This window comes from Melanotaenia boesemani, chromosome 17 (genome assembly GCF_017639745.1).
Source record: "Melanotaenia boesemani isolate fMelBoe1 chromosome 17, fMelBoe1.pri, whole genome shotgun sequence".
Classification (NCBI taxonomy): Eukaryota; Metazoa; Chordata; class Actinopteri; order Atheriniformes; family Melanotaeniidae; genus Melanotaenia; species Melanotaenia boesemani.
This window is the reverse complement of record NC_055698.1, coordinates 160,506-282,401: the sequence shown is the minus strand read 5'-3', so window position 1 is coordinate 282,401 and position 121,896 is coordinate 160,506. Positions and strand designations below refer to the sequence as shown.

At 43.4% G+C, this 121,896-nt stretch overlaps 6 protein-coding genes, 1 long non-coding RNA gene and 2 other non-coding genes across 15 annotated transcripts; 2 read left to right on the top strand and 7 right to left on the bottom strand.

Moving 5' to 3' along the window:
• Window positions 1–1,682: 1,682 nt before the first annotated feature.
• txnipa (thioredoxin interacting protein a) lies at window positions 1,683–4,808 on the bottom strand. The gene is made up of 7 exons (XM_042012277.1): window positions 4,224–4,808; window positions 3,837–4,147; window positions 3,574–3,649; window positions 3,340–3,487; window positions 2,899–3,258; window positions 2,525–2,827; window positions 1,683–2,441 (listed from the first exon to the last, which is right to left on the bottom strand). Exons 1-7 carry the CDS (start codon window positions 4,241–4,243, stop codon window positions 2,394–2,396), a joined length of 1,266 nt encoding a protein of 421 aa, XP_041868211.1. The 5' UTR covers window positions 4,244–4,808; the 3' UTR covers window positions 1,683–2,393.
• An 8,299-nt stretch (window positions 4,809–13,107) lies between these two features.
• On the bottom strand, window positions 13,108–19,213 carry LOC121656998. 2 transcript variants are annotated; one of them, XR_006013498.1, is made up of 7 exons: window positions 19,134–19,213; window positions 17,198–17,273; window positions 16,936–16,963; window positions 16,735–16,764; window positions 14,408–14,442; window positions 13,971–14,096; window positions 13,108–13,305 (listed from the first exon to the last, which is right to left on the bottom strand). It is a non-coding gene; the product is annotated as an uncharacterized LOC121656998 (long non-coding RNA). The 2 variants fall into 2 exon arrangements; XR_006013499.1 differs by lacking the exon at window positions 19,134–19,213 and adding an exon at window positions 18,477–18,501.
• On the bottom strand, window positions 14,231–14,369 carry LOC121628383. Its single transcript, XR_006008156.1, has one exon. It is a non-coding gene; the product is annotated as a small nucleolar RNA SNORA8 (small nucleolar RNA).
• Window positions 14,753–14,885, bottom strand: LOC121628388. The gene has a single exon (XR_006008161.1). It is a non-coding gene; the product is annotated as a small nucleolar RNA SNORA18 (small nucleolar RNA).
• A 237-nt stretch (window positions 19,214–19,450) lies between the features above and the next one.
• Window positions 19,451–29,277, bottom strand: chtopa (chromatin target of PRMT1a). 2 transcript variants are annotated; one of them, XM_042012337.1, is made up of 6 exons: window positions 28,993–29,277; window positions 27,444–27,532; window positions 26,489–26,639; window positions 21,181–21,358; window positions 20,959–21,105; window positions 19,451–20,883 (listed from the first exon to the last, which is right to left on the bottom strand). In XM_042012337.1, exons 2-6 carry the CDS (start codon window positions 27,506–27,508, stop codon window positions 20,681–20,683), a joined length of 744 nt encoding a protein of 247 aa, XP_041868271.1. In that variant the 5' UTR covers window positions 27,509–27,532; window positions 28,993–29,277; the 3' UTR covers window positions 19,451–20,680. The 2 variants fall into 2 exon arrangements, with proteins under 2 accessions (XP_041868271.1, XP_041868272.1); XM_042012338.1 differs by lacking the exon at window positions 28,993–29,277 and adding an exon at window positions 28,289–28,307.
• Window positions 29,278–49,013: 19,736 nt separating this feature from the next.
• Window positions 49,014–80,098, bottom strand: ilf2 (interleukin enhancer binding factor 2). Of its 3 annotated transcripts, none has more exons than XM_042012327.1 (15): window positions 79,960–80,098; window positions 77,511–77,570; window positions 76,437–76,479; window positions 76,216–76,320; window positions 76,051–76,128; window positions 75,636–75,738; window positions 70,635–70,700; window positions 70,287–70,403; window positions 69,728–69,806; window positions 69,557–69,644; window positions 65,840–65,901; window positions 65,649–65,763; window positions 65,482–65,572; window positions 62,662–62,838; window positions 49,014–49,028 (listed from the first exon to the last, which is right to left on the bottom strand). In XM_042012327.1, exons 1-14 carry the CDS (start codon window positions 79,962–79,964, stop codon window positions 62,687–62,689), a joined length of 1,164 nt encoding a protein of 387 aa, XP_041868261.1. In that variant the 5' UTR covers window positions 79,965–80,098; the 3' UTR covers window positions 49,014–49,028; window positions 62,662–62,686. The 3 variants fall into 3 exon arrangements, with proteins under 3 accessions (XP_041868261.1, XP_041868260.1, XP_041868259.1); XM_042012326.1 differs by lacking the exon at window positions 49,014–49,028 and adding an exon at window positions 60,700–61,085; XM_042012325.1 differs by lacking the exon at window positions 49,014–49,028 and adding an exon at window positions 60,700–61,011 and having other exon boundaries at window positions 62,680–62,838.
• Window positions 51,784–54,836, top strand: snapin (SNAP associated protein). The gene is made up of 4 exons (XM_042012345.1): window positions 51,784–52,012; window positions 52,179–52,225; window positions 52,358–52,476; window positions 53,420–54,836. Exons 1-4 carry the CDS (start codon window positions 51,897–51,899, stop codon window positions 53,525–53,527), a joined length of 390 nt encoding a protein of 129 aa, XP_041868279.1. The 5' UTR covers window positions 51,784–51,896; the 3' UTR covers window positions 53,528–54,836.
• pex11b (peroxisomal biogenesis factor 11 beta) lies at window positions 55,126–62,346 on the top strand. 3 transcript variants are annotated; one of them, XR_006013496.1, is made up of 5 exons: window positions 55,126–55,754; window positions 57,197–57,312; window positions 59,203–59,404; window positions 59,554–60,009; window positions 61,842–62,346. XR_006013496.1 is itself a non-coding variant. In XM_042012336.1 (5 exons), exons 1-4 carry the CDS (start codon window positions 55,699–55,701, stop codon window positions 59,930–59,932), a joined length of 753 nt encoding a protein of 250 aa, XP_041868270.1. In that variant the 5' UTR covers window positions 55,387–55,698; the 3' UTR covers window positions 59,933–59,974; window positions 60,006–60,371. The 3 variants fall into 3 exon arrangements, 1 of the variants encoding a protein (XP_041868270.1); XR_006013497.1 differs by having other exon boundaries at window positions 61,845–62,345; XM_042012336.1 differs by lacking the exon at window positions 61,842–62,346 and having other exon boundaries at window positions 55,387–55,754; window positions 59,554–59,974; window positions 60,006–60,371.
• Window positions 80,099–89,860: 9,762 nt separating the features above from the next.
• On the bottom strand, window positions 89,861–117,619 carry LOC121656984. The gene is made up of 9 exons (XM_042012332.1): window positions 117,435–117,619; window positions 116,780–116,882; window positions 116,121–116,234; window positions 115,943–115,999; window positions 113,748–113,885; window positions 112,016–112,063; window positions 107,216–107,329; window positions 93,200–93,298; window positions 89,861–91,097 (listed from the first exon to the last, which is right to left on the bottom strand). Exons 1-9 carry the CDS (start codon window positions 117,590–117,592, stop codon window positions 90,990–90,992), a joined length of 939 nt encoding a protein of 312 aa, XP_041868266.1. The 5' UTR covers window positions 117,593–117,619; the 3' UTR covers window positions 89,861–90,989.
• Between the last annotated feature and the right edge of the window lie 4,277 nt (window positions 117,620–121,896).

Here is a 121,896-nt window from a genome sequence, read left to right as displayed (position 1 = left end):
AACCAAGCTCTGGCACCGGTCAAGCAGGACACGAACACCTTCTCCAAGTCCAAAAAGCAAACGTAGACTGGTTGAGCGAACTCCCATGCCCCCTCCAAGACCCTGTAGAGGGTGTAGATCTGGTCCACTGTTTCACGACTGGGACAAAAACCACACTGCTCCTCAGTCCAAGGTTCGACTACCCGACGGACCCTCCTCTCCAGCACCCCTGAATAGACCTTACCAGGGAGGCTGAGACATGGTATCCCCCTGTATTTGGATCACACCCTCCGGTCCCCCTTCTTTTAGAGGGGGGCTTCCACCGTTGGTCTGCCAGTCCAGAGGAACTGTTCCAATACCTGACAGCTTTCTTAGGAGTCCCACAGGCCAAAAAGGCCAAACAGGACTCTTTTCACCCAGAGTCAGCTGTTGGCATTTAAGCTTTTGTGCTGTTTTTCTAGAATTTGTCTCTTCCTTGTTTTTTTTAAGTGTAAAGTAAAATGTACTTTACACTTTACTACAGTAAAGGACAATGTTTGTTTTAAATGTGTTAAATAAACTTGAATGAATAATAATCCTGAATAATAATAAATCCTGGTATACTTTGTAAATTTTTTTTAATCTAGTGACTCTGAATGACTGACAGCTGCAGTTCTTGAAGAAACGTGCTCCACAAGCCAGTTTGGAAACATTTTATACAAATAAATCTGAAAGGTGGATTCTTCCCAGTTGAAAAAGAACTTTCCAAACTTTTCCTTCGGCCTGCTGCATGTTGGTTGGAAACCAGCCTGCTGTATGTGAAGCTTTGCTTTCTGTTTATCATTCTTGGGCAGTGAAGCAGCTGCAGTCAACAGCATGAAGCCCAACCCAGTCACAGATAAACGCTCCTTATCTGCTGCTTCCAGCCGCTGGAAGGTGTCAGCAGGTCGAGTTGGGAACATTTCTGTAGAGGAAAAAATCCCAGTCAGCTCTGAGCCTGCGTGCAAAGCGGCAGTTCTAAAACGGTGAAACTCACAGGAATTGAGTTTCATCTGCAGATATTGTCCAGTCCAAATGTACACGGCTGTCTGTCTGTGCAGCTATTTCATATACAAAGATGGGGCCAGTCATGTGTAGCTGCTGCTGCTGCAGCACAGACAAGACGGAGTGAGAATGAGCCATAGATCAGCACAACTGTCAAACATCAGAACAAACCAGGTCCAAACATGGAGTACCAACCAGATCTCCGGTCTGTGCGAATTAATATCCAGTCTACATTAAAAAAGAACAGGGCTGTAGGGGGTGGAGCCAATCCCAGGGTCTTTGTGATGTGTAACCCCTCCAGGTGCAGCAGGATGACACCTGGTCCATCACAGAAACCAACACATTACCAACCAGATCAGAACCACCAACATAACATAACCCAAAGTCCTGTTTCTGGTCTGTGGGAAGAAGCTGGAGAACCTGAAAGAACCAGGTTCTCCAGGCAGAAGCAGCCGGGATTAGATAACCATGTTCCTCATCTGCTGCTGCAGTGCAGAGATAGAGCTGGTCATCATGAGGATGAGGAGCAGGTGAAGGTTGTGGACATCAGGGAAGAATGGACAGAATCCTCAAACTGAAACTCACGTTGAAGGAATTTCTTTTTTTTCTAAATTCTATAAAACTGTTGAGTCTGAAAATATTTTTGTGCTGATGATGGAACAAAACATGAAGCAGATCAGTTATTTTCAACATTTCTTTAATAAAAAATTCCCCACAGGGTTTATTACAAAAATACCTATTATACAAAGAACAGCAACTAGTCAAATATCATTTTCTCGCAAATCAGTCAAGTTAATTTCTTTGGCCCTGAAAGTCCAGAAGGATCACGGAGACCTGCGACATCGGTCACGTTAAGGTGCTTCACTAAACATCTGAGCTGCTTTTGGGACAAACAGCCAAATATCTGAGACGGTGGTCGGAAAGTCAAACAAGGGCTTTCAACAACTCTGATTTCTTTTTGTCTTTTTTTAACCTGAAAAACATTTTGCATATAAACATCATTAGAACAACTGTCTTCAGTAGTAAGCAGAGCAAAACGCCGTGAAAGTGCATCAACAGAGAAAATGATGTTCAAACACTGGAAAACGTGGTTTAAAGTTCTGGAAGCTTCTGGGAAGTCTCTTGGAAGGACTGGAATGACTTGTCCAAAGTGGCCAGCTTATACAGAAATGTAGAACGCCACAGAGGGCGTGGCTCAACCTCCGTCTCCCGGCTCAGACAGCACCAGGAGGAAGACTAGATCAGCACAGGTGATGAAGAACAGGAGACATCTCCGTTTAGCGTCATCAGGAGGTCAGGCCCTCTACCTCTCTTCAAGCGCTTTAGCTGGGTGGTCTTTAATATCTGGACCTTGGATCTGGTCCCTGAATCTGGGGGTCCCACTGTGGACTTTAGCAGACTGGCAGCATGCGTGCGTTGCCATTGTACTCCTCCTCCGTCTGCAACACAAAAGCATTGAGATGAACTGAGCTCATGTGACCACCTCCACTTGTGTGTGTGTGTGTGGTGGGGGGGGGCTTACCTCAGTGTATGACGGAGGCGGGGGGAACGGGAAGCTTGGAGCGTTCATGAAGATGGGGCTGTCGTCGCAGTCCACATCATCCAGCAGTGGCGTGAGGGGCTGGTCCAGGCGGCAGTCATGGGTGATGTCGCAGTAGCTGGGGGGCTCCGAGGGCATCCGCAGGGACACCCAGCTCTGGGAGGCGTTGCTAACTGAACCCTCCTGGCTGCTCACGCTGTTGCTCCGGCTGCCCAGACCTGCAGTCCCGATGACGAGAGGAAGCTCCAGGATGAGCTTCTCGCTCCCGGGTATGTGAACGTAGATCTGAAGGACCATCAATGTTAGTATTTTCATTTTTAATAAGGTGGGCGGAGGTTCAGATACTGCAGACTCACCATGAGCGCGTACTCCACACGGATGATGTTGCAGCTCAGCATGGACGGTTTGATCTTCGGCACCCGGATGGTCTTGCCCTGCCAAGCGTCGCACATCCCGGAGATGATGTGGTTTCCGCGGACAGAGGACAGCTTCTGGCGGAAGACCTTGGTGCGGCCGTTGGCCTGGTAGATGTGTTTGGCGATGATGGCAGCCTTCGGCACCACGATGCGGGAGCAGGTGTTCTCAAACTTTGCGTTGATGCAGATGTCTTCACCTTCACAGAATCCACGCCGGTCGATTTTGGCATTCAGGGACACCTGACCGTCCGGGATGAACATGCAGGTGACCTTCTTTTCCTTTGTCCCACCTGTGGGAGACTGATGAGACAGCAGATGGAGGTAAGTTCACCTGAAGATGTCACATCAATCATCTCCTTCTTGTCAGCAGCTCTGACTCACCAGTAAATCTGGAGTGTTGACATCAAGAGGTTCCTCCACCTCGAAGGACTTCTTACACTCCAGCGTGGGCTGCTGAGGCCTCTCCATTAGGGCCTTCACGTAGTAATGGACATAACCAAACTTCCCTTTGTAGGAGGACACCAGCTGCCTGAGGCACCGAGGACAGAGCATGAAACAACAACAACAACATCCAGTAACATCCCGATAAGAGAATGGTGATAGACTGTGAGTTACCCCTGCTGAGGAAGGTCGAATCCAAACATGTACTGGTATTTGTTTCCAGGTCTCAGCACGACAGAGCCATCAGAATCTGCAACCAGAACATCTGGATTAAAAATTGATCCATCAGATCTGACTGCACCCGCTGAACCTGATCTGAGTGAGTCATGTGGGCAGCTGACACAGACCCACACAAAGACCCATACAGAGCACACAGACTCCTAGACCCCTACGGGGTCATGACTAGAACCAGTTAAAATGAAGAAGTCGGTACATACCGGTGGGCTGGTCGTGCAGATGCAGGACTTCCTCGTGCCTAAGGTACTCGGCCTCCTGTCGGCACCGCTGCTTTCCTTTGGCGTACTCCACCTTGGCGCAGCCCACACCCAGAAGTTTGACCGCGGACACGCGCGTCACCTCGGTCACCTCCACTTCTATCCGTCCGGACACTTTGTCCCCTCCACAGTAAAAAGACTTGCATGGGTCCGATAAGATGATCTGAAAGATCTTCACCTTCTTGGACATGGCCACCATGGCTGACACCGAGAGACCGAGACAATCTGTACTGACCGGGACTCCTTCAGTTCTGCTGTAAACAAAGGAGGGGAGCGTTTTATACGAGGCTCCGCTGAACACGAGCAGTCCGGGTGGATGGTGTGGCTCACCGCGTGCACAACGCTCCCATTGGTGGAAAAGCTTTGTTTGTGTGAGCATCAGCCAATCCGCGCTGGAAGCTGGCGCGTGAACACCGCGTGGCTGTTAGAATGTAGAGCGTGCAGAGCAGATGTTAGCAGGAAGCGAGAGATGGAAGGAAAACATGAGAAGTCTAAAAACTGGCAGAGACCTGAGAAACCTTCAGAGGGCACGAGACGGCCAGCAAAACGCAGGAAATCAGCCAGTAAAATGCAGTCAGCAACAACCACACTATAAACAAGTTGGTAAGAACCAGATAGGAACAGCCAGACTACAAACCCTTAGTGAAAAACAGTCAGCAAATGCCAGTTTGGAAACCAGTCAGTAAAAACCAGACATCAACAGCCAAACTGGAAACCAGACAGCATGAAATCAACCAGTAAAAACAGACAGTGAAAACCAGACTGGAAACCTGTCCAAAAATCAGCTGAAAATAAAACCAGTCAGAAAAAAACAGTCAGCAACGACCAGACTGGAAACCAGACAGTTATGTCCAGCTAAAGGTAACGGACTGAAATCAGTTAGAAAGTCAGGCTGAAAATGAAACTACTTAGAAAATATGATGGGACTACAACTAGTTAGTAAACAGAATGGAAATAAAACCAGTTAGTCAACAGGCTGGAAATACACCAGTTACTAAACAGACTGTAAATACACCAGATAGTAAACATACTGGAAATACACCAGTTTGTAAACAGACTGGAAATACACCAGTTACTAAATACACCAGTTAGTAAACATACTGGAAATACACCAGTTACTAAACAGACTGTAAATACACCAGTTAGTAAACAGACTGGAAATAAACCAGTTACTAAACAGACTGTAAATACACCAGTTACTAAATACACCAGTTAGTAAACAGACTGGAAATAAACCAGTTACTAAACAGACTGTAAATACACCAGTTACTAAATACACCAGTTAGTAAACAGACTGGAAATAAACCAGTTACTAAACAGACTGTAAATACACCAGTTACTAAATACACCAGTTAGTAAACAGACTGGAAATACACCAGTTACTAAACAGACTGTAAATACACCAGTTACTAAATACACCAGTTAGTAAACATACTGGAAATACACCAGTTAGTAAACAGACTGGAAATACACCAGTTAGTAAACAGACTGGAAATAAACCAGTTACTAAACAGACTGTAAATACACCAGTTACTAAATACACCAGTTAGTAAACATACTGGAAATACACCAGTTAGTAAACAGACTGTAAATACACCAGTTAGTAAACAGACTGAAAATAAACCAGTTACTAAACAGACTGTAAATACACCAGTTACTAAATACACCAGTTAGTAAACAGACTGGAAATAAACCAGTTACTAAACAGACTGTAAATACACCAGTTACTAAATACACCAGTTAGTAAACAGACTGTAAATACACCAGTTAGTAAACAGACTGTAAATACACCAGTTAGTAAACAGACTGGAAATAAACCAGTTACTAAACAGACTGTAAATACACCAGTTACTAAATACACCAGTTAGTAAACATACTATAAATACACCAGTTAGTAAACAGACTGGAAATAAACCAGTTACTAAACAGACTGTAAATACACCAGTTACTAAATACACCAGTTAGTAAACAGACTGTAAATACACCAGTTAGTAAACAGACTGGAAATAAACCAGTTACTAAACAGACTGTAAATACACCAGTTACTAAATACACCAGTTAGTAAACAGACTGGAAATACACCAGTTAATAAATACACCAGTTAGTAAACAGGCTGGAAATACAACAGTTACTAAACACAATGTAAATACACCAGTTAGTTAACACTGTAAATACACCAGTTAGTAAATACACCAGTTAGTAAACCGACTGTAAATACACCAGTTAGTAAATACACAAGTTAGTAAAGGACTGTAAATACACCTCATCATCATCGTTGTCATTATCATCATCCTCATCGTCATCATCTTCCTCATCGTTGTCATCATCCTCATCGTCGTCGTCAACATCATTGTCGTCATCATCGTAATCATCATCATCATGACATCCAGATCAGGTGAACAAGGACTACCAGAGGAAGGGGATGTGGTCTGGGTCAGACCATCAGTTCAGTCCCGAATCTCTGAGTAACAGAACCAACAGTTATTTATGTTTGTTTTGTGAAGTAATTATCTGATTAATCAATAATCAGAGTATAACAAACTGTAGAAACCAGCCTGCATCCATGGGTGAAGCAGACAGAGGTACGGCAAGCTGGAATCAGTTTAACTTGAGGTTCCCAAATGTTTTTCTTCAGGGCCTCTTTTTATTGATGGTAATAATGTCAAGATTTTTAGACTTCCCATCAAGCAACTGAACAGATAAGCATCTAGTGGTTACCGACCCAAGTTATTCAGTATCTTATAGATGTAACGCAGCGACTCACTGGCTCCTTTTGCAAACTTTTTTAATCCAGGACTGATGTTGTTGATCAATTTGATGTGACAAAGATCAGAGGTAGATCTAACCTACCTCTGTTCTGCCTCTGATTACAATGAGGTAGTAACAGAACAAACCCACGTTGCAGCGTGACAGTGTGATGATGTAATGTCTTAACCATCATCCTGCAGGTAATAATCCAATAAAGTTCATAGTGTCTAACAACTCTGATGAAGACAGAAGACTACCATGGCAACATGTCAGGTAGGGTTATGATAAAACAAAGTGTCTGATAACATAAGAAGCAGGATTTAAAGCGTAAACAGAAGTTAATCCTACCAACACATGGGTCTGAATATTCCAGCATCATGTGGAACACTGTCATGACTTACTGGAGAGATGTGCCAGCTATCCTTTAAATGTCTCTCTTGATACCAGGTGAAAAGTAGGGTACACCTGAACAGGTCTCCATCACAGAACTAACACAGAGGCAACAACAATTCACACTTGGAGAATTGGTATGACTGACATTTTACCATCAGGCTTCTTCTGATTTCACAACAGTGGTTGGGTGGATGGTTTGGGTGATTTGTAGATGAGCAAAGGCAGATCATCATCCCTCCAACACCATGCTGACAGTTGGTATGAGGTGTTGGTGCAAATAATCTACATTTTTACTTTATTAATACTGATTGGAAGATGCTCTGCTTTTGACCCATCTCTAGATGTACTAGAGAGCAGTGGGCTGCCATGTTTCCCTGCTACTTGAAATAATTGGCATACTCTTTTTAGAGAAAAGAGGCCTGACACCCTTACAAACAAGCCATTCTTGTTCAGTCTTGTGGTAACTGGACAGTCATGAAACTGAACTAGGGTTTGGCATTTAACGTGTTTATTTAATTAATTACAAAAAATTAATTAAACAAAAAAATATGCATAAAAAACTCATACATTTCATCTCAGTTTGCATTCCATATAACACGGAATGTGAGAAGGAATGAAAAGCTCCATCAAAACTAGAACCAGGAATGAAAACCCCCATCGGGACCAGAACCAGGAAAGAAAACCCTCATCAGGACCAGAACCAGGAAGGAACACCTCCAGCACAACGAAAACCAGGAAGGAAAACCTCCATCAGGACCAGAACCAGGGAGGAAAACCTCCATCAGATCCAGAACCAGGGAGGAAAACCTCCATCAAATCCAGAACCAGGGAGGAAAACCTCCATCCAGAACCAGAACCAGGAAAGAAAACCTCCATCAGGACCAGAACCAGGGAGGAAAACCTCCATCCAGAACCAGGGAGGAAAACCTCCATCAGGACCAGAACCAGGGAGGAAAACCTCCATCCAGAACCAGAACCAGGAAAGAAAACCTCCATCAGGACCAGAACCAGGGAGGAAAACCTCCATCCAGAACCAGGGAGGAAAACCTCCATCCAGAACCAGGGGGGAAACCTCCATCAGGACCAGAACCAGGGAGGAAAACCTCCATCAGGACCAGAACCAGGGAGGAAAACCTCCATCAGATCCAGAACCAGGGAGGAAAAACCTCCATCAGATCCAGAACCAGGGAGGAAAACCTCCATCAGGACCAGAACTAGGACAGAAAATCTCCAGCACAACGAAAAGCAGGAAGGAAAAGCTCCTTTAGAACCAGATCCAGGAAGGAAAACCTCCATCCAGAACCAGATCCAGGAAGGACAACCTCCATCCAGAACCAGAACCAGGAGGGAAAACCTCCATCAGATCCAGAACCAGGGAGGAAAACCTTCATCCAGAACCTGAACCAGGAAGGAAAACCTCCATCAGGACCAGAACCAGAGAGGAAAACCTCCATCACGACCAGAACCAGGGAGGAAAACCTCCTTCGGAAAAGGAACCAGGAAGGAAAACCTCCATCACAACCAGAACCAGGAAAGAAAACTTCCATCAGGACCAGAACCAGGGAGGAAAACCTCCATCAGAACCAGAACCAGGGAGGAAAACCTCCATTAGGAAAAGAACCAGGAAGGAAAACCTCCATCCAGAACAAGAACCACGAAAGAAAACCTCCATCAGGACCAGAACCAGGGAGGAAAACCTCCATCCAGAACCAGGGAGGAAAACCTCCATCAGGACCAGAACCAGGGAGGAAAACCTCCATCCAGAACCAGAACCAGGAAAGAAAACCTCCATCAGGACCAGAACCAGGGAGGAAAACCTCCATCCAGAACCAGGGAGGAAAACCTCCATCCAGAACCAGGGGGGAAACCTCCATCAGGACCAGAACCAGGGAGGAAAACCTCCATCAGGACCAGAACCAGGGAGGAAAACCTCCATTAGATCCAGAACCAGGGAGGAAAAACCTCCATCAGATCCAGAACCAGGGAGGAAAACCTCCATCAGGATCAGAACTAGGACGGAAAATCTCCAGCACAACGAAAAGCAGGAAGGAAAAGCTCCTTTAGAACCAGATCCAGGAAGGAAAACCTCCATCCAGAACCAGATCCAGGAAGGACAACCTCCATCCAGAACCAGAACCAGGAGGGAAAACCTCCATCAGATCCAGAACCAGGGAGGAAAACCTTCATCCAGAACCTGAACCAGGAAGGAAAACCTCCATCAGGACCAGAACCAGAGAGGAAAACCTCCATCACGACCAGAACCAGGGAGGAAAACCTCCTTCGGAAAAGGAACCAGGAAGGAAAACCTCCATCACAACCAGAACCAGGAAAGAAAACTTCCATCAGGACCAGAACCAGGGAGGAAAACCTCCATCAGAACCAGAACCAGGAAAGAAAACTTCCATCAGGACCAGAACCAGGGAGGAAAACCTCCATCCAGAACCAGGGGGGAAACCTCCATCAGGACCAGAACCAGGGAGGAAAACCTCCATCAGGACCAGAACCAGGGAGGAAAACCTCCATCAGATCCAGAACCAGGGAGGAAAAACCTCCATCAGATCCAGAACCAGGGAGGAAAACCTCCATCAGGATCAGAACTAGGACGGAAAATCTCCAGCACAACGAAAAGCAGGAAGGAAAAGCTCCTTTAGAACCAGATCCAGGAAGGAAAACCTCCATCCAGAACCAGATCCAGGAAGGACAACCTCCATCCAGAACCAGAACCAGGAGGGAAAACCTCCATCAGATCCAGAACCAGGGAGGAAAACCTTCATCCAGAACCTGAACCAGGAAGGAAAACCTCCATCAGGACCAGAACCAGAGAGGAAAACCTCCATCACGACCAGAACCAGGGAGGAAAACCTCCTTCGGAAAAGGAACCAGGAAGGAAAACCTCCATCACAACCAGAACCAGGAAAGAAAACTTCCATCAGGACCAGAACCAGGGAGGAAAACCTCCATCAGAACCAGAACCAGGGAGGAAAACCTCCATTAGGAAAAGAACCAGGAAGGAAAACCTCCATCCAGAACAAGAACCACGAAAGAAAACCTCCATCAGGACCAGAACCAGATTTACATGTCTATTTTCATTTACATTTTCATTTTGTAAAAGAAAACAAATGAAAACAGGATGTCGCCTACAGAATCTTTAAAAATGACCTTTGACAAAATGTCTTTAGCAGCTGTCTGGAACTGAAAATCCAAGGACATTTAGTTTGTCGTTTAACAGTGACTTCCTCTGTAATATGAGAAGAGTCACATGACTCGTTTGCCTTACTGTTGCTGTTTTGGAACAGATGACATCTCTGTGTTCTCATACTTGAACTTTCACACAGTTTCACCATCTTTTTTTTATCAGGAGACTTTCCACCATAAATACTGAAGAACTGTTCCATCCAATCAAAAAAGAAATTAAATTAAAGAAAACTAAATAAAAACATCAAATTTAAATTAAATACTTATTGAGAAATTGTTAGTTGTATTAAATAAATGACTGTATGAATGTTTCTGTAGATGAAAATGAACTAATCACACCTGAAGAAGTCTCTGACTGAACACTTGTTTCCTCGCTGAATTGTTCGGAGAGTGAAGAATTGTCCATTATGTCCAGCAACTTGTGCAGTACTGTCCTCCAGACAATCAACTCGAGTCCCCAGAACAGAACAGAACCAGAACCAGATCAGTCCCCAGAACTTCTGGATATGGACAATGAAGGATCTTAGCATCCTCCAGAAGGAGAGTCTGCTCCTTTCTTTTTAGATGCCTCTGTGTTGCATTTCCAGTCCAATCTGTTGTTCAGCTAGACTCTATGGTTCTGGTATTCCTCCATCACCTCCAACTCTTCTCCCTGGATGTAAACAGTTTTGTTAACTTCTGTTCCTCCTGAAGTCAACAATCATCTCTTTTTCAAGATGAGGTGATTGTTTCTGCACCACCTCACTAACTCAGCTTCCTGTCCATCACTGATACTCCTCACAGCTGCAGAGTAATCAGAGTATTTCTGCAGATGACAGGAAGTCTGAGGTGTACAGTGTGAAGGGAAATGGTGAGAGTACAGTCTGTTGTGGTGCTCCAGGGATGCTGGCCACCATCTATGGAGGTGGAGGTATACACTTGGAATTTACTGATCTTCTCATATAATAGACAAGCTGAACTGTATTAAAAGCACTTATGACAGGGGTGTCCATCTCCGGTCCTCGAGGGGCGCAATTCTGATGGTTTTAGATGTCTCCCTGCTCCAACACACCTGATACCAATGAAATGGCTCATTGTGAAGTTCTGTAACTGTGTCAAGCCAGCAAGTCTCTGCAGATACATGATCATACATGAACTCTCATTTTCAGTAGAAGTTCTGGTTGTATTCCAGTTTCTGCTGGATGTGAGGGAGGAGTCACCAGACACCAGCCGTGCAGACGCTCGGACTGAAGCAGAGATCCGTGTCTTTCTTTTACAGCTTGTTGAGAATAGACAAGGCTTCATCTGGATTTCAGCAACTTTAATCTTCCTTAACTGCGTTTATCTTTTCTCAGTGTTGACTTTCTGCAGGCAGTTGGGACAATACAACCACGACTAACGTGAACTTCATCATTATATGTTGCAAGCAAGCTGATGACAAACTACTTCTTACGTGTTCCTGCAAGGTGCTGAACAACAGATCCAAATGCAACAGTGAACAAATGAGACCTGATCACATCTAAAGACAAATGTTCAGAGTTTTAAGTCTCATCCAAGTCTCAGACTGAGATTTGACAAAGACTATGAACACTATTTATGAGACTACAACTAGATTCTTTTAGCATTGTTTGTGACGTGTTGGACAGTTGGCATGGAACAGGGCCGATCTACCCACAGCAAACAAGGAGTTTCCCTCCAGGATCATTAAGGAATTACACATCGTCTGCCTTTGTACCTCCACCAGGTGTTACACTGACTCATGAGAATCTGGAGGATGAATGAGTTTCTATTCTTCTCTCATTAGTTAGATCATTATACTGTAACACATAAATGATCCACAGCAGACGTTTACTTCTAATAACACCTGCGCCTCTTCCTGGACGTCCACCTCGTTTCATCCCCGCTTCTTCGTCTTTTTCTTTTCTCGTCAGTTTTTGCCGGTGTTGTCAGGATTCCTGTTTCTGCTTTTGTCAGAGCTCATCTACTGGTTGTTGATTGTGTTTCGTCACTGCGACTTGCGATGTTATCAAACACGTTTGATATTGTCACAGATACAAGACTAGAGACAGACTGATGCAGATTACCAGCTTACACCCAACGATGGAGATGACGGGAGCGCTGTGACTCCACTAAAACTCCTAAGATTTCCTAAAGACTTCCGTTTTTAGTCTGTGACTGTTAAAACGGTTTGGTGAGCCCAGTATTAGTCAGCTGCCTTTGTGGTCCACACAGCCAGAGAAAATGGCGGCTCCTTTCACTGCCTTGAGGAGCCCCTGCATCCCACCTTTCCCTACCAACCTCGCTGCTCTGCTGCTGGGTTGGAGAAACAGCTTCATCAGTTTCAGAGGTTTTTATGAACCAGTGGCATTCAGAGCTGATTCACTAAAAATGACCAAGTCTGAAGCTGAGAGGCTTATGTTGGCAACAAAACAGTTTTTACTTTAAACATGATGGGAACACCAAGTTGAAGGCGATGGGGCCTAACAGGACTTTGTGTTCACTGGGCAGCTGATGACACTAGCAACCAGTCTGCATTTGCTACCTTCAAGACTTGCATCCAGCACCAGACCAGGTCCACACCTGAACCATGGTCGTAGTCCTGACCCTAAAATCCTAAAATCATCCATCCTCTTCATGTCAGCCTAGTCTCAGTTCCAGGACTAAAACAATTGCTACAGGGACTCAAACCCCCAACATTTGAAGAAATGGACAGATCTTGATGGGAGACTAGACTTCAGCCAACACCACCTTGTTACTCAGATGAGCCGGTTCAGGTTTTCCTGTTTAGCTTCATTCTCATTTATACGGGACCGTTTTCAGTTAAAGAGCCTCTTGGTAGAAAAGGTCACATGACGCACGATGGAAACTGCTTCCAGCTACAGATAAGACAACGAGGAAATAAAGGAGCAAGTTTTATTCATGTCACTGCTCTGCAGCTCAGACAAGTTAGACATGGACACATTTCCACTCGGAACATCTTCACAGCAACTATTCATCGTGGGTGGAGGTGATGACTCCAACGTGTGGACCGGGGATCGAACCGCCGACTGGCTCTGACTGGCAGCCGCTCTCCTCCTGACTCAATCCAGCTTCCATTCTGAAACAGGATATCAAGGATGAGTCATTTCATTCAGAGGTTGAAACAGCAGATGATCAGTCTGATTGATCATGTTCCCAGTAAGTCCTCCACAGACGTGGAGACCACTGGGATGGATTTTGCTCTCAGGTCAACTCCACAGCAGATCAGGAACACAGCATCCCGACAGCCTTGGTAAATGACCAGAATCTCACTCATTTAATACATGTTTAATTCACATGTAATAACAGCACGTTTGCAGTGAAAGTTAGCTGAAGAATAAAAAACACTTCTGCCCGTTTACATGACGTCATGTAGATAGCGTACATGCTTAAATATCTTTAATACTGATGCATGTGCAAAACCCACCATCTCAAACAGGATTTGACGCAGCAGAAGAAAGTCAGAGTATAAATGAAGCACACATTTAGTCCATTAAGCAGCTTATTAGCCCCACCTTAGCAGCTAATGCTAAAAACGCAGCCATGTTCAAAGCGTATAACTTACTCCAGGGTTTTTAAGAGTATCACATTTCAGAAGCAGATGTAGACATTTCAGACATTACAGTAGTCCAATTACTCCCAGTTATCTGATTATGATCATGTAAACAGACCCGTCACTAACAAGGTGTGTAGAGTTTTCTACAAACTGAGTAGAGGCCTTAGTTTTGACAGTTATCTGGTCACCTGAACAGCTTGTGGGTTATAGGTTTCAACCATCAACAGCCAAAATCTGGACAGGAACCACAGACACTTCATCAGGATGTTCTTCCTATGCAGGACACAACTGACTCTCCAACTGGTCCCATTTCCCTGCAATCAAAAACAAGCTTTTAATGTTGGACGAATGTCCTTTGGGCACAGAGTGAACAGATATTTCAACACTTCCTGCTCATGGATCCATGCAGTTACCTCCTCAGAAGCAGGGTAAACATCAGGTTTTTAAATTATGTCTCAGCCATCATTACCAGGACTCCACACACAAAAACATGGAGACCAACGATGCCAAATGCCGAATTTAGTCTCGCACCGACTTTTGAACAAACCAGAAGACAAACCGACTGGCTGCAGATACCATGCGGTGCTTCATGGCATATCTGACTAAGACAGAAAGACTAACTTACACTGACCGAGACTCGTTCGTTTCAAATCCAGGAACCTAAAAACAAAAACGACAGAACTTCAGTAAAACATCAGTGAATAAAAAATTAAAGGTCATTTGATTTTCATATTTAACTATTCCCGAGATCAAGTTAAAGTGGTGGTGCACCCTAAAATGTGTTTGACCTGTAGACAGTATTAATTGTGATGAAAGGGTTAGGGTTGATAAAATTGGTAATTTATAAAATTTTGTTTTTCATGATGTAGAGCCGTACTGGTACTTCTCTATGTCACGAGAAAATTTTAAAAACCTCACAGCACAACAAATGGTGCATTCAGGGTCCCACCAGCTGTCTCAACGAAGCTTCATGTGTTCTGCAGCAATATCCCACCAAGCTCATGGCAGTGAGCAGGAGGGTAAAGCAAACTACAGAGTTGCTGTCTGAGGCGTTTCCAACGACAACACCCTACAGGCAAGGGTCTATCGGGATAGACCTCAAATCTACTGTATTTTCCAGACTATAAGTTGCTCCGAAGTGTAAGTCACATCAATTGTAAAATGCATCACGAGGGAGGGGTACGGACGGACATATGTTGCACTGGAATACAAGTCACATTTACCATATTTTCCGCACTATGAAAAGGTGCACCTAAAAGCCTTAAAATTTCTCAAAAATAAGCATTGCGCCTCAGCACGTGCGCTTACCTCCACCAAGCCCCCAGCAGGTACCGGTATATTAAAAAGGTAGGCTACAGTATGCTGCAAAACAAAATGGCACCAGTGAAGAGACATGCTTATGAGGCACAATTCAAACTACAGGCTATCAGTTACGTGGGTGTACGTGGGAATAGAGCAGCTGCAAAAGAATTCAGCATCAATGAATCCATGGTTTGGAAGTGGAGGAAGCAAGAAAATGAACTGCGCAAAGTTAAAAAGACGAAACAGTTTCCGCGGTAACAAAGCGAGGTGGCCACAGAAGACCAGCTTGAACAGTGGATTACTTAACAAACAGCCGGGAGAAGCGTCTCTACGGTCACCTTTCGACTGAAGGCAACGATAGCACAAGACATGAAGATCAAACACTTCCATGGAGGTCCGTCTTGGTGCTTTCGTTTTATGAAGCGGCGTCATCTCTCCATCTGCACAAGGACTACTGTGGCGCAGCAACTGCCAGCGGATTACATCTTCCACACCTGCAGTAAGAAGATTCCCGACAAAGACCCAGCCAACCACGTCAACATGGACCAGGCCCCCCTCACTTTTCATATCCCTGTGAACTATACTGTGGGAGCAGCACGGTATCAATACGCACCACAAGACATGAGAAGTCAGCTTTCACTGTTCTTGGTTGCCATGGTAATGGACAGAAACTACCACCTATGGTCATTTTTAAAGAGGAAGAAGCTGCCAAAAGTAAAGTTTCCAGCCGGAGTCATCGTTAAGGCCAATGAAAAGGGCTGGATGGACGAGGAGAAAATGAGTGGCTGAGAGGGGTGTGACCGGATGTTTTCCACACATCACCGTCCCTGCGCGCCCATCTCACCGCTACCGTGAAAATCCAAGTGAAGCCAATGAATTCGGAGCTTGCCATCATTCCGAGAGGATTAACAAAAGAACTCCAACCACTGGACATGGGTGTAAACTGGGCGTTCAAAGTGAAGTTGCAAGCAGCGTGGGAGCAATGGATGACACACGGCGAACACACCTTTACGAGGACTGGGAGAGAGCGCCGGCCGAGTTACGCCACCATATGTGAATGGATTGCGGATGCCTGGGCTGAGGTGTCTGCTTTAACTGTTGTCCGAGCTTTCGCAAAAGCCGGCATCACTGCTGAACAGCCACCTGGCAACGAGACTCCGACAATGAGGAGAGGGAACCCGGCCTGCCTGATGGCGAAACTGCCCGGCTGTTCAATTCAGACACAGAAGATGAGGACTTTGATGGATTTGTGGGAAAAGACTAAAAAAAAAAAAAAAAAAAATAACGCATGTATTGTTAAATAGTGGAATAAAGCTCAACTAAACTCACCGTTTTGCTTTTTTTTGTAGCCCGCATGTTTTAGCATGCGCCTTATAACACGGTGCGCCTTATGGTGCAGAAAATACGGTATTTAGAAATTCATTTCATAAAATCCAAGAACAAACATTTATATGGAAAGTTGTTCAATTACTCAATAGCATATGGAACACAGGCTGAATGTGTCCGTCTGCTAACACCAGGGTTTGTCACCCGGTAATCTAGACCAGGATCCTCTCAGACCATTAACCTCAGGCCTAGCACACTATTGGATCTGTAGGCTCTGGATCCAGTAGCAGAACTCCAGACTTTCCTGTTATCATCTATACTTACATAATGTCCTTGCAGCTCCAGAGATTAAACCTGCAAGAGGCAGACCACAGGTGAACATGTACCAGAACCATCACCACATTCAGTTTCAGAGCAGCAGGTGGTTCAGAAAGGCAGCTGTCAATCACACTTCAGAGCAGTTGAACATATCTAGCCACTCATCATAACTCACGCCAACAGTCCGTGTTCTGTAACATGACTCACCTTGCAGGCCTGAGGTCATCTCCAACACCTGTTGGACAGGGACACACTCAATTTAATTGAATTTAAAATAGATTAATATATTGGCTGTAATTTCTCATGAGTAACACTGCTGCAAAGGGTTAACAGCAGTGGGTTGCCGAGAATTCATTCCTTTATGCACTGTATGAGCCCACCGGCCCACCGGACAGAACCAGAGCTCACACTGTGCCGTGAATCCTGCTAGTCCTGAAGAAAGCAAGCTGGTAACACCTGCCCTGCTTACCTGATGTTAAAATGGTCTGAAAACTGGTGATCATGAAGTCCAGCTGCATCACGACGGTCCAGTTCAGAACAAATTCCTGTAAAAAAAAAAAAAAAATCATGAATAGGGCTGAACGATCATTTCTAAAATCTAAATTTTAGACGTTGCAAGTAGCAGATGGAAAAGAGCAGCTCATTTTCACGACAGCAACTGATGCAGGGTCACGGTTTGATAGCTTCCTTCAGCCAGATTCTGCTTCTCTTTCTTTATTTCAATCAGGGTGAACAAACGGTCGCTTGTTGGTTTGAGCGAGAAAGAAAGAACAAACTCTTCCTCATATTCTCGTCCAACTTTTCCAGTCAGAGGGTTGAACACCTCAACAAGCGAGGGAAAGACGAGGTATGTTACATGTTTTAATTAAACGCAACGCCTAAATTCAGCTTTCATAAATGACTGAAACAGACACAAGTCAACGTCGGAAATGTCTGGTTTTCCCGAGCTGCTCCAAATATTCCTCATGTTTAAATCTTTGATAACGTGTCGACATTAATTAAACCTACAAAGCATATCGGATCCAAGGAAGCAGTAATACGACTCCGATTCCTAAAACGAAACATGTTCTAGTGGAAGTGTGAACCTCAGGCTTCAGGCTTTTCTGCCACATGTTGCATCTTCTAGCTGGTGAAGTGAAGCTGTTTACATCTCCACGTAAACGTAAACTACTCTATATTGTTATAGGAGTAGTTCACATTCAGATATCTTCCATCTCATACAGGAAATACTTTTCCTTGATAAACACTGAATAGAAACTGGAATTTAAAAAGTTTATTAAAATTGCTTACAAAAGGCTACAATATTGGTCAGAAAACTTCCCGGTAAGCAATTCAGTAAAATAACCAACCCGCCACAACAGGTTACACCAAAATCTGGGACCGCAAGGGAGCGATCGTGTACATTTCTCTGCATGCACGTTGAGCAGTCGTGAAGTCTGAGTTAATTATAAGTCACACATTGTGATGGCTGTCAGATATTGTGACCTCTGTCATGCTTTAGTCTGGACGCTGCTAATAGCATGACCCTCACACAGCCAGGATCAGAGGTCACCATTTTTGAAAGCCGTGTGTGAATTTACTGAACCTTCATTATAATTAACTCAGACCTCAATTCTGGTGTAACGCTGGGAATCATCACGTGACCAGTGTGTCAGGCCTCATTGTCACCGTCCAGCAACCGTAATGCTGAGGTGAAAGCAAAACCTGACGGATGTTTTGTACCCACAGCCGCTCTGGAATCAGCCCACCACACAGGAAAATCCCACGATTCGGGCGCTGTGGTAGGTACATGAAACTCCTGATGAACGTCATAGCGGACATAACTGGAACCATCACTGGACCTCTCAGCCATCACAGTTTCTCTTCAACTCCAATTAGCCGAAGTTGTGTTCAGTGACACCGACATGAAGCGTTGCATGCTGGGTAGACGCAATCTTCAGCGCTTTAACTAAACAGAACTCAAGAGTCTTCATTTAATATTATCACAATGCTACGTAAACTGCATAAAATATTGGCTTTATTATTGGGACCAATTTTCAGGATACCGTTAGACAAAACTCAATGAGACGACCCGCCGCGCAGCGCCTGAACGCGGCAGCATGGGCACCTCACGCGGCCTTCCGACCTCTGCCGACTCATCCCAGTCCCAACCATACCGTTCACAAAAAGCACATTATCGGAACTTAGTTTACAGCCGACAAGAAATAATACATTACAAACACTTTTGGACATTTTTACAGAATCAAGCTAATGCTAAGATGCTATACAGCCAAGTTAAAACGCGAGAAGACAGCGGCATATAAAAACAAGCTAATCAAGTTTCACTTTTTAAAGTACGAACTATGATTGGGGTGCTTGTTTCTGTAAATGTGGCCGTTTAGGTAAAGCGAACTTTTTCTACTCACCCATGACCAGTTTTAAGCTCCACCACGACAGAGCAGCAGAAGAGAAAAGAACGCCACCAACCGCGACAGCAGGCTTTATAGGGCGCTTTACGTCAGTTGAAACCACTTTTCGGCAACTATCTGCATTAAATTTAAAATGGGAGCGTGAAGATAGAGCGATTTCCGAGAAGTAAACACAACACTTGACATTTTGGTTCATTCAGATGTTATTAGCTGGTTCATATCTGGATCTGAAAGACGGATATATATATATATATATATATATATATATATATATATATATATATATATATATATATATATATATATATATTTTATTACCGATGAAAGCCTTGTTATTTATTATTATTATTAGCATTAAAATGACGGATTTGTTAGCCAATCTAAGTAAAACACTTACCGAAAATTCCAAGAGTTTATAAAATATGAATGTTTTAGAAAACAAACATAATAGTCTCGGGTATAACTTTACAAAACAGCTTCCATCTCTCTATTTATCCACCCGTCCATCCATCTTTTCCTTTTTGGCAAATACAAAAGTACTTTTCTTGGTCTCTATCTGACCAATGAATGAGATCATCCTTAAATTGTATTTTTTGTCAAGTACATGAATACAGCCATTCAGTGAACTAAGAAAAAAATGAAGCGGAATAAAGAAAAAAAAAAAATTGAGTGAAGAATGAGGAGTACATTAACCTGCCTGGATAAGGTGAAGGTAATGGGAATGGCACTGATCCGAACGATTCCCACTGATCCCAGTCATCGGTTTGGGAGTCAAACAGAAAACTAAAACTTAGTTTACATGATATGGAAAATGTTCAGATTATAGTCAGTAAAGACATAAGTGCTGATAACCAATCAGATTCAGTTCATGACAGAAACAGTTATTAATGATCGATGGTAGTTATTTCAGAAACTTAAGGAATGAGAACATTTTTCATTTCATGTATATTTTAGTTAACAGTTTAATAAAGCAGGTTTGAAATCAAGACGCCCAGAAGATCATTTTCATTTCAATTAAAACTTCCATTTAACTTGTTCTGCGGGATACAAACACTTTACAGTATCGAGTCGAACACCTTTTACAGGTAAAATGAGGGAGAAAAAAAAGCTACTTGGCTTAAAACTCTTTATATTCTGTTTAAACACAATACCAACGATAATGAAAAGGTTTTCTTTGCAATGTTTGAGATACACAGATAACAGAACTTCAACAGTTTGAACACAAACAAAGTCTTGTTTGGATGAAATTGAGAATCAGTTATGACGAGTTGGCCATTTTATGATTTGTCTCCAAAACATTAAATAATAAAAATAAAACAAGTTAGTCAGGTCATGTTAAAAAAAGACAAACATGGAAGTTTGGTGACGTCAGGGCTTCATGATGCTTCTAAATGTCTCTTCATTCTACAGGACAAAAAGTTCCTCCAGCAGCAGGCTGATGCAGGAATGACCAGTGGTCATGTGACACGCCTCCCGTGTTACTCAGCACATCAATGCGACAGACGTCAGCAGTCCTTCACGGCCGTCCGTCCTGCAGGGCCCCGTCACTCCATGCTGTCTGGATCGGCCTGGGCCATATATGCGTCCAGCTCTGCGTCCAGGTGTCCCTTGGTCTTTGACATGTAGGCATCCAGCTGGTTGTCCAGCTGTTCTCGGGTGACAGCTGGGCGGCCGACTCCTCGGCCTCGCCCACGACCCCGCCCACCTCGTCCAGCAAAGCCACCTCTTCCCCGTAGACCACCGCGGCCTGTCCAAGACATCAGACGTTCATCTCAACTATCAGCTGATTCCTCTACAACCAAACCAACCCCCCGGTTTCTACCTCGAGCTACTCCGCCTCGGGCTCCTCCTCTGGACAGAACTCCTCCTCTTGCAACAGCTCCTCCACGGTGGCGGCCTCCTCGACGCATCACCAGACGGCCGGCAGAGCCCCGGCCCCGCATGGGACCCCCTGGAGACATTCTCTTCCCTGTGAAACAATTACAGCTCAGACCAGAAAGCTGAAGTTCAGAAAGAGCGCAGCCTCAGCATCAGAGCTACATACCCCGCAGAGAAGACAAAGCTCCTCTCATTAATCCTCCTCTAGGTCCTCCTCTGAAGCCTCCTCTGCTCATCCCCCGCATTACTCCTCTACCTCCAGGACCTCCTCCACGCATCAGAGCCACCACAGGCCGGCCCAGCCTGGCCTGGATACTGCCCTTCCCCAAACGCTGCTTCAGGCTCTGATTTGAGTCAATCACAAGTTATTCAGACAAAATTAAATCATACAAACACCTCAGAGGAAAGAAAACCTGGTAGTTATTACCTGTGGCAGAGCTCAGCCACAGTCCAACAAGTCCACAGCATGGTAATAACTTAAGATGAGTTTTATCAGGATGACTGCTTTACATCATTAACCCCTAAAAGTCAGACATTTTTTGTTTGTAAAGCCATGCTACACCTCTATCAATGATCAGTCAGGAGAATCCAGGGATAACAGAAACAGTGCTTTCGCCCCAGAACCGAGGTGGGGAGGCTGAGGCAAGCCGACGACTCCAGGGCTGAAGCCAGCTTCGGGGCGAACACCCTTAGCTTTACCCCGCAGTGGTGAAGCAAACATGGGACTCTGCTGGAACTAGAAGAGCTGTGTGGTGTTTACTGCTAAAGCTTGTAGTGAAAACATTCACCACTAAGCAGGCAGCTTCTCACACATAACTTTCTCTGCTCTGACTTTTGACTACAGAGCAGCCAAAGATCAACCAGTACCAATAATATTTTTTCTCCTGAAAGCCAAGACTTGAGAGAACGATGAGATGAGAAAAGGTTTGGTCACTGTTGATCTGTGTGTTATTTCTACAAAGTTCTGTTAGTAATAAATTCTGCTTTCTTCTTCTGGTCGGCTTTTATGCTGCTATATCTATTCATACATTCATTTTACATCATTTTACCTCCCAATCTGACAGCTGGGAAACATCATGTCTGATGCTGACTGGGATTAAAGGGTTCAGCTTCTACATGCAGTTTTTTTTACATCTCATATTAACCAAAAATGGGGAAAAAAATACATCTGAGTTTTAAAAATTAAAGCAGGATTTATGCATTTATCTTTAATAGTCTCAACAAAATGATGTCATTTTATTCTTGTGACACAAGAACAAGAAAAAGTTCTTGCAGGGGATGAAACAGGCTTTACAGTCATTCATTCATTTTCTGTACCACTTAGTCCAGTTCAGGGTCGAGGGGGAGCTGGACTCCATCCCAGGGGTTAGCAGGAAGAGGCAGGGTTCGGTCAAGTAGAAAGACTGTTTCCTGCTAACTCGGAGGCTGTGCTGCTCAAATGAGTTATCTGTGTATTTGGGACTCAACTTATGAGTTTCCAGGGCATAGGAAGAGCTGCTTACCAGCGGGTCAACTGATGAAGCTCTTCACAATCAAGATAATCAGCTACATAACACACCAAACCCCAAAGGAACAGAAGATGGAGAGGATGCAGGGCAGGAGCGAGGCGGAGAGTAAAACGGTGGAAACTAGGCGGTGTGGCCTGTAACCGATATCCCAACATTTTTTTTTCCTTTTCCAGATACACGATATATATCTTGATGTTTTGAAATCTCCTCTAAAACACTGTAAATGATGACTTCAATATTATCCTGCATAAAAGACACCAGCAGGATTTAAGTAAACTGCTGAATTTGACTGCATTGTGATTTTTCTCTTTCAACCAATGTTTTATTCTGAACCAGGACTATTATACGAAGGCCCCCTAACATCAGCCCCCAACACCCCTACAAGATCAAGTTCATTTTATTTTGTATAATTACTCAGTTAATATTCAATATATGTTTTCATTCAATGATTTTGTATTCAAATATTATCTTATCATTTAGGTTTTTTTTTATTTTGCACCAGATCAGAAGTGATCTGGTCTAAGGTCCCCTTTTCTCTAGAACAGGTTTAAACTTTGTTCCTTTCATTATAAAAACTAAACAGCTTGATCTTTTTTTAATCTTTTTCTCATCTGAACATGTAATTACATCACATCATGTCTCGTGCACACACAGGTGAGAGTGCATGTTGGAAATAGTTGCATCAACCACCTGTAAAACAGACAATTACCTGCTTTAAGAACAACATCAGCTCTTGTAAATAAGAGCAGCTGGAGGAGTTTCCTGCTTCATATCCCTCAGGAAACACAGCTGAACTATCAGCTTCCTCATCACTGTCGCCATTTCTGAGGCGTTTTACTGCTGAAAATGGATGCATTCAGCTTCTTTCTTTGAACTCTTTCTTTATGGTCATTTTATACATCTTACATCTCAGTATACATCGAGTATACTTGACATACCGTCCAGTCATACCATTTCTTCGTACCATTTTGATCTAACGTGAGATCGCTAGCTAACAAAATGGATAAGTTCGAGGCGCTAACAAGATTTCAAAAAGAATACAGGGAATGCAGTATTATCGACATGGCTGCACAAACACGTCCTGGAATGTGTCTGTAGGTGGACTTTAGACTGTGGGAGTGTAAGAAAATCAGCAGAAAGCTAAAGCGAGGTGGAACTGAAGTCTGTTGGCAACATCCTGGACATGTCACTGTAAAGGAGAAGGTCTGTACAAGTGACATCGAACTGTTAGCCGTGAGTTTTCATCCATACTGTTTACTCAGAGTTTAGCTGTGTTTTTCTGGTAGTGGTACCCAGTTCTTCTCACCTCCACCTACAAGCCCAAATTTCCCTGAGGACTCTCCAAAGGGATTAAAGTATTTCTATTCTATTCTAAGCCCATCGTTCAGCAGCAACCATTCATCACGCAGACTATTAAAACCTGGTCTAATGAAGCTGAAGATGCTCAGAGGCTGCTTTGAGGCCACAGACTGGAATGTCCTCTGAACACATGAAGACGGCATCTATGCCATGACAGCATCGTCCACACAGAACAGCGAGAAGCTTCCCCAATAACAAGCTCTGGATCACCAGTGACCTGAAAAAGCTGCTAAACATTATAAAGAAAGCCTTCAGGGAAGGAGACAGTGAGTTATTGAAGACTCACAAAAACTTCAAACATTATGAACTTCTGAAAACCTGCTCAGAACAGCTATGTTGGATCTTCAGCAGCTTTTCAACACCAGCCTGAGTCAGAAAAGAGTTCATGTGTTCCAGAAAAGTGCCTCGATCCAACACCCAAAACTCCCAGTCATCTGACCCAAATGACTGCAGACCATCTTCCTCACATCTAGCAGGAAGTCCTTGCAAGACTGTTTGCTCACGTCAATAAGCAAGTGAACACCTTTTAGTTACAGTTTTCATGTTGTGATGGGTTCAGGGTTGAATTGTGTTCAGTATGAGACTTCGTCAGCCCCAAGGCAAGCAGCCATCACCCTCCAGAACAGGTCATTTCTTCTTTTAATTATTAGGGTCCGAGCCATACAAAGTATGGCGAGACCCTATTGTAGTTTTGACCCCCTAAACACCCATGAAACGTTGTGAAACTTGGCACACACGTCAAGCCCCGCGGAACTCGGATATTATAAAGTCCGCATACACTTCTATGCAAAATTGGCTCAACTGCGCCACCTAGACACCCCAAAATTCCCCAAATGAATGGGGTCCTGAAAGTCTACTTCGACGTAGGAAGACGAAACTCGGCACACACATCTAACACGCCAAGCTGACCAAAAAAGTCAATCTAACACCTGTTGCCATGCCAACGGTGTGCCCGCCATCTTGGCGTGTGCCGCCATTTTTTGCCCATTTTTTGCACTTTACACACATCCTATTTGAACGAACTAGTCTGAGGGGATTCGTGCGATTGACTCCAAACTTGGTGGGAAGCTTCCTGACAAGTTGGGGACCAAACGCTCCTCAAATCTTTCTAATAGCAGAAAGCGTGCTACCGTGGCAACCGACGGAAAATGACCTTCTCGCCATGAAACACGGTTTGCTTATATCTCCATAGAAATACATGGGAACTGCACCAAACTTGACAGGATTCATACAGGTTGGGTCCTTAACGCATTACACCACCTGTTGTCATGGCAACCGACGGAAAATTACCTTCTCGCCATGAAACACGGTTTGCTCATATCTCCATAGGAATACATGGGAACTGCACCAAACTTGACAGGATTCATACAGGTTGGGTCCTTAACGCATTACACCACCTGTTGTCATGGCAACCGACGGAAAATTACCTTCTCGCCATGAAACACGGTTTGCTCATATCTCCATAGGAATACATGGGAACTGCACCAAACTTGACAGGATTCATACAGGTTGGGTCCTTAACGCATTACACCACCTGTTGTCATGGCAACCGACGGAAAATGACCTTCTCGCCATGAAACACGGTTTGCTCATATCTCCATAGAAATACATGGGAGCTGCACCAAAGTTCACAGAATTCATAACTGTGACACCCCAAGTCCAGCAAAGAAGTCAATCGAACACCTGTTGCCATGGCAACGGGGTGCCCGCCATCTTGGATTTTATTGACATTGGAACGAACTAGTCTGAGGGGATTCGTGCGTTAACGCATTACACCACCTGTTGTCATGGCGACGTCGGGTGGCGGGGTCCAGGCCGCTCGGACCCGATGGATGCCGCTTGCGGCTTTAATTAATATTGCTTTTATAAAGAAAAGCCTATTACAACATTGTAATTTCTTTACTGTTGAGTGCTGGCAGCCATCACTGTGATATCCGTTATCACCAGAACTCAATAAAATCTTGATAATCCTGAGGGCTTCTCTTCTTTATATACCTCATCATAAATCGTTATTTTTTCACTTTTAACATTCTTTATTAACATATTAGGCCCAAACTACACAAAAATAATTTGAATAGAAAAAAGTTCTATTTATTTCAATAGAAACCCACAAACACCACTTTTGTTTCCGTTTAGAAAAACGACAAAAATGAAGAATACCCCAAAAAAAGAAAAAAGCAGGACAGTTTTCCACTGGTATAAATCGTGTTATTGTATTATGAATTCAACCCATTATATCTCTGGTTTTCATGGTCCATCAACATCCAATAGAAACTGGGAGTTTCAGATCTGAACTTTCTAGTGAAGCTGGCAGCAGCTCCAGGAGTCCTAGTTTTTTTTATCTTACAGTGAGTTAAATCTGATCATGTTCACTCACTAATTTGAAAATTTAAAATTTAAAAATCAGGTTAAAATTGACCATCAGCCTACTAGTCCAGCATTATCACCGTTATCCTTGGAGCTGTGATCATGCCGGCATGACCTTACCCTTTATTTTTCTTCTGAGAGCATGGTCATTCCAACTTTCAAAAGCATTATCACGTTTTCCCAAAATGGTCCAGCCCTACTCTGAAGCAGAAGTGGTAACGAAGTGATGTTTGGCCTCACCTGCTTGTGGTTGAGAGCAGCTTGCACCGATGGCCGGTTCTCCATCTGCTGGGCCAGCCGGCGGTTACGGGCACTGGCCAAATGCTGCTGCTGCATGGTGGCTCGAATGCTTACCGCTGTGGGCTGCTTGTTCTTCAGCATGTTAGTGAAGCTTTAGAGGTGGGAGGGAAGAAGAGGAGGAGTAAAAGAAGGGGACGGGATACACAAAGTAGGAGGAGGAAGCAGGGTTCCACATCAAGTCATTTCTCACATAAAGACCGGTGATTCTCCGTTCCACCTGTTGGTTTCATTTTCTCTCTCACTCACAGACCTGTTTACATCTGAGTTTAACAAGTTTCACATCACTTCAGTCTGAATGAAGATGGAGAGAGAGGAAGAGGAGGAGCTACAGCGTGCCACTTACAGGCCTCCTGCTGATCAGCTGGGATGTCATCATGCTGCAGCAGAGGCCCTGGACAGATGCTGGTCAGGAGCTCAGCCACTTACAGCGTGGACCGGGACTTTAACCACTGACGGGGAGAGGGTGACGCCACGTCCACGCTTGGACTGAGCACTCGGATCGTAAAAAGAAGAGAGACAGCAATGAAACATGAGAGCTTCTGTTTTACTGGTTGAGAAAGAAAAATCCGAGAAGCAGAAAGATGATGAAGAGGAGGATCTATCTAGGACAGTGGTCTGATCCAGGATAACCCGGCATTCCCACTATCCCACCCCATCTGCATGTGTGCACTGCTTACACAAGACACTGACCCCAGGAAGAGCTGCAACCACCTCTGATCCCGCACAGACTAACGCCAACATGGCTGATAATGCTGAGTGAGCAGAGCACACAGGGAGGGGGTCAGGTCGGGTCTCCACAGCAGCCCCCCCTCCGCTCTGAGAACCACAACCTGACATAGCTAAGCTGGGATCTGCTTCTGGTGACTAACAGCTGACAGGGTGCGTGGCGCCTCACCGCTCATTCAGGGACACTTTCGTGGTGCTTTTCAGGACCACTTTTTGGGAGGAGGCAGCACTCATTTTCACAAACTCGGATTCCAGCTCCTGAAACAAATACAGGAAATAAAGAAGCCATTATTTCTGGACTTTAATAACACAACAGCACCAGTATAAAAAACAAAACAAAACAAAAAAAACAAACACCACTCATTAATTTAAGTAATAAGCAGCAAATAAACACTAACTTTTGGCCATAATTTCATACATCATTTCGTGTTTTTCCCCTTTTTTGTGTGGTCTTCCAAAAGTTAAAACAAAAATTCAGGCCGACAGGTGTCTGCTGTACAAAGACCCGCCCTGCTCTCTCTCTGATTGGCTGTTATAATGGCTCTGCCAAGCTTTATTGGTTGAGAGCAGCGTCAGTTTAACACTGCAAAGGAAATGGAATAGAAGAGTCTGAACAGAACCACAACAAAAACAACATGGATCCGTTTCTTCCTAACGGATGGTTAATCTAACGGAAAACTTGAATCATTGTGGACGCGTTTAACTCTCAAAAGCAAACATTTGCCTACGCTCCTTTAAATAACTGCTGCACCACAAAGACGACATGAAGCACAGGAGGACGCTGCAGGTGTGAAACACCTCTACACGAACTTCTGAAATACGGTATCTGAAAGATAAGTGTCTACATTTTAAACGTAATACGACTCAGAAATTCATCACCACAAAGGTGTCTCTTAGTGTGACAACCCCAGTGGTAAATGGAGTTTTCAGCAGACATGGTTTAATCCTGGTGGACAGAAACTTTAGAGTAAAATGGAGGATCTATAATAATAGCTTTCAGTTGACTTTGTTTACCTGCACTTTTCTTTATTGTCTTGACTGCGTTTATAAAAACGGGTTGTAATGCTTTGTTAGCTGAGGTTCTTGACTTTCAGTGGCTACACAAATGTCTATATTCACATAACAGAGCTGAGGGGAAGTTAGCTGGTTGTCCCCCGTGTGCATGAATGTTAGCTTCGCTGTTTAATGAAAAGCACAGCAGGCAGATGTTTGGACACCAACATCTGCAACCACGGCCTGGTGAAACAGGCTGAAGAACAAATCATTCACAATTTACAAACTGTAGCTTAAATGAAAAATATCAAGATATGAAAAGTTGGAGACGGTATCATTGTTATAGCTGAGGAGGACACCCCCAGCAGTGAAGTTCAAGTTTTTAATAAAATCTTAATTTTGATAACCCATGTGGTCGGGAACCGACTCAAGTTATATCAGCACCTCAACTAAAAAGGCAGACGGATCAGAAATCAGAGAATTAACGTGGTCCCTACTCCGTATAATCGCCTTCATGTCCGCTGTAAACGCGGCTCACCCAAACATGAACCCAGTTCAGAAGGTTCCGAGTTACCGCACAGTAGAAGAAGCGACCCGTAACGTTTTCTTTAACGAGCCTTATGTTACAAGCCAAATAAGCAAAAAAACGTTTTAAGTATTCTGGATGATGACAGAGAGAGTAGACATATAATAATTTATTGTAGTTTTTACTTATTTTAACTTACTGTGAACGTCGCGTCAGCTGAGAAAAGCCGCAGTAGTCAGCTAGGATTAGCTTTAGTAGCTAGCTAGCTCTAGCGTCTCCCTTCAGATCTTTTTAATATTCTTTTGCTTAACAATAATCGATCACAGATGGGTTTCGTAGATGTTGGCTATGGATAATCTGAATCGGAGTTTAAGCAAGAATATAGTTAATGACTTAAACTAAAAAGGAAGGAGACCGCTGCAGCACGGTCGTCTGAATGGCTAAAATGGAGCAGTCTGGCTGGACGGACTGGGACAAGAAAATGGAGAGGTTCATATGCTGCGTTCGGGTTCCTCTAAAAGTTGGACATCATAGTTCAGAGTTATGAATGTCGATCTCTGGACTGTTGATGCACAGGAAAAAGTAAAAGCATGTTCCAGTTTGCATTTTACTTAACAAGAAGTTATTGACGAAATTAGAAATTACTTAAAATAAAAAAAAACTGCCTGACCTGTTGATATATTAACTTGACAACAAGAACAAAGCGAGAGCAAAGACTGAAAAACTGAACCGATCGCGGTAATTAACAGATAGATAGATAGATAGATAGATAGATAGATAGATAGATAGATAGATAGATAGGATGGACGGACGTATATACACACACACACAAACACACACACACAGCGCGAAATTACCAAATTCCAATTTGTTTTTGAATGCCCCATTATGACGGAAACGTCTGAGTACGTCACTAGGGATTATCGTTTATCAATAAAAAAAAACTTCGTTGTCTCAATAACAGCAACCGCTTTTAGTAAACACATCATTAAATCACATCAGACGCTGTAAACATTAAAGCATAACATCTAAATGACTAAACAACATAAAACGATTAAGAATGAAAACTTTTGTGTCTTCTACACAAAGTTATTGTGTATATTAATAATAGAAAAACTCAAATACTTTTTCTGTTATATTTCATTTTTGTACCTAAACTACAGTTCAGTAATTGATCATCTGAACGCCTAATCTTAAATACATACTAACAGGGGTCACTCTTTGAGCCATATTGTATGGAATATGTAATATTTAGCTGGTATATTGATCAAATTAATAGCAAAGATTTAATTGGTGACAACGTTAGGTTCTTTGAAATAAAATCAAATATCAGTAACTGTCAAGGAAAGTTGTTTATCCAAAATTCTGACCCAGTTTCTTGTTAGATGAAACCAGAAGCAGGTTCTCATGAACAATTACAAAAAATGAATATATTGGTTATATTTGAGATAAATAAACATATTTTTGCTTTAGCTGGATACATTCTAAGTACAATTTTAAACAGGACGTCTTTGATCGTGTTGGTAATACTTACCAATGAGGAAGAAAATGAACGGTCCAGTGTTTTCTATCAGTGGAGACCCATTGATATTTCTAGAAATACAGAAGGGGAAACAACTTCAATCCTCTTATCAAAACGTTGATACACTTTTTGTCTGATATGTTAGGTCATTGATGGAGACAAGTTAATAAAGCTTGTACAAGAATATAACAGATCAAAATCAGTAATAAAGAAAAAACACATTATACACCAAATTATTATGTATTGTATAATTTTCAAAATAACCCCTTGATGCCCACTGACATAAATGTTGTAGAAATGCTTTGTGTTTTTTTAAGCAAATGATTTCTTTTTATCTATTAAATAATCTTTTTTGTTGTTGTATTATTATTTTGAATGTATTTTATTAATATTATTCTTTATTTACTATTTAATTATATTTGGTTTAATTTGCTTTTTTTTTATAAATTTTGATAGTATTTAATTTTATATAAATTTGGGCATTCAGGGGGTAAAAGAATCTACCGTGAACTGTTTGGGTTCTTGCTCATGTTGGTTGAAGGAGAAGAAGTAGATTAAATAATCACTACAGCTGATTCCAGTTATGAAATTAAGAAAACAGACATCTTCATAACAACCAAACATACCTTGATGGAACCACGAAGACTCATTAGACAGGAGCAAACCGGACTTCACAACACACTTCAACATTCAGTTGGATTATGTAAACACTGGAGGAAGTAAAAAATAATCCTATATGTTTTCGTGGACACGTTAAAAAAAAAAAAAGAAGTGTTCAGTTTCTTGAACTCACTAATTTCACGTTCAAATAACTTTATTGTCCCATATAGGGAGTTTAGTTTGCAGCTGTAGTCATGAAGCCAAAGGTTCAAAGAAATATGTATAACAGGCTGAAAAGATACATTTAATAAAAAAATCAGATGAGTAACACCAAAAACCCACAAATAACCAAAACAATCAGTAACAGCTCATGACGGCAATCAAATTAAACATTCAATAACATATTTAAAAAACTACCTGCCATTGAACATTTTAATTTCCTCACCGAGCAAGAATTTCCTCACCAGCAAGAATTTCCTTACCGAGCAACAATTTCCTTAACGAGCAAGAATTTCCTCACCGAGCAACAATTTCCTTACAGAGCAACAATTTCCTTACCGAGCAACAATTTCCTCACTGAGCAACAATTTCCTTACCGAGCAACAATTTCCTCACAGAGCAAGAATTTCCTCACCAGCAACAATTTCCTCACCAGCAACAATTTCCTTACTGAGCAAAAATTTCCTTACCGAGCAACAATTTCCTCACCGAGCAACAATTTCCTCACCGAGCAACAATTTCCTCACCGAGCAACAATTTCCTTACCGAGCAAGAATTTCCTCACCGAGCAAGAATTTCCTTACAGAGCAACAATTTCCTTACCGAGCAACAATTTCCTTACCGAGCAAGAATTTCCTCACCAGCAACAATTTCCTTACCGAGCAACAATTTCCTTACCGCGCAACAATTTCCTCACCGAGCAACAATTTCCTTACCGAGCAACAATTTCCTCACCAGCAACAATTTACTTACCGAGCAACAATTTCCTTACTGAGCAAAAATTTCCTTACCGAGCAACAATTTCCTCACCGAGCGACAATTTTCTTACAGAGCAACAATTTCCTCACCGAGGAAGAATTTCCTCACCAGCAACAATTTCCTTACCGAGCAACAATTTCCTCACCGAGCAAGAATTTCCTCACCAGCAACAATTTTCTTACTGAGCAACAATTTCCTCACCAGCAACAATTTCCTTACCGAGCAAGAATTTCCTCACTGAGCAACAATTTCCTTACCGAGCAACAATTTCCTCACCGAGGAAGAATTTCCTCACCAGCAACAATTTCCTCACCGAGCAACAATTTCCTTACCGAGCAACAATTTCCTCACCAGCAACAATTTCCTTACCGAGCAACAATTTCCTTATCGAGCAAAAACTTCTTCACTGAGCAAGAATTTCTTCACCGAGCAAGAATTTCCTTACCAGCAACACTTTCCTTACCGAGCAACAATTTCCTCACCAGCAACAATTACCTTACCGAGCAACAATTTCCTCACCAGCAACAATTACCTTACCGAGCAACAATTTCTTCACCGAGCAAGAATTTCCTCACCAGCAAGAATTTCATCACCAGCAACAATTTCCTTACTGAGCAACAATTTCCTCACCGAGCAAGAATTTCCTCACCAGCAATAATTTCCTCACCGAGCAACAATTTCCTCACTGAGCAACAATTTCCTCACCGAGGAAGAATTTCCTCACCAGCAACAATTTCCTCACCGAGCAACAATTTCCTTACCGAGCAACAATTTCCTCACCAGCAACAATTTCCTTACCGAGCAACAATTTCCTTATCGAGCAAAAACTTCTTCACTGAGCAAGAATTTCTTCACCGAGCAAGAATTTCCTTACCAGCAACACTTTCCTTACCGAGCAACAATTTCCTCACCAGCAACAATTACCTTACCGAGCAACAATTTCCTCACCAGCAACAATTACCTTACCGAGCAACAATTTCTTCACCGAGCAAGAATTTCCTCACCAGCAAGAATTTCATCACCAGCAACAATTTCCTTACTGAGCAACAATTTCCTCACCGAGCAAGAATTTCCTCACCAGCAATAATTTCCTCACCGAGCAACAATTTCCTCACTGAGCAACAATTTCCTTACAGAGCAACAATTTCCTCACCGAGCAACAATTTCCTCACTGAGCAACAATTTCCTTACAGAGCAACAATTTCCTCACCGAGCAAGAATTTCCTCACCAGCAACAATTTTCTTACTGAGCAACAATTTCCTCAACAGCAACAATTTCCTTACCGAGCAAGAATTTCCTTACTGAGTAACAATTTCCTCACTGAGCAACAATTTCCTTACCGAGCAACAATTTCCTCACCGAGGAAGAATTTCCTCACCAGCAACAATTTCCTTACTGAGCAACAATTTCCTCACCGAGCAAGAATTTCCTCACCAGAAACAATTTCCTTACCGAGCAACAATTTCCTCACTGCGCAACAATTTCCTTACCGAGCAACAATTTCCTCACCAGCAACAATTTCCTTACCGAGCAACAATTTCCTCACCGAGCAAGACTTTCCTGACCGAGCAACAATTTCCTCACCGGGCAACAATTTCCTCACCGAGCAAGAATTTCCTTACCGGGCAACAATTTCCTCACCGGGCAACAATTTCCTTACCGAGCAACAATTTCCATACCGAGCAACAATTTCCTCACCGAGCAACAATTTCCTCACCCGCAACAATTTCATTACCGAGCAGCAATTTCCTTACCGAGCAAGAATTTCCTGACCGAGCAACAATTTCCTTACCGAGCAAAAACTTTCTTACCGAGCAACAATTTCCTCACCAGCAACAATTTCCTTACCAAGCAACAATTTTCTTACCGAGCAAGAATTTCCTCACCGAGCAACAATTTCCTTACCGAGCAAAAACTTCCTTACCGAGCAAGAATTTCCTCACCAGCAACAATTTCCTTACCAAGCAACAATTTTCTTACCGAGCCAGAATTTCCTCACAGAGCAAGAATTTCCTCACCGAGCAACAATTTCCTTACCGAGCAACAATTTCCTTACTGAGCAACAATTTCCTCACTGAGCAACAATTTCCTTACCGAGCAACAATTTCCTCACCGAACAAGAATTTCCTCACCAGCAACAATTTCCTTACTGAGCAAGAATTTCCTCACCGAGCAACAATTTCCTCACTGAGCAACAATTTCCTTACCGAGCAACAATTTCCTCACAGAGCAAGAATTTCCTCACCAGCAAAAATTTCCTTACTGAGCAACAATTTCCTCACCGAGCAAGAATTTCCTCACCAGCAACAATTTCCTTACAGAGCAACAATTTCCTCACCAGCAACAATTTCCTTACTGAGCAACAATTTCCTTACCGAGCAACAATTTCCTCACCACCAACAATTTCCTCACCGAGCAACAATTTCCTTACCGAGCAATAATTTCCTCACTGAGCAACAAGACCTTACCGAGCAACAATTTCCTCACCGAGCAACAATTTTCTTACCGAGCAAAAACTTCCTTACCGAGCAACAATTTCCTTACCGAGCAACAATTTCCTTACCGAGCAAGAATTTCTTCACTGAGCAAGAATTTCTTCACCGAGCAAGAATTTCCTTACCAGCAACACTTTCCTTACCGAGCAAGAATTTCCTCACCGAGCAACAATTTCCTCACCGAGCAACAATTTCCTCACCAGCAACAATTTCCTCCCCGATCAACAATTTCCTCACCGAGCAACAATTTCCTCACCGAGCAACAATTTCCTTACCGAGCAACAATTTCCTCACCAGCAACAATTTACTTACCGAGCAACAATTTCCTTACTGAGCAAAAATTTCCTTACCGAGCAACAATTTCCTCACCGAGCGACAATTTTCTTACAGAGCAACAATTTCCTCACCGAGGAAGAATTTCCTCACCAGCAACAATTTCCTTACCGAGCAACAATTTCCTCACCGAGCAAGAATTTCCTCACCAGCAACAATTTTCTTACTGAGCAACAATTTCCTCACCAGCAACAATTTCCTTACCGAGCAAGAATTTCCTCACTGAGCAACAATTTCCTTACCGAGCAACAATTTCCTCACCGAGGAAGAATTTCCTCACCAGCAACAATTTCCTCACCGAGCAACAATTTCCTTACCGAGCAACAATTTCCTCACCAGCAACAATTTCCTTACCGAGCAACAATTTCCTTATCGAGCAAAAACTTCTTCACTGAGCAAGAATTTCTTCACCGAGCAAGAATTTCCTTACCAGCAACACTTTCCTTACCGAGCAACAATTTCCTCACCAGCAACAATTACCTTACCGAGCAACAATTTCCTCACCAGCAACAATTACCTTACCGAGCAACAATTTCTTCACCGAGCAAGAATTTCCTCACCAGCAAGAATTTCATCACCAGCAACAATTTCCTTACTGAGCAACAATTTCCTCACCGAGCAAGAATTTCCTCACCAGCAATAATTTCCTCACCGAGCAACAATTTCCTCACTGAGCAACAATTTCCTTACAGAGCAACAATTTCCTCACCGAGCAACAATTTCCTCACTGAGCAACAATTTCCTTACAGAGCAACAATTTCATTACCGAGCAGCAATTTCCTTACCGAGCAAGAATTTCCTGACCGAGCAACAATTTCCTTACCGAGCAAAAACTTTCTTACCGAGCAACAATTTCCTCACCAGCAACAATTTCCTTACCAAGCAACAATTTTCTTACCGAGCAAGAATTTCCTCACCGAGCAACAATTTCCTTACCGAGCAAAAACTTCCTTACCGAGCAAGAATTTCCTGACCGGGCAACAATTTCCTCACCGGGCAACAATTTCCTCACCGAGCAAGAATTTCCTTACCGGGAAACAATTTCCTCACCAGCAACAATTTCCTTACTGAGCAACAATTTACTCACCGAGCAACAATTTCCTCACCGAGCAACAATTTCCTCACCAGCAACAATTTCCTTACTGAGCAACAATTTCCTCACCGAGCAACAATTTCCTCACCGAGCAACAATTTCCTCACCAGCAACAATTTCCTCACCGAGCAACAATTTCCTCACCAGCAACAATTTCCTCCCCGATCAACAATTTCCTCACCGAGCAACAATTTCCTCACCAGCAACAATTTCCTTACTGAGCAACAATTTCCTCACCGAGCAACAATTTCCTCACCGAGCAACAATTTCCTCACCAGCAACAATTTCCTTACCGAGCAACAATTTTCTCACCAGCAACAATTTCCTCACCAGCAACAATTTCCTTACTGAGCAACAATTTCCTCACCGAGCAACAATTTCCTTACCGAGCAACAATTTCCTCACCAGCAACAATTTCCTTACCGAGCAACAATTTCCTCACCGAGCAAGACTTTCCTGACCGGGCAACAATTTCCTCACCGGGCAACAATTTCCTCCCCGATCAACAATTTCCTCACCGAGCAACAATTTCCTCACCAGCAACAATTTCCTTACTGAGCAACAATTTCCTCACCGAGCAACAATTTCCTCACCGAGCAACAATTTCCTCACCAGCAACAATTTCCTTACCGAGCAACAATTTCCATACCGAGCAACAATTTCCTCACCGAGCAACAATTTCCTCACCCGCAACAATTTCATTACCGAGCAGCAATTTCCTTACCGAGCAAGAATTTCCTGACCGAGCAACAATTTCCTTACCGAGCAAAAACTTTCTTACCGAGCAACAATTTCCTCACCAGCAACAATTTCCTTACCAAGCAACAATTTTCTTACCGAGCAAGAATTTCCTCACCGAGCAACAATTTCCTTACCGAGCAAAAACTTCCTTACCGAGCAAGAATTTCCTCACCAGCAACAATTTCCTTACCAAGCAACAATTTTCTTACCGAGCCAGAATTTCCTCACAGAGCAAGAATTTCCTCACCGAGCAACAATTTCCTTACCGAGCAACAATTTCCTTACTGAGCAACAATTTCCTCACTGAGCAACAATTTCCTTACCGAGCAACAATTTCCTCACCGAACAAGAATTTCCTCACCAGCAACAATTTCCTTACTGAGCAAGAATTTCCTCACCGAGCAACAATTTCCTCACTGAGCAACAATTTCCTTACCGAGCAACAATTTCCTCACGGAGCAAGAATTTCCTCACCAGCAACAATTTCCTTACTGAGCAACAATTTCCTCACCGAGCAAGAATTTCCTCACCAGCAACAATTTCCTTACAGAGCAACAATTTCCTCACCAGCAACAATTTCCTTACTGAGCAACAATTTCCTTACCGAGCAACAATTTCCTCACCACCAACAATTTCCTCACCGAGCAACAATTTCCTTACCGAGCAAGAATTTCCTCACTGAGCAACAATTTCCTTACCGAGCAACAATTTCCTCACCGAGCAACAATTTTCTTACCGAGCAAAAACTTCCTTACCGAGCAACAATTTCCTTACCGAGCAACAATTTCCTTACCGAGCAACAATTTCTTCACTGAGCAAGAATTTCTTCACCGAGCAAGAATTTCCTTACCAGCAACACTTTCCTTACCGAGCAAGAATTTCCTCACCGAGCAACAATTTCCTCACCGAGCAACAATTTCCTCACCAGCAACAATTTCCTCCCCGATCAACAATTTCCTCACCGAGCAACAATTTCCTCACCAGCAACAATTTCCTTACTGAGCAACAATTTCCTTACCGAGCAACAATTTCCTCACCGAGCAACAATTTCCTCACCAGCAACAATTTCCTTACCGAGCAACAATTTCCTCACCAGCAACAATTTCCTCACCAGCAACAATTTCCTTACTGAGCAACAATTTCCTCACCGAGCAACAATTTCCTTACCGAGCAACAATTTCCTCACCAGCAACAATTTCCTTACCGAGCAACAATTTCCTCACCGCGCAAGACTTTCCTGACCGGGCAACAATTTCCTCACCGGGCAACAATTTCCTCACCGAGCAAGAATTTCCTTACCGGGAAACAATTTCCTCACCGGGCAACAATTTCCTTACCGAGCAACAATTTCCATACCGAGCAACAATTTCCTCACCGAGCAACAATTTCCTCACCCGCAACAATTTCATTACCGAGCAGCAATTTCCTTACCGAGCAAGAATTTCCTCACCGAGCAACAATTTCCTTACCGAGCAAAAACTTCCTTACCGAGCAACAATTTCCTCACCAGCAACAATTTCCTTACCAAGCAACAATTTTCTTACCGAGCAAGAATTTCCTCACCGAGCAACAATTTCCTTACCGAGCAAAAACTTCCTTACCGAGCAACAATTTCCTCACCAGCAACAATTTCCTTACCAAGCAACAATTTTCTTACCGAGCCAGAATTTCCTCACAGAGCAAGAATTTCCTCACCGAGCAAGAATTTCCTTACCGAGCAACAATTTCCTTACTGAGCAACAATTTCCTCACTGAGCAACAATTTCCTTACCGAGCAACAATTTCCTCACCGAGCAAGAATTTCCTCACCAGCAACAATTTCCTTACTGAGCAAGAATTTCCTCACCGAGCAACAATTTCCTCACTGAGCAACAATTTCCTTACCGAGCAACAATTTCCTCACAGAGCAAGAATTTCCTCACCAGCAACAATTTCCTTACTGAGCAGCAATTTCCTCACCGAGCAAGAATTTCCTCACCAGCAACAATTTTCTTACAGAGCAACAATTTCCTCACCAGCAACAATTTCCTTACTGAGCAACAATTTCCTTACCGAGCAACAATTTCCTCACCACCAACAATTTCCTCACCGAGCAACAATTTCCTTACCGAGCAACAATTTCCTCACTGAGCAACAAGTCCTTACCGAGCAACAATTTCCTCACCGAGCAACAATTTTCTTACCGAGCAAAAACTTCCTTACCGAGCAACAATTTCCTTACCGAGCAACAATTTCCTTACCGAGCAAGAATTTCTTCACTGAGCAAGAATTTCTTCACCGAGCAAGAATTTCCTTACCAGCAACACTTTCCTTACCGAGCAAGAATTTCCTCACCGAGCAAGAATTTCCTCACCGAGCAACAATTTCCTCACCAGCAACAATTTCCTCCCCGATCAACAATTTCCTCACCGAGCAACAATTTCCTCACCAGCAACAATTTCCTCACCGAGCAACAATTTCCTCACCGAGCAACAATTTCCTCACCAGCAACAATTTCCTTACCGAGCAACAATTTCCTCACCAGCAACAATTTCCTGACCAGCAACAATTTCCTTACTGAGCAACAATTTCCTTACCGAGCAACAATTTCCTCACCGAGCAAGACTTTCCTGACCGGGCAACAATTTCCTCACTGAGCAACAATTTCCTCACCGAGCAAGAATTTCCTTACCGGGCAACAATTTCCTCACCGGGCAACAATTTCCTTACCGAGCAACAATTTCCATACCGAGCAACAATTTCCTCACCAAGCAACAATTTCCTCACCCGCAACAATTTCATTACCGAGCAGCAATTTCCTTACCGAGCAAGAATTTCCTCACTGAGCAACAATTTCCTTACCGAGCAAAAACTTCCTTACCGAGCAACAATTTCCTCACCAGCAACAATTTCCTTACCAAGCAACAATTTTCTTACCGAGCAAGAATTTCCTCACCGAGCAACAATTTCCTTACCGAGCAAAAACTTCCTTACCGAGCAACAATTTCCTCACCAGCAACAATTTGCTTACCAAGCAACAATTTTCTTACCGAGCCAGAATTTCCTCACAGAGGAAGAATTTCCTCACCGAGCAACAATTTCCTTACCGAGCAACAATTTCCTTACTGAACAACAATTTCCTCACTGAGCAACAATTTCCTTACCGAGCAACAATTTCCTCACCGAACAAGAATTTCCTCACCAGCAACAATTTCCTTACTGAGCAAGAATTTCCTCACCGAGCAACAATTTCCTCACTGAGCAACAATTTCCTTACCGAGCAACAATTTCCTCACAGAGCAAGAATTTCCTCACCAGCAACAATTTCCTTACTGAGCAACAATTTCCTCACCGAGCAAGAATTTCCTCACCAGCAACAATTTTCTTACAGAGCAACAATTTCCTCACCAGCAACAATTTCCTTACTGAGCAACAATTTCCTTACCGAGCAACAATTTCCTCACCACCAACAATTTCCTCACCGAGCAACAATTTCCTTACCGAGCAACAATTTCCTCACTGAGCAACAAGTCCTTACCGAGCAACAATTTCCTCACCGAGCAACAATTTTCTTACCGAGCAAAAACTTCCTTACCGAGCAACAATTTCCTTACCGAGCAACAATTTCCTTACCGAGCAAGAATTTCTTCACTGAGCAAGAATTTCTTCACCGAGCAAGAATTTCCTTACCAGCAACACTTTCCTTACCGAGCAAGAATTTCCTCACCGAGCAACAATTTCCTCACCGAGCAACAATTTCCTCACCAGCAACAATTTCCTCCCCGATCAACAATTTCCTCACCGAGCAACAATTTCCTCACCAGCAACAATTTCCTCACCGAGCAACAATTTCCTCACCGAGCAACAATTTCCTCACCAGCAACAATTTCCTTACCGAGCAACAATTTCCTCACCAGCAACAATTTCCTCACCAGCAACAATTTCCTTACTGAGCAACAATTTCCTTACCGAGCAACAATTTCCTCACCGAGCAAGACTTTCCTGACCGGGCAACAATTTCCTCACTGAGCAACAATTTCCTCACCGAGCAAGAATTTCCTTACCAAGCAACAATTTCCTCACCGGGCAACAATTTCCTTACCGAGCAACAATTTCCATACCGAGCAACAATTTCCTCACCGAGCAACAATTTCCTCACCCGCAACAATTTCATTACCGAGCAGCAATTTCCTTACCGAGCAAGAATTTCCTCACCGAGCAACAATTTCCTTACCGAGCAAAAACTTCCTTACCGAGCAACAATTTCCTCACCAGCAACAATTTCCTTACCAAGCAACAATTTTCTTACCGAGCAAGAATTTCCTCACCGAGCAACAATTTCCTTACCGAGCAAAAACTTCCTTACCGAGCAACAATTTCCTCACCAGCAACAATTTCCTTACCAAGCAACAATTTTCTTACCGAGCCAGAATTTCCTCACAGAGCAAGAATTTCCTCACCGAGCAAGAATTTCCTTACCGAGCAACAATTTCCTTACTGAGCAACAATTTCCTCACTGAGCAACAATTTCCTTACCGAGCAACAATTTCCTCACCGAGCAAGAATTTCCTCACCAGCAACAATTTCCTTACTGAGCAAGAATTTCCTCACCGAGCAACAATTTCCTCACTGAGCAACAATTTCCTTACCGAGCAACAATTTCCTCACAGAGCAAGAATTTCCTCACCAGCAACAATTTCCTTACTGAGCAGCAATTTCCTCACCGAGCAAGAATTTCCTCACCAGCAACAATTTTCTTACAGAGCAACAATTTCCTCACCAGCAACAATTTGCTTACCAAGCAACAATTTTCTTACCGAGCCAGAATTTCCTCACAGAGGAAGAATTTCCTCACCGAGCAACAATTTCCTTACCGAGCAACAATTTCCTTACTGAACAACAATTTCCTCACTGAGCAACAATTTCCTTACCGAGCAACAATTTCCTCACCGAGCAAGAATTTCCTCACCAGCAACAATTTTCTTACTGAGCAAGAATTTCCTCACCGAGCAACAATTTCCTCACTGAGCAACAATTTCCTTACCGAGCAACAATTTCCTCACCGAGCAAGAATTTCCTCACCAGCAACAATTTCCTTACTGAGCAACAATTTCCTCACCGAGCAAGAATTTCCTCACCAGCAACAATTTCCTTACAGAGCAACAATTTCCTCACCAGCAACAATTTCCTTACTGAGCAACAATTTCCTTACCGAGCAACAATTTCCTCACCAGCAACAATTTCCTCACCGAGCAACAATTTCCTTACCGAGCAACAATTTCCTCACTGAGCAACAAGTCCTTACCGAGCAACAATTTCCTCACCGAGTAAAAATTTTCTTACCGAGCAAAAACTTCCTTACCGAGCAACAATTTCCTTACCGAGCAACAATTTCCTTACCGAGCAAGAATTTCTACACTGAGAAAGAATTTCTTCACCGAGCAAGAATTTCCTTACCAGCAACACTTTCCTTACCGAGCAAGAATTTCCTCACCGAGCAACAATTTCCTCACCGAGCAACAATTTCCTCACCGATCAACAATTTCCTCACCGAGCAACAATTTCCTCACCAGCAACAATTTCCTTACCGAGCAACAATTTCCTCACCAGCAACAATTTCCTCACCAGCAACAATTTCCTTACTGAGCAACAATTTCCTCACCGAGCAACAATTTCCTCACCGAGCAACAATTTCCTTACCGAGCAACAATTTCCTCACCGAGCAACAATTTCCTCACCGAGCAACAATTTCCTTACCGAGCAAGAATTTCCTCACCAGCAACAATTTCCTTACTGAGCAACAATTTCCTCACCGAGCAACAATTTCCTCACCAGCAACAATTTCCTTACAGAGCAACAATTTCCTTACTGAGCAACAATTTCCTTACCGAGCAACAATTTCCTCACCACCAACAATTTCCTCACCGAGCAACAATTTCCTTACCGAGCAACAATTTCCTCACTGAGCAACAAGTCCTTACCGAGCAACAATTTCCTCACCGAGCAACAATTTTCTTACCGAGCAAAAACTTCCTTACCGAGCAACAATTTCCTTACCGAGCAACAATTTCCTTACCGAGCAACAATTTCTTCACTGAGCAACAATTTCCTTACCAGCAACAATTTCCTTACCGAGCAAGAATTTCTTCACCGAGCAAGAATTTCCTCACCGAGCAACAATTTCCTCACCAGCAACAATTTCCTCCCCGATCAACAATTTTCTCACCGAGCAACAATTTCCTCACCAGCAACAATTTCCTTACTGAGCAACAATTTCCTCACCGAGCAACAATTTCCTCACCAGCAACAATTTCCTTACCGAGCAACAATTTCCTCACCAGCAACAATTTCCTTACTGAGCAACAATTTCCTCACCGAGCAACAATTTCCTTACCGAGCAACAATTTCCTCACCGAGCAACAATTTCCTCACCGAGCAACAATTTCCTCACTGAGCAACAATTTCCTCACCGAGCAACAATTTCGTCACCGAGCAACAATTTTCTTACCGAGCAAAAACTTCCTTACCGAGCAACAATTTCCTTACCGAGCAACAATTTCCTTACCGAGCAACAATTTCTTCACTGAGCAACAATTTCCTTACCGAGCAATAATTTCCTTACCGAGCAACATTTTCCTCACCGAGCAACAATTTCCTTACTGAGCAACAATTTCCTCACTGAGCAACAATTTCCTCACTGAGCAACACTTTCCTTACCGAGCAACAATTTCCTCACCGAGCAACAATTTCCTCACCGAGCAACAATTTCCTCACCGAGCAACAATTTCGTCACCAGCAACAATTTCCTCCCCGATCAACAATTTCCTCACCGAGCAACAATTTCCTCACCAGCAACAATTTCCTTACCGAGCAACAATTTCCTCACCGAGCAACAATTTCCTCACCGAGCAACAATTTCCTCACCAGCAACAATTTCCTTACTGAGCAACAATTTCCTCACCGAGCAACAATTTCCTCACCGAGCAACAATTTCCTTACCGAGCAACAATTTCCTCACCAGCAACAATTTCCTCACCAGCAACAATTTCCTTACTGAGCAACAATTTCCTCACCGAGCAACAATTTCCTCACCGAGCAACAATTTCCTCACCAGCAACAATTTCCTCCCCGATCAACAATTTCCTCACCGAGCAACAATTTCCTCACCAGCAACAATTTCCTTACCGAGCAACAATTTCCTCACCGAGCAACAATTTCCTCACCGAGCAACAATTTCCTCACCAGCAACAATTTCCTTACTGAGCAAGAATTTCCTCACCAGCAACAATTTCCTTACTGAGCAACAATTTCCTCACCGAGCAACAATTTCCTCACCAGCAACAATTTCCTTACAGAGCAACAATTTCCTCACCAGCAACAATTTCCTTACTGAGCAACAATTTCCTTACCGAGCAACAATTTCCTCACCACCAACAATTTCCTCACCGAGCAACAATTTTCTTACCGAGCAACAATTTCCTCACCGAGCAACAATTTCCTCACTGAGCAACAATTTCCTCACTGAGCAACAATTTCCTTACCGAGCAAGAATTTCCTCACCAGCAACAATTTCCTTACTGAGCAACAATTTCCTCACCGAGCAACAATTTCCTCACCAGCAACAATTTCCTTACAGAGCAACAATTTCCTCACCAGCAACAATTTCCTTACTGAGCAACAATTTCCTTACCGAGCAACAATTTCCTCACCACCAACAATTTCCTCACCGAGCAACAATTTTCTTACCGAGCAACAATTTCCTCACTGAGCAACAAGTCCTTACCGAGCAACATTTTCCTCACCGAGCAACAATTTCCTCACCGAGCAACAATTTCCTCACCAGCAACAATTTCCTTACCGAGCAACAATTTCCTCACCGAGCAACAATTTCCTCACCGAGCAACAATTTCCTTACCGAGCAACAATTTCCTCACCAGCAACAATTTCCTCACCAGCAACAATTTCCTTACTGAGCAACAATTTCCTCACCGAGCAACAATTTCCTCACCGAGCAACAATTTCCTTACCGAGCAACAATTTCCTCACCGAGCAACAATTTCCTCACTGAGCAACAATTTCCTCACTGAGCAACAATTTCCTTACCGAGCAAGAATTTCCTCACCAGCAACAATTTCCTTACTGAGCAACAATTTCCTCACCGAGCAACAATTTCCTCACCAGCAACAATTTCCTTACAGAGCAACAATTTCCTCACCAGCAACAATTTCCTTACTGAGCAACAATTTCCTTACCGAGCAACAATTTCCTCACCACCAACAATTTCCTCACCGAGCAACAATTTTCTTACCGAGCAACAATTTCCTCACTGAGCAACAAGTCCTTACCGAGCAACAATTTCCTCACCGAGCAACAATTTTCTTACCGAGCAAAAACTTCCTTACCGAGCAACAATTTCCTTACCGAGCAACAATTTCCTTACCGAGCAACAATTTCTTCACTGAGCAACAATTTCCTTACCAGCAACAATTTCCTTACCGAGCAAGAATTTCTTCACCGAGCAAGAATTTCCTCACCGAGCAACAATTTCCTCACCAGCAACAATTTCCTCCCCGATCAACAATTTCCTCACCGAGCAACAATTTCCTCACCAGCAACAATTTCCTTACTGAGCAACAATTTCCTCACCGAGCAACAATTTCCTCACCGAGCAACAATTTCCTCACCAGCAACAATTTCCTTACCGAGCAACAATTTCCTCACCAGCAACAATTTCCTTACTGAGCAACAATTTCCTCACCGAGCAACAATTTCCTTACCGAGCAACAATTTCCTCACCGAGCAACAATTTCCTTACTGAGCAACAATTTCCTCACTGAGCAACAATTTCCTCACTGAGCAACAATTTCCTCACCGAGCGACAATGCAAAACATAAAAACGATTCAATAAAAAATTCTATTAAAAGAAAATTGTATTCAAGTTCTTGTGTTCTTCTCTTTCATTCTTTGACTGACATGTTCCTCAAAACAAAACTTTTTATTAAGCATAACCCCACACATTTATGGGAGTCAAAGTATTTCCAACTCAAAACCAGTACCTTTAATGCTGGTGAAAACAGAAGATGGATGGACTCCTTGGCATTTTGTATGTTTAACTGAAGGGAGGACTCATCACACCAAGCTGTGAAGTTGTCATACAGGCCCATGGTCTTGTTCTTCCTCACAATAATTCATCAGCAAATTTTAGGATGTGTCTATTTAAATGTTTGCTGCAACAATCATTAGTATAAGGAACACAGAGTACAGGGTAGAGACAGCATCTTTGGGCAAAACCAGGTGAATTGTGCAGGCTTTGGGGAGGGTAACTCACTCACTGGCTTCTATCAGCTGAAAATTTCTGAATCCAGCTGACAAGATTCAGATCTAGTTTTAAAAAAAGAATAAGCTTCTCTGGTAAAAGATGGCATTAACAGCTGAGGAAAAGTCTGCAAATAGGAGTCCAGCATGAGTTGGTCATATACAAAATAAAAAAGTAATCCACACCTCTACTAGACCTGTAAGCAAACAGCAATGGATCAACTTCAGTTTGATTTAAAAATAGGTGACGATAACACGCACATCCCAGAAGAGTCCAGCACCAGTGGGTGCTGGCCTGAAAAGGCAAAATCAGACATAAATAAAGTCTGCGCGCCCGAAGCTGCGCCTAAAAAATGTAATAAAGTGACGTTTCGGGCGCCTGCCCTTAAGAAATAAAATAAAACTGAACACGCTTCCATAAATGCAATCACAGGGGTCACCTGACACAATCACGTGATGAACCACAGGTGTGAAATTATTTGTATTTTTTTATTTTATTTATTTATTTTTTGACAGAGAGGGGGACGACTATGGGGCGCCAAGTGTAAAAATTCAGTATAAAAGTTGTAACTGACACATTTTCATTATTTATCTCACTTTTCTCACATTTAGCACATTTTTCCTACATTTTCCTACATTTAACATAACTTTTCATTTTGATGTTCTATTTTACCATTATACATGTGGTTACATGTATAATGGTAAAATATAACATCAAAATCTAAATTTTAAATCTAAATCTAAATGTTATATGTTATATCTAAATGTTAAATCTTATATTTAAATCTTAATTAATAAATCTAAATGTTGAATCTTAAATCTAAAAGTTAAATCTTATATCTAAATGTTAAATCTAAATCTAAATGTTTAAATCTAAATCTAAATCTAAATGTTATATGTTATATCTAAATGTTATATGTTAAATCTAAATGTTAAATCTTATATTTAAATCTTAAATAATATATCTAAATCTTGAATCTTACATCTAAAAGTTAAATCTTATATCTAAATTAAAATGTTTAACCTAAATGTTTCGAATATATGCTAATTAATCCCGCCCCCTTTAACCTCAACCAATACGCTAGTAGGGAAACACTCGCTCGCTCGCACGCACACATACACAGACACACACACACACACACACACACACACAGGTGCCCCACACATGTCTTTACTGTGAATGTCTTTCTGCATTTACGAGCTGCACTTCAAAGTACACTTCCAACCAACCACTCACACCATTAATGGTAAGATGCATATATTTATTTTTAACTTTCTAAGAGTAGTCTTAATCTCGGTCTACGCACCGACCTGGGATGATAACGAGTTTTTCATAAGGCTGTTTGCAAAAATCCCAAATGCTGACAGTCACCGCATCATCATGGGTGGAGATTTCAATCTAGTGCAGGATGCGACTCTTGACAAATCCTTTCCCTCACAGACATTATGACCCAAAGCATTGAACGCAATAAATTTGTACATATCACAGTTGGGAATTTCTGACCCCTGGAGGTTTAAAACCCCCCACGGTAGAGCCTACTCGTTTTTTTCCCATGTACACCATACATTCTCCCGAACTGACTTCTTTCTACTTGATAATAATCTCCTACACTTTGTATATGTGTGTGACTATCATCCAATAACTATCTCTGACCATGCTCCCACCACAGCTGACCTTAACCTCCCACGGAGTTCAATTTTACCCTCGCCATGGAGGATTAGCTCACACTCACTGTCCGACAATAAGTTTAAAGATTTTATTGCGTCGCAGATCCGCTCCTACATAGAGCTTAATGACACCCCTGATGTTAGTAGTGGCATCCTGTGGGAAGGGCTCAAAGCAACTATTCGTGGACAGGTGATATCTTACGTTTCTTTAATGAAAAGGGCTGAACGGGCCAGGCTGACTGAAATTGCAGAGGAACTCCTGAAACTGGATGGAACCTACTCCACCCACCCATCCCCCACCTTATACAAGAGAAGACTTCTGCTTCACTCTGAACATGACCTGCTTATGACTCACATAGTGGAGAAACAGCTACGACATTCGAAACAGGGCTTTTTTGAACAGGGAGATAAGGCAGGGAGACTCCTAGCACAGCAGGCCCGCGTGACTAGTGCATCCAGATTGATCCCCCGGATTAAGTTACCTGATGGAAGCCACACCTCTGATCCAGTGGCTATCAATGAGTGTTTTGTTGACTTTTACACCACCCTGTATACCTCTGAATGTGCTCCAGTTGCTGCAGTGTCTCCCAACCCCCTGGATCAGATAACATGCCCGCAGATTGACGCAAACTCCGCTAAAGAACTAGGTAGACCAATTTCTCTATTGGAGGTCCAAGAAGCAATTAATGCTATGCAGAACAGGAAATCCCCTGTCCCTGATGGGTTTACAGTCGAGTTTTTTAAGACATACTCAATGCTAGTAGCCCCTATCCTTGTAAGAATGTTCAATGATTCCTTCACTGAAGGCCATCTACCAGCGTCCCTGTACGAGGCGTCCATTTCATTGCTGCTCAAGAAAAACAGAGATCCCACCACTTGTGGGAGTTACAGACCGGTTTCGCTCTTAAACGTAGATTGTAAGATTCTGGCTAAAGTTCTTGCTCTTCGTCTACAAAAGGTGATGCCCTCAGTAATTTCACTGGATCAGACAGGCTTTATATCACGGAGACACGCTTTTTTTTTAATACCAGAAGGCTGTTGAATATCATATTCACACCTGCATCCGACACCCCTGAAATCGTAGTGTCACTCAACGCGGAGAAAGCGGGTGTGTTTTTTTTTTTTTTTTTTTTTACTTATCCTTTTACTACTACAATATATCACTGTGATTGGTTTTGTGATGGAAATTATTGTGTGAGCTGGCCTAAACTTTATTAAAGCTGTCATGAGATGCAGCATTACTGTTACATTTACAAATGATCAGGTGACCTTTTCACACTAAAAACAAAACTTACAGACGCTGGCCAGATTCTCTTTTAGCTTCCCCTTATTCTGTCTACTAGCGGGGTGAAGTAAGGCGAAAAGGTCATGTACTGTCTCAATGTGTGTCTAGTTTCATTTTATGTAAAACTCTCTCCAAATAGTTTCGCTTTACGAAGAACTCTCTCTACGTTGCCCCTAGCAACAGCTGTTAATAGAGATCTCCATCAAGTGATGATGATGATGATGACAGTTGGTAAAGGCGTGATCAGAAATCTATATAACTTTGTGACACTTTCTTGTTTATTCAGAGAGATCTCTCTGCATGCTTGACTGCATGATTTTTTTATATTTCTCTTTGCTATAATAAACTTGTAAAAGACAGTTTGACTCGGCATCATTTTTGATTCTCCCCACGAAGATTTTTTTCCAGCACAGTTTTACTGCACTTTTATTTTTTCCATCACTGTACATTACTATGCTTTAGATTGGTGACTACACCTGGAAGGGGTTGATGGGAGGGATGTTGGAAGGGAGGTTGGGATGAGTCCCGGTTGGGCTGTCCATGACAATGTTATTTCCTCTTACTTTTTTTTTTTTCTTTTCAAAGAAAAAGCAGATACTCTGATACAAAGTGAAATGAATGTAATCTGTTACATTGTCTGCAGAAACTCAATAAAGAAATTGTGGGAAAAAAAAAAAAAGATTCAACATTTAGATTTATTAATTAAGATTTAAATATAAGATTTAACATTTAGATATAACATATAACACTTAGATTTAACATATAGCATTTAGATTTAGATTTAAAATTTAGATTTAGATTTTCTATTTGACCATGTGGTTAAAAGTTATGTTAAATGTAGGAAAAATGTGCTAAATGTGAGAAAAGTGAGATAAATAATGAAAATGTGTCAGCTACAACTTCTATACTGAATTTTTACACTTGGCGCCCCATAGACGACGATTTACGTCCGTTGTACGTCATCACGTCGTCCCGTTCCTCCGTGGCAGAGACCTCGATAAACTCAGAGTTGCGACATCCACGCGGTCACGTGGGTCATGGAGCCTCCAAACAAAGCTCGCGCTGCTGGACTCTACTACGGAACAGACAGCAGCGATCAGATTACTGAGGGTGGAAACTAAATAAACATTTTATTGCTGCACATATACTTTGGTCAGTGAATGTATTATTATGTTAATGTTGACTTAAGTGATAATCAAGTCGTGTTTGACAATAGATTAAATAAATGTAACCAGCACAATAATTTCATACATTTTTGGAGGAAAATAATTCATCTCAACCAACAAGCATTTATTAAAGATCAGACATGATGGTCCTCATTAGCCTCTATATTTCTTACTGATAACCGTCCTTATAATTCACGGTTGAATGATGATGTTGTTAGGGCTTACTTTCATCTAGTTATTAAAGCCAGCCGTGTGGTAGCATGTAATGTCAGTACTTAAAGTGGTTTGTATGTAAATCCAAATCTGCACCGTCTCTCTTAAACTGGATTTTAAAAAAAAAAAACTTGATCATTATTAGTTTATGTTCTTCCCTTTTTGTCTTTTTATTTTAAATTATGCTTCATATATTCGTATGTTTTTTTTTTGTAAAGCCCTTTAAATCACCATGTTGTTGAATTGTGCAGCATAAATAAAGTTGCTTTGCTTTGAACGTAAAAGGAAAAGTCTCACTGAGTAACAACCTGGTTTAACTAAAAACCCACCTGACCTGCTGGTGGGACTGGCACCGACAGTACAAGAAAACAAGTTAAACCTTTAAAAAACAAACTTTTAATCACATAAGACAATAAAGTAAAGAAACCAGTTTCAGTTTGCATAATGAAAAGATAAAAATAAACCTCGGGGAAGGAAAAATGACAAACTGATGGATGTCAGTGTTCCTGCCTGCTGCTCCTGAATAAAGATATAAAACATGGCAGTAAAGACTAAATTAGCTACAGAACATGAATGTAGAACAGCTGTAAGGTAGAACATGCGCGAATATGAAGTCAACAAGTATGTGTGAAAAAGTAATGAAGAGTAAAGAGGGAAGATAAAAGAGTGATAGTGAATAGAGATGAATCGGTGAAATATAAGTTAATTAGGAATAAATTTAGGTGATTACTATGGAACATGGAAAGCAAAAGGGGACAAGGCAGTTTTAATAAATATTTAAGCTGTTTGAATAAAATTTAGTGGAGGAAAGTCAGCAGGCTCTGGATAATAACAGGTCTGGGGTTTTCTACTATATCTAATGGTTATATAACATTTTACAGACAAGAAAACAATCATGGTGAACTGTGCAGCATTTGGATGCTCCAACTGGTCTGAGAGGAGCTTTCCAACGTCTGGATTCCAGAGGGACCCAGAACGGAGGAAGAGGCGGCTGGAAGGATTTCAGCTGCATGAATAAGTAACAATAAGAAACTGTGTGAGGTTCGTTATGTCTACAGAGGTGACAGAACAGGGTTAGCACCGCAGCCTGTTCTGTGTGTTGGCCCTGAGATGGACTGGTTAGCTGTCCAGGTGTACCTGCCTCTCACCTGTTAATGCTGGGATAGGCTCCAGCTTACCTGTGACCCGTAATGGACCAAGCGGTACAGAGAATGAATGAATGAGGTGACAGAACAATACCATTTAATTATTTTTTTCAATACATTTCCACTAACCTAAGTCATATTGAACATCAAATTCTATGAATCTATGAATAACACTTGATCAGTACACTAAAATAAATCATATAAGACCGTGACCACATTTCTTTGAACTAAACAAAAATGCTGGGAGGACAATATCTAAAACACACAAAGACAAAATAGGTTTAAACAACAGTTTATCACATTGAACAGACATAATTATTTAATACAGGACGTCTGACAGAACGTAAATGCATTTTCGTGACTTATAAGACAGATGCTGCATCGACTTTCCTCTGAAAACGAATGAAAGCATTGGTGATGAACGCAGTCCGATCCGGTGTTTGAAACATTGAACGTCTCCAGTAACCCGGAAGTGCGCCGCCATGTTTTCTTCACGAGAGCCAATGAGAGTGTCGCGACTGAGAACATCGAGGCTCTGCTCCGAGGCTGGATGGTGATCAGTCGCTAACATGGCTGCCGTGGCGATGGTGGATAGTTGTCCAGGTAAAGACGCTGTAGCGGAGGGTCTGCTGGACCTGCTGAAACCCGCCGTCCAGCAGCTAGACCTCCACGTCCACTCCGTCCGGTAAACCGCTCCGTTATTTCTTTATAAAATGAAATGCAAAAAAAAAAAAAAAAAAAAAAAAAATCATCTCATGATCTCGTCACGTGACTTTAGTTTGTTCCCAGTGAACCTGGATCTGAGTCGATGTTTGTCCTCCTACTACTGTCATGTTTTCTGTCCTTTTCAGAGAAAGTCAGGTGGAATTAAGGGAGCACATAGATAATCTGGCTACAGGTAATTTCACAGATTGCCTGTTTAAGTCACGTGTTCTGTTCAACATTTCATCCTCTGTCAGTATATGAGTTTACAAAAAAGCATAAAAATAAATAAACGCATAAAACAGACAGTAAACACGTTTCTTCCCAGAACTGTGCCGGATCAACGAACACCAGAAGGTAGCTCTGGACCTGGACCCCTACGTGAAGAAGCTGCTGAATGCGCGGCGCAGAGTCGTGCTGGTCAACAACATCCTGCAGAACGCGCAGGTCAGTGCACACCTACAGGCTCGCGCTCCTTCTGAAGCTGATAAAGCTGCAGCCGTCAGTAGTTTCAGCTATGACTCAAACCTGCTCCACACTGACTGCAGGCTTTACAAAAAAAAGTTGTTCCTTTTTTCTCTAAAACAACTGAACAGATGATTGTAAGAATAAACAGCATCCTGCTGGGCTACAGTGTTAAAAAAAAACATAACTAGTTACAGCTACTAGTTACTTCATTCAAAAAGTAACTGTTATTTTGTTGATTACTTACACCAAAATGTAATGTTACAGTTCCAAGTAACTTTTTAGTTACTTTTGTAAAAGAGCATTCTTAAAATTCTTCCATTAATATCCTTCTAATTTATTAGCTACAGCGTTGTACGAAATATAAACACAAAGTCATTTTTAACACTAATTGATGTCACTCGGGCCAGCAGGTTATTTGAAAAATTTTTTTTAAATAAATAAATATAAATAAAATAATAATAAAAATTAAATCTAAATAGCTGCATGTAGAGCTCTTAATTATAAATATTTTTTCTATCCCTGGACATTCCCTCTGTGTCCGGTGAACTTGTGTAACTGAGTTACTTTATTTAAAGAGTAATGCATTAGAATATTAATTACTGACAAAAGTAACGGCGTTACAGTAACGATATTAATAATACTAGTAACGTGTCCTGCTGGGCTGTAACGTGTCTTTTAAGCTCTACGGATGGATTTGTCCCTATTTTTAACATTGATCCTAAATCAGCCTCAGGCCGTGTCTCGGTTCTAAAAGCAGACAGAAGTGTTTGATCAGAGGTTTGTGCTTTGTGAAGATGTTTCATCTCCTCACCGACAACAGCAGCTAAAGCTGCTTCAAGTTGTCTTCCAGCATTAGCATCCGCAGTCCTGCTGCTAATCTGCTCCAGGTCCTGAGGTGGTCTAACAACAGCTTCTTCTGCAGGAACGTCTGAGACGACTTAACCACAATGTTGCCAAGGAGACGGCGCGAAGGAAAACCATGTTGGAAGCATCAGGAGTGTTTACTTCCCGCTCTCCCAGTAAACCTTGAGCCCCATATTTACATATTTAGTTTTCTGACTTGGGCCTGCCTGCTTCTGTCATGTGTAGAGGGTCCCCAGGTTCTTCAGCTTCCCCCGATGGATGGATGGATGGATGGATGGATGAGTAGACTGTTTTACATGAACAGTTGTACAGGTGAACGATATATTTCTGCTCATGAGGAAACCTAAATGAAACCAGATTAACTGGAAGTGTCTCAGATGATTTTTGGCTCTATAGACGAAGACTCAACATCTATTTTTAATTTATGATATCAAATAAAATCTTTCCACTCTGTCTGCTTTCATTTACGCTGTGATGCTTCATGAATAGTTACAGCGTCTGACCTCGCTACAGCTTACACACAATTACTACATATCTGCTACATAACAGGGAATGACAGCGCTAATGGTAATTAAATGTAATCTGAAAAATGTAACTCATCCCACCAACTCCGGCCTTTAAAAGATAGCTTTGGATAGCATTGCTCTTCTGTGACTGACAGAAGTGAAGCTTCTGGTGTTTGCTGGTTGAAACATGATGTTGGCAAGTCCAGCGTGTAAGTCTGTGCTGCTTTTACTACTTAGACACGAGAACAAGTTTTACATTTCTGTTTATTAGAGGACGTTTTTTCTAAGCTTCTGTGATGACTTCAACTTGATGTCTTTACAGAGCTCCATTCAGGGTCAAAGGTCAACAGCTACCTACCCTATCTACCTGGAACTATGGACCCTTTTGTGTCCGAGTGGAGGTCACACAGCTTTAACGTGTGTGTGTGTGTCTGAGTGGAGGTCACACACAGGGCTTAAAGTACTCCTTTTCACTATTCAGGAAAAAAAAAAAGATAATTATGTGTATAGTGGTTGAGACTCTGAATTGTAGAAAATGAACAGTGAACAATGTTAAAGTTGGAAATTACACGTATTCATCTTGGAAAGTAAGCAGAACTTGCTGCTGCATGTTTTCAGCAACAAGCCTGGACATCGTTTCTGGTTACAGCACGTCTTCATCTGCAGTTAATAAATCCGTTAAAGCATTTTCTCTCTTAATTTACACATATTGTCGTCTGCATTCTCGTACTATGTCGGTTTTACACGGAGAGGAGGAGCTGCAGACACAGAGAAGCTGAGCGAACCGACGCTAACGGGCAGCGCTCCAGCGGCCATATGATCACACAACACCTGGAGCACCACCCACAGCTGACGTAGCGGCCCGGTGACTGATCCATGTTAAAAAGGAGAGGAGTCAAACCCCAACCAAAAAAAAAAGAAATAAAACAGGAAAAAAGGTGTTAACGAGCGGTGGTGATTGTACTGGAGGCTTCAGTTTAGCAGTTCTCAGTTTCTGAAGTAAACTATTTATTTTCTATCCGTTTCTTATGCAGGTTAATCAGGTCTTGGAGAACTTGAACCTGTTTTTGCTCTTGTTTACTGAACTGACTTGTAGTTTAGTGTATTAAATTGCATTTGTTTTGTATTCTATAACCTAATTTGATATTGTTTTGAACAAAAACAATGGAAATGTTACAATTTAAAATTAAAATGTTACCTAAAGTTCATCGTTGCTCTGTAACTTTTATTTGTATAAATTGCCCTTTACTAAATTAAATGATTGCTAAATGAATAATTTAAATTAATTAGCCTGACTGAGTTTCACATGTCCTTATATTATTATTACCTTTACTTTCTAAAATTCACATTTAAACTGTAGGTCATCTTATGCCCAGAACAATGCCAAACGTTGTTTGTCTGTAGTGTGTATGCATCACTGCTTCTCCGCTCCAGAAAAAAGTTCAGGCTCAGGATTGTTTTGACTGTGAGCCCTGCACACAGCTTCAACACGCCTCTCAGTGTGCCAGCGTGGAAATCTGTCAGGAATGCTGTTTATCTGGCAGCTAGATAATAACCATGAAGATAATAGCAGCAGGTTCCGGCCAGCAGGGGGCGATAGTTCAACTCCTGCTGCCGGAAATTCAGTTGAAGAAGAAGCGGAAGCGGAAGAGGAAAGGGGTTCGCTCTTTACAGTAAAAACAAAACTCGGAGGCTAAATAATCCACAGTCCTTTCTGGATCAGAACCGTTCACCAGACATATACAGAACCAGAACATTTGAATGATAACCGGAACTTCGAGATCCAGATCAGAACCGATTCGCTGCTGCGGGCCCGGAACGGAGACCCGGAATGGAGTCCTGGGTTCGGTTCAACGCTCAGAGTCAGTCCAAGGAGAAGGCGATCAGGTAATCTGACAGATTAATGATCTCTGTTTAATCCAGTTCGGCTGGTTCAAGTCCATTACGATCAAACAAGTAGATAAACAGCAAGACGCTGTTTGTCTCAGCGACACTGATCCGATGCTTATAGGACAGAAGCTACAGCTGGATGGAAAATCAGCATAACACGTTGTTTATCCAAGTTTATATCAGCTTTGTGCCAGTGATGAGATTTCTGGCTCTTTGAATGGAGCCGGACCCAAAGAGCCGTTCAAAACACTGACTCATTCTTATTTTTATTTTATTGTTTTCAGAATTCAATCAGGAATAACTCGTTGTTATCAAGAAAATAATCGCTGGTAAGATTAGGATCAGAAAAATTCAAACTTAACCCCCCACCAATCTGTTGGTGGGGAGCTTTTGGGGAGCCTTTTGTCGGCGTGCACCATGACTTTGCACGTGCATATATATTAGTGCACGTAGTGCAATCAAAAATATGGTTACTACAAAAAACCCTCACCTGCTTCTGTGTGCTTCTTGTTTAATCAGAAACAGGACAGAAAGTCTTTTAACAACCACAAAGTAAGCTTACAAAGTGTTTTTGTGTCGCTCGCAGCGCGCCGCAAACAACCAACCATCACATTTGGAGGATTTAATGAAACAAATGAACACTATTCTTTTCAAGACACATCAGGAACCTTTCTGAAAAATTAAATGTAACCTGAAACTATTCGTAGGGCTCCCCCTCAAAATGTCAGCTGAATGTCTTTAGGGGAGCTTCTGTGCCTTTCAGGGAAGCCCAGCTCCCCTTAGCTCCCCCGTAATTCAAACCCTGGGTGACAATTATTCTGAAATCTTTGGTTATAATTTTATTTAAATTGTGTTATTATTGTAAATGTTCCATAAGGTGGCTCCATGCTTTCACACCAAGATCACTGTTTGGATTCCCTCTCACCAAAAAGCATAAAAACCTAACCAGCTATAATTAACTTAATTAATTTTATTCCAACATTTTCCACACAAGGACATTTTAGTAATGCAAAAAAACAAAAAAAACAAAAAAAACACAACAACAAAAAAAAACTGTAAGAATAATAAATAATATGTACCTATATTAAATCTACTATATGAGATTTAGAAGAAAACACAGGAAAAACAGAGTAAACCTGACATCAGTGCAAATTTTAGTAAAACTTCTGGATAGATCCCACAGTATTTGTTTCCGAACAATACTTTCTGTCAGGTGACATCAGACGACGGCACACACGTGTCACGTGACGGCAGCCTGGATCGTTTGTATAGAACAAAAAGAACAGCTTGCAAACGATCAGCTTGAAACTGTTGAGAGCCGTTCAAAAGAACTGATTCATTTATTAAGATCACATCTCTACTCTGTACCTGGATAGCATATAGATGGTACCTGGTGGTCAGTTCCTGACAGACTGTTCACCCTCATTTGTTCCTTCCAGGGCAGCCCAGTATGCCTGCATGGTCCTGGGCTACTCGCTGCAGTGGAACAGAGCAGCATCGGACTTCTACAAAACCATCAGTGAGCTGGAGAAACATCTGAGCCTGACTCGAAAATGTGAGTCTGTTATTTTTGTGGATTAGAGCAGAACCACACAATAGAGCCATAACATAAAATAAAGATTATTGAAGGGTACTAAGAAAATATAGCATAATAAAATAACACATCTTTAATTATGTAGTATAACTAGTATTATGTAGTATAACTAGTATAACTAGCATAACTGAGGTCAATATTCCATCTCTGAACTGTTTTTCTGTTTCTGTGTCATTTGTGTTTGTTACAGTAAAAGTATTCACACCCACATCTCAGTCCAACATGTGACAGATTAACACAGACTTGTTTACAACTGCGTCGTGGAGAGAAAATGATTTCCAGCTAATAAAAATATGACAGGTGCGGCGTCCGTCCGCAGGTCCACCGTTCGGTCCCAGCTGCAGGTGTTTGGGGATGTTTCTACCAGCTTCGAACATGGAGACTGAAACGTTTCTTCTTTGTAAAGCAGCTCTGACTCAGACTGGGTGGATTCAGGTCTGGATTTGAACCAGATCCTGATACATGAACATGTTTTGATCTAAACTAGTGTTTCCCTACATATTTTCCTTGAAGACCCCCTAAAAAGCCAAGGACCCCTCCCCAGGCTGAAACAATGCTTCATGCTTTCATCAGCTGCTTCTCACTAGAAAGGATTCAGAAGTTTACACACAGCTAAGGTAACTATCAACATATAGCCTAATTTTTTTCTTTTATAATGAAATCATCTGCACTTGTGTTTTTCTCATCAGTTTCATTAGTAAAATGTTGCAGAAAAATACATGTTACCAGGAAACGGCTCCACCAGCTCACTGGCTTCACAGAACCAAGGTACATGGACCAGAACTGACTGGATGAACAAGCTGTGATCTCAGTATTTTTTTTATCTTGTAATATGTCATGATATAGCTAATTTTGATAACCCCCATTTAGTTTTCAGTTTCATTTAGAATTCAGACCTGAAAATGCCAGTTCCCTTTGGACCAAATGTCCAAGTAGACCTGAAGACCTGATACACCTCACAGGATCTGCACAGCCAAAACTCCACGGACACTCTGTTCCTCGGGCATCTCAGGTTGGGAACCATCCGTTTGTATCTCCAGCTGGATGTTTCAGGTGGTTGTCCTATTAGAAGGTGAACCCCTGCCCCAGTCTCAAGTCTTTTTCAGCCTGAAACAGGTTTCCTTCTAGGATTACCTTGGATTCAGCTTCATCCATCTTTCATAAACTGACTAGATTCCCAGGCCCACAGCATGATGCTGCCGCCACCATGTTTCACTGTGGTGATGGTGGGTTCAAGGTAACGTGCACGTCTGGTTTTCTGCCACGTTTTTATGTACAGGCGGATAGAACTGTCTGCAGGCACTGCTGCCTGTCGCACCTCTAACCAGCTGGTGGGCAGCTACAGGGTCTTCTGGTGTTTTGCTCACTTTAACCCCGGAACGCCTCCTGGTGGCAGAGCGGTGGCAAGGACGTCTCTGCCTCCCCTTGCAGTGGGACTTCTTCTGGAGTTCTCTTCTATAAAGACCAGATTTATGGAGTATTCTGTGGACAGATTGTCTGCTTGGGCTGTGGATCCTGTGGCTTCTCCAGAGTCACCATGAACCTCTTAGCTGAACTTCTCTGATCACGGTGCTCTCCTTGCCTGGCATACCATGTAGTTTTCCAGCTCTTCCAAACTACCTTAGAATGTTCAGGGAGGATGAACACACCACACTTTTCAGGTTTTTATTTGTTGAAAATCATTTTCTTTCCACTCCACGGTGCTGAAGATGCCAGTCGGACATGTGGCTGAACCGGGATGAAGGCCTGGTGCAGCAGTGGTCCGATCCTGGTCTCAGACAACCTCTGACTAAAAAAAGCTAATCTTTTCCAGATGTGATGTCTTATTCTTGGATGTTTGTCCTCCTGCAGTGCTTCGCCTGGGGAACTCGGTGGAAGCTCTGGAGGCAGCCAAACGCTCCATCCACCTGTCAGACGGCGTGTTGAGGCTCTGCCTGACCATCAGCCACCTGAACAGAGCCATGTACTTCGCCTGCGACAACGTCCTGTGGGCTGGAAAAACCGGAGTCCTCTCCAAACTAGATCAACAGAAATGGAGTCAGAGATCTTTCAGGTGAGCAGCTTCTCTTCTCTCAGTGGTCAGAAATGGCTTCCTATGAATGGATTTCTGGATCAAGACCCATTATAAAGTGGATCAGGATTTTTCTGGATTCTGGTTTTGCTGTCCAGATTTGAACGGCGAATTCTGCTTCTACCCGACAGGTACTACCTGTTTTCTCTCATCATGAATCTGACCAGAGATGTGTATGAGCTCTGCCTCCTCGTGGACCATGAGAACCGATCCAGAAGGTCCAAATTCTCCAACACCTGCCTCCCTGCTGACCTCTCCTCCTCATCTCCAGCAGCTCTTCCTCTCATGACAGCGTGGCTCCAGCGACACCTCCGGCAGGTGGTAACGATTCTCTACAATAACCCGCCTTTGCTGTTGGACCTGCTGAAGAACAGCTGTGATGTCTTCATCCCCTTGGACCAGCTGGGGATTTACAGAACTGGACCGGGCTTTGTGGGAACCTGCGGCCTGGTCTCCTCCGTCCTCTCCATCCTCGCCGTGGTCCACCCCTGGCTCAAACTCAAGCCATGAACCCAGAGACACGGCAGGCAAGATGGGAGGAGTTCCCTGGGGTTTGGTCCTGAAGACTTCTGCTCCAAGCTGACCAGGTGTGTTTTCTGATCTCTGTACTGGAGAGATGAGGAAGACTAGGTTTGATGGATCTGACATCACCGATGTAGCTGCAGTGAAAGACTGAACTTGAATCTTCTTCCACCGAAACAAACTCCTGGTTTTTACCAAGCATAAAGTCCGACAGATGTGCAACTCCATCCCCTCGCCCATCGATCGCTGTACATCAGTTCACCAGGTCACCTTTAGTTTGCTTTCTGTGGCAAACTCATCTGTGAGCTGCAAATATTTAGGGATTAAAAAGAGAACAATGTTTTTATGTTTTAACAGCAAATCGTGTGTCGTCAGCAGCACTCTGCAGCAACGCTTTCTGGGAGTTAATAAAGTTTTCATAGATTAACCTGATGGTGTCTCTTGTAGAAAAGTTCTTTACAGAACATCTGATGATGCTGAATAAGCCAGGAAAGCTCCGGTGAGCTTCTTTAAAGCAGCTGCAGTGTTGGTGTCACAGCTGGAGTTGCTCTCCACAGCCATTATTTCATCGGGAACATTAAATACAAGAAAAATGTTAGCAGATTTTCAGGGTTCATTTCACAAATCTGACACATGGCATGCTGGGAACGCCCTCCAATTTCAAGTTGACTGTGCTGATGACGTTCTACCATGTCGGTCTGCGAGATCGGATTCTTCAACATGCAGCAACAAACTGGTTTTTAGACACATGAAACTGAATGTTTGATCTGAAGTAAAAGTCTTACTCAGGTTTTATTCTAATCACAGAAAACACAAGAAGTTTTATGTCACCGTTACAGAACTGATGGAAGAAAAAATATCACAGCCGTAAAAAAACATTAGCAAAACATCACGAGACCGGTAGGTTCAGGGTGGTCCTGCTCCAGGTGGTGGTCCCATCCGACTGCACCTTTTTAAAGTGAAGTGGGCTCTTTGGGAACCGGCGGCCTGGTCTCCTCCGTCCTCTTCATCCTTACCGTGGTCCACCCATGAATCCAGAGACGCCCGGCAGGGTGGGAGGTGATGATCTGGGGGTTTGGACAGCAGTCGGTCATTTATAGATGGTGTATAAACTGATTAGAACTGTCATCACTGATGAAGAATACTGTTCATCATCATCATCTAACTGTGAGGCTCTCACACGATTCACTAGCTTTGAACCAGAGATGACGTCATGGTCACCCCAGAAATTCAACAAGAAGACCCAAAAATGTGGAAACAACATATTTCTTTGTTTGCTTCTAGAAGCTGGTGGAGCACCGTGTCGGCTGCTAAGTCCTAAAACAGGAAACGCCTGCTGAACCTGAAGCAAACCATCAAATGACCTCCGAACTGAGGAGTTTACCAGCTGATCCACAATGCTGCAGCCAGGGTTCTGATGACAACTACAGAGATCATATTTGTCGAATTTTAACTGCTCTTTGTTGGCTCCCTAATAAATTTAGGATATAATTTAAAATTCTTCTCCTCACATATAAAGTACTCCATGACCAGGCTCCATTGTGTGTGTGTATATACACACACATCTTACCGTTCCATATATTCCCAACAGCACACTTCTTTCTCAGACTGCAGGTTTACTTGTGGTTCCTCGACTTTCTAGGAGTCGAAGGGAAGGAAGAGCCTTTGACTATCAGGGCCTCTCTTATGGAACCAGTTCCCAGTTTGGGTTTGGGAGGCAGACGCCCTCTCTACCTTGAAGATCATAGAGCTTATAGTTATGCGTGGTCTAGCCATCCCTTAGTTATGCTGACATAAGCTTAGACTGCCAAGGGACGTCTTGTGATGGACTGACTCTCTGCTCCTTATTTTCCATCTATAAACTCATGACAACATTAATGTATTTCTCTTCCCTCAGCAGGTCTTCCTGGATAAAAGTTGCAGAGTCTGTTGGTCTCTCTTTTCTGTCCTTTCCACCCCGACCGGTCGAGGCAGATGGCCGCCCTCCCTCAGCCGGGTTCTACTGGAGGTTTTTCCTTTCCACTTTCACCTGCTGCCCCATGCCTGCTCAAGATGGAGGACTGAATCCAAGTCATGCTTTTCCCTAACTAGGCTATTATGTGTTTTGAATTGCTTGTAAAGAGCCCTGAGTTGACGTTGTTGTGAACTGGTCTGGAGCCTTGCAACTAATCATATGTTACTGAATCTTTTACAGCATACATGAAATTAAAGTTATTCTTTAAAAAAAATATTGATCTGTGGATTAAATTAATATTTCTACAAGTTTGAGTGAATAATCTTTTTTTTCTCTTGAAACATCCCTCCCTTAATATACGTATGTACTATGAAAATAGAAGGGATATATCTATTTATGCCATATTTTTTATATATATTTAATGATCTTTGGAGAATTTACAGCAAGCATTTATTTTACATGTCAATAAACATGTTCGTGTTTACACCAAAGTTTAGCAGTTTTATGTTTGGCTTTTGTTCCTGGCTTACCAGCCCGAAAAGAACCGAACTCTGACCTTAAAACCAAACCGCGACTTTGGTGTATCCCTGGCTTACAGCTCCTTTTAGCTGCCACCACTCAGTAACAATATATTTCCATCTGGAACTGACCAGAAATGCGATGGGAAAGTTTAGGTCTGTTTTTTTAGAGTTTAATTTCATTCATTAAGGCGGTACTTGGAGAGTATGTTTCAGAGAGAAGATGCAGCTTAGTGAGTGTAAGGATGTGAAGAAAGGTCAACCTCTTATTTACTCCTGGGTCTCCATGCTCTCATCCTCTCCATCTCCTCCCTCTTCCAGAGCATCATCTTCCTCCTCCTTCCTCTCTGGAGGTTTCTCATAGGCCTTCTCTGACGGTGTGACGATGACTCCTTCCCATGTCGACATCTCAGTTGCCAGGTCTAGTAAAAAAGAAATGAGGAATATTTCTGCACAGATGCACATATAGATGGGGATCACAGTCAGGATGGAAACAGCTGAAACTAGAAGAACCCAGAGAGCGCAGACCTCCACCAAGCTGTAGGGTCACTAAGAAAAACCCCAAAAGACCCACCAGCCCACCCAGTACCCCCATGTTTCTGACCTTCTGGATCAGCAGATCTGGAATATCAACGTGATCTGGTTCAAACAATGTCAGATTATAAGCAACCAAGCTTTAATATCCTCCAAACAATCTAAAAGAGGTCTGATCAAGAAGCCAATACTTCATTGTAGAGGTAAGTAGATCTGGCAGGCAACTCCATCCTTACTTAGAATGGAACACAAGGCAGTAAATAAAGTGAGAAAGCAGTGGTCCTAGAACGGAGTCCTGCGGGACTCCACATGATGATGGAGGCTAAAATATTGACACAGGAGGACCTATCCACCAGATAAGATTTGAACCAACCAAGTGCTGCGCCCTGAATACCCACAAGTTGATTCAAGTGGCAAAGTAAAATTTCGTGATCTACAGTGTCAAATGCAGCAATTAAATCAAGCAGAACCAAAACAACATAAGCTGGGTTCACGCTGCAGGACACAATGCTTCATTCAGATCTTCTTGTGAAATCCAATTAAAAAAAAAACAGCACCAAGTCAGCTTTGCTAAGAGTGTTTAACGACATCCTCTTAGCAAATGACTCCGGTGAACATATTATTTTAGTAGATTTAACAGCAGCTTTCGACACCATGGACCACGACACTTTAGTGGCTCGGTTATGCCACCTAGTGGGCATCGGTGGTACTGCATTGGAGTGTTTTAAGTCCCATCTCTCCGACAGAAGCATGAGTGTTAGCTTTGGAAATTTTAAATCCAGCTCTGCTCCACTTCCTTATGGGATTCCCCAGGGGTTGGTTTTAGGGCCGCTGCTTTTCTCTTTGTATTTACTGTCCTGGGATCAGTCCTGAGAAGCCATGGCATCTCTTATCACTTTTACGCTGAGGACAGTCATATATATATGCCCCTTAAAAAGAAAAATGCCTTCTCCCTTGCACCTCTTCTGGCATGTCTCAAAGACATAAAAGCCTGGTTGGCCCTAAACTTTTCATACCTTAATGAGGAAAAAACTGACGTGATGGTGTTTGGTCCCAGTGGCTTTTGTGAAACCTGCTCCATTGATTTGGGTCCTTTGGCAGGTTTTTTAAAGCCAACAGTCCCAAACTTGGGTTTTAAGATGGACAGCGATTTTAAACAGCTCTGTAGTGAAGTCCAGCTTCTTTCACATCAGGCAGCTTGCTGAGTCAAACCTTTTCTTGAAAAACAGCACTTTGAAACAGTAACCCGTGTCTTCATTACATCTGGGCTGGATTACTTTAACGCTCTTTATTTTGGGGTTAGCCAGTCCTCCCTTACACACCTTCAGCTGGAGTACGTAAGAGGGAGCACATAACCCCATCCTGGCCTCCCTCCACCGGCTGCCAGTGCACCACAGAGTTAATTTTAAGATTCTTTATTTGTTTTTAAATGTTTAAATGGTCTGGCCCCTCCTTACCTCTCGGAGCTACTCCACCCCTACGCTCCTGCTCGGGGCCTCAGGTCAGCTGACCTGCTGCTCCTGGACGGACCGAGGTCCAGACGGAAGCTCAGAGGGGATCGAGCTTTTTCATTCGCTGGTCCAAAACTGTGTAATGAGCTTCCCCTCCACATTAGACAAGATTCCTCATTGTCTACTTTTAAAACTCATCTTAAAACTCATTTTTATTCTTTCGCTTTCAGCCCAGTGTGAGACTGTTTCTGTACAGTGTGTGTGGTTTGTTTTATTTATTGGGTTTATTTGTTTATAATTTGTTTATTCTTTTAAAATTGCTTATTGTTTTAAAACTGTTTTAAAAACAATGAACAATTATTTTATTATATTTTATATTTATTTCCCGGTTGATTTTTGTATTTTTATGTGTTGCTTTGTCCATTTATGTACAGCACTTTGTTTCAGCTGTGGTTGTTTTAAAGGGCTTTATAAATAAAGTTGAGTTTAAAGTCCGTTCACATTTCCAATTAAAAGCGATTGAATGTGATCTCCTGTATGAAGTTGATGCGTACCAAAAGTTTCTCGCATCCGTAGAAGACACGACTATTTGACAGCGAGCGTGTGCGACATGTTGGTGTTTGCGGTAACAGCGGAGCGCATGTCGCAGTTTTAAAGTTATTGTCCAGCCGTAGCCAGCACATTTTCAACTGCATAGTTTTAAGGAGGAGATTACAAAAGAGGAGAGCCAGATTTGTAGCCATGGCGTTTTGTGGAGCAGCAACAGCAGCGTCTGTACAGAGAAACATGGGTACGGAATCGCAGCCAGGAGTGGTGGACAGTCATGTGATCCTTTACAGATAAGAGATTATAAACTCTTACCTGACGTGTAGGTCAGATTAATGCGACCTGGCTTTTCAGACTGTAGTCGCATGGCAACTGATAAAGAACCGCAGGAGATGAGATGAGAGACGCCTCACATCAGAAAAATGACAGGGTGAACATATAGAGGTGAATTATGCAACTAGTTCAGACTGGTTTAGGTGTCTTCTGTCTGCCTATAAGAAACCCTCCTCCAGGTGAACAGTGAGGTGGTCTTACAGCTGGCGTCTCCCTCCAGGCCGAGGATCTTCCTGTAACCTCCATGAGAAAGAACTCTGACCAGCGTCTGCGCTGTGAAACACACCATGTCCTGCAGAAACATACTCAGTCTGATCATTGGCTTTCAACAGAGCTGACAGTTAATAACCAAACAGAAGCAGACCTACCTGCTGTTCCAGAGTCATTACTGTGTGAACTCTGAAGTTTCCACTCTCACATGGGTCAGTGATTCCCACAGATCCGGGCAAGAAGAGACCAGCAGCCAGCATCTGGAGGCAGCGCCTTCACAGGTTCAGCATAGGAAGTTAGAAACACACAGACCTCCACTGACAGGACAGAAAGAGACCTGAGGACTCACCTGTAGGCCACGTTCAGGGACAAAGGCTGTCTGGATGGGTTGTTCATCACCGCAGAGTGGCCCTGCCACAGGAAGGACACTCATTTTCACACAGAAACATGGAAATCTTTCCTGACTTTCTGCTGTTACACATCAGGCTGTGTTTAGGATCAGCTTTCAGAGCTGGGAATACATTCTAGTCTGTCTACAGCAAACAGGATACAGGAAGGGAAAACCAGGATTAGGCCGTAGGCCAACCGTTTTATCGTTTCATCTCGCGCCACAGTCTGGGGACCACACAATTCTTCCCCGAAAAAAAGACCGGTTCGCCTTTAGCTTAGCTCCGAAAGTTTGGAGCTGATTATCCCGCACAAGTCCCGTGATCACCGCTGTAAATCGGCACTAGCTACTGTTCAGTGTAACAATATTTTACTTCAAAAGTGGTGGTACGGCCGTCACACGATCGCTCTACACCAATCAGAGGCCAGCTTCTGGTAAACAGAAAAGAAAGATGGCTGCCTCCTTGGATTTACTGAGCAGCACCGATAGCTCAAAAAATCATCAAAATTAGACAGACAGGAGCTAAAACTAATTAGCTACTAAATTATAACAAAAAAATTTATGTGTTTATTTACAGTTTAAATTTCGATCAACACGGAGCATTTATCAATGCATGAGTTCTTGGTACACCAATTACACTAGTACACACGTCAGCTCGGCTAACAACTTAGCAACTTTGGCACTACATTTAGCAAGTTTTTAGATCCTCTAATTTCAAGAAATTTTGATGGGTGCCAATGCAGCCACTGCCAGGTCACATTCACATACATGTTGTACGAGGGCGGCCATGTCATAAGGAAGCAGCCGCTACCTAATTGGTATAATGGCATAGGGAGGCCTCATGAGTGTGATGGAGGTGCTGCAGACAGACAGTGACATGAGCCCCTTTCTGACTGTAGGAACCTTTTGCAGTTCCTATAACCTTTTCAGGAACCAGGCTGTTTTTTCGAGCATTTGGACATATAGGAACTAGGGGTAAAAGCCCTCAACTCCTAGAACCATTTTAGCTCCTACTCCGAGGCAGGGTCTTTTCAAGGTTCCATAGGAACCCTCATGACGTGACTGGTAGCTCCACCCCTTGCCAGATTTCCGCATCTTGTGTCCCCGCCATATTTAAAAAACCACGGTTGCACCTACAGACGGCAACAAAAGGAGTATGCGATAAATGGACTGACTAGGAGGTCAAAATTTTCTTCTGTCTACGCCACAGAGGATATTCAGTATAGTTTTAAAGGCTCACAGCGGAATATAAAAATATTCATAATGATCAGTTCTCAGTCAGAGAATGCAGGGCTTCTGGAGGCGATCATCCGCAATGAAAACACATCTTCAGAGGAGTTTGAAGGTTAGTAAACAGGACAAGAAGCATTTACGCTTTAGGAGGAAGGTAAATATTTAATGTCCTAGCCGTTGTTAGCTACAACACGTAGCATTCAATTACATACACTACCGTCCAAAAGTTTGGGGTCACTTCAATAGGGATTCAAAAGGGAAGTGACCCCAAACTTTTGAACAGTAGTGTATGAGCTATACAAATGTAATAACATTTATTTACTTTTTCATAGATGTTAAGACGAACTGGGATTCGGAGGTCTCCTGTTATCTGGGCACATCCTCGGTCAAAATATTGGTGGGACTCCATTTTTCAGATTTTAACAAGCAGCATTTTTTAAAGAACTTCAATATGTTGGGGGAATCGTTCCATATATATGTGATCAGACCAAACCCTACCTTTCTAAAAATGACACGAACTACCGATTGTGTATCCCGGTCCAAAAGCGGGTAGCAATTGCCATCTGGAAGCTGTCTACAGGTGGTGAATACAGGAGCATCAGCCATCTTTTCGGCTTAGGTCTAAGCACAGTGTTCAATGGTATCCAGGATTTCTGTAATGTTGCCATTAAAGTGCTTGTTCCTGTGCATCTCCGGACTCCTGATCCTGCAAGGTTACTGGAGATGGCCACATATTTTAAAAACCGCTGGAGAGCCCCACAGTGTGTGGGTGCTATAGATGGCAGCCGTACTCCAATCACTGCACCAGAAAATTATCCCGGGGACTACGATAGCCCCAAAGGATGGATTCAATTGTTTTGCAAGCAGTGGTGGATGGAAAAGGACTCTTGGGATGTGTGTCACTTCTCAAAAGAAATGACTGCAAACTCAAATCAAAATAATCTCATTTATTTAACTCTAATGCAAAGAGAATTTAAATGGTGGTGAGTTAAACACATGATATTTGAGTGAAGGTCTAAGAAACAGAGTTCCTGTAGAATGGGACTTAATGGGAGGAAAAAGTTGACTTTGTGATGCTTGGAGCTCTGTAGCTCAAAATCTCTACTTCCCAGCTAAAAATGAGCTGAGGTCCTTTTTGAAGTCAACTTAATTTGCTCTGTTTTGATTATATATTTTGTGTATGTAGAGCGAAAACTCTGGCCATGAGACACATTTGTATGAGAGATTTTTGGGACTTTTCCTAAAACGTAACCTGAGATTGTGTGAAAACTGTAGAAGACATGAAAACGTCCTTTGAAACAGTAAAAGTTTTATTTTTTGTGACCAGTTTAAAGTTTGAATGATGTTTCTATGTGGAAGTATAGCTGAATTGTAGAGATATAAAGTGACCTGGGTTTTGGCTCATCTCAGACAAATCCCATACATTTTTAATGGGAAAAAAATTGTAGTTTTCTTGCGTATAACGTAAACACCGTTAAGACTTTTGTGGAAAAAAAAAACATTCCCGATCAAGATGCACATTTTGATACAACTTTTGTGGGTGTAGAGCTGAAACTGGGAGGATATACACGGCAAAGTTTTGTGACGGAAACTAAAAAGGTGATATGAGCGCCAATGCATTGGCACCCATAATCACCTAGCAACGAATCTAGCAACCTTTCTGGTGTTATTAGAGTCCGACGTGGAAGCATGTAAAGTTTACTCTTCTCAACGAACACTGGGTCCTGGCTTTAACTTTAAGTCTGTTTAATTTTGGCCAGAGATATTTTCAATTCCTTTTATTACTGTTTTGAATTGTAATGCAACTAAACTTATTTTTCCAGACATCGCTAGAGTTTGAGTTTATAATTTTAATGTCTGTGTCTATTATTTGATTTAGTCGTCCACTAACATCCATTTAAATAAAAAAAAAGTTGCTTTTGGTGGAAATAGGTATGCAATTAAATCAAGATTAATTAAATTACAAAGCCTGTAATTAATTAGATTCATTTTTTTAAAAGAGTCCCACCCTTAAAAATATGTTTGAATTTTAGTATGAAAACTTCATCAAAGTGTTTTCAAATCTGACAAAGAATAAATAACAGAAAAAGGAACTGTAGATGCTCTACAGGTGTTAGTGTCACCTGATCAGTCATTATCCACTCATCTCAGTCGCATCATTCATTATACAGGCCACGCCCAGCTACATACCCCGTTTAAAAAAAAAAGCCTGAATTGAACAATGTGAATTATCCATCTGGTGTCAGGGATAAATCTGTCTTTGGGCCGAAAGATGACGGTGATCTTCTCTCAGCAGCTGTGGAAAGTTTCTGCAGGAAGTTTGGGTTTGAACATGTGTGAACACGATGTAGTGGTGTGCACTTACAACTTTTATTATCACTTTTTAAAGGAAAAAACAACATGTTCTTTGTTTTGCAAAGTAAATTTTATGGATTCAGGACTTACCAGCAAATCCAGGATCCAGGGAGTCAGAGGTTCAAACCCAGGGAAGCGCAGCCGGAGGTCCTTCAGAAGACGGATCAGAACTTTGACTCTGAAGATTGAGAGAAATACAGTTTTCTTGTTAACGGTCGTCTCCTCAAACATCCTCTAGAACAGAAAACGGGGACTTCTTACGTTGACTGGGAAGCATTTTCCTCAAACCAGCGGGCGTGACGGATAGCGGCTAGAGCACTCTGCAGCACCTTGATGTCCACTAGAAAAAAAAAAAAGTTCATCCACTCTGCTGACATGACACCATCCCATCAGAAGTTTCCACTGGGATTCTTCCCAACTCTCAGGATGAACCACTGCTGGAAAACCTCAAGGTTTATAGAGGATTCTGCAGTGAACAAAGAACCCTGAAGTTTTTCCACATAAAGACTCTGGAAACAGAAACCTCTCTGATGGATAAATCCTGCATTAATAAATGTAATTTAGCTTAGTTTGAATTCTGAAATATTAATGACAATAACAGATGGGTAAGAGATGTCAGACATCTTTTCACCTGTAATGAAGTAGATCATCAACTCACAGACTGACTTCATACAAATGTTTGGATCAAGTTCCCGTTTCTGAGTCGGTTCTGACCCGTTCATCCTCAGTGTTGAAGCTTCTGGTCAATGTGTTGACTTATGGACACAAAGTGTTTGGAAGAGCGTATGCTGTATGGCTAATGTGTGTTCTGAGTACATACAGTGCAGCTCCGGGTCCAGTTTCCGAAGGTTAGGCGGGACGGTGGTGATGAGGATCTTTACTGTAGCATCAGCTGAACTGATCTCAAAGCCTGTCTCGTTGGTCAACATGGACAGGACTGGAAACAAAAACAAACCAGATTCAATTCTGGATTAATAATTCAACGACATTATTAAACCATATCAGTTTACATGGAATTTAATCCAACAACATCACTGACATTTTACGTTTTCCTGTTGAATCTGAAGAATAAGACATGAAACCTCTAGATCTCCATTAAGCAAAAATTAAAAGCAGATGTGATCGCTACAGCCTTCCTCCTCTCCTTTTTTTAACCACCAGTCTCTACCTTCTGTGGGGTCCTGGGTGCGAAGAGTCTCCACCACTTTGTTACCAAGAGCAGCGACAGCCTCCACTGTAAACAAGGACAGACACATGGTTCAGGTTACTGAAAAATGCTTTCACGCTACCAAACACACACTGAGTCCGACGCAGAAAAACCTCATATTTCTTGTGAATCTGTTGTTTCCTTGTTATTAAAAGCATATTTGTAACTCGTCCAGTCGGTGGAAGAGCGGTTTATGTTTGGCTTGTCTGGATGGAAATCCCAGTTTCAGTCAGTAACTTAAACGTCTGGTTCTGCTTGCCATTTGTTTTGTTTCCCATTTTCAGACCCGCTGCTTCAACCAGCATGTTTGCACCAGCTCCACGTTTGACATGAATCCTGCTGTCATAAGTGATACAAACTGGCAGTTTTGCCGGTTTTCCCTGTCTGAGCCTCATATTTAATATTTTTTTAAATATATATTTTTTTAAAGGCAGTTGTGTTTACAGAACAGACTTTATTATCCATCATACTTTTTGTTTGGTTTTCATTCATTGTTAATGAGACTGAGAGTCCATTTTATTTATTTATTTATTTATTTTTTGTTTGTTTGTTTTGTTATTTAAAATGACTTCCAGGTCCAGTGTAAAATGTCCTTTAGAAATTAAGGTTTAGTGATCTTTGAAAGGGTGTACTTGCATTATTATGGCATTGTCAGATTAGTTAGAATAGAATAGAAATACTTTATTAATCCCTTCGGAGAGCCCTATAATACAACACCAACAGTAAAGCAGGACAAGCACAAGACACAATATATACAGGTACAAAGCAAAATAGAAGCAAATAGAATGCAATAAATATAATAATAATAACAATAAGATAAGTTAAATAAAACAATATAAACAAGCATTGCACACAGTAGAGGTGGTACAGATTCCCAGTTCACTATTGCACGTATAAGTTATAGCAACTGTTTGTATGGGTTATTGTGCATGTGTTGTATCAGGCGGACTGCACACCTCCCTCTCCCCCTCCCTCTCCCCCCTCCTTCTCCCCCTCCTGCCTAATGCAGAGTTGTACAGTTTGATGGCTCGGGGGACAAAGGAGTCTCTGAGCCGGTTGGTCCTACTCTTGGGGAGGAGCAGCCTGTTACTGGTCAGGCTTCTCTGTGCACTGATGACAGTGTGCAGAGGGTGACTGGCATCATTCACAATAGCCAGTAGTTTTTTTTAGTGTTCTCCTCTCTGCCACTGTCACCAGGGAGTCCAGCTTCATGCCAACCACAGAGCCCGCCCTCCTGATGAGTTTTTCCAGCCTGTTAGCACCTTTTTGTCATGTTAGCCCCCCAGCAGACAACAGCATAAAAAAGCGTACTAGCCACCACAGACTGATAGAACATCCACAGGAGTTTCCTGCAGATGTTAAAAGATCTCAGTCTTCGCAGAAAGTACAGACGGCTTTGGCCCTTCTTGTACAGGTGATCTGTACAGCATGTCCAGTCCAGCTTGTTATCCAGCCACAACCCGAGGTACCTGTAGTTGTCTACAATCTCCACCTTTTCCTCCCTGATGGTCACTGGACGTGGTTGTGGGCTGGACTTCCTGAAGTCAATAACCAGCTCTTTAGTCTCTGAGGTGTTAAGCTGGAGATGGTTCCTCTGACTCCAGGTGACAAAGTCACTGACCAGATTCCTGTACTCGTCCTCTCCATCATCCCTGATACACCCCACGATGTGTCATCTGCAGACTTCTGGATGTGACACAGCTCTGAGTTGTAACAGAAGTCTGAGGTGTAGAGTGTGAAGAGGAGGGGGGCCAGCACCGTCCCCTGGGGTGCTCCTGTGCTGCTAATAACAGTGTCAGATGTGGTGTCCTTTAGCCTGACGTACTGCGGTCTCTCTGTGAGGTATTTACCAATCCAGGACACCAAGCAGGGGTCCACCTGCATCTCCCTCAGTTTGTCCAGAAGCATCAGGGGCTGGATTGTGTTGAAGGCACTTGAAAAATCCAAGAAGAGGATCCTTACTGTGCCCCTCCCCTTATCCAGATGTACTTGGACACGGTGTAGGAGGTAGAGAATAGCATCCTCCACACCCACACCTGCGCGATAGGCAAACTGTAGGGGGTCCTGGGCCTGTTGCACTTGGGGCTTGAGGAGATTGAGGATGAGCCGCTCCATCGTCTTCATCAGCTGAGATGTAAGTGCCACCGGTCTGTAATCATTCAGCTCACCAGGACAGTTTTTCTTTGGAACTGGAACAATACAGGATGTTTTCCACAGGGTAGGCACTTTCCCCAGCTGTAGACTGTGGTTGAAGACATGCTGGAGTGGTTCCCCCAGTTCAGCAGCACAGGTCCTAAACAGATGAGGAGGCACTCCGTCAGGGCCTGCTGCTTTCCATGGGTGGAGCTTCCTCAGTTCTCCCCTCACCTGTTCTGCTGTTATGTGTGGAGGGTGTTGAGATGGGGGGAGGGGTAAAGGTTGGCAGGGGGGCTGCACAGGGGATGAAGTCAGGGAGGATGTGTACTGCAGTGGGAGAGGGGGGACAGTGGGCTGGTCAAAGTGGTTAAAGAAGATGTTCAGCCTGTTTGCTTCTTCCACTGTCCCCCCCCGCTGTTATGGCCTTTGATCTGAAGCCTGTGATGAAAATGGTCTCAAAATGACAACATTATTGCTTTGTGTATTGTCATCGTTTATCATTATAATTTCTGAGAAAATTTAACGCCCAGCAAAATTTGTTATCGTGACAGGCCTACTGAACACAGCCAACTGCTGCTGGGCTTGGTCAGGCACATAGGTCGGGTTCATAGGTCGGGTTCATTGGTCGGGTTCATAGGTCGGGTTCATTGGTCAGGCTCATAGGTTGGGTTAATTGGTCAGACACATAGGTCGGGTTCATAGGTCGGGTTCATTGGTCAGGCTCATACGTCGGGTTCATTGGTCAGGCTCATACGTCGGGTTCATTGGTCAGGCTCATAGGTGGGGTTCATTGGTCAGGCTCATAGGTCGGTTTCATTGGTCAGGCTCATACGTCGGGTTCATTGGTCAGGCTCATAGGTCGGGCTCATAGGTCGGGTTCATTGGTCAGGCTCATAGGTCGGGTTCATTGGTCAGGCTCACAGGTCGGGTTCATTGGTCAGGCTCACAGGTCGGGTTCATTGGTCAGGCTCATAGGTTGGGTTCATTGGTCGGGTTCATTGGTCAGGCTCATAGGTCGGGTTCATTGGTCAGGCTCATACGTCGGGTTCATTGGTCAGGCTCATAAGTCGGGTTCATTGGTCAGGCTCATAGGTCGGGTTCATAGGTGGGGTTCATTGGTGAGGCTCATAGGTCGGTTTCATTGGTCGGGTTCATTGGTCAGGCTCATACGTCGGGCTCATAGGTCGGGTTCATTGGTCAGGCTCGTAGGTCGGGTTCATTGGTCAGGCTCATAGGTCGGGTTCATTGGTCAGGCTCATAGGTCGGGTTCATAGGTGGGGTTCATTGGTCAGGCTCATAGGTCGGTTTCATTGGTCAGGCTCATAGGTCGGGTTCATTGGTCAGGCTCGTAGGTTGGGTTCATAGGTGGGGTTCATTGGTCAGGCTCATAGGTCGGTTTCATTGGTCGGGTTCATTGGTCAGGCTCATAGGTCGGGTTCATAGGTTGGGTTCATTGGTCAGGCTCATAGGTCGGTTTCATTGGTCGGGTTCATTGGTCAGGCTCATAGGTCGGGCTCATAGGTCGGGTTCATTGGTCAGGCTCGTAGGTCGGGTTCATTGGTCAGGCTCATAGGTCGGGTTCATTGGTCAGGTTCATTGGTCAGGCTCATACATCGGGTTCATTGGTCAGGCTCATACGTCGGGTTCATTGGTCAGGCTCATAGGTCGGGCTCATAGGTCGGGTTCATTGGTCAGGCTCGTAGGTCGGGTTCATTGGTCAGGCTCATAGGTCGGGTTCATAGGTGGGGTTCATTGGTCAGGCTCATAGGTCGGGTTCATTGGTCAGGCTCATAGGTTGGGTTCATTGGTCAGGCTCATAGGTCGGGTTCATTGGTCAGGCTCATAGGTCGGGTTTATTGGTCAGGCTCATAGGTCGGGTTCATTGGTCAGTCTCATAGGTCGGGTTCATTGGTCAGGCTCATAGGTCGGGTTCATTGGTCAGGCTCACAGGTCGGGTTCATTGGTCAGGCTCACAGGTCGGGTTCATTGGTCGGGTTCATTGGTCAGGCTCATAGGTCGGGTTCATTGGTCAGGCTCACAGGTCGGGTTCATTGGTCAGGCTCACAGGTCGGGTTCATTGGTCAGGCTCATAGGTTGGGTTCATTGGTCGGGTTCATTGGTCAGGCTCATAGGTCGGGTTCATTGGTCAGGTTCATAGGTCGGGCTGATAGGTCGGGCTCATAGGACGGGTTCATTGGTCGGGCTCATAGGTCGGGCTCATAGGTCGGGTTCATTGGTCGGGTTCATTGGTCGGGCTCATAGGTCAGGCTCATAGGTCGGGTTCATTGGTCGGGCTCATAGGTCAGGCTCATAGGTCGGCATCATCAAAGTGTAACTACACCCCCTACTTTTTGCATAACTCCGCCCACTACCAAATGTTAAAAAATGCCTGAAACTGCAAGGCTTTTTGTATGTCGTTGCGTGTGTGGGGTGGAGGGGGGATCAGTGGGTGGAGAGTGGGCGGGTTGGGACGCACAGGCAGAAATGAGGCCGAAAGCAGCTTAGCAACTATGAGCAAGATGGAAAGTGAGATTCACAAAGCTCCTACACCACAGAGCGGTCTTTGAGGTGGAACTTTCCCCTCCAGAATTCCCTGAGCTACACAAGAACAAGGTGGTCCTGAACCATATCAGTGTGAGCAGTTCAGTCTGGTTCTTCCAGATAAAATCTGACAATTTATTTCAGACGTATAAAAAGGTCAGCATAGCATTTATCTTCCGCAACCCTTTCCTCACAACCGAGGAAATCTATGTTTAGTTTTTTGTTCTACTTCATAATGACAGTTCTTTACTACAGGTAATGACCTGATTCCCGCTGGCGACTTACATGTAGGGAGGATCTTGAGTATTACGACCAAGTCTGCAACGTTGTGTCCTGTAGTCATGGTTCCCTTCTTGTAGGAACCCACCTGACGGACTTCTTCTATTTGCTGTAGACACATGCACACGTACAACATCATTATTATCATCATCATCATCACTTTTATTAGTAAGCTGCAAAACATTTAAGGCTCTGGAAAGTGACCAATTTTTCCAACCAGTCATTAAACCATGCAGTATTACAGAACTGCAGCAAGACATCACTTATAAAAACAAAGTTGTATTAATGACGGAGAAGAAATTACAAAACAGGAACTAGTGATCAATCTGTGTTCGATCAATAAGTAACAGATCACCTTGTGTTAGCTGTGTGTTAAATCCAAAAGGGATTTTTGGGAAAAAGTTAAGAAAAAGTGGCTTACCACTTCAAAGTTACCCGGGGCAACAATCAGGTTGTCGATGACGTTATTGATCTTGGTGACTAAAGACAAGATGGAAGACTGAAAGCAGAAAGAGACGGATTAACCCAGAATGAGGAAAACAACCTGATGCAGCAAAATGAAATAAATCCAGGGAAGTGTGCAGACCTGCTCTGCGGGTGTCGGGCTCAGGTCCTGGTTCCTCTTCAGCAGACATTCACTGAACGCTGTCTCATCAGGAGCAGGTTTCACTCTGGGAAAGGCCATCTCACACTGGTGGCAAAACAGTTTGTTTCAGGTTCACACACGACTACACACATCAGGTTTTTACTTATTCAAACATGCATCTGGTATAGTGCCACATGCAGGTTTTCTGTTTTCTTACTCACCACATAAAAATCAAACGGGATGTGTGGCACAAACGGGCGGTATCTAAACAGAAACGAAGAAATAAAGTTGCCGGTTTTGTGTGAACACCCACCCAAGTCAAAATTAATTAAACTTTCCTGACCAGGTTAACAGGTGAAGGATGAAGTTAATTGTTAAAAAATACCAAATGGTCACTGGAGAAACAAAACAGTGGATTTTAACTCTGTCAGCATAGACTTTTTTTTCTTTCTTTTGGGATCTTTGGGCTCTAGTGGCCTTTATTCAGTAGCTTGACAGGAAAAGGGGTCAGAGAGGGTGGGAATGACGTGCAGCAAAGTGTCCCAGGCCAGGCCTCGAACCTGGGCTGCTCCGAGGAGATGTAGCTTCTTGACATGCCATAATTTTTCCATTTGTATATCTTTCTACCTTTTAAATCTCTTCTCTTTCCTGTCCCAGAGATTGCAGATGGAAATTACCAACTGGCTCTTTTTTAAAATCTGTCTTTTTAAGAATTTCTTTTAACATCATGCTTATATTTGATTCATAAAGTTTCCGAAATCCATTTCATTACCTCATGGTAAAACTTTGCTCCAAATCCTGTACCTATCTGCTCACTTGCTGATCTTTGGGTGCTCCTGATTGGACATTACTGTCAATTTAAGCTATATGATTGGTGGAAAGTACGATAGGAAGTATCTTTGTCATTAATTCCAGATCAAAATAGAGGTCTCTTAGCAAGACAGTAGTGAGTGACTTTTAATAATAATGGTTTTATCATGATCACCCATTGTGGATTTACCAGATAGTCTCTGAATAAACATCATATTTAGTGACTAGATTCTAAACCTCCTGAAAGAGATATAAAAGTCTGGCAAACTTGCACAGATCACCTGAAGGGAAAACTAGCAATCACAATTTACCCAAAAGTCGCACACTACAGTTCCTGAAAAACTGCTGACTGTAAAAGTGATAGGGGGTGCCAACCACATAGCAGAGTTCTAAGGGTTAAAGATGCTTTGAATAACTCCAAACATATTACACATATCATGAACCTCTGCAGTTTGAAGAAGAATGATGGTGGCAGTAAAACTCACCCCTGGACCAGTCCTCCTCGGGACCCAAAGCGGCCTCCTCGGCCCCTGCCACGGTCGCCTCTGAACAGAAACACAGCAACATAATCTTATCCAAAAAAGTCCATAAATTAGTGTTTGGTGGATTATTTTATTTATTGCAGCACCACCTATTAATAAAGAAATGATAATCGTGCTAAATCTTCTACTGTTGGATAATAGAGTTATTACCAAAGCCATTGTTACAACAAAGAAATACTCCAATAGACATTTTGTATTAAGTTAATTAAACTGCTATAACTTTATTAATTTTTCTCCTCCCAGGTCAAAACTAATGTTGACATTCTGTGTAAAGTAGGGATCTACAAATCCAGCCCCCTAGGTTTTAGATGTTTCCCTGGTCCAACACACCTAGGGGTTATTCCACCAGCGTAGCTACAGGAAGCCAGGCTGTATGAGGAAAGCTTCGCTTGAACTAACACCGTCTCTGAATTAAGGCTCATTCGTTCCACTAACACATTCCAGCTGCATCTAGCTGAGCTAATCCAAGCGAGGCTTACATAGCCTGGCTATGTGGAGGTCCTGAGGAACGTAGGAAGCCCTGACGAGAGGATGGTGGGAAAGAGGAGCAGCAGGAAAAGAGAGCAAACTGAGAGCTTCATTTTCTCAGCAGCTGAACAAAGAAAGCTGATGGAGATCAGAGACGTGTGGTGGGTTCATGGCTGGTGAGGCACCGACTCCTCTGGAGCCACATTTACATTGTAAGAACTGAAAAGAGCTTCTGGATCTGATCAGGAAATCCTCAAATTCAGAGATTTTTGTGTAGCGTCATACTGAAAATGCGTTTTAACACAGATCAGTGGAAAATATTATTTATTTTATGTGCTTTTTTATCATGATGCCCCTCCTGACCGCACGTCACTGCTGTCAGATGTTGATTCACCGTCCTGCTTTATTTCTACATTAACTCTGTTCCACCAGCAGCAGCATCTTACCAGCAAAGCGAACCTGCAGCAGGTGGAAATAAAGAACCAGAACATGTCTCAGAGTGGGAGGTTTGAAGAAATGTTTGTTCTAAACGTGTTGAGCTGTAAACATGTTGCTCTGTAGATACCAAGACAACGTCAGAGACCTGCTACTGGTGGTCCTCCCCCTGAAAACCGTGGGTCTGATGGTCTGAATGAGCTTTGAATGAAGCGTGCGCCCTCTGCAGGGTCATTAATAAAAGACCAAGCCATGGTAACCAGAAAGGAACCCTGTCTCTATCTATCTATATCTTTCTCCGTCCATCTCTTTAGACCAGCTTTCTCTCTCTCTCTCTTTAAACACCCTCGGCCTGTATGGACGGGGCTCAGCTGATCCCAGTTTTACTGGTAGCCAACCAGAGACAGTGGAGGTCCCTGAACCTGGGGAGCGGTTAAAAAGGTGTTAATTAGTTTTAATGAATACCATGTTCTTTTTCATTTCATGTTTTCGTGTTTCTTTAGTTACATGGTGCTGACAGATTTTTATTGATTATTCAGGCCAAAGTAGTGATATGATAAGTGTTTTTTTTACTTTTATACCAGAATGAGGCAGGAGCAGCAATCTACCAGGTGGAAATTTCTTTTGGGAGTCTGTATCTGTATCAGTATCAGTGTGTTGGCCCTGCGATGGACTGGTGACCTGTCCAGGTGTACCTGCCTCTCACCTATTAATGCTGGGATAGGCTCCAGCTTACCGCGACCCCGTCATGGACCAAGCGGTTCAGAAAATGAATGAATGAATGAATGCATGAATGAGTCTGTATCAGACCTTTGAGACACAGCTAAGCTAAACGTTAGCCTGCCCCGAGCAGGCTCTTCTGGTGCATCAGTTACCATGGTTACTCAGTGGCATTCACATAAGCCAGAACTCTGGCTCAAATGAGCCAGACTTATCAAGACCAGCCCAGCTTTCCCTTCATCCAGCTTCGTGGAACACCTGCTTGATATAAATGGTGGCTTATTGTCAGGGTCTGTACAATGAACCAGGTGTGTTGAAACATCTAAAACTGCAGTACCAGAGTTTCCAATCCCTAGTGGAAGGAAACCGTGTCACTCAAGTTAAACATAATCTGATACATCTGCCATTTTACATCATTAACGCACCAAACATTCATTCAGTTCTCAGATTGACTGAAACCTCTGGAGAACTTTGCTAACAGATAACATAGGCTTATTTTTATTTTTGTAGCTTAGTATTTTATATATGGTGCATTTTTCCCTCCAGGTTACAAGACGGAAAACTATCAGTGATATTCTTCCAAACAATGATCATCTAAGAAATATTTGTAGCCTTTTAGCTAGCAGTTAGCCGGCTAATAGCTTCAGGTTCCGCTAACAGTGCTCGTTGACCCAGATAACGTTAGCTAGGTCTTCAATAGTTATGATTTAAACAACAAAACAAACAAAAACAAACCCGTCAATATATGTATTGGTGAACTGATACGTACCTCATTGTGTACGACGTTTTGATTACGAAATGTGAAAGCACAATGAGAACCGTAGATCCAGTGTGTGACTCCCGCAGAAAGAAGCGTCTTCTTCTTCCTCCTCCTCCTCCTCCTCTTCTTCTTCGTTGCACTCAGCTGCGACGCCTTGTTGCCTCCATCAGTTCAGACTGGAAACTACATCCACTGGATGAACCACGACAGATCAGAGAGGTGCTCCATGAGGGGGCATCGTGGGCCATGAAGGAAGAGGAATGTCCGACGGGATTTCCTCCAGATAAAGTCTCACTCACGCTCCTCAGCTCATGTCGGCTGATAAGATCATATTAAAATATCAAAACCACATCACTATGGAAGCCATTTTCAGCCACTTGGGGGAAATTGGGTTCTTATTCCATAATTCAAAAGTAATAATGAGACAAAAAGTATTTTTTATGAAATAAGTCATATATAAAGTCATAATTATGAGATTTAAAAATCATTATTATGAGACACCATAGCAGTTAGAAATAGTCCTCTTGAGAGGCCTGGAGTGGTCTTGTACAGACTTAAAGTTTTTCTCAAATAAGTAAGTATTATAATGCAAAGTGTAATCATGTTCCTTGCAGAAACTGATGATTCAGCTGGCTGCCACTCCCCCCAGCTGTCCCCATCTCAGCCCACTGAGCGGACAGCATTAACACGATGAGAAAAAACCTGCTTGTTTTGAACTGTGGGTTCTCTATTAATAAATGTTGCTTAAAATCAAGCTGGATGCATTCCTGATAGTTCATTGCAAGAGTGTAACATCTGTTTGTGGTGGAGATGAGGTGATTGTTTCTGCACCATGTTACAAAGACCAGACCTCTGTACTCTGCTTCTTGTAATTGCTTCTTGCGATGTAATCAGAGCATTTCTGGTGGTGGCTGATGACTCAGACTTGTATTGGAAGCCAAAAACATTATGATAAGCAAACTGTATTTGGGTTCTGAAAGGTGTTCACTTATTTATTGAGCCACAAACATTTTCTACATAGACCTAAGCACAAAAGTAAGATTCAGAAATCCAGTATAAATGACAAAGCTGGTTTCACCAAATCCAAAACAAGAGCATCCAACTCCACTTTATTTGTGTAGCATTTTTAAAACAACACAGTTGACCGAAGTGCTTCACACCAAAATAAAACACGCAGGCTTAATTGGCTGCACAAAGAGCAAGCCAGGGTAAGCAGATACGGATTCATCAAGCCAGAGGGGTATTGCACGAAACCAGAATAAAGAAATCCAGGATAATTAAGCAAGCCCAGCTTGACCTAGCTTGCGCGGCCTATCCTGGCTTAATTGGTTGCACGTTTGCTGAGCCAGGATGAGAAGGTGCGGCTAGGTTAAGCCAGGTGAAGATAGTTGGGATAAGTGCGTGTGCACGGCATACTGAAGCAGACCTCGCGATCGCTCACAGAATCACCGATGGGGAAATGGATAAAAGTCACTGAACAACAGCTCCTGACGGAGTTCTCTGACGAAGTTAAGGATATTATAAGGAAAAAAGGCAATAACAATGCCATAAGTAAAGAACGCGAGAGAGCCTGGCAGACAATAGCCGACCGGCTCAATGCGTAAGTGGTCAAAAACTGTAGAATTAATAAACAGTGCTCCACTGGAACTGTCATAATTAGGCTACAATTAAAGGATTACTTTTCAAATCCACTAACTGTTGTATACTTTAAGAGTGACAAGCAGGTGCATGTTACTCAGGAAATGTAGAGTATGATTAGGTGCAAACAATTATCCACAATGTGGCCCACCAAGCCAGGATGTGACTCCAGCAGAGGAACTGGCCTCCATTTAAATAAAGGGAGGCCAGTGATGGAGGGGATCCAGGGAGGGACAATAACTGACTCTGTCCCAGCCACAGAAACTGTCCGCTTCATACAAGGTACATCACGTACTGCAATTCTACTGCACATGGAACACAATCAAATATAATATAGTGTCTGACTTTGGATAACCTTGCAGTGTCTGGGAACACAATTACACTTTTGGAGCCACCAGAAGATGATCCAGTTAGTACAGTGTCTCGAAATCACAGGCTTGGTATGTTCTGTGAAATCTTAATCCGAGTCCTCTCGCTGCATGTATACGGCAGGGGGAAGGCACATCTGCAGCTGCAGAATGCACGTCTGCAGATGAGGAGACTGTGTCAGTGGAGTCCAGAAGGCTTGAGGCATGTCAGTTTTATGGGATTGGCCTGCTTATTTATTCCATGAAGGATATGAAGTCAGTGATGTGGTGCTAATAGAAAATGTGTAGCAGGACCCGGATGCTGCACAGTCTCCTAAGCGGCCTGGTAACATTGTGAGTATTGGCTAAAGTAAATCTACGTTATGCACAAATCCTGCTGTGCTAACTGACATTTCCTTTACAGACTTCACAAACTGTCAGAACGCTTTATTCAGGGCACCTGGAGAGAGAGAGAGAGCTGGCAGATGTTAAAAGCTGACTCAAAAAGAGCAAGCTCCAAGAAATAGAGCTGGATCTAGAGATTAAACGCCGGTGTAAATAAATTTATTAGGATACTCATCAAGGAATTACTAAAGTGTGCTATGTATTTTCATTTATATTCTTACTCTGTTAATCATATTAAATATCTCTTATCTTTAAGCTCATATACTCACTAACAGTGTGCTTAAGCAACAATGAGACTCTTCATATGGGGTGGGTGAGAAGAACATGTGGGGGGCTGACTAACGCTGTGTTGCCAATAAAACAACATGTGAGATGTTACACTTAAGGGAAATTTCTGGGTCAGCCGGAGTTCGGAGGAAATCCCTTGTTTGTCTGTGTGTGGTTTCTTTGTCCCTGTTTTCCAGAGCACAAGAAGCCACCAAATGGATGGATGTCACAAGGAGGGGGGTAGACATCTGCATGAGATCGACCTGTGACTGCAGCTGACCCTACTTCTGCAACTCCAGCATTAGTCAGCAAAACTGTGTATATTCAGACCTATATAAGGATTCCAGGATCAGTTAGAGGGAGTTCTGAGTGTAACAGCAGCAGACCCCGTATTGTATTAGTCCAGGGGACAGACAATACGAATCCAGAATTCTGTATTTGCACATTTCTCATATCAATTGTAATTAATAAATTAGTTAACTGAGAGAAGTAGTCTGTCATATTTTGATCCATCAAAGAACACGCAGGAGAAGACCCTAAAGAGAAAGGTATAAAGAAAATGTGTGGAACAGTACCTTATTAATTAGGAAAGTGGGAAATTAGTACCTGCCTATTTTAATACTGTGGGAAGAAGTACCTGTTCTTTATTACTTGTGCATTTTTAAGGTTTTCTCTAACAACTGACACTCAGAAAACTGGACCTGGAAATCCAGTAACCGAAAATCTGTATCTTTCAATGACATAGTCATCTCCAAAGGCCAGGGGATGTGACCTGTCCCTGAAGACTCGTTCATGTCTGAATGCTCATCTGAGGATGCGGGCTTCCTCGTCCAGCACATCCTCCGAAAAAGGGCAAGCCATTATGAAGAGGGAACAGGTGAAGGGGAGTTGGACCTGAATATTCTACATTGCCCTCGTCACGGATTTCTTTGAATACACCTTTGTAACCTCATCCGCTGTGTTTTGTAATCTCAATTAATGCAATAAAACACATATTTATAAAACCTCTGACAGCACTTTGACGAGCAGTCTTCATTAGCATAGCAATATAACACTTGGCCTGAGTAATAATACTGCAACTCGAATCCATATAAAAAGGCTGTTGCGATTACGAACAGATTTCGATTAAATGTACAGTGACTGTATATGTAATGTTTTAATACTGGATGATTAAAATGACGCGCCATACTTAGGAAGACCATGGACATACTGTAAAACACATTAATTCCTCATAGAATTGACGTTGGACATGCAGGTGACTCGCTAGGATTAATCTTCCGGCAGTTAGCCTGGTCTGGAGCAGGCTAGCTGCAGCGGATAAATCACCACAGTAACTTGGCCGGGTTTAGTTTGAGCTGCTTTCATGCAACCGACTTAGGGCTAAATTCAGCCAGGATAACCAACATATCCCGGCTTAATCCCTTATCTTGGTTTCGTGCCATACCCCTCTGGTGAAACCAATCCTATATTACTGACAGCTAAAACTTCCTCAAATAGATCCTTGCTTGGTATAATTCTAGGCAAAGAGGAATAACAACTGTGATTAATAGAAAGTAAAACTTTGACATAGATAATACAATCATAGATCCAGAAGGCAGATTTATAATAGTTACATTATCTATTAAAAATGTTAAGTTATGTATGTAAATGTAGATGATCCTCCTTCTTTCACTCCCTCTTCGCCTCTATGGTCACTCAGATAACACACTAATTATAGGAGGTGATTTTAACATTATACTGGACAAACAAAGTACCACAGGAGCTCATCGAGTCTGGAAATCCTCAGAAAATGTTAAACATGAAGGATTTTGGTCTCTGTGATGCTTGGCGCTCTCACCATCCCACACTAAGAGAATACACCTTCTTCTCTTCAGTTCACCATTCCTATTCTAGATTAGATTATTTCTTAACTAGCAGCTCGCTGATGAATGACATGTCAGAAATCAAAATCCATCCTATTAGCATTAGTGATCACGCACCAGTATCATTCACTCTGAGAAGTAAGAGCAATAAACCAGCAACTAGAAACTGGAGATTTAATACGTCATTACTTAAAGATCCTGAGTTTATCAGCTACTTTAAAAGAGAATGGTCCTTATATCTAGAAAATAACGACTTGCAGAAACTTCAGCGTGTGTTCTTTGGGAAGCAGGAAAAGTAGTAATGAGAGGGAAAATAATTTCCTTCTCTTCTCATAAGAAAAAGAAGGAAACTTTGAGAATTTCAGAGTTAGAACTCAGAATTAAATCCTTAGAGGAGCTTACCATGTCTCCCCAGAAGAACACATACTAAATGCTATAAGGAAAGCTAAACTTGAACTTAATGAAATAATAGATAAAAAGACGCAATTCTTGGTGCAAAGACTTCGCTTGGAGAATTTTGAGCATGGCAACAAATCTGGAAGGTTCCTGGCTAATCAGTTAAAAACAAACAAGGAGAAAACAACCATCTCCTCTGTCAGAGATCCAGAAGGAAACATCAGCCACGACCCTGACAAGATAAATAACACTTTCAAAGAATTCTATAAAACATTATATACATCACAACTAACTACAACAGATGACAATATTGATAAATTTCTTAGTAACATCAATCTTCCAAAATTAAAACATGAAAATAGAACAGCCTTGGATTCACCAGGTGGTCCAGATTCAGATGGTCCAGGTCCAGATGGTTATCCAGCAGAATTCTACAAAGAATTCTGGACAACGCTGGCACCTGTTATGCAGGGACTCCACAGAGACAGAGGCAGGTTAACGATACTTTATTAAACACCGTGAACACAAGGGAGAGGTCTTACTCAGACGCACACTGAAGGAGTCGGTTGGAGGGACAGGAACCAGGGAGAGGACTACCAGCCCTGGCCAGGTGAGGTTGTAACAGTATACCCCCCCCCCCCCCCCCACCCCCCCACCCCTCTAAAAGGCTGGATTCCAGACGGTCTGGAGGACGGGCAGACGTGGGACAGGTCATGGAAGGAGGACCCTGAGGACGAGCTGACCTGGACCGGATCTCTGGAGGACGAGCAGACTTGGTCATGGTAGGAGGGCGATCCGGAGTTATCAGAACTAACAAAGCTAAATTATGTCCAGCTACTTAAAGCAGTAGAGGATGATCTCTCACTGTAGAAGAACTTACCCATATCACTCATGGGGAGGGCTGCCACCGTTAAAATGATGGTTCTATCTAAAGTAAACTACCTGTTTTCATTGATACCCACTAAACCAGGCATGTCAAACTGGTCCAGCAAAGGGCCGTGTGGCTGCAGGTTTTTGTTCCAGCCAGCCAAGAGCACACAGTTTGACCAATCAGCTGTCTGAAGACTGAGATCAGTTGATTGAATCAGTCAAATCTGGTGTGCTGCTGCTTGGTTGGAACAAAAACCTGCAGCCACACGGCCCTTTGCTGGACCAGTTTGACATATGTGCACTAAACCATCCTCCAGCTGGTTTAAGTCACTGGACTCACATATATTAAAATTTTTATGGAAAAACAAAACAGACTAAAGATAGAGGTGAACTGGAGCTACCCAACTTTAATCATGTTTTCTTAGCTAACAAGTTGCAGTATGTCTCCAAATGTCTTAAACCTAGCAGTCTGGATGAAACATGGTTAGATGTAGAGCAAGCATTGTGTGAGGATCTGTTTATCTCTGATCTGCCATTCATCAGCTCAACCATCAAAACACATAAGTGTTTTAAAAGCATCAATATCAGTTCCTCTTTAGTGTCTTGGTGGGATTTTCTAAAAATAACCAACTCCTCACTTTTTCCATGTAAGTTTACACCCCTCTGGAACAACCCTGACATCCTGCAAAACAAAAAGCTGATTAATTTTACTCAATGGAAAAATAAAGGAATAAAACAGTTAGAACATATAATAGAAAATGGAAACTTCTTGTCATTTAATATTCTCACGTCACAATATGGAATCAATAGCAAAACATTTTTAGAATATCACCAGCTTAAATCTATTATATGTAAAAAAATATACCATTAATCAATTAAACTTACAGCTACCTATTAGGGTGGCAGAATTCATGAATCTCAATGCCCCAAAGCTATTATCAAAAACATATAGACTATTATCTAAACTAGAAGACTCAATCTGTCTTCCAACTTCAAAATGGGAGGGTGACTTATCCAGTAACTTTAATAAAGATAAATGGTCACAAATATGTTTAAACACCTTTAAAATGACTAAAAATTCAAATATGCAACTAATACAATTCAAAATTCTGCATGTGGTCCTGCACACCTGTCCGCAGGTTCTGGATTCAGGTATGTGTGGACATGTCAACATGGTTTAAATGTAATATTCCTACAATCCCCGCACTATGTCTACTAGGTGACTTGGGTGACATTAATATGGCAATTAACTCTGCACACATGATACGTACAGCATTATGCATCGCAAAGAAAACTATCCTTGTGAACTGGAAAAACAAAAATAATCTGTGTATTCAGCAGTTTAGGAATCTCTTAGTTGACCACATCAGTAGTGAGACAATGTCTGCCTCCTCAAAGAACTATTTAGCTGAATCTCATTCCCTCTGGTCCCCTGTGCTTAGTTCCATCACTTAGTGTAGGTGGAGGACTATGACCTCGTTGCTATGGGGGTTTGAGAAATAGCCAGGAGTGACTGGTGGTTGCGGGTTCTTTGTGGTTGCCCATGGTGCGGGACTGGGCTGCTCTGTGGTGGGGGTGGCTCTGGGTCTGGCCCCGTTGGGGGCTGTGGGGGCCAGCGGTTGGAGTTGCCTCGTGGCGGGGGGTGAGGCCACTGGTGATGCCTGGGTTGGTGGGCGTCGGTCCTGGGCTGGGCGGCCGGGCTATTCCGGGGCAGGCTGGGCGGGGGTGGTCCTCCTCCCTCCGGGGTGGTGGGCTCTGTATGTGCCGGGGGTCTGGGCCTGCTCGGATGTGCTGCCGTGGTGTGGGTTGGTGCATGCCCTGGTGTCTGAGTGAGAGTGGGAGGGTTGGATGCTGTGTGAGTGTTTATATTTTTGGGGTGGGGCTGAGAGGGCATATATGAGTTAGGATGAGCGGGAATGTGCAAGGAAATAGGTGTGTGCATGTGTTTCTGTGAGTGGTTGGGGCGGGGTTAATTGCACTTGTGGGGGCTGGGCGGGCCTGGGGGTGGTGGGCCGTGGGTCTGCCGCTGTCCCCATCCTTTCATTCCCCGTTAGGGGTGTGGGAGGGTGGGTACTTTCTAGGGTTGGTGGCGGCTCACTGGCTGCGGTCCCTGAATGGCCCGGTCGTGGGGGGCGCCCTCTCCTGGCCTGTCTTGCCCTGGGGGGCCTCCTGGGGAGCAGGGGTGCCTAATGCCACTAAAGGCTCATCATAGTCTTTAGTGGCATTCTGTCATTCTGTCATGCATGCGGTGCATGGCGGGCGGGGCCACTTAGGTGGCCTGGCTCCCGGCTCATTGCAGTCACTGCCCCTCAATTTTAATTGCACACAACATACACTACATAAACAGTCAGGAGCGGGGAAGGAGAGGGTATTGGGGACCTCTCACACCCCTGCTCCCCCTGTGTGTGGCTGGGGGCGGGCGGGGGGTGGGGGGTGGGGGTGGGGGGGGGTGGGGGGGGGAGGGTGATTGCCCCGGGGCCGGGTCCCGGGGTGGCTGCGCTGGTGGGCTGCTGGCTCTGTGGGGGTTGGGTCAAGGGGCGGTGCTTGGGGCTCGCTGTCTGCTGGTCCGCCTGGGGTGTCCCCCACGGGGCATGGTGGGTGGGTTGTGTGTGGCATGACTGTGTGGTGGTGAGTGATTGTGGGTGCGGCGCGGGGGAGGGTGTGAGTGTGGGGTTATATGGGGTGCAGATTGAAGTAGGTGGGGAGTGGGGGGAGGGGGCCGATAGCACCCTGGTTCCCGGGGTGTGCGGCTGGAACATCGGGGTGTGTGCTGGCCTACGCTGGGTGGCTGTCTGGGAGGGCCTGGTCCTCCTAGGCATGTTGCGGGCCCTCTGCCTTTGGGGGGTGGGGTGGCCGCCTCTGGGCTCCTGGGGCCCTGGGCCCTTCGCTTGGGCTGCACTGGGTGGCTGGTCCCTGGCGGGGCCGGCGGCTGCTGATCTTGGCCCACTGGGGCCTGTGCCCCGGGACCGTGGGGGGCTCTTGCTGGGGCTCTCCTCTGCCACCCTTTGGGTGGGGCTGGAGTCGTCTTCGTGGTGGGGTAGCTTGGGTTGGTGCTCCGGGTCTGCTGCTGAGGGCCCGGGCCTCTGGCCCTGGTCTGCCTCTGGCCTCCGTGGAGGCGAGGTCGCATTTGCATGATCTCACTCACCACTCTTCATCACTGATCACTCCTTGTTTCTCATGCTCTGCATGCTGACACAGTCACTGAGTTGTCCAGTGGGTTTTTATACTAAGCGATAATTATTACATTTTTCTTTTTTTGTATTTTTCCTGTGAGTTAGTATCTGGTCGCTGTTATGTCTTTTTGATTTGATTATTATTTAAAAAACTCTTAATGACTAGCAGCCCTGTTTTTTTTTTTTTTCTGTGTGTGTGTTTCTGCTTTTGTAAAAGTTGTAGGACATTTTCTGGTGTGTTCATGTACAGGTGTAACAGTTTGTTGTCTGGTGATGGTGTGGATTGAAGGGTCGTTTCCTTCTGTCTGTGATCTTTTTGTCTCCTTTCTTCTTTCCCTTTTGCTCTTTTTGCTATTTTCCATCTTTTTCTGTCCCCTCCGGTCAGGTCCAGCAAGATTACATAGATTCCGTGATTCAAAGTGAATAAATTAATGAATTTGAATCAGATTATCAAGAGGAGCCTTACCCATAGGCCTCCTCTTGGCAGAGCAAATTTGTTCAGCACGATACAGCAACCAGATTATCATTTTGCTGCTATGATGCTGGAGAGGACAAGTTAAAAAAAATATATATATATTTTTGAGTCAAATAATGCACTTATGGCCTTGAAATGAAAAAGCCTTTCTGCTAATGCATTTTAATTTTCAAATTTTACATTTCAAATTGAATTTTGGTACCTGTTTGCTGGGGCACATTTGGAAAATTAAATCTTAAATGACCTTTTCTTTATAATTTTAATTAAGTTATAGAATGAGCTGTCTTGGAGAAGAAAATGAAAATGCAGTTTTTATTATTTATTATTCATTTTATTTATGAGTAAAAAAATGCATCTATATTCTGAAAATGAAAAAGCATTTCTGTTAATCCATTTTAAATTGAAATAAGGTACAGAATCGCTTCCATAATGAGGCCCCTGACCAGACAGATGGGAGAAACTTCAGGAGAAATAGTCTCCTTGCATCCTGGAGGGGAACATTGACATGTGGACCTGGGTGTGAACATCGACAGCAGACTGGACTCTGGCTCTGTGATTGGTTGCCTGCAGAAGATGTTTGCAGTTGTGGTGGAGAGGAGGACTGCAAACTAACTGTTTTCTATCATGGAAAACCCAGACCACCCTCTCCACCACAAAGCAGACACAGCAGCTTCTCCAGCTCTGCTGTCACGATGAACGCTGAGATCTTTGCTGCCGCAGGCCATAACACTTTGTAAGAGTTCTTCTCCAGACTCACTGCTGGTTAACTCGTCTTCTTTCCTTTTTTCCTTGCTTCATCTACCACCGCACCTTCGTTTTAGATCTTGAATACCGTAATTTTTGTTATTAATTATTTTTACCTGGATATTTATTTGTGAATTGTATGTTGTAAATAGATATTTTTCTTTTATATTAATTATCTTTTCTATTTCTAATCTGAATATTTATCAAGTGTGCTCTGAATATATTATTTTTCATCATATAGTTTAATTTTACTCTTATTCTCTTTCTTATTCGATCATACACTGCAATTTGCCAGTTCAATGAAGTACATCTGATTTTGATTCTGATTTAATCTGCTACTGGGAGACAGGACTCAGGAGAGTGATGAGAAGTGTCAATAATTTTAATTTAACTGTGATTACAATATTTACACAATCACTTGGTCATGACATTCTACAGTCTCCACGTGAATACTAACAAACTGAGTATGAAAGCAGAGCAAACTGTGCAGAAAACCTGGATCTTTAATAAAGTGTTCTTTCAGTCGACATGTGAACACACAACTACTGACAGGAATAAACACTTTTCTTTCTTCCATTGGCTCAGATTTAGAATTTAAATCAGAAATATCTGATCAGTTTTTATTTAATGGACTATCAGTTTGAGTTGCCTAAGTAATCATTGTAAATGACTGTGTTAAATTTGTTAGGACATTCACATGTATTTATTCGTTTGTTTGTTTACATTGTGTCAGTGGCTGTTAGCTACATAAATCAGCAGATTTGTTGCATTTTAAATTTCAGTCAACTTATAATGACTACCAGAAATGACCCTTCTGTTCTGTCAGGGAATAATACAACACTACAGGGAGTAAATTCTGACTTCAGGTTTCCATGGCAACAGCTTCTATCGGCTCCACCTGAGGTTCAGTGGGTGGGGTGGCGATCTCCTCTATCTGCTCTGAATCTGGTTCTGTCACAATTACGGCAACCTGCAGACATAGAGACAGAGAAAAACCTCAGCAAGTAAAGGACAGAGGTGCTGAAGCTGGACAGTTTATGCCCTTTTCTGGACACCTGGACATCTTTTTTCAGGACAACTTAGATCAGGGATCCTCGGTCCTGGTCCTCGAGAGCCGGTGTCTTGCAGGTTTTAGAAGTTTCCCTCCTGCACACTTGACTCAAGTCAATGGGTAATTGGCATACGTGTGCAGAGCTTGACATTCATTTAAATTCAGTTCATTCATCCATCCATTTACCATACCATTCAGTCCAATTAAGATAGATAGATAGAAGTACTTTATTCATCCCAAGCTGGGAAATTTAGGTGTTGCAGCGGTACAGTCATTTAGCAGTTGTGCTTCTAAAGGTAGCAAAATAAAAAACAGTATAAAAATCTCAATATCTACAAGACTTATACAAGGAGGTATTTAGCTATACACAGTTAGAAGTGAGAATAGCCAGCAAATAATGTAGTCCAGTGCAATGATTAGTAGTGACAGTTGTTTTCAGTGACACAAGATGAGACATCCACAAGGGCCGCAGGGCAGCTGCAGTCAATCCCAGCAATTTGCAGGTGAGAGGCAGGTACACCTGGACAGGTTGCCAGTCCATCACAGGGCCAACACAGAGAGTGAAACAACCATTCACGAATTTAAAGTGACCAATTACCCTAACATGCATGTCTTTGGATGGTGGGAGGAAGCCGGAGAACCCAGAGAGAACCCACGCGTGCACTGGGAGAACATGCCACTGTTCAAACCTCCCCACAGCCAAGACTCCAACCAGTCACAACATGCTGATGGGCAGGAATCCATTTTCCAACAAATACTATACAGAGTGATGATGTCCTAACCTCTGCGGGGTCAAAGGCTTCTGGAAAAGACCGTCATGCAGGTGAAACATATTTCCCAGATCTTTGCTTTGAGAATTGTACACTAGTGTCTCCGATAAAAATTATAGGCCAGGCTCTGTAGTGGTGTGGGTCATATCAGCACCTTTGGCCAAATTTACCATCTTCTTTGTGATAATGAAAGTAGAAACGTTACAGTGAGTTAAAGAGGAATGTAAACTGCTTCAAGGTAACATCTTTTCTTTTCTTTTTTAACAAGACAAAATAAAGCCACGCATTCCAGAGGCATGGCCAGGGAGTGGAAGGGTATCGGGACAGTCCAGCCTGCAGTGGGGTGGGTCCATGTCCCCAGCAGAACATATTCTAAAGAAATAGGTTCGAAAAGAAGGGGAGGCAGGACCTTTGTGTGGAACCAGCTCCCATTTGGACAGCTGTAGCTCAGGAGGAAGAGCAGTCACCTGCCAACCTAAAAGTCAGTGGAGTGATTCTCGGCTTACCCTGACTACATGATGAAGTGCAAGACACTGAACCCCAAATTGCCTCCTGACGTGTCTATCAGGGAAACAATGTGTGTGATAGAGCAAAGCACTTAGTACTGGATGAGTGTGTGCATGTGACATGTAGCGTTAATGCGCTTTGAGGGGTCAACATGAACAAGAAAAGCGCTATATACTGTAAATGCAGTCCATTTATCATTTAAAGTTCTGTCTGCCTTTCCTTTCTTATATAGCTGGGATGGTTTGGTGACACTTATCCATTACTTTAGTTCTGCTGCCTTAGAGTTATGGTGCCTGTTGACCCCTCTTTCCTTTCCTCTCCACCCCCAACCGGGCCAGGCAGATGGCCGTTCTTCCTGGTTCTGATGAAAGTTTTCCTTCCTGGTTCAGGTCCTGATGGAGGTTTTCCTCTCCACCGTCTCCTTGTGCAGCTCAGGATGAAGGATTGAATCAAACAGAAGATTTGATGCAATATATTTGTTTCCTTAGCTCTGTAAATTTTAAATTGTCAACCAGAATTGTAATAATGATGGCTTCATGTTGTTGCAAATTAAAACATGTTTGCAGGAAGAAGAAAATAACTGGGCAGGAGTTGCTTCCATACCAGAATTCCTGTGGGAATTCATGGCTGCCTGAATATGTGAGAACATTGCTGAATCTTTGCTTATCCACTTTGGTCCAGAATGAATCATGTAAAAATTCTTTAGGTGGTGCTCTGCAGAGAAAGTACCCAAACCTGATGTACCTGAGATGGTTCAGCTTCTACCTGGGGTGTCGGAACAGCCTGCATCACCGGAGCAGGTGGCGGGCGAGTCTGTGGATACTCAGGTCTCTGGGTGGAGGTCTGCAGGTCACAAACACATACAGCATATAGGTAGTTCTTAGTTACAGCTCAAACATTTCAAGTTAGACAGGGACTTACTATGATTATTTTCTTTTTGTAAATATTTAAAACTTTTCCTGATACAGATCTTAAGAAAGATTTCAACAAAGACAAGTTTTTGTTAATTGCAAAATAAAGTCTACAGTAACAAAGTTTGAGACAATTATTTCCAGAAATTATGTAGAACAGTCATCAGTGGCAGGTAGTTTAGTACTGTGAAAAAAGGAAGTTTAAATTATCTCATGTACTTCTTCTTCAGACTTCCAAGACTTAATGTGCAGAGAGTAACATGACTGACAGTTTTCATCTGGTTATCGGAAGACATGTCGTAAATGAGGATTACTCAGATCCTGGATTTCTGGGCCTGTGTGTTGTAGCATTTAAATAAAAATAATTGCAGCCTTGAAATAATTCAGTGAATGAAATCCTCAAATTAAGATCATAATTATTTGTTGAAACATGTTACAACCCAGGTCTAAGAAAGTTCATTCTCTGTACCGCTTAGTCCATTACAGGTCACGGGTAAGCTGGAGCATTAACAGGTGAGAGGCAGGTACACCTGGACAGGTCACCAGTCCATCGCAGGGCCAACACAGAGTGAAACAACCGTTCACGCTCACTCCTAGGGAGAATCTAGAGTTAACCTGACATGCATGTCTTTGGACGGAGGAAGCCGAAGAGAACCCATGCATACACGGGGAAAACTCCATGCCCACCCAGGTTAAAACCTCGCCCCAGCCGAGATTCGAACCAGCAACCTTCTTGCTGTGAGGCTACCCACCACACCACCATGCATGTTGGTGGAGAATCTCACCAACCAATATTTTATTCCAAACAGAACACAAAAAACATATCAGATGTTAAAACTGAGACATTTTACAATTTACAAGTTTGTTGTCTGTTTAATGTTTATACTGCAGCACATGAGAGTATGTTTCAGTATCATGATGTTTTGTTAATTAGTTTGCCCCTCAATTTTAACTGCTTTACCAACACACACCTTCCAATTATCGGTGAGCGAAGGGGGTTTTCCTACACCCCTGTTTCCTTGGTGATTCCTGGGGCAGGAGGAGGTTAAAGATTGCGTTAGAGGGTTAGATGGGTAGTGTTAAGCTGGATTTAAACTTGTGTGGAATCTGCATAAGGTAAGAGACAGAGTCACCGTGGTATGGTTTGTGTAGGTCTGTGGAGGCTTGATGTGCACCTCTTCCACATTGGACATGCACCCCTACTTGCAGCACGGTTACACAGAAGTACTCCTTTGTGATTGTTTGGTTTGTTATTACACGTTTAGGTTTCTGTTCACTGAATTTGTGTAGTAACCGTGGAAGGTAAGTCAGCGGGCATCATCTCTGAGGTGCTTAGCCATGGCATTGGAGCTAGCACCTGTCTGTAACAGGCCTATGCCCAGGGTGGCCTGGCCCTCCTGGGTGCTGGGTGGGGCCCATCTCCAACAGGAGGATTCCTGGCAGGGCCATCTGGCTGCTCTGCCTCGTCCTCTGAAACTGCCAGTTGAAACTGAAACATTTTATCATTTCATAGAAAATATGGGCTTATTTTAAATCTGAGCTCTTCTTGGCAAAGCATCCTTCATTCTGCTGTCATCATACTGGAAATGACAAGTAAAAAACAAATAATAAACAAACAAACAAAAATCAACAACAACAACAAAATAATAATCACTTTCCGTCACTTCCCAGACATTTACAGAAAATCACCCTGGAACTACTTTTTACATCGTGCTGAACATCACCCTGGAACTACTTTTTACACCTTGCTGAACATCACCCTGGAACTACTTTTTACACCATGCTGAACACCACCCTGGAACTACTTTTTACACCGTGCCGAACATCACCCTGGAACTATTTTTTACACCGTGCTGAACATCACCCTGGAACTACTTTTTACACCGAACATCACCCTGGAACTACTTTTTACATCGTGCTGAACATCACCCTGGAGCTACTTTTTACAACATGCTGAACATCACCCTGGAACTACTTTTTACACCGTGCCGAACATCACCTTGGAACTATTTTTTACGCCGTGCTGAACATCACCCTGGAACTACTTTTTACACTGTGCTGAACGTCACCCTGGAACTACTTTTTACACCGAACATCACCCTGGAACTACATTTTACACAGTGCTGAACTTCACCCTGGAACTACTTTTTACACAGTGATGAACGTCACCCTGGAACTACTTTTTACACTGAACATCACCCTGGAACTACTTTTTACGAAGTGCTGAACGTCACCCTGGAACTACTTTTTACACAGTGCTGAACATCACCCTGGAACTACTTTTTACACCGTGCTGAACGTCACCCTGGAACTACTTTTTAAACCGTGCTGAACATCACCCTGGAACTACTTTTTACACCGTGCTGAACGTCACCCTGGAACTACTTTTTAAACCGTGCTGAACATCACCCTGGAACTACTTTTTACACCGTGCTGAACATCACCCTGGAACTACTTTTTACACCGTGCTGAACGTCACCCTGGAACTACTTTTTACACCGAACATAACCCTGGAACTACTTTTTACACAGTGCTGAACTTCACCCTGGAACTACTTTTTATACAGTGCTGAACGTCACCCTGGAACTACTTTTTACAACGAACATCACCCTGGAACTACTTTTTACACAGTGCTGAACGTCACCCTGGAACTACATTTTACACCGTGCTGAACATCACCCTGAAACTACTTTTTACATCGTGCTGAACATCACCCTGGAACTACTTTTTACACCGTGCTGAATGTCACCCTGGAACTACTTTTTACCCGAACATCACCCTGGAACTACTTTTTACACAGTGCTGAACGTCACCCTGGAACTACTTTTTACACGGTGCTGAATATCACCCTGGAACTACTTTTTACACCATGCTGAACATCACCCTGGAACTACTTTTTACACCGTGCTGAATGTCACCCTGGAACTACTTTTTACCCGAACATCAACCTGGAACTACTTTTTACACAGTGCTGAACGTCACCCTGGAACTACTTTTTACACGGTGCTGAACATCACCCTGGAACTACTTTTTACACAGTGCTGAACTTCACCCTGGAACTACTTTTTACACAGTGCTGAACATCACCCTGGAACTACTTTTACACTGTACTGAACGTCACCCTGGAACTACTTTTTACACCGAACATCACCCTGGAACTCCTTTTTACACAGTGCTGAACTTCACCCTGGAACTACTTTTTACACAGTGCTGAACGTCACCCTGGAACTACTTTTTACACCGAACATCACCCTGGAACTACTTTTTACACAGTGCTGAACATCACCCTGGAACTACTTTTTACACCGTGCTGAACGTCGACCTGGAACTACTTTTTACACCGAACATCACCCTGGAACTACATTTTACACAGTGCTGAACTTCACCCTGGAACTACTTTTTACACAGTGATGAACGTCACCCTGGAACTACTTTTTACACTGAACATCACCCTGGAACTACTTTTTACGAAGTGCTGAACGTCACCCTGGAACTACTTTTTACACAGTGCTGAACATCACCCTGGAACTACTTTTTACACCGTGCTGAACGTCACCCTGGAACTACTTTTTAAACCGTGCTGAACATCACCCTGGAACTACTTTTTACACCGTGCTGAACGTCACCCTGGAACTACTTTTTAAACCGTGCTGAACATCACCCTGGAACTACTTTTTACACCGTGCTGAACATCACCCTGGAACTACTTTTTACACCGTGCTGAACGTCACCCTGGAACTACTTTTTACACCGAACATAACCCTGGAACTACTTTTTACACAGTGCTGAACTTCACCCTGGAACTACTTTTTATACAGTGCTGAACGTCACCCTGGAACTACTTTTTACAACGAACATCACCCTGGAACTACTTTTTACACAGTGCTGAACGTCACCCTGGAACTACATTTTACACCGTGCTGAACATCACCCTGAAACTACTTTTTACATCGTGCTGAACATCACCCTGGAACTACTTTTTACACCGTGCTGAATGTCACCCTGGAACTACTTTTTACCCGAACATCACCCTGGAACTACTTTTTACACAGTGCTGAACGTCACCCTGGAACTACTTTTTACACGGTGCTGAATATCACCCTGGAACTACTTTTTACACCATGCTGAACATCACCCTGGAACTACTTTTTACACCGTGCTGAATGTCACCCTGGAACTACTTTTTACCCGAACATCAACCTGGAACTACTTTTTACACAGTGCTGAACGTCACCCTGGAACTACTTTTTACACGGTGCTGAACATCACCCTGGAACTACTTTTTACACAGTGCTGAACTTCACCCTGGAACTACTTTTTACACAGTGCTGAACATCACCCTGGAACTACTTTTACACTGTACTGAACGTCACCCTGGAACTACTTTTTACACCGAACATCACCCTGGAACTCCTTTTTACACAGTGCTGAACTTCACCCTGGAACTACTTTTTACACAGTGCTGAACGTCACCCTGGAACTACTTTTTACACCGAACATCACCCTGGAACTACTTTTTACACAGTGCTGAACATCACCCTGGAACTACTTTTTACACCGTGCTGAACGTCGACCTGGAACTACTTTTTACACCGAACATCACCCTGGAACTACTTTTTACACAGTGCTGAACTTCACCCTGGAACTACTTTTTGACACAGTGCTGAACATCACCCTGGAACTACTTTTTACACCGAACATCACCCTGGAACTACTTTTTACACAGTGCTGAACGTCACCCTGGAACTACTTTTTACACCGTGCTGAACATCACCCTGGAACTACTTTTACACTGTACTGAACGTCACCCTGGAACTACTTTTTACACCGAACATCACCCTGGAACTCCTTTTTACACAGTGCTGAACTTCACCCTGGAACTACTTTTTACACAGTGCTGAACGTCACCCTGGAACTACTTTTTACACCGAACATCACCCTGGAACTACTTTTTACACAGTGCTGAACATCACCCTGGAACTACTTTTTACACCGTGCTGAACGTCGACCTGGAACTACTTTTTACACCGAACATCACCCTGGAACTACTTTTTACACAGTGCTGAACTTCACCCTGGAACTACTTTTTGACACAGTGCTGAACATCACCCTGGAACTACTTTTTACACCGAACATCACCCTGGAACTACTTTTTACACAGTGCTGAACGTCACCCTGGAACTACTTTTTACACCATGCTGAACGTCACCCTGGAACTACTTTTTACACCAAACATCACCCTGGAAGTACTTTTTACACCGTGCTGAACTTTACCCTGGAACTACTTTTTACACAGTGCTGAACATCACCCTGGAACTACTTTTTACACAGTGCTGAACGTCACCCTGGAACTACTTTTTACACGGTGCTGAACATCACCCTGGAACTACTTTTTACACAGTGCTGAACATCACCCTGGAACTACTTTTACACTGTACTGAACGTCACCCTGGAACTACTTTTTACACCGAACATCACCCTGGAACTCCTTTTTACACAGTGCTGAACTTCACCCTGGAACTACTTTTTACACAGTGCTGAACGTCACCCTGGAACTACTTTTTACACCGAACATCACCCTGGAACTACTTTTTACACAGTGCTGAACATCACCCTGGAACTACTTTTTACACAGTGCTGAACGTCACCCTGGAACTACTTTTTACACAGAACATCACCCTGGAACTACTTTTTACACCGTGCTGAACTTCACCCTGGAACTACTTTTTACATCGTGCTGAACATCACCCTGGAACTACTTTTTACACAGTGCTGAACTTAACCCTGGAACTACTTTTTACATCGTGCTCAACATCACCCTGGAACTACTTTTTACAGACCTGTTGCTGCCATCAGATTTAAAATGAGCTCATATTTTCCACGAAAACGTATGTTGTTTATCTTCTATTGGGAATAAAATGTGGATTAAATGAGATTTGGAATTCATTACAATCAGTTTTATTTAGACTTTACAGAGAAGGCATAAGGAAGAGACCCAACGTATTACCTCCCCAGTTATGGGGTAGTAACAGTTATGTTTTTGGCAGCATCTGTTTGTCTGTATGTCTAACAATATAAGTCAAAGATTTATGGACGGATTTTGATGAAATTTTCAGGAAATCTCCAATATGGAATAAGGAACAACTGATTAGATTTTGGGGATGATCAGTAAAAAATGATAGAGTTGGCATTCATAGAGGTCAGTTTTCCCCTTTTGAATCCTATTTATCATACAGAGGTAGACACAGCTGTAGTAAAGAAATACTTAATTGATTAGCATGTAGGCTTGTATTTCAAATATAAAATGTCAAATATTTGCTAGCTTACAACATTCACTTATTAATTAATTTTTAAAATGTATTTATACATATTTAGCAATTATTTGAGCAAGAACAACTAGGAAAAGAGCATCATATAAAAGCTAAAAAAACAAAACAGAGGGCTGGATATCAGCTGATGATGATTTATTGTATTGTATTGTATGTCTGCACCTCAATAATGAACGCATGCAGGTCATTCTAGCATCGATGCAGCTCTGGTGGAGGATCACTGCCATCTTGTATATCAGACCAAATGAATGCTGTGGGCATCTTGTCCAGGATGTCTGACCTTGGCCCTATTGTAATAAGTGGAGCTGATCATTTCTCCCCCATCTGAGTCTTCCTCAATAATTTGTTGGAGCACAGCCAAACCTTATTCTGCCTTCATTCTTCTGCTTCTGTTCATGTTTTTTTTATTATGAAAACTCAAAAAGTTATGGATGGATTTTAATTAAATTCTCGGGAAATGTCAGAAATGGAATACTGGAATAAGGAACAAGTGCTTACATTTTGGGGGTGACCCTGATCACTGTCTGGATCCAGGACTTGTTTTAAAGGATTCTTTACTATTGGGAGATAGGTATATTTGCCATTAGAGTTTCTAACTCATTGGATATTAATGCCAAGAATCATTAACTAAGAATACATATCTATATATAAATCTATATAAATATATATATATATACATATCATGGTCTAGGTCAGGGGTGGCCAACGCCGGTCCTCAAGAGTCACAATCCTACAGGTTTTCCATGCATCCCTGCACCAACACACCTGACTCAAATTAAGTGGATCCAACAGCTTATAAGGATCTGCACTATGACTCATTAGTTTTAGTCAGGTGTGTCAGTGCAGGGATGCATGGAAAACCTGCAGGATTGTGGCTCTCAAGGACCGACGTTGGCCACCCCTGGTCTAGGTGAATACTCGATTCTGATTGGCTGGAAGGTGTCCATTAAAAAGTGAAATGAAAGACGTTCCGGTCAAATAGCCTTATTGCTGTAAATTATTGCACTGACTAAACGGTAGTTGGTAACCGTGGCAACAGAAACTCAGATGCCGGGCAGCAGATACCAGATTAGAGCAGCCTGCGGGCTTATTGAACGACATAGGAAACGATCTGTGGACTTTGACTGTTTGAAACCAAATGTGGCATCATCCTCTGGACACACACCAGCTGTAAGAGCTGCACACGCCCTCTGAAATGACACGTTTGTGTCACGTAAGATAACGTTAATCAATCATCTCCCTTCCCTCCACTGATCAGGTCTAATACAACAGCTGACCCACCGAGCTGCAGGTTCTGTGTCAGAGTCGGTTACCTTGGCAACGCGTCACAACAAAATAGTTCACTCAGCTGCTTCTTGTGAAAAACTTACGATTTTACCAGTAAAAACCAACATTAACGCAATAATAATTTATTTAATTTTTTTTTCTTTCTTAATGGACCATGGTATAAGCGGGATAATGCCCTCCGAGGTGGCCATTATCATAAATTAACTATTAACTATTATTATTAATTAACTAACTAATTTTTGTGTCGGATGGTTCACGCCTCCGCGTCGTCCATTAATTTATGATAATGGCCACCGCGTCGGGCATTATCCCTTACATATATATTGAATAATCCAACATTATTTGACCCAGATCATGTTGATATTCTGGATCTGCTGAACGAGTAGTTTACAAATATAGAGGGTACTGGGTGAGCTGTTGCCTTTTGGGGTTTTTCTCAGGTCAGTGACCCTATAACTTGGTGGAGGTTGGCGCTCATGGAGTGCTTTTAGTTTGTAACTGAGGTTGTAGCACAGATGCCAAACTCTGGTCCTCAAGCTCTGGTTTCCTGCAGGTTTTGAATATTTCTTTCTTCAACACACCTGACTGAAATCAAAGAAATTTAGAAATTTTCTAAATCTTGACAACAACCTGTTGGAGGCATTTGATTTGAATCTGGTGGTGAAGCAAGAAAATAGCTAACACCTGCAGGACAGCAGCCTGGAGCCTGATGTAGAGAGAGCCTGATTAATTACTGCTTTAGATATAATTTTCCCTGATCTATAACAGATGTTGTCAGCTTACAAAGGACTAACTTTTCTACTATTCTACAGTCATTTAGCAGACACTTTTATCCAAAGCGACTTAGATTTTATATATATATATATATATATATATATATTAGTTTTTTGTAAGTCATTTTGTTTAAATACAAGATCATGATTTCATCAAACAACATCATCTTGGGCGTAAGTGCACGCAGCTTCTTCAGTACTTGGTTGAGCCAAAGAGCTGGACAAATCTTTCTAAGTCATTCTGAGTAGAAGAGTTAAGCTAAGTGTGGAAACGCTCCTTAGACAACTGAGTCTTTAGCTTGCTTTAAAAAGTGGATAAGGACTCTGTGGATCGGACGGAGTTTGGTAGATTGTTCCACCACCGGGGAACAACAGAGAGTCTAGCTACTGATGTGTAAGGTTCTGCGGTAGATTCTGCGGCATGGCTCAGTGGAGAGAGTGGTCGTCCTGTGGTCCAAGGGTTGCAGTTCGATCCCAGCCTGTCGAGCTCATGTCAAGGGGTTCCTGAGCAAAACACCAAACCCCTAATTGCTCCTGATGGATCGTGGTTGAGCGCCTTGTGTGAATATGTGTGTGAATGTGATGTATATGTAAAGTGCTTTGGATAAAAGCGATATATAAGTACAGACCATTTACCATTTGCCACGTTCTCCTCCCTGAGCTGCCACCTTATCGTGGTGGAGGAGTTTGTACGTCCTGACGATCCTAGCGGCTATGTTGTCGGGGGCTCATGCACCTGGTAGGGTCACCCATAGCAAACAGGTGTCTAGGAGAGGGACCAGACGAAGTGTGGCTCAAATCACCCCTATGATGATGACAAAGCAAGGACCAGGGTTTCCCTTGCCCGGACTAAGTTCACCGGGGCACCCCTCTGGAGCCAGGCCTAGAGGTGGGGCATGGAGGCGAGTGCCTGGTGGCCGGGCCTTTGCCCATGAGGCCCAGTCGGGCTCAGTCTGAAAGGGTGACATGGGCCTCCCCTCCCGTGGGCTCACCACCTGCAGGAGGGACTATAGGGGTCGGGTGCAGTGTTAGCTGGGTGGCTGCCAGAGGCGGGCACCCTGGCGGTCTGATCCTCGGCTGCAGAAGCTAATTCTGGGGACGTGGAATGTCACCTCTCTGGCAGGAAAGGAGCCTGAGCTGGTGCACGAGGTTGAGTGGATCCGGCTGGAACCACTGTCCTTGAGAGGGGCTGGACCCTTTTCCATTCTGTAGTTGCTCCCGGTGAGAGGCACCGAGCAGGTGTGGGCATGCTCATTGCCCCCCGCCTGTACATTGGGGTTTACCCCGGTGGACAAAGGGTAGCCTGCCTACGCCTTCAGGTGGGGGGACGGGTCCTGGCTGTTGTTTGTGCTCATGCACCAAGCAGCAGTTCAGAGTACCCACCCTTTTTGGAGTCCTTGGAGGGGTGTTGGAGAGCACTCCTTCTGGGAACTCCCCCGTTCTGCTGGGGGACTTTAATGCTCACGTGGGCAATGACAGCGAAACCTGGAGGGGCGTGATTGGGAGGAACGCCCCCCCTGATCTTAATCCAAATGGTATTTTGTTGCTGGACTTCTGTGCTCGTCTTGGACTGTCCATAATAAACACTTTGTTCAGACATAAGAGTGCCCACATGTGCACTTGGCACCAGGACACTCTAGGCCGCAGTTCGACGTCGGACTTGCGGCCACATGTTCTGGACACTCGGATGAAGAGAGGGGCAGAGCTGTCAACTGATCACCACCTGGTGGTGGGTTGGCTCAGATGGTGGGGGAGGATGCTGGTCAGGGCTGGCAGACCCAAGCGTGTTGTGAGGGTCTGCTGGGAATGTCTGGCAGAGTCCCCTGTCAGAAAGAGTTTCAACTCCCATCTCCGGCAGAGCTTCAACCATGTCCAGGGTGAGGCAGGGGACATTGAATCCGAATGGGCTGTGTTCCATGCCTCTATTTTCGAGGCGGCCAGCCGCAGCTGTGGCCGTAAAGTCGTCGGTGTCTGTCGTGGCAGTAACCCCGAACTCGTTGGTGGACACCGGCAGTAAGGGATGCCGTCAAGCTGAAGAAGGAGTCCTTATCGGGCCTTTTTGGCCTGTGGGACTCCAGAGGCAGCTAATGGGTATTGGCAGGTTAAGTGGAGGGCAGCTTCGGCGGGTCACTAAGGCAAAAACTCGGGCATGGGAGGAGTTTGGGGAGGCCATGGAGAATGACTTCCAGACGGCTTCAAGGAGATTCTGGTCCACCATCCGGCGGCTCAGGAGGGGAAAGCAGTGTTCCATCAACACTGTGTACAGTGGAGATGGGGGGCTGCTGACCTCGACACGGGACATTGTGAGGTGGTGGAGGGTACTTCGAAGACCTTCTCAATCCCACCAACTCGTCTTCCGATGAGGAAGCAGAGTCTGGGGTACCTGGTGTTGGCTCTCCCATCTCTGGGGCTGAGGTCGCTGAGGTGGTTAAAAAGCTCCTCACTCGCAGGGCCCCGTGGGTGGATGAGGTCTGCCTAGAGTTCTTTAAGGCTCTGGAAGGCATTCGACAGTGCCCCCGGGGACTCCTGTGGGGGGTACTCCGGGAGTATGGAGTGCTGGACCCGCTTGTACGAGCTTGGTCCGCATTGCAGGCAGTAAATCAGAATCATTTCCAGTGAGGGTTGGACTCCACCAAGGCTGCCCTTTGTTACTGATTCTGTTCATAACTTTTATGGACAGAATTTCTAGGCGCAACCGAGGTGTTGATCTGGTTCGGTGGCCTCAGGATTGGGTCTCTTCTCTTTGCGGATGATGTGGTTCTGTTGGCTTCATCGGGCCGTGATCTTCAGCTCTCACTGGAGCGATCCACAGTGTGAAGCGGCTGCGATGGGAATGTGGCCAGGGAGAGGGAAGTCTGGGTTTCCTTGCTTAGGCAGCTGCCCCTGTAACCCAAATCCGGATAAGCGGCAGAAAATGGATGGATGGATTGCATTTGCCACATTGTGGTGGCATGTTTGAATCTGATGTGCTGCAACTGGAAGCCAGTGGAGAGCAATTAGCAGCGGAGTGACATCAGCTCTTTTGGGCTGATTGAAGACCAGACGTGCTGCTGCATTCTGGATCATCTGCAGAGGTTAAACTGAGCATACAGGCAGGCCAGCCAGTAAGGAGTTGCAGTAGTCAATGCATGAAATGGCCAGAGCCAGGACCAGGTAGGGTCTGATCCTCCTGATGTTGTAGAGAGCAAATTGGCAAGATCAAGCAACCGAGGCAACATGGTCCTTAAAGGGCAGCTGGTTGTCTACAATGACACCAAGATTCCTGGTAGAAGACGTAGGCACAAGCATGATGGAGTCAAGCTGCAAGTTTATCTCTGGTGGTAATGAAGGATTAGCTGAAAAGACAATAAGTTTTGTCTTGGACAGATTTAGCTGAAGGTGGTGACCTCATCAGACAGCTGTGTAGGTCTGAGGAATCTCAAGTTTCTGCAGTAGGACGCCATTTTTGGAGCCGCTTGAGTGACATGAGGAAGGAAGACAGAGAATTTAACCAGGAAGTGGTCTGAGAGGTGCAGCAGGGTGACAGACAGGTCGGCTGTGGAGGAGTTTCTGGTCAGAACCAAGTCAAGAGTATTACCAGCTTTGTGTGTTGGAGGAGTCTGAACCAGTTTGAGATTGAAAGAGTAGATGAGAGCCAAAAAGTCAGTTGCTGTGGTTTGTCTCCCATGATAATTAGTGGTGTGCCATCATCAGGAATGTCAGAGAGAATCATGTCCATTTCAGAGACAAACTCATCTATACTGCCACCTGAAGGCGGTAAATGACCAGAATGTATGCAGTAATGGGTGTAGAGACCTTTACTGCATGATACTCAAGTGATGAGCAGGTAGCCATAGAGGTTCATGTTGAGGTGTCCTTGGGCAAGACACCGAACCCCTAATTGCTCCTGATGGGTCATGGTTGAGCACCTTGCATGGCAGCTTCCGCCATCAGTGTGTGAATGTCAGTGTGTGAATGTGTGTGTGAATGGGTGAATGTGATGTATGATGTAAATTGCTTTGGGTATCATTCCAGGAACAGTAAAGCGCTATATAAATACGGACCATTTACCAAGAATGCCCGTTCCACCTCCTCGTAGCTGACCGAGGTGTTTGGGTAAATTCTGCACTGACAGAAAGGGCAGCTGGTGTAGCTGTGTTTTCTGGATGGATCCAGGTTTCAGTCAGGGCTAGGACCTGAATGACAGAGAGATTTAACTGAGAAATACTGTTTTGTTTACTGTGGACTGACAGTTTCAGAGACAGACGGTAACAGAGGATGTGACTGATGTACATGCCATTGGAAAGGACAGTTTTGCGGATTGTGGTGTCTATGGGTGACATGTCTTGGTCTGTACCATGTCTGACAGGGATGGTTTGATTTGGTAGTGAGGAGGTTTAAGCTCGTTCCCTTGCTTAGTGGACTCGCGCAGATAGACTCGCAGGTCTTTACCCTTTGTGGTCTTTACCCGACGTCAGCCCACGTCGGGCTGATGCCTCGCTGACGCTTCAGCACACCATGTGTGGTAAAGTATCTGGAGCTGACACAGCTGAGCTCACTTTGCTTGATTGCAACTGGCTGAAACCGCCACTATCTGCTTTGCCCTGAGCAGTACACAGTGGGTGTGACCCGCATCACGGCCTCAACTAGTTGAAGAGAGAAGGTGCTAAACGACAGAGCCCCACACCAGCAATGTAAACAATAACCCGAAACCAAGACAGAAACTCAAGCAGTAACTCACCGAACTGACTGGACCAACCCTGACTGAAATCAGTGCTTGTGACCTCATTGATGAGTATAGAGTATAATGTACTGATTTATATCTGTGCAGCCTCCACAGGATGTCCAGTCAGAACAGATGAGGTATACAGCACCAGTCCAACGCACTTCTCCTTATGCCACACATTATTGTTGCTGAGTCAGATTTTCCTTAAAAAAACATATAATTGCAAATCTGTTGTTTAGTCTCATGGACACACAGAAACATACAGAATACCATGAACCAAGTCCAGAAATACACTGAGGACTAAATCCAGAATTGCAATGACAATTGCAATGTGTTCTCTGCAGAGCTGTGGTCCCTGTTGAGGTATGTTATCAAGCTGGATGTTAGAAACGCCAATTGTCAGGGAGGACTGAGACACGATCTGTCCATGTGAAGTCCACGAGAGTGTAGTGAGAAGCAGAGGGTTTACTATACTAATGGGTACCTTTCAGAACAAACTGTTCTTTTGTTGACATACATATGATACACATCCAACATACAACTAAGAGGGCAGAATTAACAGCAGAGTAAACATTTTCTTTGTTTTATTAAAGGATAATCTGAACATTTTGAAGAACTTTGCAGATTTTCCTTAAGTCTGTCACATGATCCATATCAGATAATCTCAATGGGGAAAATACAGAATTGCTAAAATTTGCATAGTGTTTGCAAGAATTCTATGTGAAGATTGATAGGTCATCTGATGAAGACTTTACCTGATTTCCACCAGCAGCTAAGACACTTAGTCCGAACAGCATGGCAGTGATACAGATCAGCAGCTCCAGCACAAGGAAGATCACCAGTGTTCCCAGGATCCCATCGATCAGCAGCTACCATATAAATCCAACAGCATGCATGGTAAAAAAAACAAACAAACAAAAAAACAACAATGTCTTTCTTCCTGTTATCAATAATTTTATAGAAATAAAGACAGAAGTTTCAGTAGATATTCTCTAAGGCAGGGGTCGGCAACTATATTTGGCCTGGGGCCAAATTTATTCTGATCAACTGAATGGCGGCCAAAGAGTATATATACTATATATGTATATATATATATATATATATATATATATATATATATATACATCCATCCATCCATCCATTTTCTTCCGCTTATCCGGAGTTGGGTCTTGGGGGCAGCTGCCTAAGCAGGGAAACCCAGACTCCCCCCCCCTTCCACATTCATTCCCAGGCCAGCCGAGAGATGTAGTCCGTCCTGGGTCTACCCCGGGGCCTCTTTCCGGTGGGACGTGCCCAGAACACCTCACCAGGGAGGCGTCCAGGAGGCATCCTAATCAGATGTCCAAGCCACCTAATCTGGCTCCTCTCGATGTGGAGGAGCAGCAGCTCTACTCTGAGCCCCTCCCGGATCACCGAGCTTCTCACCCTATCTCTAAGGGAGAGCCCGGCCACCCTGCAGAGGAAACTCATTTCGGCCGCTTGTATTCGCGACCTCGTTCTTTCGGTCATTACCCACAGCTCATGACCATAGGTGAGGGTAGGAACGTAGATCGACTGGAAAATCGAGAGCTTTGACTTTTGGCTCAGCTCCCTTTTCGCCACGACAGACTGATGCAGAGTCTGCATCACTGCGGATGCCGCATCGATCCGCCTGTCGATCTCCTGCTTCATCCTTCCCTCACTCGTGAACAAGACCCCGAGATACGTAAACTCCTCCACTTGGGGCAGGACCCTATCGCAGACCCAGAGAGAGCACTCCACCCTTTTCCGGCTGAGGACCATGGTCTCGGACTTGGAGGTGCTGATTCTCATCCCAGCCGCTTCACACTCGGCTGCGAATCGCTCCAGTGAGAGCTGAAGATCACAGCCCGATGAAGCCAACAGAACCACGTCAAGAGCAGAGACCCAATCCTGAGGCCACCCCACCCCCTCCACATCTCGGCTGCACTTAGAAATTCTGTCCATAAAAGTTATGAACAGAATCGATGACAGAGGACAGCCTTGGCGGAGTCCAACCCGCACTGGAAACGATTCTGATTTACTGCCGGCAATGCGGACCAAGCTCTGACACCGGTTGTACAGGGACCGGACAGCTTTTACAAGCGAGTCCGGCACTCCATACTCCCAGAGTACCCCCCACAGGAGTCCCGGGGGAACACGGTCGAATGCCTTCTCCAAATCCACAAAACACATGTAGATTGGTTGGGCAAACTCCCATGCCCCCTCAAAGACCCCAAAGAGGGTGTAGAGCTGGTCCACTGTTCCACGACCGGGACGAAAACCACACTGCTTGGAGCACACCCTCCGGTCCCCCTTTTTGAAGAGGGGGACCACCACCCCAGTCTGCCAGTCAAGGGAGACTGTCCCCGATGTCCATGCGATGCTGCAGAGGCGTGTCAACCAAGACAGCCCTACAGCATCCAGAGCCTTAAGGAACTCTGGGCGGACCTCATCCACCCCCGGGCCTTTCCACCAAGGAGCTTTTTAACCACCTCAGCGACCTCAGCCCCAGAGATAGGCGAGCCAGCACCAGCTACCTCAGACTCTGCTTCCTCATCAGAAGACGAGTTGGTGGTAATGAGGAGGTCTTCGAAGTATTCCCTCCACCGCCTCACAACGTCTCGAGTCGAGGTCAGCAGCCCCCCATCCCCACTGTACACAGTGTTGACGGAGCACTGCTTTCCCCTCCTGAGCTGCCGGATGGTGGACCAGAATCTCCTCAAAGCCGTCCGGAAGTCATTCTCCATGGCCTCTCCAAACTCCTCCCATGCCCAAGCTTTTGCTTTAGCCTTAGCCCGCCTATACCAATCAGATGCATCTGGAGTCCCACAGGTCAAAAAGGCCCGATAGGACTCCTTCTTCAGCTTGACGGCATCCCTTACTGCCGGTGTCCACCAACTTGTTCGGGGTTACCGCCACGACAGGCACCAATGACCTTACGGCCACAGCTGCGGCTGGCCGCCTCGACAATAGAGGCTAGGAACACAGCCCATTCGCACTCAATGTCCCCCGCCTCACCCGGGACATGGTTGAAGCTCTGACGGAGATGGGAGTTGAAACTCTTTCTGACAGGGGACTCTGCCAGACGTTCCCAGCAGACCCTCACAACACGCTTGGGTCTGCCAGTCCTGACCGGCATCCTCCCCCACCATCTGAGCCAACTCACCACCAGGTGGTGATCAGTTGCCAGCTCCGCCCCTCTCTTCACCCGAGTGTCCAGGACATGCGGCAGCAAGTCCGACGACATGACTACAAAGTCGATCATCGAACTGCGGCCTAGAGTGTCCTGGTACCAAGTGCACATGTGGACACTCTTATGTCTGAACAAGGTGTTCATTATGGACAATCCATGACGAGCAAAGAAGTCAACAACAACAAAACACCACTCGGATTCAGATCAGGGGGGCCATTCCTCCCAATCATGCCCCTCCAGGTCTCGCTGTCATTGCCCACGTAAGCATTGAAGTCCCCCAGCAGAACGAGGGAGTCCCCGGAAGGAGTGCTCTCCATCAACCCCCCAAGGACTCCAAAAAGGGTGGGTACTCTGAACTGCTATTTGGTGCATAAGCACAAACAACAGTCAGGACCCGTCCCCCCACCCGAGGGCGGAGGGAGGCTACCCTTTCGTCCACCGGGGTAAACCCCAATGTACAGGCGCCAAGCTGGGGGGCAATGAGCATGCCCACACCTGCTCGCCACCTCTCACCGGGGGCAACTCCAGAATGGAAGAGGGTCCTGCCCCTCTCAAGGGCAGTGGTTCCAGAGCCCAAGCCATGCGTCGAGGTGAGTCCAACTATATCTAGCCGGAACTGCTCAACCTCATGCACCAGCTCAGGCTCCTTCCCCGCCAGAGAGGTGACATTCCACGTCCTTAGAGCTAGATTTTGCAGCTGAGGATCAGACCGCTAGGATCCCCGCCTCTGGAAGCCGCCCAGCTCACAATGCACCCGACCCCTATGGCCCCTCCTGCATGTGGTGAGCCCACGGGAGGAGAGGCCCATGTCTCCCTTTCGGGCTGAGCCCGACCGGGCCCCATGGGCAAAAGCCCGGCCACCAGGTGCTCGCCTCCGTGCCCCACCTCAAGGCCTGGCTCCAGAGGGGGGCCCCGGTGACCCACGTCCCGGCAAGGGAAACCTTGGTCCTTGTTTTTTCATCATCATAAGGGTCATCTGAGCCGCGCTTCGTCTGGTCCCTCCCCTAGACACCTGTTTGCCATGGGTGATCCTACCAGGGGTATGCGCCCCCGACAACATATGTATATATATATATATATATATATATATATATATATATATATGTATGTATGTGTGTATGTGTGTGAGATGTTATTTGTATAATGTGTGTGTTCCATTCGAGTGTTTAACACGTCTTATATTTAACATTGTGTGGGTTATAGTGGTCTTTTTTGTTCAGCAGGTAGATGAGAAAATGGGTCATTGAGATGTTGGTATTAAATCTAGTTTGTTTGTGCTTATGAGGCAGCTTCTCTGCCAGGTGAATTAAACACCACGCTAACAGCAACAACAAAAGTGATTTTCCTCGTCTTTCTGTTTGGTCTTTTTGCTCCTGAAGCAACATTTTTGAGGGTTTAGTAACTGTGTTGCTCTGGTCTGTTGCCTCCACTATTGGCTGTTTTGACTGAAACAGCAGTTAAACCTTCCTTCTTCTACCTCCAAACCAAGCTCTGGAGTTATAAACGAGGTGATAAATCCTGTTTGAAGCTGCAGCTAGGGTCATGCTTAGCTCCCTTCACTTTACCCAGCAGTGGTGAAGCAGACACAGGACTCTGCTGGAACAAGCAGAGCTGTGTGGTGTTTATTACTAAAGCTGGTAGCAAAACATACACCGCTTTTCACCATTTATGCACCCTTACGTATGTAAATAGCAAGATCCATTTCAAACGTTGTCATTCTTCGCCATCCTCATACCTCCATGCATGTTTTGAGTTGCCATGGCTGTTAAGTCAGTTTCTTCACTAGCGGGCAGTGCTAAGTTCAGAGTTCAATCCTGCAAGCCGAAGTCTGTTTCAGACACCGTTTGGCAGCAGTAAAGCGTCACTGTGAAGTTGTTTTCAACCACCCAGCACGCCGTAAACAGTCTTTCTTCACAAGCTTGCACAATTTCTACAGTTGTGCTTGTCTTCATTCTTCTTCTGCTTTTATGTTCCCTTCCTCATCCTCTTTTTTTGTCTGTGGTTTGTTTCTTTCGCTGGTCACATGTCAGCTATTCTGCTCAGCACTGTCCCCACGATTTCTGGTGGTACCGCTCCGACTTCTGCAGCAAGCGACAGATAGGATAAGCTCCCTGAAAACGGACCAAATTATGCGCGTAACCAACGCAGAAGACGAATGAAACTTTCCGTTCATTTGTGTAAATAAATGGGCCTTAAACAGGAAGTTTCTCACAGACTTTCTCTGCTCCGAAATCCTTTAGATATTGTTGACGGGCCAGTTGTGGCCCGCAGGCCACCAGTTGCCGACCACTGCTCTATGGACTAAAACAATTAGTCAACAACCTGTTTTACCAAGGTGTTAATTATAACAACAGTCACTTACTTTACACTTTTGCTCGATCAGCCCGGTGCATTTTCTGAAACAATGTTGCTGCAGGACAGTAAAGACATGTAGTGTCAATAATTAATTTATTATAATTATTATCAGTACCAAAGGGAGTGTGATGTGTATGCACTTCACTTTACACAGTTTTTTTTTTCAGTTGCTTTGGTGCATTTCTCACATCAGAATTAACATTTGCACAGCAGTCATAATTAGTACAAACTGCAGAACCTGGTGGATAACCTGCAAAAGCATGCCACTTGCTAAAAATATAGTTCATTCCTCAAAAGCAAGTTTTTATGTCAGTGACACTACTTGAAAATGCCCAAGACAGCACTACACACTAGATGTACAGCCATTTGAAAACTACAGTAAAGTTGCATGTCAGTGTTGTCAGCAGAGTGAATGAATACATGACACAGAATACACTTGTTTCACATTGTCACTTCATACGCTCTTTGCCATCTTATAGTAATTTGTTCACAGCATTATGAACTAAGCATACACTTCAGTCACTACAACTATCTTAAACTAAGTATCAGCGCTTGGACAGAGTTGTGCACAAAATGCTATTGTAACAGTGGATACATGCTACTGTATGTATCTGAACTAAATAGAGAGATAGCGTACTCGCTTGCGTTGCAGCGGGTAAGCTATCATCTCGACTCTGCTGTGATGTCATTGCATCCTGTGTCCATGGCTGCTAGCAGAGCCGTTTTAGTATGTGCACGCTAGTCATACAGCTTCCACCTTCAGGCAAAAACACTGTGAAAGGAGCCTTCTCGGTGCTGGAGGATAGTCCAGGAAAGAAGTATTGGTTCAGCTTCTTCTATGACAATATTTAAAAAGAAAAGTTTAAAACTAGCCTTAAATTATTAATTTGTGAGAAATCTAAATATTTCTTTTTAAATGGCTGTATGACTGCTGTTGTCCTCCAAGTGTGAGGAAACACCTGATCTAACAAGTGTTTCAACATCCACGAGTTTCCACATTCTTTAAAAAGTTTGTTGGTTTTTAGTTCAGCTAAATGCTTCCTTAGAGGTTCAGCTTCCCCGCAACCCTTAACGGACGATGCAATATAGAGAATGAATGAATGAATGAATGAATGAATGAATGTTTTATTTCATGATATGTACAATGGGACGGTTTAATGCCAAATCTTTCCTGGGAAAGACCTGCAACAGATATGAGGACCAGACCGAGGCAGAACCCACCAGATCACTGGCCCCTCTGAGATCTACACATAGATTCTGAAGACCACAGCTTCTGGTTCAACTCAACCTCCCAGTGTCACCTCCAAAATGCTGATGATCAATAAAAATCTGAAAATAATTTGAATTCTGCTCCTTATTTACAAGGATAAATGTATTCTAAATAATAACTGAGGTGCTTCTACTCTGACCTGTTGACCAGGTTTCTGATCCTAGAAGGTGTCTTTTGTTCAGAAAAACTTTTGTCCTGCAAACATTGTTTCAGTCTTGCACCAGGCAAGACTCGATTATATCAAAAACAAACGGCATATAAAGCAAATCTCTGCACTTTCAGCCTGAAGTGGAATTTTCTAGCAACAGATGTTAGTCCTAACCATTCTCTAACACAACCCACCACAGAGCCATGAAACACAATGTGATTCTCTTTTTGTTATTATTATTATTATTATTATTGTCAATAAAACTCTCATTATGATCACATTGTTCTTTTTCCCTTCTCTGTGTTATTTTGAAGAGCATACCACAGCATGCAGCTCCAGCCTCCGGCAGTGTTCGCAGTGGTAGGAGTCCTGGCGGTACGGCAGGTGTTTGGACATGAGACCCAGAGCTCCGGTGGTAAGAGCAGCACTGATCAGATGCAGCACCAGGACACATTTCACCTGCATATGACAAGATTACTGTTCATACGTAAACCAAGAAGTTAAAACAAAAAACTGTAGCTAGAAAGCTAAAACTGTACGATGCAGCAACATTTATGAAGAGGACCTGAGGGCTTGCTTTTAGTTTATTGATCAGCACTGACTATTTTGTCCGCCACACATCCAGATGAGTGAATATCAGTGGAAGTACAGAAACAAAAAGTTTGGGATATTCAGCTTTCAGGTGAAACTTACAGACAATATAAAAAGTTGAAAGAAAAAAGTTTAATTTTTTTTGCCGGAAATGACCAAGATCTTGTTTTTCCTAAAAGCGAACTCATAAGTTTTCAGTTAAGTTTTTTCAGATTTAAAGATGGCTGCGCTCAGTATTGTGTAATGTCTAATTATTAGCATTATGTAGGTAGTTTAATCATATTTAAACGTACTCGGCAAATTTAGGCATAAAGGTCTGTTTATCTCAATATCACACAGATCCAGGTAACACAACAACCTTTACAAAAGACTTCATCACTTAAGTTTGGTAAAATCAATTAACCCTTTACAGAGTCATGTGTCTCATTTTTTCCACATCATCTGCTTCAGATAATTCACATCAGCTGTCTATAATAAAATTCTTTATGATATATTTTGTGTCTGTCAAGTCTCTAATGTAAATATCAACAATAATAATTATGATAATTATGTTGTTACGGCAGGTTTGTTTGTGAAAAATCATGTCAATATGTGTGGTTTATTAATCATTATCACCAAAATTTGCTGTTGTTCTCATCTTCACATTTTTAAAATGGATTTGTTTTATATAGATGCTCACAAATTGGTGCAAATGAAAGGCCAACTACCTGGTAATGAGCACCTAGAACACAACTCCCTCCTGTTATGTCAAATGGTACAATGCTGTAAAAAAGTTCTTAGACAAAAATGTCCCATTTCCGGTTAAATTTGTGCCCTCATGTCTTCACACTGTTGGCGTACAGCCCACTTTGTATGTCAACAGTGCTGCTGTTCTGTCAGTTTAGCATAGTGCAAACTGACCTAACCCAAACCCACATGCGCATTAACGTAAAGTATGCTACTCTGATGCATATAAAACATATAACAAATTTATATATAACAAATATATAAATATAAAACAGAACACCTGCCTGGCAAGTTATTTATCTAACTCAAAAATAATGCACACATTTTGGCAAAAAAAAAAAAAAAAAAAAAAATACAATGGCTTGGCAGAAGTCTGCACTTCCTGAGTGATTCTAGTTTTTGAGTTAGAGGTGCTAATGGCATTTTTCCTTATCCCCATAGTAAAGAATCCTTTAAAAATTTAGATCCAGGTGGTGATCCGGATCGCCCCCAAAATCTACTCACTAGTTCCTTATTGCATTTCTGATTTTTCTTGAAAATTCTATGAAAATCCATCCATCACTTTTTGATTTAAGTTGTTAACAGACACACAGACAAACCAACGCTGTCAAATACATCCGCCTTGGCGGAGGTAAAATCAAGCTTTCTTGCCCCGACCAATATAACGGACACATTGGCGTATGGCAGGACTGGGCTGAGGTACTGGTCAATGCGGTGTTTACATATCTATCAGCTGGTTATTGATGGATGCATCAGCTACATAATAATGTGATGGCCTTGTGGCACAACGCCTTGAAATAAAGAAGAACACAACACAGAAACAAAGGAGGAGAATGATGTTTTTTTCTACTTGGCTTGTAGCTTTAAACAACAAAAAATACACAATATATGGAATTGTTCCTGCTTTGTTGTTGCTGAGTCCAGCAGGAAGTGATGACTCTTTCTACAAATCAACAATTGCAGCGTGTAAAGTTTCACCCTTTCGGGTTGGATTGATAAGATTGTGGCCCAACAGAAGGGTCTCAAAAAATAAGATGGCTCGGATTGAATATTCTGGTACCGTTCCCAGTGGAAATACACAAAATGTGTACCGACTGGTAATGTACAGAGCCGTACCATTAGTGGAAATGGCGCTTAATTTTGTCCACAACTCATAACAAAGTTAGAATTTTCTTTTCTTACTTGTTGGATGAACTCACCCAAAACAGACTGGGTTTCCTGCCACTGTGGACCAGCACTGAACCAGACAGGGTCACCTGGTGTACAGAAAAGTTCGGAAAGTAGCTAAATGAATTAGATGAGATGAAAATATACTGTAACAGAACTGAAAAATGAACATTTACACTGAAAACTTCCAGTTAGAGGCCTATGACTGACCTGTACGACAACCACCAGGAACAGGGCCACGTCTTCTGTAAAGTGGACCTCGTGGATCTGGAGCACAGAAGCACTGAGACAAAGAATCAGTGCCCCAATAATGATTTGGATTGCCTGGTGAGGGAAGATAGGGGTTTATATGAAGAAAAGATACAGGAAGTGATGCTTTATTTAGTCATTCATTCATTTGATTAACTGGTGCAGGTAATCTCAAAAATACATTCTGTCCACACAAAAATTATTTTTGTTTTTCTTCAGATGGATAAAACTTTCCCTCAGTTTTATTCATCAAAGCCATCACTGTCCATCTCCTGTGCACGCGCTGCCACACGCCTGTGCACGCTGCCACAAGCATGTGCACGCGCTGCCACACGCCCGCCCAACGCTATAATTCCACCAATCACAGATCGGACAAAGTGGCCCTCATTGGCCTCTTCGCTGCAACATGAATACGCTGGAAATGTATCTCTAAGTCAAGAGGAGGTTTTATTTCAAACTTCATTACACTGGTCTGCGCTCAGATGAAGCTTTATTTTTTCTGTAGAACTGACAGAACACTTATTGATAATTGTTATGTGATATATCTGATCAGCTTTACAACATGCTATAAATGCAAAAAGAACATCACAGAGTGATAACTTGGATTGCTTCACACTCACCCCCAGAGTCTTGGGCTCCATTTTATGGTGGGACTGCAGTTGGGCTGCAGAGAGTGTCCCTGCTGCAGGGGTTGTGTCTTTGTCATCCTGAGACATCCTAAAGCTGTTATACAAATAGTAAATGTCAATTTAAACACTATAATGGCAATCATTTAACCAAAAGGAAGACAAAAACTGAGCAGGCCTGGTTAAACGATGTGCGTGATGCGCGTGGAGGGAGCTGCGGCAGGTAAATGCAGACGACGACATCCTGCCCCCCCCCACCCACCCACCCACTGCAGTGAAGGACATTAATAAGTTTAAAATGAACGTTACTGATCTGAATGAATGAAGACTTTACCAGCTTGTAGTTGTGAATGTTAACGACGTCCGTCTGAGTTCAGTTTTCTCTCTGAGGCTGAATCTTCTCTAAAGATGCTGATGTTGCTGCAGTGGGACAGTCCAGAAGATGGATACGCCGAACAGACTGCGCTTTCCTCCCACCCTCATTATTAAACTAGATTAACACGCTGCTAACCAGTAGCTTTGCTTTATTTAGATGTAGAGTTTATTAACTTTTAGTTTTACCACCCGCATCGCATCTTCATCTGTCCCCCTCGTCTTGTCCCAACAAGCTAAATCCAGTTTTCATTTTCTACAGATCTTCTGGTCTTACCTCAGCTGTGTATCCTCGACCTTTTCTCTGTGTATCAGAAGAAATTCTGCAGGACGAGGGATGCAGCCGCTGTGTAGGATGCAGCAGGGCGTGTTCTGCGACTCGAGCTGCTCACATGCACGAGCTGCAGACAGGACAGCAGTCTGCACGACTGGCATTACGTAAGATCTCAGGTAACACTGACCGAACTTCTCCTTCAGGAAGGGAGGATGAATTCATGCCTCTACGTGAACTGAAACGTTTGGACTGGTCATTTATTTTCTGTCTTTTTTTTCTGAACACATCAAATAAAATAATAAAAGATATTTTCCACTTCAGAGTTTTTATTTATTTATTACCCACATTTTATTCTTCATCCCATCAGGGTGGAAACGTTTCATCACAAGAAGCGTAGAGCTGCCAAAAAAAAAAAAACAAAAAAAAAAAAACAGATAGAAGCACGTTTTATTGTAAAAACGTGAAACGTTTTGTGGTGAAAATGTGGATCTGGAACTGTGCTATGGTTAGAGAAATGTCCAAATTTACCAAACGGGATTACGTCACTGGAAAGATTTGGTGAAGCTTGGAGGACACTGAGATTGTTGCATCCTTAAAGCTGCAGGACCACGTCTTCCCAACGGGTCATCTATAATTGCATTTCGATTTTCAGAACATAGCCTTAGGTGTTGGTAAAAGCAACACACACACACAGGCAACTCAGACACAGGCGGGTAGGCATGTGACGCGCGTGTTGTTCAAAACTGTCCCACATTTCTGTGTGTGCAACAATACACATCCGTGGCTAAAAGAACGAAAACGTTTCTTTTTGATGAGAATATTTTCCACAACATGCATTTTGCTCCAACAACATCTGCAAACAGTAGCTATACTTTGATTAATGTTCTTACAATAAAATTTTATTTCCCCATACAAAGACGAATACGCTTTATAGTCCGCGTTGTCACCACAAAACGTATCTCATTATAACATATGTTTCACGTTTTTACAACAAATTATTGTAGAAAGATGTGACACCGCGAGGTGTCGCTCTGGCTTCAGGGCAGTTCTCCTATAAAAGACCCTTTTCCAGGCAGTGCCAGGGCAGGGTGCAGAGCCAAACACTGGAGGGGGTTCACAAGGCTGTTAATCCAAATGTATGTCAACTGGTTGGTGATTGCTTGAAAGGGGAGGAAGGTTTTGCTGGGATTATTGTTAAATGCCTATAAAAATGTATCCATGGTTACAACTTTACCTGAAAGGTTGTTTCATTTCTCTGATAATACACTTGAAGAGTGTGACTGGTTTGGTTTAAAATCTGCAAATGGGTTAAAAATTGGTTACATGGAGTTTGGTATCACTGTGTTGGTGTCACTTCCTCTTCTGGGAGTGCTAATCGCTGAAGACCCAGCTGACAGTTACATCAGTGTTGGGGGTCAGTGTTGAGCCCAATATTTTCCATTTTGTACATTAGTAATATATATATAGTTACTGAAGTATTGCATTTTGTTTTGTTTGCTGATGACACAAATATGTTCTGTTCTGGGTGTAGTGTATTGTGGTATTATTGTGAAGACTAAGCGGAAGAGGCAGTACTTCCGGTGTAGCCATGGAGTGAAGGCTAAATAAAGGATTGTCTCGCTGCTAATGAAACTCAGTCCTCTTGTCAACTCATTGGTAGAAAACCAAACATAACATGGTGTGAGAAGGAAAACGCGGACAGACAAGAAGAGAATGGCACACTTTAAACCGCCACCGAACTTACTCCTACAAGGGAATCTTGCCAAAAATTGGAGAATGTAGCTACAGCACCTGGACTCTGCAGGATCCTACGTCAGGATCCTGTTTGCGGATTTCAGCTCCGCATTTAACACGATCGTCCCGGCTCGTCTGCAGGACAAGCTTTCACAACTCAACGTGCCCGACACCACTTGCAGGTGGATCACAGACTTCCTGTCGGACAGGAAGCAGCTCGTGAGACTGGGAAGCCACACTTCGGACTCCAGGACGATCAGCACCGGCTCCCCGCAAGGCTGTGTTCTTTCTCCCCTGCTCTTCTCTCTGTACACGAACAGTTGCACCTCCAGTCACCAGTCTGTCAAGCTCCTGAAGTTTGCAGACGACACCACCCTCATTGGACTCATCTCTGGTGGGGATGAGTCTGCTTATAGATGGGAGATTGACCATCTGATGGCTTGGTGAAGCGAGAACAGCCTGGAGCTCAATGCTTCCAAAACAGTAGAGATGATTACGGACTTCAGGAAGAGCACAGCCCCCCCCTCACCTGTCATCCTGTGTGGCTCCCCAGTGGACACTGTGGAGTCCTTCCGCTTCCTGGGCACCATCATCTCCCAGGACCTCAGATGGGAGCTGAACATCAGCTCCCTCATCAAGAAGGCTCAGCAGAGGATGTACTTCCTGAGGCAGCTGAAGAAGTTCAATCTACCACGGACAATGCTGGTCCACTTCTACACTGCCATCGTGGAGTCCATCCTCACCTCCTCCATCACCGTCTGGTACGCTGCTTCCTCTGCCAAGGACAGGTGCAGACTGCAGCGTATCATACGTTCTGCAGAAAAGGTGATTGGCTGCAGCCTTCCTTCTCTCCCAGAACTCTACTCCTCCAGAACCCTGAGGAGAGCAGGGAGGATAGCAGCTGACCCCTCCCACCCTGGACACCATCTGTTTGATCCTCTCCCCTCTGGCCGGAGGCTGCGGTCTATCAGAACCAGAACCTCCCGCCACAAAAACAGTTTCTTCCCCTCTGCCATCAGGCTTTGGAACTCACCTAAAGACTTACCTGACTGACAACGCATTAACACACTCCCCCTTCATTGGTCACTTCAATTTGTACATTTTTATTTTTATACTACAGACTGCACATTTCATTTAATGTAAATACACTACTTTACTCTTATTTATTTTTATGTACATAATTTTTATTTCCACTCTTATATAGTTTTTCAGTCTTAATGTTATATGTTCAGTTGGCTTGTTCATATCTTTATGGTTCATATTTATCTATTTATATGTAGGCACCGTCAAATCACAACAAATTCCTTGTAATGAAAGTTACTTGGCAATAAATCTGATTCTGATTCTGATTCTGATTCTGATTCTACAGCTCTACAAGCTGTTTGCCATAGCTAGCGGCGTGGCTGAAAAGTCTGAAGAACTGCAGTGTGCAACTTTTCTACATGTTGCGGGGAAAGAAGCCATCAAAGTGAGTAACACGTTTGTCTTCACCAACGACCAAAGGAATAAAATAGCTCCACTGAAGCAGAAGTTCAAAGAGTGCTGTGAACCCAGAAAAAATCTGCCCTATATTCGACACATGTTCTTCACACATGCACAAGGCCCATCAGAAATGATAGATGCCTATGTAACAGACTTAAAAAACAAGGCAAAAGACTGTGAATTCGGTGACCTGTGCGACTCACTAATAAGAGACAGAATTGTATGTGGAATATGTTGATGATTGAGTAAGAGCCAGACTGCTCAGAGAAACAGACCTCACGCTGGATAAAGCTTTAGATTTATGCCATGCCAGTGAGCTGACATCCACACAGCTGAAAGCTTTACATGAAGAGGCTGACATTAACCATGTTATCACAGCAAAAACAAGTAAAAAACAGAGTATCACCAAAGAAAGTTCAAGGTACTCTGAAAAGAAAGTTAACTGTGACAGATGTGGAACAAAGACGGTGTCCAGCCGATGGACAAATGTGCAAAAGGTGTGAAAAGAAAATCATTTTGCAAAAATGTGCCGAACCAGTGGCAAGAGATCAACACAAAAGATGTATGCGGTTGGTCGACATCAGGAATGTGATGATGATGACGAGGACATGGGCATTGGGACATTAGAAATGATAAATATTGCAGCTGTTGAAAATCCACAGAATGACAAAGACAGATGGGACAAAAGTCAAAGTTCAAATCGACACTGGTGCCGACTGTAATGTCATTTCAGCCAAAACATTTCGGATGCTGGATGCTGACAGCAAGCTGCGCATCTCGCTGCAAGTTAGTTGCATACTCGGGTCACAAGATGGAATCGTTGGGCAAAGCATCACTCGCATGCCAGTACAAAGGTCGAAAACACCAGATTGACTTTGAAATAATAGATAAAGATGCTCCAGCTGTTCTAGGAAGAGAGTCAAGCACAAAATTAAAAATGGTGAAACAGTTGTACAGCATTATGATGTCAACAAGGCTGTGACGCTCTCTGTGGATGCCAGCTCTGAAGGCATCGGAGCTGTAATACTCCAAGACGGACAACCTGTGGCATACGGATCAAGGGCACTCACAGACTGTCAACGCCGATATGCACAAATAGAACTACAGGTAAACCGGATTACACTGCAGCTGCCCATTTCAGAAGAAAAACTCAAAATGTTCAGAGATGCAACATACACTTAGGAGTGGTCAAATGCAAAGAGAGGGCCAGAGATGTGCTGTATTGGCCTGGCATGACAACACAGATGGA

What these genes read in the sequence shown, in the direction of transcription:
- snapin (XM_042012345.1), top strand. Translation starts at nt 51,897, where the DNA reads ATGGCTGCCGTGGCGATGGTGGATAGTTGTCCAGGTAAAGACGCTGTA. An exon ending in CTCCACGTCCACTCCGTCCG is followed by an intron (nt 52,013 to 52,178) that starts GTAAACCGCTCC and finishes TGTCCTTTTCAG; the next exon opens with AGAAAGTCAGGTGGAATTAA. An exon ending in ACATCCTGCAGAACGCGCAG is followed by an intron (nt 52,477 to 53,419) that starts GTCAGTGCACAC and finishes CTTCTTCTGCAG; the next exon opens with GAACGTCTGAGACGACTTAA.
- pex11b (XM_042012336.1), top strand. Translation starts at nt 55,699, where the DNA reads ATGGAGTCCTGGGTTCGGTTCAACGCTCAGAGTCAGTCCAAGGAGAAG. An exon ending in TCTGAGCCTGACTCGAAAAT is followed by an intron (nt 57,313 to 59,202) that starts GTGAGTCTGTTA and finishes GTCCTCCTGCAG; the next exon opens with TGCTTCGCCTGGGGAACTCG. An exon ending in TGGAGTCAGAGATCTTTCAG is followed by an intron (nt 59,405 to 59,553) that starts GTGAGCAGCTTC and finishes TCTACCCGACAG; the next exon opens with GTACTACCTGTTTTCTCTCA.
- chtopa (XM_042012337.1), bottom strand. Translation starts at nt 27,508, where the DNA reads ATGAGTGCTGCCTCCTCCCAAAAAGTGGTCCTGAAAAGCACCACGAAA. An exon ending in AGCTTTGTCTTCTCTGCGGG is followed by an intron (nt 21,106 to 21,180) that starts GTATGTAGCTCT and finishes ATTGTTTCACAG; the next exon opens with GGAAGAGAATGTCTCCAGGG. An exon ending in CCGAGGCGGAGTAGCTCGAG is followed by an intron (nt 20,884 to 20,958) that starts GTAGAAACCGGG and finishes TGTCTTGGACAG; the next exon opens with GCCGCGGTGGTCTACGGGGA.
- LOC121656984 (XM_042012332.1), bottom strand. Translation starts at nt 117,592, where the DNA reads ATGCCAGTCGTGCAGACTGCTGTCCTGTCTGCAGCTCGTGCATGTGAG. An exon ending in GTCGAGGATACACAGCTGAG is followed by an intron (nt 116,883 to 117,434) that starts GTAAGACCAGAA and finishes TTTGTATAACAG; the next exon opens with CTTTAGGATGTCTCAGGATG. An exon ending in TGATCGAGCAAAAGTGTAAA is followed by an intron (nt 107,330 to 112,015) that starts GTAAGTGACTGT and finishes TTTATATGGTAG; the next exon opens with CTGCTGATCGATGGGATCCT.
- ilf2 (XM_042012327.1), bottom strand. An exon ending in ACTGGACCCGGAGCTGCACT is followed by an intron (nt 69,807 to 70,286) that starts GTATGTACTCAG and finishes TTTTTTTTCTAG; the next exon opens with TGGACATCAAGGTGCTGCAG. An exon ending in CCTGGATCCTGGATTTGCTG is followed by an intron (nt 65,902 to 69,556) that starts GTAAGTCCTGAA and finishes TTCCTGTGGCAG; the next exon opens with GGCCACTCTGCGGTGATGAA.
- txnipa (XM_042012277.1), bottom strand. Translation starts at nt 4,243, where the DNA reads ATGGGAGCGTTGTGCACGCG. An exon ending in GTGTGGAGTACGCGCTCATG is followed by an intron (nt 2,828 to 2,898) that starts GTGAGTCTGCAG and finishes ATGGTCCTTCAG; the next exon opens with ATCTACGTTCACATACCCGG. An exon ending in CGCCTCCGTCATACACTGAG is followed by an intron (nt 2,442 to 2,524) that starts GTAAGCCCCCCC and finishes TTTGTGTTGCAG; the next exon opens with ACGGAGGAGGAGTACAATGG.